Source organism: Notolepis coatsorum (genome assembly GCF_963971535.1).
Source record: "Notolepis coatsorum genome assembly, chromosome: 8".
Taxonomy (NCBI): Eukaryota; Metazoa; Chordata; class Actinopteri; order Aulopiformes; family Paralepididae; genus Notolepis; species Notolepis coatsorum.
Window position 1 is genome coordinate 86,331,650 of NC_140172.1, and position 123,017 is coordinate 86,454,666.

The 123,017-nt window shown below is 43.1% G+C and overlaps 1 protein-coding gene across 1 annotated transcript; it reads left to right on the forward strand.

Annotated features, from left to right (window-relative positions):
• Positions 1–5,532: 5,532 nt before the first annotated feature.
• LOC311233501 (nectin 1a-like) lies at positions 5,533–118,250 on the forward strand (the record flags this gene model as incomplete). Its single annotated transcript, XM_084320468.1, has 11 exons — positions 5,533–5,622; positions 23,367–23,634; positions 49,977–50,094; positions 50,859–51,040; positions 58,297–58,414; positions 60,699–60,850; positions 98,067–98,199; positions 98,968–99,022; positions 103,398–103,584; positions 116,119–116,277; positions 118,168–118,250. 11 exons carry the CDS (start codon positions 5,533–5,535, stop codon positions 118,248–118,250), a joined length of 1,545 nt encoding a protein of 514 aa, XP_084176594.1.
• Positions 118,251–123,017: the final 4,767 nt, after the last annotated feature.

The window sequence follows — 123,017 nt, forward strand, 5'->3', positions numbered from 1 at the left end:
AGCTGGAAGGACAGTCCTAGCTGTGGGGAAACTGACCTTGCTAGCTGAAGGGGCAGTCCTAGCAGTGGGAGTAAACTGACCTTGCTAGCTGAAAGGGCAGTCCTAGCAGCGGGGAAACTGACCTTGCTAGCTGAAGGGGCAGTCCTAGCAGTGGGGAAAACTGACCTTGCTAGCTGAAAGGGCAGTCCTAGCAGTGGGAGAAAACTGACCTTGCTAGCTGAAGGGGCAGTCCTAGCAGTGGGGGAAACTGACCTTGCTAGCTGAAGGGGCAGTCCTAGCAGTGGGAGAAAACTGACCTTGCTAGCTGAAGGGGCAGTCCTAGCAGTGGGGAAACTGACCTTGCTAGCTGAAGGGGCAGTCCTAGCAGTGGGGAAAACTGACCTTGCTAGCTGAAGGGGCAGTCCTAGCAGTGGGGAAACTGACCTTGCTAGCTGAAGGGGCAGTCCTAGCAGTGGGAGAAACTGACCTTGCTAGCTGAAGGGGCAGTCCTAGCAGTGGGGAAAAACTGACCTTGCTAGCTGAAGGGGCAGTCCTAGCAGTGGGAGAAAACTGACCTTGCTAGCTGAAGGGGCAGTCCTAGCAGTGGGGAAACTGACCTTGCTAGCTGAAGGGGCAGTCCTAGCAGTGGGGAAACTGACCTTGCTAGCTGAAGGGGCAGTCCTAGCAGTGGGAGAAAACTGACCTTGCTAGCTGAAAGGGCAGTCCTAGCAGTGGGAGAAAACTGACCTTGCTAGCTGAAGGGGCAGTCCTAGCAGTGGGGAAACTGACCTTGCTAGCTGAAGGGGCAGTCCTAGCAGTGGGAGAAAACTGACCTTGCTAGCTGAAGGGGCAGTCCTAGCAGTGGGGAAACTGACCTTGCTAGCTGAAGGGGCAGTCCTAGCAGTGGGGAGGCTACACAAAAAGTGGAGGCCATGCAGAGGGACCGGGTTAGCTGCCTGGGCATGGCTAGCTACAGGGCCTATGCTAGCTGCAAGGGCTGCATTAACATAGAGGCTGTGCTAGCAGCCGGGGCTAAGCTAGCAGACTGGGGCCATGCTGGTAGTAGAGGCCTGGCAAGCTGCAGGGGGGCTAACGAGGCCAACAGGGAAGCTAACAGGGGAGCTAACAGGGGAGACTAACAGGCAAACAGGGGAGCTAACAGGGAAGCTAACAGCGGAGACTAACAGGCTAACAGGGGAGCTAACAGGGAAGCTAACAGGGGAGCTAACAAAGGCTAACAGGGGAGCTAACAAGGGAGACTAACAGGCTAACAGGGGAGCTAACAAGGGAGACTAACAGGCTAACAGGGGAGCTAACAGGGAAGCTAACAGGGGAGCTAACAAAGGCTAACAGGGGAGCTAGAGGGAACAAAAAAAAAGGGAAAACTCAACATACACTGTCTGTGCTGGCTGGGGTCGTCGACTGGTCGGGTCGTACTGTTATGGTTTGTAACCGACCCCAATCGCACAACACAAGACAGGTATGAGAGTAAGCCAAGAACTGGGCATTTATTGAATACAACAGAAAAGCGGCACTGTCCCTTTAAGGGAGAACACAAAAATACTGGAACAAGGAAAAAGGGCAATGTGCCTTTAAGAGGCGAGCAGGCTAAGGGGAAGGCTAAGGGAGAACACAAAATACTGGAAAACAAGAACTAGGGAAAATAGGCACTGTGCCTTTAAGGGGGAACACAAAATACCGGAAAACAAGAACTAGGGAAAATAGGCACTGTGCCTTTAAGAGGCGAGCAGGCTAAGGGGCTAAGGCTAAAGGACAGGGCCAGGGCAAGGACAGGGCAGGAACAGGGGAAACGGAGAGGGGAACAGGGACAGAGGCCCGCGGAGGCGGGCTGGAGACAGGGACAGAGAAAACAGGGTTAAGGCCTTGGACAGGGCGAGGGACTGGGGCACTGGAGAGGGGAACAGGGACAGAGGCCCGCGGAGGCGGGCTGGAGACAGGGACAGAGAGAACAGGGTTAAGGCCTTGGACAGGGCGAGGGGCAGAGCTGCTTACAGGGATGGAGTAGGAGCGCGCAGGCTAGACGTCTGGAGGAGAGCGCGCCGGCTCGGAGAGACGCATCCTCCCGTAGAGAATTAGAGAGCGATGCGCGTCTGGAGTGGAGCGCGTCTGCTTGGAGAACGCGCCGGTTCGGAGAGCGCGCCGGCTCGGAGAGACACATCCTCCCGTAGAGAATTAGAGAGAGATGCGCGTCTGGAGTGGAGCGCGTCTGCTGAAGGAGCGCGTCTGCTGTAGGAGCGCATCAGCGCGGAGTCTGGAGTGGTGCGCGTCTGCTTGGAGAACGCGCCGGTTCGGAGAGCGCGCCGGCTCGGAGAGACACATCCTCCCGTAGAGAATTAGAGAGCGATGCGCGTCTGGAGTGGAGCGCGTCTGCTGAAGGAGCGCGTCTGCTGTAGGAGCGCATCAGCGCGGAGTCTGGAGTGGTGCGCGTCTGCTGTAGGAGCGCATCAGTGCGGAGTCTGGAGTGGTGCGCGTCTGGCGCGGGGTCTGGAGTGGTGCGCGTCTGCTTGGAGAACGCGCCGGTTCGGAGAGCGCGCCGGCTCGGAGAGACACATCCTCCCGTAGAGAATTAGAGAGCGATGCGCGTCTGGAGTGGAGCGCGTCTGCTGAAGGAGCGTGTCTGCTGTAGAAGCGCATCAGCGCGGAGTCAGGAGTGGTGCGCGTCTGCTGTAGGAGCGCATCAGCGCGGAGTCTGGAGTGGTGCGCGTCTGGCGCGGGGTCTGGAGTGGTGCGCGTCTGCTTGGAGAACGTGCCGGTTCGGAGAGCGCGCCGGCTCGGAGAGACACATCCTCCCGTAGAGAATTAGAGAGCAATGCACGTCTGGAGTGGAGCGCGTCTGCTGAAGGAGCGCGTCTGCTGTAGGAGCGCATCGCGCGGGGTCTGGAGTGGAACACTGGAATACCTCCCGTAGAGAATTAGAGAGCGCAGTACTGTGTCCCACTCCAGGCAAAACGGCGACAGGTGGCGAAGGCTGGCACCTCGTCTCACGCCGGAGATGAAACAGCATCCAGAATACAGAAACAGATACAGATAGGGAATCTCCCGTAGGAGCTTACAGATAGAGAACGACCCGACAAGGACTGGGGGGGAGATCCAGGTATTTAAAGCCCACTGGGGCGCTAATTAGAACACACATCAGGTGCGTGATGGTAATTGATACTTGACTAGAAGTGTGTGTTCGGCACGGACCAATCAAACACATAAATAAGGTAGTCCAAGGGTGTGGGCTGCTGAAGAGCAGACGAGAGTAAACGAACGCGAGGGTGGGGGCTGGAGAGGTGAAGAGACAGGGAATAAAAGGTCCAGGGAACAGGAATTAAAGGTCCAGGGAACAGGAATTAAAGGTCCAGGGAAGAGGCGAACCTCACAGTAACGACAACGCGAGGGTGGGGGCTGGTGAGGTGAGGAGACAGGGAATAAAAGGTCCAGGGAACAGGAGAACCTCACACACACCGTGCCAAGTAACACTCAGAATCCTGGGTGATGTTTAGAAAGCAATAGATAAAAGGTTAAATTGCAATAGCGAAGAGCAATGGAGACAATGAACATCCCTAACGTGTCCCTCTGGCGAAGTGAAAAAAAGACGAGTGCAGTGAGTTTGTATTTACACTGGCAAGTGGATTTGAATATAGCAGTTGGATCCAACTAACAAAAGTATCTCCGAAACCAAATCTCCATAAAGCTGAGAAAGGTAAGGCCACTCCAACTGCATCCAAGGAGACTCCTTCTTGAGGGAGACGTGGGTTCAACATATAAACGATCTACTCAAAACTGGTTAATATTATGCTGAAGTAAAAGTACTCGACCCAAATACGCCTGGAAGATTATTCCAAGGGATTAGTTTGTTGTTTGACCCTGATTCCTTTAAGCCACGTTTGTGTGCGTGTAACGTGTGTGTGAGAGATAGGGAGTGTGTGTGTGTGTGAGAGAGAGAGAGAGAGAGATTGCGAGTGTGAATGTGTGTGAGAGAGAATGTGTGCGCGTGTGACATATGCGCAAACCTAATCTCTCACTTGATAATCTCTCTCTAATCCCCCTCACTTGCCTGCCCACTGGCTGCTCAGTGCTCATTTGGGCATTGAGTACTTGGACAATTAATAAAACTACTACTACTTCAGTCTCAGGACATTTGGAAATAAGTACTTTGAGGTACTACAACCTCCTATTTTTACTCCCTTTTGAGTTTAAATAGAGCTAAGCGGAATTACTTTAACCAAGTACTGCATACCTTTGCTTGAAGAATTATTACATGGAGCTCATCTGAAGGAATGTATACTCAGCGATTCTGCCATCGGGAAATGTTTACTTTTTGAAGCTTCCTTATATGTATTTAGTTGATGGTTGTCACTTTTTTTCTTTCTTCCTTTTTGAGGAAAAAAAGGAATCTCGTTTGAATGGATTATTACTCTGACAAAATATCAGACATATGGAAATATCTACTCATGGATTACTGCGATCAGAATATTACTACATACCAAAACCCCATAATCTGTGTTTATCGGAGATTAACTGCAAGTCATTTTTGAAGTATTTGCCTTAATCTAATTTTGAGCATCAACTCTTCAATGGAACTCATTCAACATTAAGACACTCAGAAATATTTACTTTGAGTTACTGCAATTAGAATATTTTTTACATGGAAAATAATTCCCTTCTGAGTTTCATTGTTTTTAATCAGAGTTTTACCGCAAATACTTATTTGAAGTATTGCTTGGATCAAATTTTTAAGGGAATTGCCTTACTTTGATCGGGAATACGAAAATGTACACTTGGGAATACTGCAATGTGAATCTTTTTTTGCTTATTCGTGTACCGGAATACCGATGATGATATTTTTAAGTATTGTTTTTGGATATGGGGGATTTTGTACCTGACTGTGGGTATTTTTGATAGTAACGTCAATCATGTTAATTGACATAGTATTTCTGACAGTATAACACAGCTGGATCTATGGCATTTTTACAGATTCAAGCACTTTTGGATTTGGAATTTTTATACAAGGAATTCAATTAATTTGTGACTTTTTTTGTTGCAGTAACGTCAATCACTTTGTACAAACGTTGCCAATTGTACAAAGCTGAAAAAATATTGTCAAGTATTTTTTTTAGACTTTTTATAATACTAGTTTTGGCTATGGGGGATTTTACCCATGTGTGTATATCTTTGTTGATTACTTGGATCATTCAAGGTAAGATATGTCTAAGATGTGTAAAAACAGGTACTTTATAAAGGTCCACCTCACTGATTTGACCGTTTTACAAAATCATTGTCATGGAAGTGTGGGACATTAATGAGTCCTGTGGCTGCAGACCAATGATGAGGACAGTTGCTCGAGTGAGTAGTGGTCTGCAGAGGGGGGTCCTGACTGAGTGACTGCTGGTCCTGACTACTGGTTCACTGGTACTGGTTTCAGTGAAGTGGCCCTTTAAAAGCACTCGGTTTCATCCATAGTACATGTGTTGAATATGTGTGTAAAACTAACATACCACCATCTTTACTACTAATCAACAAGCTGGACAAGGTCAGGAGGTAGATATGGATTCTGGGATATCGGACTACGTGGGGTCAAAGGTCGAACTTGGCTGCCGATTTATCAACCCAGACCCACCTGTCAAAATCTCCCAGGTAATGTAGTACACAGGTATCATATAGTAGTATATCTACACAGGTATCATATAGTAGTATATGTATCTACAATCTACACAGGTATCATATAGTAGTATATGTATCTACACAGGTATCATGTAGTAGTATATGTATCTACACATATATCATATAGTAGTATATGTATCTATCTACACAGGTATCATATAGTAGTATATGTATCTACAATCTACACAGGTATCATGTAGTAGTATATGTATCTATCTACACAGGTATCATGTAGTATATGTATCTACACAGATATCATGTAGTAGTATATGTATCTAATGTAGTAGTATATGTATCTACAATCTACACAGGTATCATGTAATAGTATATGTATCTACACAGGTATCATATAGTAGTATATATATCTACACAGGTATCATGTAGTAGTATATGTATCTACACAGATATCATGTAGTAGTATATGTATCTATCTACACAGGTATCATAATATAGTAGTATATGTATCTACAATCTACACAGGTATCATGTAGTAGTATATGTATCTACACAGATATCATGTAGTAGTATATGTATCTACAATCTACACAGGTATCATGTAGTAGTATATGTATCTACACAGGTATCATGTAGTAGTATATGTATACACAGGTATCATGTAGTAGTATATGTATCTACACAGGTATCATGTACAGTAGTACGTAGTATATGTATCTACACATATATCATGTAGTAGTATATGTATCTACACAGGTATCATGTAGTAGTATATGTATCTACACAGATATCATGTAGTACGTAGTATATGTATCCACACATATATCATGTAGTAGTATATGTATCTACACATATATCATGTAGTAGTATATGTATCTACACATATATCATGTAGTAATATATGTATCAAAAAAGGAGGTAGGGACTGCACTCGGAATATCGTTGTTTTTATTTTCAAGTTGTTATAGCGCACAAAACGTTTTCAGCCATTCGGCCTTCATCAGTGTGCAAATGACAAATGTGACAAACACAACTTAAATAGGCTGTACTTGACAACAGGTGGGAACAATCGGCAATCAGTCAACAGGCTAGGTTGACGTCATGATTAGTAGCAGGGCTAGATTGACAGGTAGATATCACAATATCACAATATCACATAAATGTGTATGATGGCTATGTATGAAAAACAACAAATTGATACATATTACAATACAATATTTTCAGACCTGTATGGAATAAAAAAGACAGTACATTGGGGGTATCAGGTTGTTAGACCGTTCATTAAACAGTGTACTAGTTTTTTTCTCATATAGTAGATAACTTAGGATAGCACCTAAAGGAATGGAGCTCATATAGTAGATAACTTAGGATAGCACCTAAAGGAATGGAGCCAAAATGGACTCTTCATTCATCCCAGATGGAATACATAGATTTGAGCCGATGTCAATACAATATACAATATACAATTTACAACTCTGTATGGAAAAAAACACAGTACATTGGGGGTATCAGGTTGTTAGACTGTTCATTAATCAGTGTACTAGTTTTTTTACTTAGTAATATATGTATCTACACATATATCATGTAGTAGTATATGTATCTACACATATATCATGTAGTAGTATATGTATCAGTATATGTATCTACACATATATCATGTAGTAGTATATGTATCTACACACAGGTATCCTGTAGTAAGTAGTATATGTCCGGAGGTGTTAGAGGTGTTAGTTGGACAATGCATATAGGCTAACCGGTCATGTCCGCCTCCATTAATTCAGATTGATCACGGAGGTCGTCAAACCAACAAATTGAAGCAACAATCTTTTTTGAGAATACATAAATCCAACGAAGTTGTCAATTTCACAGACAACTCTGCTGAGTTCCTGTGTACACCCATGGAGTGTCGGTACATCTTCAGCGTGCCGGGAGCCAAGGTTGTTGACCGATGCAGTACAGAACCAGCACATGACTGAAATGAACGAGTCACTGAAGCAAATTTCTGCCTGTACAACCCAATGGAGAATAAACACTCATAACCACTGTAGGATAATAATAGTATTCAAATAGGAATAGAGTCAAATGACTTGCTCACTCAGAGGGTCCAGATAATAAGGTTTATTACCCAGATCAAATCAAATCATTACAACAATAGAGAATATGGCTGGAGATCTTACCTAAACAGACCAGCTCCGTCAGTCAGGTAAAAAGATCTTGCTCCCCAGTTGGGGGAGCAGTTAAGTACCAGGTGAACAATGGGGGGAGTGGGGGAAGGGGAGGGGAGGAAGGGGGCGTAGTTCATACATCAATATATTCCACAGTTGGGTCCTTTTCTCTTTTATAATGTGGCTGGGACAAGTATTCTCAGAGGTATGACTGGAATAGGTAAGGTCAGCATAACATGAGATAATAAATGAGATAAAATAGTAAAATTATAAACTTGTTGTGACCTATTTTGGTCATAGGGTCAATGAATGAAAAGAAATATAAAATAGTAAACACATGAGATACACAATTTAAAGGAATGATAAAATGAATTAATAAATGAGATAATTTGGTGAAATATAAAATAATGAAAGTAAATATAAAATGAATTAATAAATGAGATAATTTGGTGAAATATAAAATAAACAATTAAAGGAATGAAAGTAAATATAAAATGAATTATAAAATACACAATTAAAGAAATGAAAGTAAATATAAAATGAATTTGAATATGGTGAAATATAAAATAAACAAAGTAAAATGTCAGTATTTATACAGTGTGGGTTAAGATCTATGTGTATTTTTAGGGTTGTGAATATCGTCCCTTTTACTTTTTACCTGATGGCAACACCTTTTACTTTAGTATATACACTGTCATCTGGCTATGACCATCAGGTCGATGGTAAAATATAAAATCATTTAAAGGTTGGCATAGAGATATAAACGTGAATGAAAGAATGCAAATATGACCATCAGCTCAGTGAATGACACAATTTACAGGAATGTTTAAGAGAGATATAAAATGAATTAAAATAGTAAACAATGAGATAAAACGGTAAAATATACATCATTTAAAGGTTGGATAAAGAAATGAAAAGAAATATAAAATGAATTAGAATAGTAACGTCATTTAAAGGTTGGATAAAGAAATGAAAAGAAATATAAAATGAATTAGAATAGTAAACAATGAGATAAAATGGTAAAAACATGAATGGAATAGGACTTAATTCAAATATGACCATCAGCTCTGTGAATGACAGGAATGTTTAAGAGAGATATAAAATGAATTAAAATAGTAAACAATGAGATAAAACGGTAAAAATATACATCATTTAAAGGTTGGATAAAGAAATGAAATGAAATATAAAATATATTAGAATAGTAAACAATGAGATAAAACGGTAAACATGAATGGAATAGGACTTAATGCAAATATGACCATCAGCTCAGTGAATGACACAATTTACAGGAATGTTATAGAAATGAACAGAAATATAAATGAATTAAAATAGTAAGGTTTAGAGGTTCTGCATTGTGGATTCTAGTGCGTATCTGTGGAAGTATGGTGCGAGGGGGTTGGTGGGTTCGTCTTGCGTTTCTTCTCTCATGGTCGTAGCGATCATCATGGTTATCGGGGGGGGTTGGCTTGTGCAGAGTACTTTTGTGATGTATCCAACTCCGAATTTTATAGTATGCACACACACTACTAGGATAACGAATATTATTACTGCATACATAATGTACCGAACTACCACTGCTCCTATTGTACCAAGTTTCTCGGTCATCCAATCGGACATGGTATATGTTGGGGGGATGTGTGCGGCTCTGGAGATGTTGTGCAGGTGTTCAATGATGCTTGGTATAGTCATGTTGTCGTTTGCAGGTATGTAGACACAGCATTCTTGACCGATTAGTTTACATGTTCCTCCAGTACTAGATAGCAGGAAATCCAGCGCTGCTCTGTTCTGCAATGTCATCAATCTGATTGATGTCAGTTCGTTGCTGACGAGTGACAGTCCTTCAGCATCTGTGTTGGCTAAGTCTTCTATCAGTGTGGATAGGTCTGCGATTTGATCTAGGGCTGACATCACACCATAGGAGGGGATTAGTGCTCTGAAAAAGTCGCATGTCTTGCAGGCCCGGTCATGTGTGTGGAAGTGATTTGCGTGGCGTGTCTTTCTAGTCAGTGGGTGTTGTGGTAGGGTCGGTGTCACTCTCATGGCTGGCACTAAATATCCTAATGCACATGTGCCTTTCCATCCGGGTGGAAGGGACGGGTAAGCTTGTGCGCCACATATCCAGTAGGTCCCAGGCGGTGCTGGTGTTGTCGTTCGTTGGGTGGTGGGGGTTTCTTTGGTTGTGGGTTTCAGTGGTGTCTTTACAGGGTGGATGTTGTCCCAGGGTGGTGTTAATCTTTGTTGGCGGATGGGGTAGATATTGTCTCTGGTCCGGGGGGATATCGTTCTTCGTTTGCGGGTCGCCTGGGGCACTTCACAATGTTCCAACACCCCGACATTCTTTCCCCAACCCTTTTGAGATACACATTCTGTAAACTTTACTGGGGTAATAGAAACTGGTATTCCATTTGTATCATGACTTTGTCGAATCTTCATGTTTGATTTTGTGCAGCTTTCAGCTGTCCCTGTGGACTTGTTTAGAGAGGCTTTGTGGCATTCTGTTAGTGGGAGGCCCATTAACGGAAAACCATCTTCGGTAGAATGGGGTATTAAGCCGCATACATAGCAATTTGATTGGTTAGCAAAATGTGCGACTGCTTGGCTTAGCTTTAAATATAGGTTGTTGCGGTGACTGTTAACATATCTTTTGGTGCGTTCAACTGCTTTCCCCTTACCGCCCTTAAACCCATTGGTCCATGATTGAGGTTCGTCCAGTGTCGCCCACACAATGCATCCCGCTATGCCACATGCGATGATTAAGCAGTTCCAGTTGGTGGTCATTTTTCCTATTGTTATTGGTCTCATGGTAGATTTGCCCTTTTGCAGTGGGATGCGTGGATCCAGGATGCTTTTCCGTCGCACTTTACTGCCGTGTCCGTTACTAGCAGCACCTGAAATGGACCAGACCATCTGGGGTTTAGTTTACTTTTTCTTTTGAACACCATTATATATACATAGTCACCTGGGTTCAATCCATGACATGGTGTTGTTGGTGGTTGTGGTTGTGCCTGCCTCACTAAGGGGTGGAGTCTCTTCATCTGGGCACACAAAGCTTTGTAATAGTTAATAGCAATTTCGTCTGCTAGCAATAACTGGACTTGTGATAACGGGGGAAGCATTGTGGTTGGTGTCGACATTGGACGTCCAAATAATATCTCGTGAGGTGACAATCCTGTTCCTCTGTTTGGCATTGATCTCATTTGCATTAATACTAAGGGGAGGGCGTCGGGCCATTTAAGGCCTGTCTCTGTACATGTCTTAGCTAGACGGTTCTTGATGGTTGAGTTTTGTCTTTCTACCGCACCTGCACTTTCAGGGTGGTAGGGTGTGTGCAGGTGTATTTTCATGCTTAATGCGGTAGATAAGTTGTTTATCAGTTGTGCCATAAAGTGCGTACCTCTGTCTGAATTTATGGAGTGTGGACACCCGAATCTTGGAATTATTTCTCTGACTAATACCTTAGCTACTGCTTGAGCGTTGTTGCGTCTGCATGGGAAGACTTCGACCCATTTAGAGAACATATCTACTAAGACTAGCGCGTACTGGTATCCCATGCTTTTTTCTAATTGGATGAAATCCATTTGGATGTTAACAAATGGTCCCCAAGGTGGTGGGTGGGCGCCACGTCTAGTCTTTATAGCTTTACCTATATTGTGTTGATTGCATACAACACATCTTGAGCAGTATTGGTGAGCTAAACTGGTGATGCCTGGCGCGTGCCACTGTGAAGTGATACTGCCCACCATTGCGAATTTTGACACGTGGCTAAGTCCATGTGCTAATCTTACTAACAGGGGGAGGAGTTGTTTTGGAGCTACAACTCTACCGTCAGCATGTTTCCACATGCCGTCTGGCATTTTGGAACAACCTGCTGACGTCCATACTGGCCACTCAGATGTCGCCTCTGCCTGTAATGAAACGACATGATCAAAAGTGGGAGTATTATCATTGGCGATTGTGATAGCCATTTGTTTTACCAACAGGGAGGGGACGGTCGCTGCCCTTTTGGCACAGTGATCCGCTCTGGCGTTTCCCTTTTCAACCAGAGAAGGAGAAGAAGAATGTGCAACACATTTTACAACAGCCAATAGCTTAGGAAGTAAACACGCCTCTAGTAGGTTAGTGACTAATACAGCATGTTTGATGGGTTTCAAGTTTCAAGTTTCAAGTTTCTTTAATAGTTGTCATACAGAAGTACAGAATACTTTTGTACAAAATGCTTCTTACTGTTGCGCTCCAGAGACTGTGCATGACAAGATAAGTATGAAATAAAAACATAGTAAAAATTAGAAGGAAAAAAAAAAAAGAGGTCACAGTGTTCAGTTTAGACATATGTACAATGTTCGTAGACGTGGTTACCATACAATATACAATACTGTGCAGTGTACTAATATACAATACTATATAGTGCAAGGCATAAATGGACGAGGTGCAGTTTAGGTACAATTCACAGTAGGTGTACGAGTTGTAGTGCAAATCCTTTATCAATAAATATAAAGTGTAAGTGTGTTTGTGTGATCTAAAGTGTGGAGAGTGGGTGCTGCAGTGTGTTGTTTGTTTGAGTGAGTGTGTGTGTGCGTGTGGGTGTGTGTGCTGTGTGCATTTGATGGTTGTTGCATAGTGATTATTGTTCGTTTAGCGATTATTGTTCGTTTAGCAGCCTGATGGCCTGGGGATAGAAGCTCCTTCTGAGTCTTTCTGTGCTCGCCATAAGACTCCGGTATCGCTTGCCTGATGGCAGCAGTTCAAAGAGGCAGTTGTTCGGGTGGCTCGAGTCCTTAATAATTCTCTTAGCCTTCCCCTTGCACCGCTTGTTGTAAATGTTCTGGAGGGTGGGAAGCCCCCCTCTAATTGTGCGTTCGGCTGAACGTGTCACTCTTTGTAGTCTGCTACGGTCTTGTGCAGTGCTATTCCCAAACCAGGAGGTGATGTTGCCGGTCAGGATGCTCTCTATTGTACATGAGTAGAAGTTCCTAAGGATCTTCTGACTGACTTGGAACTTCCTTAGGCGCCTGAGGAAGTAGAGGCGTTGTCGTGCCTTCTTCACAACACTGTCAATGTGTGTGGTCCATGTCAAGTCCTCGGATATGTGGGCTCCGAGGTACTTGAAACTGTTCACTCTCTCAACTGGTGCCCCGTCGATGCTGAGGGGGCTGTAGTCCTTGACCCCCGACCTCCTGAAGTCCACAATCATCTCTTTTGTTTTGCTGACGTTCAGGGAGAGGCATTCCCTGACATCAGGGAATGCCTGATGTCTTAATGAACCCTCTGTGTTTCCATATTAATCCCACATTGTGCACTACATTGAACGCATAACTTGAGTCGGTGAAAATTGTAGCAGACTTACCCCTGGCCAACACGCACGCTCTCGTCAAAGCGAAGATCTCCGCTGCCTGTGCTGAACAATTATTAGGTAGTTTTGCACTTTCAATCATCACATGGTCATCAACAACAGCGTATCCAGCATTCAAATCACATCCATTAGTGTGTCTTGACGCGCTACCGTCAACATAATATACTAGATCACTGTTAACTAGTGGTGTTTGTTGTAAGTCGGCTCTGGGTGAGGTGACAGCTGAGATTGTATCAATACAGTTATGTGACATTTCGTTATCCTCATATAGGGGAACAAAATTTGCTGGGTTTATTGGCGGTGCACGTTTTATGGTCAAGTTTGGGTTTGCCAATAGGATCGCTGTGTATGTAGTGTGTCTGGATGCTGATAAGTGTTGTGTAGCTGCGTTTTGTAAAATAATACACACAGAATGTGGGACGTAGACTGTTACTGGATGTTCTAGAGTAATGTTGGCGCTTCTCGATACGCAGAACACGGCTGCAGCAACTGACCGTAGACACGGCGCATACCCCAAGGCTACACTATCAAGTCTTTGTGAATAGTATGCTATTGGTCTCATCTTGTCGCAATTTCTCTGGGCTAGGATCCCTGTTGCATAGCCTTCTCTTTCTGCGGCAAAAAGTGAGAATTCCATACTGTAGTCTGGCATGCCAAGGCCGGGCGCTGTGGTTAAAGCTTCTTTCATTGCTTGGAACGCAAGTTGTAGTGTCGGAGTCCATGCGATCTGTTTGGGTTGGTCAGATAACGTTAGTGCACGAAGAGGCTGGTCTAGTGCGGCGTAGTTGAACACGTGTTGGCGACAAAAATTAGCTGCTCCCAAAAATGATAGCATTTCTGTCTTTGATTTTGGATTGGGGCAGTTTTGCAGAGCTTGTACTCGGGTGTGGGATATTACCCATTTCGAACCGTCGAGTGTGTGTCCCAGGTATTTTACTCTGGTTTTGCAAAACTGTAGTTTTGGCAATGACGCTTTGTGTCCTTTGTTTGCAAGGGTAGTCAATAGTATGACAGAGTCTGTGTGGCATGCTGCTTCACTTGGGGATGACAACAATAGGTCATCTATGAACATTAACAGTGTACTTCCGCCGGGGAACTGTATATCTTTTAGGTCGTGGTGCAAAGCTTGACTATACAATGTTCCTGATTCTGTGTATCCTTGTGGTGCTCTCGTCCACGTCAGTTGTTTACCATTAAATTCGAAAGCGAAAAGATATTGTGAGTCGGCATGGATTGGGAAACTAAAATATGCACTGGATAAATCCACTACTGTGTAATGTGTTGTTGTTGTGGGGATTAATGCCATTACTGTAGATGAATCAGAAACCAATGGGGTGATGGGGATCACGCATTGATTTATGGCTCTCAAGTCTTGTATAAATCGCCAATCACGTTTGTTAGCCTTTATAATGGGACAAATTGGTGTGTTGCAAGGACTTTCGCAGTGTTTTAAAATGCCTTGTGATAGCAGTGATTCTATTACTGGTGTTATTCCATCGATGGCTTCCTGTTTCAGTGGATACTGCTTTAGTTTGGGAGGGGTACAATCTGGTTTCAGTGTGACTCTGTGGGGGACTGCAGATGTCATTAGCCCGACTTCAGTGGAGTGTGACGCCCACAGTTTATGGGGTACCTTAGACAATGAAGTTTCAGGAAGGAAAACAGCGTGTGGGGGCTCTGGTATGCATATCAATGGCCCTTCAATCATGAATGGGGGTATGGCTATTATGTATCCATCTTTCAATCTAGTTAAATTCCACCCATTTTTCATCTTAACAGTGTGGGAGGTAGCCGTTCTTTTGTCTGTCTGTAGTCTTATCATCATGGGGGACAAGTCCTGTTCTCCTTCCGCCGTGTCGAATGCGATTGATATGTGTGGGGTATAATCAGAGTCATGAATTGCCACTCTTTGAACTTCTGATAAGATTACTGTGGCTGCAATGCCTTCATGGGAGATGTATATTTCTGAGAATGCTGGAAACAGTGTGGTCTTACCAATGGATGATTTTACCTTTTCTATATATACTTTTGGTACGTCTGTATCCCATTTGGACGCTGTTACGTGGTGTTCGGCCAGGAACTTCATCTGTAAACACCTCGCGTTCACTCCTGTGTCGGCTTCTGTTATTTCTTTCAATGCTGTGGAAACAAACTCATTGATAGGATCATTATTTAATTTCCATCTGTATTCTATCACATTTCCCACTCGTTGTGACATCATCTGTTGCATTTCAATTCTTTCTCCCTTCTCTGGTAGCTGTAAAAAGACTCCATCTTGTGAGCAGTAAATGTTAGCGTTCATTTTACAAAGCAAATCTCGTCCACAAAGGTTAACTGCTGCTTTAGATGTTAATAACAAAGAGTGTTCAGTTGAAAAAGAATCGCTAGTTGATTCTATTTTAACTGGTATAGACAAAGGGATTGTCTGTGGGATACCGCTTATCCCGACTGTTAATACAGACTGTCCAGACAATGGTAATGACATTGTGCTCTCATCAATTGATGATTGTGTGGCTCCGGTGTCTATCATGAAAGTAACTTCTTTGTTATTTATCATTAAGTTAATTTTGGGTTCCTCTTCGGGATTTGCTGTTAATATTTGCATAACATTCTCCAGACAGATATTTTTTCCTGTTGGCACCTCTATGCGACATTCGTCGCCTCGTCTCCTTTGAACGGATCCGCCATAGTGTAATCTGCATATGGTGGGGCGCTAGGATGGGGTTTGTGGGGCCTGTGTGAATCTCTTTGCATGTAGTCCCCTTTGTTTCCATTCTTCCTATTCTCCTTTTGACAATAGGCCGCCAAATGGCCCTTTTGTTGGCAAATTAAACATGTTATATGGGGGCACTCTTGTACTCGGTGTTCTGGTTGATTGCAATTGTAGCATGTTGGAGGCCCGTATCGCTTACCCCCACCCCCACCCTTCTGGTTATTTCCTGTTCCCTGGGGGTAGTAATTTCTAGCTGGGTAACAGTGTATTGCTTCCTCTTCTACCACCTCTTGTCGAGATACAAAGACTCCGATGTCTTTGATGACACGTTTCTTGTCGTGATGCTGTCGTTCTATATTGATGGCTGCGTTCTTAACGTTTGCAATAGGAGAGCTCTCCCAATCTAACTGGACGGCTTTCAAATGTTTTCCAACGTGTGGTAGGAGGCCGTTAACGAAATAGGATACCTGGATTGCGAGTCCCTCGTCTGCCGTTAATCCGCTGTTCGCGGCCCAAGCCGCTTTAAATTTACTGTAAAACGCATCGACTGTTTCAGACTCGTTTTGAACGCAAGCTGTGATATTTGACATGCATGCATTTCGCCTTGCCAAACCTTGTATCGCGGCTGCTATCGCAGTAATACACTGTTCCCTAGTGTTGTTTTCACTCCAGACATCACTGCTTGGAATAGCCATTTGCGTTGAGACGCTGTGATATTTATTTCCTAGACATCCCAACATTAGCTGTTTTATGTCTCTAGGAGTCGGGCTATAGCAATGGCATATTAAATCCAATTGTTCGATAAAACTCATTGGGTCTCTGTCGGGTTTGGGAAATTGTTCAACGAGTCCTTTTAATTCTGTCGGTGACCATGGCCGGTAAACTGTAGCGTTTACATTTTCGCCTAGTGGGACAATCCTCATAGGATATGTGCTGGTCGGTTTCTCGGATCTAGTGACCATTTGTGATGGTTCCTGAGGCGTTTTAACCTTTCCTATTCTATTCGCTGGTGGTGACGGCGTTTGCACTGCTGGTGAACTGTCCTGTGTTCTAGCAGGTCTATTGTTCCTTGATGGTCCTGCGTCTATACTTTCTCTTTCGTCTGGGTTCCTATCTAAAACCACATGTGCGTGTCTGTTAAACGTTACTCTTGTGGATACGTCATCGTCTGAATCGTCCTCTACCACACATGCGGTCAGGCTTGGATATAGGCCTTTAACATTTTTGATATTGGGCCTTTCGGGTTGAGACTGCGTTATAATAATTTTTTCCGCCTCTTTTTTTAAATGTGTCATATTTCTCAACTCTATTTCACATTGCCACAAAACCAATGCATGTTCGATACGACTCTGTTTTCTCACGGTAAACGACCTGGCACGTTCACGGAAACATTCGCGTACGCCCCTAAGTTTTCCATTATTAAAACACCCTAGGACTGGCCAGTTGTTTTTTGTCCATTTTGACCATAATCCCAAATATTTTACAGCTATAGGTCCATATTTTGTTAGCATGAAGTCGCACGGAGAGTTGCCGGTAACGTCATTTTTGCTTAGTGAACGCCCCATGATACCAGCTATATGCTCCGCGTTGCCCTCGACGTAATGTCCCTGATATGATCAACCGTGTTGTCTAACCGGTATGACTGGTAAACAGTGAGGAGGAGAGAGAGAGAGAGATAGACAGACAGAGATAGACAGGCAAATAACTAGAACAAATGCCCTATTTTTAGTTATAACTAAATAATTGTATATAAGGTGGAGACCAGACACTCAATCTTATATATTTGGTATCTTAATTATAACTTATTTTATATACTTGGTATCTTAATTATAGCTTATTAACTGTAGCAATCTATATTGTTCCAGAGAACCAATTTGGGTATTCATTCAAGTCAAAGTTAATTTGTCAGGTCTGATTCTAAGATATATGTATTTCAGTTGTATACTGCTATACCTAATTTAGATGTTGAATCCTTATACATATTATTCCAATTACTTTATGTATCGTTATCACTATGTAATTTATAGCGCCGTTATCATTACCTATCGTGAAACCGGAAGTGGAACCAAAACTACAATTCCCAACCGGAAATCACTACCGGAAATCACTTTCCTGGCTTCCTTGTATAACGTTAACTCGTCTCTCAATGCTTTGCGATATCAATATCAGCCGGTTCGTTCTTAACTCAATAAAACACCTCGGCGGGTTATAATACTGTGCACATACAAACAAGACTCAAACAGACAAACAAACGAAAATACATAAAAGTTAACGTGTGTATATACCTGGGCCCTCATGCATCAACGTGGACGTAGAACTTGACCTACTTCCACACGTAAGCACGGAATGTAGAACTAGCGCACGCACAGGGAAGTCGGCATTCATCACACTTGCGTACGCAGGCTCTACGCACACCTGTCATGATGAATACCACTTTGTTCTACCGTCAATGCTCGTGCATGATTATCCATATATGGTCATGAAAATGAGGAAACACCCCCCATGGGATGTGAAATAATGGACCGACCCGTTAGAAACTCCACGGAGAATTCACTGCTGTCGAACCAAGAAGACACTATCGCGTATTATGGGATAAATAATAAAAGGCGGACTTGTAAACGGTGATGTCAGATATCAACGGCTCCCTAAGACCATTGCTGCAATTCTGCCTGGACAGCTCAAAATACTAATAAAGACCGTTCGTTGACCACTGTTTGGCGTTGGTTGTGTGTCATTATAACCGTGCTGTAATATGAATGCCTTTATTAGTTGTGTTCGATTGGCTATATGATTTTTAGATGCATCTATTTTGTTGTCGGCTAATAAAGACCGCGCTGGAATATGACTGCCTTTTCCCGTGTTGTTTGATTAATACCCCAGGGATTAAAGTTCTCCTCAATTTTATTCCAAATCGCGATGGATCTCCCGTCAATTTTCTACCTGCTGCATATGATTTCTAGAGGCATACTACAATCTATTTTGATGTCAGTATTGGGTAGCCTATATAAACAATATAATACGAGAGCATATACAAGAACAATGAATCTCACTGCATGTATGATAGCCTGCCTTTCAATACATGAACTTGAATCCCATCATATACATAGTCTGTCCACTATAGTGTCATTGCAATGCGTTTTCTATTCTTTCTTATACAGTAAAAAGGGGGAAGAACACTATATTCATATGACTTGTATTCTGCTTACAGCTTCGAAGTTCCACTTGTTTCGTTTAACGTAAAGCCTTTTAAATATAATCAAAACGTTCCCGTGTTTCTGCGGTCTGCGCAGAATAATAACGAGTTGAGCTTTATGATTTATGATGAATTGAAAATGGGGGACCCTGATGTAAACAAGATGAAAGTTGGTCTGCATCCCCAATCAACAATTGTATGTACTGAGCTGTACTTATTAAGGACTCGAGCCACCCGAACAACTGCCTCTTTGAACTGCTGCCGTCAGGCAAGCGATACAGGAGTCTCAAGGCGAGCACAGAAAGACTCAGAAGTAGCTTCTATCCCCAGGCCATCAGGCTGCTAAACGAACAATGAATGAACACTACACAACAACAACCACCAAACACACATAGCACACACATCCACACGCACACACTCACTTTAAACAAACACACTGTAGCACCCACTCCACACACTTTATAGCACACACCCACTTTAAACAAACACACTGTAGCACCCACTCCCCACACTTTATATTTATGGATGAAGGATTGCACTACAACTCGTACACCTTACTGTAAATTGTACCTAAAACTGTACCTCATCCCATTTCTGCTTTGCACTAGATAGTACTGTACATTAGTACACTGCATAGTATTGTGTATTGTATATTATATGGTAACTCAGAACATTGTACATATGTCTATACCGAACACTGTGACCTCATTTTCTTCTTCTAAATTCATGCTATATTATGTTATTATGTTAATTGATACTATCTTGTCTAGCACAGTCTCTGGAGCGTAACAGTAAGAAGCATTTTGTATGAAAGTATTCTGTACTTCTGTATGACAACTATTAAAGAACTTGAACTTGTACTGTACTGTACCAATTCTGCAATCTGTTAATAAACTTTTCAATCAATCAATCAATCAAGCTACGCGGAGCGCAGTCAGTCAGTAGCCTACACCCCGTATATTCCGATAACGCTATATAAACCATGCTGCATTCATTCTGAGAGAAAGATCTATTATTCCAAATGCTATTTATAGGGTTTTGACCATAATTACACTACTGTTGCTATTTTACAATGAACTATAATGAACTACGGTTCGTACAGAACGTGCCAGTGTTATTATGCACAGAAGCTCATTTCCTTGTTGTAATAATATATTCTACCACTGGGCGCTAGGTACGCCAGGTCTGAAATGTGCGTAGATGTAAGCACGAAGTCAAGTTCAAGTTCAAATTGATGAATCCCACTCTTTGCTTAGAAATGATCGTACGCACAGGGTAAGCACAGATCTGTGCGTAGAACACGTTGATGCATGAGGGCCCTGGTCTGTATTGGATCGGTGTTCGTTTAGTCGGCCAGCATCTGCTGCGACAAGGCATTTATCCCTTGATATAATAATACATCGTTATTAAAGTCATAACGACCGAACCTGACTTCGAAATTTAACAGCGATATATTAGATTATATATATCCTTTAATCATACTCTCGGTCTCTTGAACCCGCGACTAATGTCCCGTTAAATGTACATTCACGTACTACCGGGACATCGCCGGTCACCTTCCCGCTTTCTGTATGATTGAAGGGTTAATTTTAATCCGAATATATCGTTTTCAGGAATGGAAGAGATTGTGAGCTTAGTTTAAGGTTGCATCTATGAATATATATATATCGTTACTCTGTTAAATCTAATTAGATTATAACAGCTTCTCGGTCCTAACTTCCCGCCTCTTTGCCAAAAGAATCATAGAATAGTTTCTAAGAGAGTAGCGTTTTCCAATGATATCACTCTAATAAGCTCACGTATCTTCTTTTGTTGCCTATATTTCAGCCTGAATTAGACTTGGGTTAGCAAACCAACAACCTTAATTTGTGCCCTAACTTTCGGTTTGGCCACAGCTCAAATCCGGGAATAGCACTAACAACCCATCCTCTCAGAAGATCTGTCCAGATAAAGGACCCAGGTACACGCGTTCCCCAGTACGATTCTCAATACAGCCCAGATATTCAATACATGTTATTCTATTGTCCAGCCATAGTCTCGAATATTAAAACACACAGTAAATGCTCACCTTGTGTAGAGAGAAGTGGGGATCACACCAATGTGTTCCAGATACCGGCCGGCCTAAACTAATCCTTTTCTCTCTACACCTGAGAACAGATCAGTCTGCACAAAATTCGAAATTCGCGACGCCAAATTGTAGGATAATAATAGTATTCAAATAGGAATAGAGTCAAATGACTTGCTCACTCAGAGGGTCCAGATAATAAGGTTTATTACCCAGATCAAATCAAATCATTACAACAATAGAGAATATGGCTGGAGATCTTACCTAAATAGACCAGCTCCGTCAGTCAGGTAAAAAGATCTTGCTCCCCAGTTGGGGGAGCAGTTAAGTACCAGGTGAACAATGGGGGGAGTGGGGGAAGGGGAGGGGCGGAAGGGGGCGTAGTTCATACATCAATATATTCCACACCACTATTTTGCGCTTGCGTTTACTGTATACTGCAAAATAAATGCCTTTTTTCGTTTAGGTTTTTTAAAGTTAGAATAAGACCTTGCAAGGGTAGACTTAAAACTGCTGTATGATCCTCTTGACTAAATTGCTGCAGCGTTTGGAGGTGGGTTTTCTGCATCTGTCCCCCCGTGCCAAGCACAGCCACCAAACTTTCAGCAGGCCAACTGCACTCTACAATGGCTCTTGTGTGCGCGTGAGCTCCTGTTGGGTTAGTGAGAGTCATTAACCATGGCTTCAGTGGATAACCCCGATCACCCGCATTTAAGTGATATTTTAAATAGATACCCCAGTAATAACATTACAATTAAATTAAATTCGGCCTGAATGAGTCATGCGTTCCTCCTGGTCACTGGCAACAACATTTATCAGCCGGTATCAGATTATCTGTACATTGGCAGAGTGGAATCCCTTTCTATTCCCAATCCCTAGTCCCCCCCCCCACCCCTTCCTCTGCATTGGCGCTGCAATGTCGGCTGCCTCGTGTGAGGGAGACCTCCCCCACCCAGGACTTGGCTTGTGCACTCCCCCCCACCTTCCCCCCCCTCCCACTCCCCCCCCCCCCCCCCTACAGCCCTGTAACAACCCCAACCCACTCCCCCCTCCTTCCGTAAATGGCGCTGCCTATGACGGCTGCCAGTCTGTTTGCGGTGGTGAATATGCATATGTTTGTCTCAAGGCTCTGTACCATTATTACTATCTAAAATGTAATAATTGTGGAATATTACTGTAATGAGCTGTATGTGTATGATCCAAGCGTCCTATGATCCTCATAGGAGCATAACAGAAAAAAGCATTCCATGTGAAGGTATTCTGTATCTTTGCATGTCAACTAATAAAGAAACTTGAACTTGAACTTGATAACTGAATTTGTTTATTGATGGAGCTTATGAAGTTTATTAATCCTGCTGGTGGCCAAAAATCCCAGGGTGGAGAGGACTTGAATGTGCATGGGGATGACATTCATGTGCTTTGTTCCACGCTCCAATTTGGGTCCCAAATTGTGGTACAAATTAGGGATGCTCGATATTGGCTTTTTTACCGATACCGATATACCGATATTGTCCAACTCTTAATTTCCGATACCGATATCAACCGATATCACATTTTAATGCCGATATCGGCCGATAATATCGGTAGGCCGATAATATCGGACATCCCTAGTACAAATCAAGGAGAATGTGTCTCAGGTAGCGGACTCTTCTTAATATTATGTTCTCTCTGCAAATAGACTGCCATATCTCTGAAAACAACTCCCCGCGGAGCGCACCCTGTGACAAGTCTTCCGATAACGCAAGATAAACCATACGGAAAGACCTATTCCAAATGCTATTTATAGGGTTTGACAATAATTACACACATGTCTCTATTTTACAATTAACTATAATTAATTATAAGTCATACCGAACATGTCGGTGTTGAAACTCTAATGCATGAAAGCTTATTCCGTCTGTTGCAGTTTTCCTATTCTACCGCTTGGTGCCATGTACGCACGGTCGGAGCTGTGCGTAGATGTACACACAATCTCAAGCACAAGTTCATATTGATAAATCCCACACTTTGTTTAGAAATGATCGTATGCACGGTTTACGCACATATCTGTGCGCACGCAGCATTGATACATGAGGGCCCAGCTCTTTCTGTGTTGAAAGTCACTCTATATGACAACAGCAGAAAGGTAGAATCTTAAGCACGATATTTTCAGAAAATTACCCTAACTTTACTACTATTACTTCAACAGGTAACATGGCAGTAGTAGTACTAGTATTAGTACTCATAGCAGTACTTTAAGCAGTCATACTACTATTAAGTACTCTTCTCTTTTCCAGGTAACGTGGCAGAAGATGGTCAATGGAACCAAAGTCACTGTTGCCATCGCAAACCCGTTGCTAGGTGTCTCGGTAGCCCCTCCCTTTCGTGACCGCGTTGCCTTCAAGTATGAATCGTTGTGGAGACGTGGGGAGCGTGGTCAGGCCCTGAACGATGCTACGATCACCATGGCAACTCTACATCTGGTGGATGAGGGTCTGTACGTGTGCGAGTATGCAACGTTTCCCGCCGGGAACAGAGAGGGAATGGTCAATCTAACTGTGTACGGTAAGAAGTACTGCATAAATATACCTAGTAATAGTAGTATTAGTGGTACTAGTGCAGTGACTGTTTGGGGCATGGCCATTCAAAACGTGTGCCCAGTCGGAAGGGATCAAATAACAAACTCAGCAAGACCGACGGCTTCTCAGTTACAGTGGGTGACAATATTGTCACAAGGAAAGATGAAATTACCTACATGGGTTCCATCCTAGAGGCTAATCTTTCCTGTGACAAAATGGCATCCAATGTAATAAAAAAAAGTCAACCAACGAACTCGATTCTTGTACCGGATCTCCTCTCTGGTAAACAAGAATACCCTGAAGACTCTGGCAGGAGCACTCATTCAAGAGTACTACGACTATGCTTGCACCTCATGGTACCAAAGCACCTCAAAGGCACTAAAAACCAAATTACAAACATCTAAAAAAAAAATAGTCAGACTACTGCTTGACCTGACTCCTAGAACCCACCTCACCCCTGCCCACTTTGCCAACCTAGGATGGCTTAGAGTCGACGACAGAGTACAGCAACTTGCAATGGGCCTGGTCTACAAGATACACTACACGACCAAGGTACCCATAGCTGTTAGAAAACCCACATGTTTGTTTACATTCCTCTGTCCTCTAGCCACTAATTAGACTAAGCCCATCGGTCGTCAAAGTGTTAAGGGGATGCAGACCAGAGAAAGACGTTTGTCTTGTTTACATCAGGGTCCCCCATTTTCAATTCATAGTGAAGGGACTAAACACGTTTCGCAACTATGCCACATCAATGTGGAACGCCCTACCCACAGCCGTAAAAAAAATGTGAATCCATACCCACCTTCAAAACCGCTCTCAAAGAGCACCTACGGGAGGCTACAATTAGAAACTGACCCCCGTAAATGCCCGAACACTCTCCCACACCCTCCTAATGTACATTTCCCTCCCCCTCGTATGTATATATTTACTGTCTGTTAGGATCTCTGTTTAACAGTACTGTATATTTGCATATCTTGTATGTCACAAATGTACTGTATATCTGTATGTCATGTATGTCATAAATGTCATGATTAGATTAGATTTTTATATCTGTATATCTGTATGTTGTGCATGTCATAAATGTCATTATGAATTGAAAATGGGGGACCCTGATGTAAACAAGACGAAAGTCTTTCTCTGGTCTGCATCCCCTTAGGCTGGTAAAGATATGCCTCCTAAAATGTCTAAATGGAAGTACAGGAAGTACAGGCTACAGGCTTTCCGGTTTCGACAAAACAATTATAGAAACGTGTGAAGTGCACAATATTTCCTCGTTTAAGCCACTGCAATGGCTTTACCTGAAGAACTTACTACATGACCGGGACGTTCTAGCTTGTTTGCTGACAGGATTCGGGAAAAGTTTAGTCCGTTTTGAGGCAGCTTCCAGGGGAAGTACATACACCGGAAATTCTACCCCATACACACTTTCGGCAGTAGTTCTTTACCAGGCTTTATCTCACAAACTATCATTACACATGGGCAAAACAGAGTCCATTCTCTTCGGTTCAAATAACAAACTCAGCAAGACCGACGGCTTCTCAGTTACAGTGGGTGACAATATTGTCACAAGGAAAGAAGAAATTACCTACCTGGGTTCCATCCTAGAGGCAAATCTTTTCTGTGACAAAATGACATCCAATGTAATAAAAAAAGTCAACCAACGAACTTGATTCTTGTACCGGATCTCCTCACTGGTAAACAAGAATACCCTGAAGACTCTGGCAGGAGCACTCATTCAAGGGTACTACGACTATGCTTGCACCTCATGGTACCAAAGCACCTCAAAGGCGCTAAAAACAAAATTACAAACATCTCAAAACAAACTGGTCAGACTACTGCTTGACCTTACTCCTAGAACCCACCTCACCCCTGCCCACTTTGCCAACCTACACTACACGACCAAGGTACCCATGTACATGTCAAAATACTTTGCAAAGGTCAGTGAATACCACGATCACAACACCAGAGGGAGCTCCACAAATCATGTTAAACCCAGATTCGGCTCAAACAAGGGACTAAACACGTTTTGCAATTATGCCACATCAATGTGGAACGCCCTACCCAAAGCTGTAAAGGAATGTGAATCACTACCCACTTTCAAAAACACCCCAAAGAACACCTACGGGAGACTGCAATTCGAAACTGGACCCTACAAATGTCCTAACCCAGTTGTACAGTAAAGACCAAGTATGGCTTTGTCAGTATTCCAATGTACAGTGTACAGTGTCGTCGTCCCCCCTACCCAACCACACCCCCCCCCCCCACCTCCAATGTACAGCCCCACCCACCCAACCCCACCCCACCTACCCAACCTCCTCCAATGTACAGTTTCTATGTCAAATGTATATACACTCTTTTTCTGGACTCTTTTTGTATCACAAACAGTACTGTATTTGCAAATCTGGTATGTCATAAATGTATAGATGTAGCAGTACTGTCTATCTGTATGTCGTGTGTGTCATATGATGAATTGAAAATGGGGGACCCTGATGTAAACAAGACGAAAGTCTTTCTCTGGTCTGCATCCCCTTAACAATTGTATGTATTGAGCTGTACTGTACTGTACCCATTCTGCAATCTGTTAATAAACTTTTCAATCAATCAATCAATCAAAAACCAATTACTTGGCTCCCGGTATTGATGCTTGCCGCACTGTCAGGGGCATGGCTGTTCGGAGCAGGCTGATTGCTTGACCGCTGGAAGTGCTGCTGGCAGTGTTGTAGAGACCTGGGGTATGGCTGCTGGCAGCGTTGTAGAGACTTGTGGTATGACTACTGGCAGCGTGGAGACCTGTGGTATGACTGCTTGCAGAGTTGTAGAGACCTGGGGTATGACTGCTGGCAGTGTTGTAGAGACCTGGGGTATGACTGCTGGCAGTGTTGTAGAGACCTGTGGTATGACTGCTGGCAGAGTTGTCGAGACCTGAGGTATGACTGCTGGCAGAGTTGTAGAGACCTGGGGTATGACTGCTGGCAGAGTTGTAGAGACCTGAGGTATGACTGCTGGCAGAGTTGTAGAGACCTGGGGTATGACTGCTGGCAGAGTTGTAGAGACCTGGGGTATGACTGCTGGCAGCGTTCTCAAGACCTGGGGTATGACTGCTGGCAGTGTTGTAGAGACCTGAGGTATGACTGCTGGCAGAGTTGTAGAGACCTGGGGTATGACTGCTGGCAGTGTTGTAGAGACCTGAGGTATGACTGCTGGCAGAGTTGTAGAGACCTGAGGTATGACTGCTGGCAGAGTTGTAGAGACCTGAGGTATGACTGCTGGCAGCGTTCTCGAGAATCACTCATCTGATCAACTTCACACTCGACACTGCTCTCCCTTGGGTCCTCAGCAATACACCCGCCAAAAGTAAAGTTTGTTGTTATAGTGCCACCATCTGGCCAAATGTTACCAAATTCCATGGAAATTGCCTGAGGAAGTACAGAGTCCAACAACGCCTGCTGGTCCAATTCTACACCGCCATAATACAAAGCATCCTCACCTCATCCATCACAGTCTGGTACGGTTCCACTGACAAACACACCGAACACAAACTTTAACGCATCACCAAGACAGCCTCCAAAAGAATTGTCTGCTCCCTCCCCGCTCTGGACTCCATCTACACCTCACGCACAGTCACCCGCTTTGGTAAAATAGTCAACGGTCCCTCCCACCCAGCACACCACATATTCCAGCGCATGCCCTCAGGTCGCTACAGGTAAATTCTAACTAAACACACATGCTTCAAGAACAGTTTTTTCCCCACAGCAGTCCGAACACTAAACGCTCTGGCCCGTCCTATCACGGTTGAGTATTTGAACCCAATATGCAGCAAGGAGAAGCGGTAGACGGAACTGGATAAAACCCAATATGGGTGTATTTAATAGGTTGGTCTATGTCCAGGCAGAGGTCGGTACACGGGGTGGTAATGTCCAGGGTGTGCACGGGGACTAGAGAGTCAGACAGACGGGGTCAGAGCAGGGACAGGAATCGTCAGCCGAGCATGTGTCAAAGCAGTTCCTTGTGAGGCCAGTGTCTCCAGGTCTTAGCCGGGTCAGGTCCTCCTGGTCCTCCAGTCCAGGTCTCCATGAGAGAGGATGAGAATACAAGTTAGAGAGGGTCGAATGAACATGAGAGCGAGGCAAGCAACTACATGAAACAGAACACCTAAATACGAGCAATAATAACGTGACTACAGGTTAACAAGATATTACGATCTGACAGCTTCTCTGTGTCTGGGGCGGGGTTATATACCAGGATCAGGGGTGTAAAGTACTTGAGTAATTGTACTTTGTTCAAATCAAATCAAATCAAATTTATTTATAGGGCCCGACAACACACATTAATGTCCCCATGGGCCGTACAGGTCTTCTTTAAACAAGTCAAGAAGAAAACATAACAATAAGTCAAGAACAGAACAAGAACACCATAAGGTCCAAAATTTTTTAGATGAATGCAAATAAATGAAAGAATGCAAGCACTCCCAGACATACCCCACGCGAAGGTAAGGAAAAACTCACTAAAACCTAACAATAGGGAAAAAAGCTCCACAGGCAGTGTGGAGGAGAGAAACCTTAGAAGGGCCATTCAAGGGGGGATCTCCCTTCTTAGATGTTGGTGATATTAGTGTTGCAGACGGACAGTTGGTAAGCATGCACTCATGTGTGTGGTGAAACACAGATGAGTGCATGCAATAGCAACTGTACATTTTGAAAGATTAAAGATAGAGCTAATAGCGATAGCAACTGAACATTTTGAAAGATTAAAGATAGAGTTGATAGCGGATCTATTTGAGGCACAGGGGCGGCGCAAAGAGGGTCACGTCCTCCCCGTCTTAGTCACGGGACATTCAACACTCCGGTCGTTGCTCAGGGACAGCCGGAGACAGGGAGATAGGGGGTGGCGCAGAGAGGGTCGCAAACTCCCCGACATCATCGCGGGACATCCGGCACTCCGGTCACCACTACGAGACCTCCGGAGACAGGGGGGCACGCAGAGGGGGTCGCAATCTCCCGGCCTTCGTCACGGGGCGTCCAACACTCCGGTCAACACTCCAGGACAGCAAGAGGGGGGGGGGGAAGAGTTAGAGAGTTCCCATGTTTGTGGTGCTGCAAAGGAGCAGACATGTAGTACCCTGTAGTGCCATGTAGTACCCTGTAGTGCCATGTAGTACCCTATAGTACCCCGTAGTGCCATGTAGTACCCCGTAGTACCCTGTAGTACCCTGTAGTGCCATGTAGTACCCTGTAGTGCCCTGTGGTACCATGTAGTACCCTGTAGTGCCATGTAGTGCCATGTAGTACCATGTAGAGCCATGTAGAGCCATGTAGTACCCTGTAGTGCCATGCAGTACCATGTAGTACTCTGTGGTACCATGTAGTACCCTGTACCCTAACTAAACTACCCTATAGTAAACTACCCAGTGGTACCATGTAGTACCCTGTACCATAACTAAACTACACAGATTAATCTAAAGGTCAGTCCCCGACCAGGTGAGATCAAGGTAGGTTGAAGGAGAGAGAGAAAAGATGAGTCTTAAGCAGGGATTTAAAAGCTTCGACAGAGCAGGCGCCCCTGATGACGGCAGGTAATTTGTTCCACAGGTAGGGAGCGCGGTAGACAAAGGCTCTGTGGCCGGCGGATTTCTTTTTAACCCTAGGGGTCGATAGAAGCCCCGCATTTTGTGAGCGCAGAGCACGAGCGGGCGAGTATCGGGAGATGAGATCGGATAGATAGAGTGGTGCAAGCCCATTTAAACTTTTGTAGGTGAGGAGTAGCACTTTAAAGTCAGAACGGGCTTGGATAGGAAGCCAATGTAGGGCGGACAAAACTGGTGTGATGTGATCAAATTTTCTAGTTCTAGTTAGTATCCGTGCAGCCACATTTTGCACGAGTTGAAGATTTTTGATGCTTGAATTAGGTAGGCCTGAAAAAAGTGCATTACAGTAGTCCAGACGTGATGAGACAAAAGCATGAATCAGGGTTTCAGCATCAGCCAGAGTTAAAATGGGGCGTATTTTTGCGATATTACGAAGATGGAAGAATGCAATTTTGGTGACATTTTTTATATGTGCATTAAATGAGAGGGAGGAATCAAAAATGACTCCGGGGTTTTTTATGGTGGAGCTCTGGGATACATGACAGGTATCAAAGTTAAGGGAGATGTCCTGAAACAGGCCTCTGTGGTTTGGGGGGCCAACAATTAACATCTCAGTTTTATCTGCATTAAGGAGTAGAAAGTTTTGCGACATCCATTTTTTGACGGCAAGCAAGCAGGCCTCAAGGTTTTGTAGTTGGGAGGAATCATTTGGCTTAATAGGTATATATAATTGGGTGTCATCAGCGTAAAAATGAAAGTTTATGCCAAATTTGCGTATGATATCGCCGAGGGGTAGCATGTAAATCGAAAATAGCAAAGGGCCCAGGACAGAGCCTTGTGGGACACCACATTGCACTGGGAGGGTCTCAGATGTTAAATCATTATAGACCACGCAGTGTGTTCTATCAGTTAAATAGGATTTAAACCAAGCTAGTGCGAGACCCCGAATGCCAACATGATTCTCAAGCCGACCTAGAAGAATCGAGTGATCGATAGTGTCAAAGGCTGCACTGAGATCAAGCAATAAGAGCACAGAAGTGAGGTTTGAGTCAAGAGAGAGCAGTAAGTCATTTGTGACTTTGGTAACCGCCGTTTCGGTGGAGGGTAAGGCTCTAAAGCCAGATTGAAATGATTCATTAAGATTATTGTTTGATAAATGGTCAGTAAGTTGCGTTGCAACGATCCGTTCTAACACTTTGGATAGGAATGGAAGATTGGAGATAGGTCTGTAATTTTTCAAGATTAGAGGGTCGAGGTTCGGTTTTTTAAGTAGTGGTTTAATGACGGCTGATTTAAAGGCCAGGGGCACCACGCCAGTAGACAAAGAGGTGTTGAAGATATTGAGTAGGGCAGGGCCTAGAGTTGGGAAGAGTTTTTTGATGAGAGTTGCTGGGAGAGGGTCAAACAGACAGGTTGAAGGTTTAGCCGCGCCAACCAGTTTAGAGAGGGCACTAAGTGAGACGTTTTCAAGGCAGCATAGCGTATGACTGGAATCAAAGTCACGGGGAATGCCCGTCAAAGGTTGGGAGGGACTCTGATTGTTGAGTAAAGCAACAATTTCATCTCTAATGAGGTCAATTTTCTTGGTAAAAAATGTCATGAATTCGTTAGCCGAGAACGCATGGTTTAGGGCACTTGGTTGTTTCTGCGTAAGTTTTGCAACTGTGTCAAACAGAAACTTTGAGTTGTTTTTGTTTTCATTTATGAGCCTGGAGCTAAGAGGTTTTGGCAAGTGAGAGTGCCTTTTTGTAGTTACGTAAACTATCATTCCAGGCGAGGCGGAATACTTCGAGTTTGGTCGAACGCCATTTATGTTCAAGTTTGCGACAAGCCTTTTTAAAGGAGCGCGTTTCCTCCGTAAACCAGGGAGTTAGTTTTTGCGGAGCACGTTTAATTTTAGGTTTAAGGGGAGCGACAATGTCGAGCGTGCTACGAAGGGCGGCATTAAGTTTGTCTGTAAAGAGATCAAGGGGGCCAGAGTAAGAGAGGAAGGGAGAGAGGGTGTCTGGTAGGCAGTTAACTAGAATTGGGACAGTTGAGGCGTTAATACGACGGCTCATGTAGGATTCTACACTGTCTGGGTGAGAAACCGTCAGATCAATTTGAAATTTGATGAGGTAGTGGTCTGAGAGAGCAGGAACATAGGGGGAGACGGTCAAATTTGACACAGTGAGACCGCGGGCTAGGACTAGGTCAAGGGTGTTCCCACCACTGTGAGTGGGTTGGTCAACGATTTGAATGAGACCGACAGAGTCAATGATGTCGGTAAAAGCCTTATTTAGGGGATCTAGAGTTTTATTGGAATGAATGTTAAAATCACCAACAATTAAAATGTTATCTGAGCGCATAACAAGCTCAGAGATGAAAGTTGAAAATTCATCTAGGAAGAGGGTGTAAGGGCCTGGGGGGCGGTATAGGACAGCCATTACAAAGGATGCAGTGGAGGTAGGAATCAGACCGCCACACTTTCTGTTGGGTGGAGAGGGATGCAACAGGAGCACCTCAAACGAGGAAAACTTACAGTTTGCGTCGGATGTAAAGTTGTGCTTAGAGTCATAAATTAGAGCAACTCCGCCTCCTTTCTTGGAGGTGCGTGCGATGTGGGAGCTACTAAAATTAGGGGGTGATGCCTCGTTTAAGGGCAGAAAGAGGATGAGAATACAAGTTAGAGAGGGTCGAATGAACATGAGAGCGAGGCAAGCAACTACATGAAACAGAACACCTAAATACGAGCAATAATAACGTAACAAGATATTACGATCTGACAGCTTCTCTGTGTCTGGGGCGGGGTTATATACCAGGATCAGGGGTGTAAAGTACTTGAGTAATTGTACTTTGTTACAATACTTAAGTACTGTTTTTGGGGATTTGTACTTTACTCTAGTATTATTAGGTTTGTATACTTGTACTTTTACTCAATTACATAAAAAAAACATACTTTTTACTCCTTACATTTAAAATGCAGACCTACAAAGTACAAATCTTGCAGGTCCAAATATTTTAATTAGTATATTTGTTTCTCTGGCCGAACTAACTAACTGGAAAATTAACCCGCCCATACCCATGCTGATTGGTCCTTGTGCAAGACTAGAAAGCGGGGATCTTTGATTAAACACCTGCTATCAGAAGAATAGACAGTCAGAGTGACAAGCTACATAAAATGGCCACAAACGATACTACGAGTGATGAAGAGGACAAAACGGAACATTTCATTCCCCTGGAATAAAACAACGTTTTTACTTTAACTTTTTATTACTTAAGTACATTTAAAAGTAGAAACTTTTTTACTTTTACTCAAGTGTGTTTTTAGCCAGATACTCTGACTTTTACTTGAGTATGATTTTGAGATGGTACACATACTTTCACTTAAGTATAATTTATGGGTACTTTTTACACCCCTGAAGGTGCTAAAAACTAAATTACAAACATCTCAAAACAAACCGGTCAGACTACTGCTTGACCTTACTCTTAAAACCCACCTCACCCCTGCCCACTTTGACAACCTAGGATGGCTTAGAGTAGACGACAGAGTACAGCAAAGAGAGAGATTAGGGATACACATTGTGTCAGACCTTTTAAGGGCATATAGCCAAGCCCCTTTTAGTTTGATTGATTGTAACCACGCCCCCTTTTTTGAGCCCTCTGATTGACCGAGGATTCAAGGAGGCGGGACTTCCGGTATCGAGGGGAGGGACATCCGGTTTAGGAGGGGAGGGACATCTGGTTACGGAAGGGGAGGGGTTATAAGGGCGGGGACTTCCGTTTTCAGATTATTTTTTCAAAATAAAAGTTTTTCAGAAATAAAAGATTCAAAAATAAAAGTTTTTATTATTTAAGAAAAATACAATATGTATTTGTGTATTCCAAGGTTTTCAGAAAAACATTTCAGAATGTGTGTATTTGTGTATCTTAAGAATACGTATTTGTGTATTCCAAGGTTTTCAGAATAAACATTTCAAGTGTGTGTGTGGGGGGAATTAAGTTACAGAATGTATGTATTTTAAGAATAAGTGTGTGTGTGTGTGGTTTAAGAATATGTATGTATCTTAAGAATAAGTGTGTGTGTGTGGATTTAAGAATAAGTATCTATCTTCAGAAATGTTCAATAGCCGTTCTGTCAGTTTGCTGTTTGTTTCAGCAGAAAGTGCTTTCTTCCAAGTGGGAATTAAGAAAAATATTTCTCTGTCAGTTTGTTGTTTCTGAGTGGCAAGCATCACCCCTGCTGTGTGTGTTCTCTCAACCGAGTGAAATATCAAACTGCAGGTTCTCTGCAATTCTGAAAATCACATGATTCTGAAAGGGTGTCTAACGATGGAGGTTGGTACCAAGGAGGGTGTATGAAGATAGCGAATGGGAGGGCTTGAAAGTGCAGGATTCACATTGTGTCACTGGGGACCAGATTTACGACCTTCCGACTTCTCCTTTCTGCAGAGGCGTGGGTGTGTGAAGTGTTGAGTGCTACAGTGTAGGTTAGTTTATTAGGACAAGTGCATGACAGTATGGTTAGTTAGGGTTAGATTTTTTTTTTACATTTTTTTAATTCAGATAATGGTTGAAGAAGTGCGTCTTTAGTCGACGGCGAAAGATTGGACGTGTTTCGGCTGTCCTAACTGGGGTGGGTAGTTCATTCCACCATTGTGGGGCAAGGACTGAGAATAGGCGACTTCTCTTTGATGACCCTCCCGGAGCTTGGATAGGAGTAGGTCTGAGGCGGCCAGAAGATGCAGAGCGTAGGGGTCTTGAGGGTGTGTAGTTAGAGACCATTGATCGGAGGTAGGCGGGAGCGGTTCCCTTTGCCGCACGGTATGCTAGGTCGAGGGCCTTGAAGCGGATTCGTGCAGCAATGGGGAGCCAGTGCAGGTCCCTAAGAAGTGGGGTGACATGGGCCGACTTCGGTAGGTTTGAGAACAGGCGGGCCGCTGCGTTCTGAATGAGTTGAAGAGGCTTAGTGGCAGTGGCCGGGAGGCCAGCGAGCAGTACGTTGCAGTAGTCGAGGCGGGAGATGACTGTTGATTGGACGAGGAGTTGGGTGGCTTCTTTTGTCAGGAAGGGGCGGATCCTTCTGACGTTGCTCAGGAGGAATCGGCAGGTTCTGGTTGTCGCTGCGATGTGAGCAGAGAAGTTCAACTGGTCATCGAGGACAACACCAAGGTTCTTGGCGGTCGGGGACGCGGTCACAGCTGCATTCTCGACTGTGATGGAAAGGTCGGTCAGGGGGGAGGATTTGGCCGGCAGGTGGAGCAATTCTGTTTTGCTTAGGTTCAGTTTGAGATGGTTGGTCGTCATCCAGGCGGAGATGTCGGACAGACAGGCCGAGATCCGCTCAGAGACGTGGATATCTGAGGGAGAGAAGGAGAGGAAGAGTTGAGTATCGTCGGCATAACAATGGTAGGAGAAGCCATGAGACGTGATAATGTTACCCAGTGATTTAGTGTAGAGGGAGAAGAGAAGAGGTCCTAAAACCGAGCCCTGGGGGACACCCGTCCGCAGGGGGCGGGTGGCCGACAGGGTCCCTCTCCATGACACTTGGTAGGAGCGGTCATTGAGGTATGATAACAGCCATGTCAGCGCAGAGCCAGCCACTCCCATTCCTGCGAGGGCCGCGAGGAGGATCTGGTGGTTGACTGTGTCGAAGGCTGCAGATAGATCTAGGAGAATCAGGACAGAGGAGAGGCCTTTCGCTTTTGCTAAGTGAAGTGCCTATGTGACCGCAGTAAGGGCTGTCTCTGTGGAGTGACCAGTCCTGAAGCCTGACTGATTAGGGTCTAGGAGGTCATTCTGTAAGAGATAAGCAGTAAGTTGGTTGGATACAGCACGTTCAAGTGTTTTAGAAAGGAAGGAGAGAAGAGAGACAGGACGGTAGTTGCCTATGACGGTAGGGTTCAGGGATGGTTTTTTTATGAGGGGCGTGACTCTGGCTTGTTTTAGGGAGGTGGGGACATTCAAATACAAATGGTTTATATCTTTGTAACATGAAAGTTAGTGTAGAACATTATACTCATAGCATATTTTTTGTTCACACAATGGATGGGTTCACATGAACATAATCTGACCAAAGATTTTGACAATGTATTTTTTCTTAAAAAATATTCCCCTAAACATACATTTGTCCTAATAAACTAACCTACACTATAACATGCAATACTTTGATGAATATTGTTACACAGCTGACAGAGTTGTATTATAATTATAATTTGGATAAAAGCGTCAGCTAAAATGACTAAATCTAAATGGTGTAATACCAACTATTTGACAGTTTGGGACACAGTGCTTACAGAGAAGCTGTAGTTATTATTTCTTATTTCGTAAAACTAATACAATGTTGACTGGAAAATGAGTCTTTGACAAGGTTAAGAGGTTACAGATCTGAGAAAGACTTTAGTCTTGTTTCATCAGAGTCACCCATTTTCAATTCATCAGGGCCTATATGACATACAGATAGACAGTAATGCTACATCCATACATTTAGGACATACCAGATTCCAAATACAGCACTGTTTGTGATACAAAACAACAAAAAGAGTTCAGAAAATATGTGTGTGTGTGTGTGTCCAAGCTGTTTTAACTGTTTCAATAGGGGTATTTCATCTGTCTTAAATTAAGACTTATTTTTGGATATAGATCACTTCAAAGCATGAATGTCCATCTACTGTATCAATGCTAGGCCTACATTTATAGGTCTACTACCGTATTTAGCATGGTTCATACCTCACCAACACATCTAACCCCAATTTATGTCACAGTACCCTGAAAATAGCAACGAGTTTGGGGAAAAGGCCTGTAATGGACTTTAAAAAACTTTGAAACTATAGGCCCTCAATACCCTCCATCCTCTTTTTCCCCCCGAAAAACCCATTCAATATAGTTTGCTGTACCTCAAATGTAATGTGCCTATATTTTAGTTTCATGGAGAATGCCCAATGCATGTTTAGGGGAATATTTTTAAGAAAAATACAATGTCACAATCTTTAGACACTTCACCTTAACATTTCTTTTTGTTATATTGATGTAATGTGCCTATATTTTAGTTTCTTGGAGAATATCATAATCTTTAGACACTTGTGTTCAGAAAAAAGTTTCAGAATAAGTGTATATGTTTAGAATAAAGTTTCAGAATAAGTGTATAGGTTCAGAAAATACAAATGTATCCCCTTAGTGATCTTTGGGTGTCAAAGTGCACCATTTCATTAGCCTGCAGGGGTCTAGGGTTTGAATGTATCGTTAATACGGTCCGGTGAAGCGTTATTTAAAATAGATTATTTTAAAAAGGCTGCATTACAGTGTTTTTGTATTATTATTAGGGCTGTCAGTTTATCGCGTTAATTAGATTAATTAATTACACAGCAAATTATCGCGTTATGAAAATTGACGCAAAATTAATTACAGCCGACCTATATTTACTTTAGACAAGTGGCAAATCGGTGCGCTTTTATTTTGAAATCCACGCTTGAGTTGGGCGTATTAAACTTGGCCCATTGAATGACCCGTAGCCTACTTGATCGTCACTTCACACATGCGTCGTCTATCAAACAAAACAAACACACAAAGGAATTAGCTCAGCTGGAACAAGATGTCAGCATCACCCGAGGCGATACTCCTGGGACCTATGAACGGCAAGTTCAATTTCAAAAAGAATATAGATGGGACAGTAAACAAGACCATTGTAATATGTAGCTTATGTCAAAAAGAATTTGCGTATCACCGAAGCTGCTCTAGTCTAACGTATCACATGAACGCTAAACATGTCCAGGCAAGTTGTTCGAGCAGCTCCAGTGTAGCTAACGTTAGCTCCAGAGCAACTCGCACGCTTCGTCAAACCACTCTTGGAGAATTACCGTTAGGCAAACGGTTGAGTAAATCCACCACAGACAAACTAACCAACAGCGTCGCGAAGTGGATAGCAAAATATTGTAGGCCAATAGCTATAGTGGAAGATAAGGGTTTAGCGGAGTCATTTCGAATAGCGTCGTCTGACCCAAATTACAAGCTACCCTCGAGAGCTACAGTGATGAAAAGGATCCACAACATGTATGACACAGAGAGGGAGGCGAGGGAAGAAGTGTTGGCACGGGCTGGCCCAATGGCCCTAACGGGTGATCACTGGACGTCGGTGGGCAATCATAATTATTTGGGTGTCACAGTGCACTTGATCGATACTGAGTGGAAACTGCAATCATTTGCATTAACGGTGACCAAAACTGTGGGCCGCCATTTCGCCGATGCGTGTGCTGAACAGTTCAACACAGTAATAGAGGAGTGGAATATAAAAGATAAAGTCACATCTATTGGGACTGATTCCGCCCGTAATATGATAGCAGCAGCGCGCTATATGCCGTTCCAGCACATGCCATGTGCTGCACACGTGCTGCAAAGAACCATCACAGTCTCCCTTGAGGACAGAAGCCTTGACACCACCCTGGCAAAGTGCCGCAAGATTGTAGGCCACTTCAAGCACAGCCCTGCCAGTACAGAAGAACTGCAGCAGCAGCAGACTGCCCTCGGACAAGCAAAAGAGCCCATGATACAAGATGTATCCACAAGGTGAGACTGTTTAACTACCTGTTGTATGCTTAGGGTAAATTTAGTGTGTGTGTGTGTTTATTTCTTTGTGTTCTGTACAATTGCATCATGCTGCATTAACAACCCCCAGTGGGACTAATAGTTATTTTATTGAATTGGAAGGTGGAATTCGACACTGGCCATGATCTCACGGTACCTGAGGAACCAGGAGGCTGTGACTGCCACTTTGGCCCAACAGAACCACAAGCTGTCCATGCTGACCCCCACAGAGTGTGACAAACTGAAGAAGCTGGAGCTTGTACTTGAGCCCTGCAGGTAAGTGTCTCTCCCTCTCTCTCTCCCCCCATACACCCCCCTCCTCTCTCTCTCTCCCCCATACACACACCTCACACCCCACTCTCTCTCTCCCATACACACACCTCACCCCCCAATCTCCCCCATACACACACCTATCTCTCTCCCATACACACACCTCACCCCCCCTCTCTCCCCCATACACACACCTATCTCTCCCATACACACACCTCACCCCCCATCTCTCCCCCATACACACACCTATCTCTCTCCCATACACACACCTCACCCCCCCCCCTCTCTCCCCCATACACACACCTATCTCTCCCATACACACACCTCACCCCCCCCTCTCTCCCCCATACACACACATATCTCTCTCCCATACACACACCTCACCCCCCCCCTCTCTCCCCCATACACACACCTCACCCCTCTCTCTCCCATACACACACCTCACCCCCCCCCTCTCTCCCCCATACACACACCTATCTCTCTCCCATACACACACCTCACCCCCCCTCTCTCCCCCATACACACACCTATCTCCCTCTCATACACACACCTTCACCTCTTTCTCTCTCGCTCTCTTGTTTCACTGCAGGTATGTGACTGAGCTCCTTGGAGGGGAAACCTACGTCTCATGCTCTGTGGTGCTCCCCGCACTCTGCCACCTAAACCGCATCATGGACCTCAACGAGGAGGATCCGGGCTACATGGTCAAGTTCAAGGCCAGCTTCACGAAGGACCTGGACGCACGCAAAGCGACCCTCAACAACAGATGGCTGAAGCTGGCTACAGCCCTCGACCCGCGATTCAAGGACTTGAAGAGCGTACCAAAGGACGAGAGGGATGAGGTGTGTGTGTGAATGAGAAGACCAGTGTTAAGTCCTTAGGCTGTCATGAAAAGTCCTATGCAACTAATTAATTGTCCCTCTTATTAGGTGTGGACCTGGCTTAAAGAGATGCTGCCAGGACCAGAAGCAGACAAAGCTGCTCCACAAGCCACAGAGGACGAGCCACCAGCGAAGAGGACCCTCCTCCTGCTGTCTTCAGACTCTGATTCAGATGAAGTCAGGGTACTGTCAGGACAATTAGACCTCTACAAAGCTGAGCCCAGCATCGGAATGAATGACTGTCCACTGGAGTGGTGGGCAGCTCACGCAAAAGCCTATGGACAGCTGTCTCCTCTTGCTCGCAAATATCTGGCTACTCCTGCTACCTCTGTGCCATGTGAGAGGCTATTTTCACTTGCAGGTCACATAGTCCAAAAGAAGAGGGCAGCCTTACTCTCAGACAATGTAAACAAGCTTGTTTGTCTTAGCAATTGGCTCAAGGAATAGATTTGTCATGCATACAGTAGACCCTGCACTAGACCCTGCACTAGACCCTGCAGTCATGCCCCAGACCCTGTAGTAGACCCTGTAGTCATGCCCCCAGAAACTGTAGTAGACCCTGTAGTCATGCCCCCAGACACTGTAGTAGACCCTGTAGTCATGCCCCCAGACACTGTAGTAGACCCTGTAGTCATGCCCCCAGACACTGTAGTAGACCATGCCCCCAGACACTGTACTAGACCCTGTAGTCATGCCCCCAGACACTGTACTAGACCCTGTAGTCATGCCCCCAGACCCTGTAGTCATGCCCCCAGAAACTGTAGTAGACCCTGTAGTCATGCCCCCAGACACTGTACTAGACCCTGTAGTCATGCCCCCAGACACTGTAGTAGACCCTGTAGTCATGCCCCCAGAAACTGTAGTAGACCCTGTAGTCATGCCCCCAGACACTGTAGTAGACCCTGTAGTCATGCCCCCAGACACTGTAGTAGACACTGTACTAGACCCTGTAGTCATGCCCCCAGACACTGTAGTAGACACTGTACTAGACCCTGTAGTCATGCCCCCAGACACTGTAGTAGACACTGTACTAGACCCTGTAGTCATGCCCCCAGACACTAGCTTGCTGTGGGCTGTTTTGATTTTTGAGGATACTGTAGCTTAGTGTAAACTGTTATTGGCTGTATCAGCAACAAATGTTACCTTATTGAGAGGTATGTTTTCATTCATTTTATTTTATTCAATTTAATAAAATTGATTTCTAAAGCATTCTTCACTTGCAGGTCACATAGTCCAAAAGAAGAGGGCAGCCTTACACACAGACAATGTAAACAAGCTGAAGCTTGTTTGTCTTAGCAATTGGCTCAAGGAATAGATGTCATGCATACAGTAGACCCTGTAGTAAACCCTGCACTAGACCCTGATTTTTGAGGATACTGTAGCTTAGTGTAAACTGTTATTGGCTGTATCGGCAACAAATGTTACCTTATTGAGAGGTATGTTTTCATTCATTTTATTTATTTATTTATTCAATTTAATAGAATTGATTTCTAAAGCATTCTTCACTTGCAGGTCACATAGTCCAAAAGAAGAGGGCAGCCTTACACTCAGACAATGTAAACAAGCTGAGGAATAGATGTCATGCATACAGTAGACCCTGTAGTAGACCCTGCACTAGATCCTGCAGTAGACCCTGCAGTAGACCCTGATTTGAGGATACTGTAGCTTAGTGTAAACTGTTAGCTGTATCAGCAACAAATGTTACCTTATTGAGAGGTATGTTTTCATTTTATTTATTTTATTTATTTAATAAAATTGATTTCTAAAGCATTCTTCTTGGTGTATTTAATTGATCAGTCACCTGCCACAATAATGTAATGTCCTTGAATTTTAAATATTTATATGAATATGAAATATAAATATGCGATTAAAATGCGATTAATTAGATTAATTAATTACAAAACCTGTAATTAATTAGATTACAAATTTTAATCGCCTGACAGCACTAATTATTATTCACATTAATTATTACACTTAAAGATATGATTAGGTATAAAAGTTATATGTGATAGCTTAAAGAGTTGGGCTGAAAATAAATGTCTGTGTGGGTGTGTGTGTGTGTGTGGGGGGTGTGAATTGGGGCCCTCTTAGGTGTCAAAACACTGCATGGTGGCGTGAAGTTTATCAGTTTAGAGGACATGCCGACTTAGAGCAGAACTATGGAAGGGTTCACATAACATAATTATGCTCTCTACTGGACTGTGTAACAATAATGCACAAAGTAGATTCAAGAGAACATGCAAATTATTTATTAATTTCAGCTTACATGTCTGAAAATTTGTCCTGTTCCCTGACCATATGACAGTCGAAGGAAACTCAAGATATTGTATGAGGTGTTTTTAAAAGGGCGAATTAACTATTTTTAGTAGATTTAATCATTAGTCAGAAGGATAATGGTATTTTATCAAGGGGGTGACATATATCACCCCCATGACATATCCCTACTTTGTAAGACAAACAGCTTTGGTGCTGTAATTACAGTGATTAGGCTCGTTTGCCTGTCTTCATTTTTTATCAATCTGCTACATTTTCTCCCATTTTCCCAAATCAGTCAACATGGAGAATCACAACAAATTTTTTATTTTTTTTTTGTTTTACTGTAATTTTAACCTGTACTGGATACAGTATTTTATGTTTGTCTGATATTTGCTGAGCTTACAGTGTTATGCACATAGTAGCATGAAAACTGGGACATGTATTGTTGTGATTCTCCATGTTGAAATGTTGACTGATTTGGTTATATGGAGAGAACATTTATATTTTCATCAGTCTGCATCATTGATTTGGGTATATGTCAGGGTTAGAAATTAACTTTTTTTTTCAATGGCTTTTTTTGCCCCCCTTAATTGATTTTGGGTTTTTTTTTTTTGTATTTCGGGGGCACTGCATTTTTATGATAAACGGTAGGTGTGGGACGGTTCACAAAATGGACGGTTCGGTTCGTATCACGGTTTTGGGGTCACGGTTTTCGGTTCGGTTCGATATACATTAATTTTTATAAAAAAAAAAAATAACACTCAAATCTAAACATGCTTCTCATTTCTTCTCATTCACATATAAAAAAAGGTTTACAGTGTTACAGTGTTTACAGCCTTAAATAATGTTTGGCACACAAAGACCGAACTGACTGAAAAATATAGGCTACATTTGTCAAAGTATTAACTTAATGCAAACAAACAATATGCTCAGCCACACTAGACTTTCCTTTCTTTAATATAAACACAAAAAAACAATGTCAACCATGTTTAAATTCCCTGATTGTCAGTTCTTAATGGTAAGATTCGTTTTCTGCTTGAAATTATTATGTATCTGTCTACATTTATTTAGACTAACATTATTTAAATATTGAGTGCAACTGTGGTGGATTACGTAATTCGTTGAGTTGGAACTATCTATGGGTTGGCGCCGGGTCCCCACGGACATTTTAGCGTGTGGCACCTTCAGCTCCGGTAACGTTAGGAGGAGTTCATAACATCAACAAGCAGCACGAAAGCAGCAATAGTCCCGGTTGGAGTTAGTAAAACACAGTTGTATGTTAGCCTTCTTGGATGTTGAATAAACGCCTATCATTGTCTTTAAACACCCCGCCTCTCAGACTCTCATTTCCTCCTCTGCTAGGCTGCTAGCTAGTAGCACTAGCTACGGTAACATTTCGTTGACTATTAGCTGGGGCTAGTGCTACCATAGTTCAACATGCGTTGTGTAGTACAAACTGCTAACGCTATGGCAAGATGTGTGTAGGCCTATGTAATGTTAATGGCTATGTTTTTAAAGTCGTAATGAAGATTGATTTATATTGTGCTTGCCATTTACACAAACTGACTAGCACCTGGCTGCAGTGCTAGTGCTGCTGCTGCCTGCAGCCAGTGCCCCCCTCTCCCGGCTCCGCCAAATGAAGTTTTTATTTGCGCGTCATCTGAACCGTACGACACACAGACGATCCATTACCGGATAAATATATATATATAATTGTAAACTGTCTGGGGCATTTTGTGCCCCCCTTAACTGATTTTCGAGGGCATTTTGTCCATTTTCAAGGGCATTATGCCCCAAGCCCCCGTTAATTTCGAACCCTGGTATATGGAGAGAAAATGTAATTTTTTTCATCAGTCTGCATCATTGATTTGGGTATATGTAGATAAATAAATTATATTTTCATCACAGCATTGGTCTTGTGTAGTGTTTGGTGAATTTATTGTATATTTGCACATTCTCTGCGTACTTCACTTACAGTACTCTAATCACTGAGAAGTAGAATTGCTAAATGTGTTTTAGGTTAAGCACAGCAGTGTGTGTAACTGGTTCAAACAGAATTAAGTCATATGAAACGTGTGTTTCATATGGTAACAAAATGTAGTTTTTATAAATTAGTGTATGGTTTTGACAAGTGTTTAATTTAGCAAAGGATCTGATGTGTTCTGATAATTGTGTGTGTGGTTGTGCTAATTGTGTGTTTTGAAACACCGGGCCCTGTTTTCAAAATCATGCTTAGGCAATCGAAAAAAAACTGTATTGTGTGTTTCATTATATACATATGTTTCAGTCTTCTCATAAAAAAAAGATTCGATTTTTGGGTCTTTTCCTGCCTTTGGTCCGCTTTGCATTCACATCTCAAATGAACCGCAGCAGGGTTCACTTGCAAGAGTGAATGAGCTTTCACACCACCCCAAACCAACCGGACTATCCGAGGAAATGAACCAGGGTTCGATTAAAGCTTATTATAGGACACTGGACATGGGTATGGATGGCTCCAGGTGCTGCTGCGTTAAAGTGCACATCTTCAATATCTGTACTATTTAAAAGCACAGTGCAGGACACACTCAAAGGTTATCGCACCTCAGAGATGGCAGTGGACATGTATGACAGAACAAAGGCCATATGTAATGGCCTTTGGATTGAGGAAACATACTACCAGCCAAAGGAGGAAGCAGAAAAGGATGGACGAGTATGTAGTTGAGTCATCTTGTGGCACAAGCTCAGACTTCAGCTCAGAGACTGTTCTATCCAGTCGTCGACAGAATGCTGCAAGAGCTTGAGAGCAGGTTCTCATGAGTTGGATAACAACTTATTAGAGGCATACAGGCATGTTATCCAGCCTCAGACCAGTTTCTCTCAGTGGAATTGCTGCAACCCCTCGCCACACATTACAATATCCAACTACTGCCAGAGGAGATCACAGTTGCAAAGTGTTTCCTGGTCAGGACAGGCAGAGATGCAGTCCCTACTATCCAAAGTGTCTTTTCCCTCCTGGATGATGATAATAATAATAATAATAATAATAATAATAATAATAATAATAATAATAATAATAATAATAATAATAATAATAATAATAATAATAATAATAATAATAATAATAATAATAATAATAATAATAATAATAATAATAATAATAATAATAATAATAATAATAATAATAATAATAATAATAATAATAATAATAATAATAATAATAATAATAATAATAATAATAATAATAATAATAATAATAATAATAATAATAATAATAATAATAATAATAATGAATTTGATTTATAAGGCGCCTTTCAGGACACTAAAAAAAAAGTCCACAAATCGGTGAATGAAAAAATTATAGGATCAAATGAAAACTACTAAAAATGGATGTTTAAAAGTACTAAAAACCAACAAAAAATACCAAACACTAACAAACATTCAGCACAGACAATGGGAATGCTGACATAAAAAAACATAAACATTTTTATTTTTATTTTTAGATCCGGGGCTAGGAGAAAAACATCCGGGGCTAAAGCCCCGGAAGCCCAGGGCTAACGACGCCACTGGTGTTCACAGATAGGAATGTATCCAGGACGGGGTCCTTTATACATCAGTAACCCTGGACAGACTTGTGAAGTCACATTCAATTATCCAAATGTACTCAGGATGGTTCAGATGCGTGTGCGAAAGTCCCCTGCACACTGTTTGAATATCTCCTATCGTGTGTAACTGTAGAATTTAATGCTTATCAAAATATTGAGTATATTACACAATTATTTAGTGTGGCTAAAAAACTAGACACTGTTCTGCATAGTAATTCAGAAATGTGCTAGTTGTATACCTTAGACCAATTTAAAGAAAATGCCTTTGGGGCTTGAACGTACTAAACTTCTAAAAAATACATCTGTATTGTTTTTACCTTATCATTGTGTAAACAGGTAGAAAAACTATGTTGACATGTCTGTTTTTAAGTGTATCATTGACAGTCAAAAATTCAGAATTCACTAGGATTATGTGATATCATGTTTTTACCAAAGTACATGTTTTTATATGACAAAGATATAAATACAAACTGTCTATAGTAGATACAAAAAGATTTTGTAATACACTGTTTAGAACAATGCTGTTTGCAAATAGTCTGTTTTACTTATGTAACACATTAGAGTTGCATTCTTGCATGACAATTGGTATACTTTTTACCAGGTAGTCATTTGAGATCATAGACCCCTTTTTTCCGAGTTAGACCTGGTCCAAATGACAGATAAAACATAACCAAACACCTAAAAATACACAAAAAAGCAGATTGATAAAAAATGAAGACAGGCAAACGAGCCTAATCACTGTAATTACAGCACCAAAGCTGTTTGTCTTACAAAGTAGGGATGTGTCATGGGGGTGATATATGTCACCCCCTTGACAAAATACCATTATCCTTCTGACTAATGATTAAATCTACAAAAAATAGTTAATTCGCCCTTTTAAAAACACCTCATACAATATCTTGAGAGACATGTAAGCTGAAATTAATAAATAATTTGCATGTTCTCTTGAATCTACTTTGTGCATTATTGTTACACAGTCCAGTAGAGAGCATAATTATGTTATGTGAACCCTTCCATAGTTCTGCTCTAAGTCGGCATGTCCTCTAAACTGATAAACGTCACGCCCCTATGGGCTGTTTTAACACCTAAGAGGGCCTTATTCACACCCCCGAACACACACACACACCCACACAGACATTTATTTTCAGCACAGCTCTTTAAGCTATCACATATAACTTTTATACCTAATCATATCTTTCAGTGTAATAATTAATGTGAATAATAATACAATATATGTAAACCCTTAAGGAAGGGTATTGGTATTGATACTAGCCCAGACGTGGGCAGCACTTTAATCTGTTTTATGGAGTGTGAGCACTTGATGCCTAAGGCTTATAGCAATGAAGCCAATTGTATTTTCTTTTTATTTAGACATGATCACTAAGGGAAACCCAAGAAACTAAAATATAGACACATTGTAATTTGTAGTTTTTCTTTTCTGAACACAAATGTCTAAAGATTGTGACATTGTATATTTCTTAAAAAATATTCCCCTAACATGCATTGGGGATTCTCCATGAAACTAAAATATAGGCACATTACATTTGTGATTTTCTTTAAAAAAAATAATCACACACACCCACACACACACACACGCCACGAAGTCGGAAGGTCGTAAATCTGGTCCCCAGTGACACAATGTGAATCCTGCACTTTCAAGCCCTCCCATTCGCTATCTTCATACACCCTCCTTGGTACCAACCTCCATTGTTAGACACCCTTTCAGAATCGTGTGATTTTCAGAATTGCAGAGAACCTGCAGTTTGACATTTCACTCGGTTGAGAGAACACACACAGCAGGGGTGATGCTTGCCACTCAGAAACAACAAACTGACAGAGAAATATTTTTCTTAATTCCCACTTGGAAGAAAGCACTTTCTGCTTAAACAAACAGCAAACTGACAGAACGGCTATTGAACATTTCTGAAGATAGATACTTATTCTTAAATCCACACACACACACTTATTCTTAAGATACATACATTCTGTAACTTAATTCCCCCCACACACACACTTGAAATGTTTATTCTGAAAACCTTGGAATACACAAATACGTATTCTTAAGATACACAAATACACACATTCTGAAATGTTTATTCTGAAAACCTTGGAATACACAAATACATATTGTATTTTTCTTAAATAATAAAAACTTTTATTTTTTAATCTTTTATTTCTGAAAAACTTTTATTTTGAAAAAAATTCTGAAAACGGAAGTCCCCGCCCTTATAATCCCTCCCCTTCCGTAACCAGATGTCCCTCCCCTCCTAAACCGGATGTCCCTCCCCTCGAAACCGGAAGTCCCATCTCCTTGAATCCTCGACCAATCAGAGGGCTCAAAAGTTCAAAAAGGGGGGCGTGGTTACAATCAATCAAACTAAAAGGGGCTTGGCTATATGCCCTTAAAAGGTCTGACACAATGTGTATCCCTAATCTCTCTCTCAGCAACTTGCAATGGGCCTGGTCTACAAGATACACTACACGACTAAGGTACCCATGTACATGTCAAAATACTTCCCAAAGGTCAGTGAATACCACGATCACAACACCAGAGGGAGCTCCACAAATCATGTTAAACCCAGATTCGGCTCAAACAAGGGACTAAACACGTTTCGCAATTATGCCACATCAATGTGGAACACCCTACCCACAGCTGTAAAGGAATGTGAATCACTACCCACTTTCAAAACCACTCTCAAAGAGCACCTACGAGAGACTGCAATTCGAAACTGGCCCCTGTAAATGTCCTAACGCAACCCCCTCCACTGTACAATAAATGTCCTATTAAACCCAATAATACACAAGACCCTCTTCTTGGGACCCAGTAAGGTTTAGTCAATAATCCAATGTACAGTTACCCACCCCGCCTACCCAACCCCCGCCCCCACCCCACCACCTCCAATGTACAGTTTCCCCCCCACCCCACCTACCCAAGCCCCCCTCCACCCTTCCTACCAACCTCCTACCTACCAACCTCCTCCAATGTACAGTTTCTTCGTCAAATGTATATACTCTCTTTTTTAGACTCTTCTTGTATCAAAAACAGTACTGTATTTGTAAATCTGGTATGTCATAAATGTATAGATGTAGCAGTACTGTCTATCTGTATGTCATGTATGTCATATATGTTATGATAAATTGGAAATGGGGGACCCTGATATAAACAAGATGAAAGTCTTTCTCTGGTCTGCATCCCCTTAACAATTGTGTGTATTGAACTGTACTGTATTGTACCCATTCTGCAATCTGTTAATAAAATGTTCAATCAATCAATCAATCAATCAATCAATCAATCAATCAATCAATGTACCTATGCCCACTTACCTTTTTTTTTTCTTTCTTTTTTTACTTTTTTTTTTGGCAGGCAAGGGGTGGTTTGGAGGGGGTCCGGCACTACCCCCTCCACAACAGATTTTTTTTGAATTTAATGAACCTGTACGTGCAATTTCCTGCAATATAGAGCCTTCAATCTTGACCAATAAAGCTGCTCTTTTCACTATAAAACTCAGTTAACCATAACGTAGTTATGGTTAGATTTATATATTGGGGGGGGATATATCATATTTTTCATATAATCAAAAAGTGGTGGAGCAAGATCATACCTTTGCTCCCCCAAGTTCAATAGTGGGAGAGCAGAGATGCTCCGAATGCTCTTATGGCCAGGCGTCTATGATTCACTGATACAAAGTAAAATAGTGCAGTGCAATAAAATAGTTAGTAAAATAGAATAAAATAATGCAATAGTGCATTGCAATAAAATAGTTATCATCGTATTTTTTCGGGAGGCCGGTAAGGAGTGCATTACAGTAGTCGAGTTGGCTTGAGATAAAGGCATGGATCTGGTTTTCAGCGTCCTTTTGATTTATAAATGGCCGTACTTTAGCTATGTTTCTAAGGTGGAAGAATTAAGTTTTTGTCAACTTGTTGATTGTGATTTAAAGCTTAGGTCTGAGTCTACCATAACACCAAGACTTAACTCACTCAAATACAGTTAGCAGCTGGATAGACCACAGATGGAAATTAGCTTCTGCTAAATCTGGTGCAAACATATTTTCATGTAACAATGATGAATTGTAAAAAAAAAAAAAAAAAAAAAAAAATTTAAATAGATTCGGGGCTTTTCAGAATACATCCGGGGCTTGAGCCCAGGTAGCCACCCCCTAGCTCCGCCCCTGCCACAGACCTCAGATCAGCTGCCTTGCTGACACCACACCTGTAGCTACTTGACATAATGAGAGCGGGAGAAGGGGGAAGAGAGATCATTTTTTTATTGTTTTGTATTTCTAATCAAGTACTGTAGTGCACCAGTTTCTGCACTTCCAGATTCCAAGCAGTTTTTGGCTGGGCTCCGCCCATACTCGCAATGCGCTTTGAGTGACAGTATATCGTATATTTTATTTTACAAACATATTCAAGAATAAACATTCATAACCATGTCACAACAGCAGTTATAATGTATATTTTCATCAATACGTTTGTTTACCAATAGGTTAAAGTGTTATTAGTGAGATTTTAGTTTTTGAAAATGTATAGTATTTGTGTTGCGGCCATTTTGAATTACCTTCTGAGAAGAGGACACCCAGAGCTTTCAATGAGCGTTGGCATTTTTTTTAAACTACACTTCCCAAAGGCTCTAGCTTTCTTGACAGAAGGTGTGGCCGCGGAGGTACGCAGATCATTATGCAAATAATTCTCACATCGTCACAGGGGACCTAAATTCAGAATGGCTTAGTTCAGTGGGGGAGGACCTCGTGACATCTGAACTGGAGGAATGCGCAAATAAGAGAATTTGAGACCTGGACAGTGTTGGTACAACCCCAAACCTCTGGAAAAGGCCATTTATAAGATAGTTCCCCTTTAAGATGTACTATGGTACTATGGTACTGGTACATTGAGATGTACTACCTTTACTATGATACTGGTACATTAAGAAGTACTATGGTACTGGTACATTAAGATATACTGGTAGCAACAATAGAAGTAGAAGAAGCACTGTCAAGTATTAGAGGTACCATTAATATTAGTATTTGTACTAATTAGTAGGAATGTTTAACCTGAATGTGTACAGTACGAAGTACTGTTGTAAAAGTATAGTAGTATAGTAATAATATAGAAGCAGCAATACTAATAATACTATGGTATGACTGCTACTACGACTGCTACTACTAATTGATCATCTCTCCTGATTGGTCCACAGCTCGTCCAACCACACAGATGAGTCTGGCCATGCCCACCCTTGTTGCCCAATCTACCAATCAGAAGACGCCAGTGGCCACATGCATCTCAGCCAATGGGAAGCCTCCTGGGTCAATCAGGTGATATAAATTACAGAAATAATACTCTGTATTACTGTATTTGTAAGTCTATGTTTGTTTGGGTTTGTTTTCACAGTATTTATGCTTGTAGTAAATATATGAAGAAAGGACGAACAGACACTCTATTAATCCCCTAAGGAAAATTAGGGCTTCACAGTGACGTTAAACGACAATGTGTAATTTTTCTATTAATTAGTAGCAATGTAGTATTAGAGGTAGCAGTAGTAATGTAGTATTATCAGTAGTAGTAGTAATGTTGTATTAGCAGTAGTAGTAGTAATGTAGTATTAGCAGTAGCAGTAATGTAGTATTAGTGGCAGTAGTAATGTAGTATTAGCAGTAGTAGTAGTAGTAATGTAGTATTAGCAGTAGTAGTAGTAATGTAGTATTAACAGTAGTAGGAGTAATGTAGTATTAGCAGTAGTAGTAAGGTAGTATTAGCAGTAGTAGTAAAAAAAAAAAAAAAAAAAAAGTCTAACCCTATTGTCATGCACTTGTCCTATTGAACTAACCTACACTGTAGCACTCAAGACTTTGATGAACATTGTTACTCAGCTGATAGATTTGTGCCCTTCCTGATGACTTGTCGTACAGAACTTGTAAGTCACTTTGGATAAAAGTGTCAGCTAAATGACTAAATGTAAATGTAAATGTAGTACTAATGTAGTATAAGCAGTAGTAATATTTTTTATTTTTATAAAATCTTTCATCTCTCTCTCTCTCTCTCTCTTTATATATATATATAAATGTTTTTTTCTTTTCAGATGGGAGACTCGAGTACCTGGTGAAGCCACAACCATGGAAGTACGCAACTCGGATGGTACTTTTACAGTGAAAAGCGAGTACATTGTGGTTCCCAACAGGGACACTCACCAGGAGTCTCTGACCTGCGTCACTACGTACAACGATGAAGTATTTACAGACTCTGTAACGCTGGATATACAATGTAAGATGCTTTCTAATACTACAGACTCTCTCTAGTACTAATAATAATACTACTGCTACTACTACTACTACTACTACTACTACTACTACTACTACTACTACTACTACTACTACTACTACTACTACTACTACTACTACTACTACTACTAATACTACTACTACTACTACTACTGCTGCTGCTACCACTAAAACGACTACGGCTACTACCACTATAACTAGTAGGGCTGTCCCCGACTAAGGATTTGGATAGTCGACTATGATTGGCCAAAATTTGCCGTTAGTCGACTATTGGTCGACAAAAAAAAAGTATAATATTTAAAAATATTTTAAATTTTTTATCATTCCATTTGGGCTGTGGGGGGTGCTTAATGTCTGAAGGAGTCGACTGAAGGCTTCTTGTCCTCTGCAAAAGCATGCAATTGGTCCACTGATGGATAACGTCACAGTGACCAATCGCAGCCACTCTTATTGTCTGGGACCAAATACGGCCACGCCCCATTCCCAGTAAAAAGTGGGAATCTCTAGAATGGGTTTCGGGCGACGCTGTATACGGAAGTGACTCTAAAGGTGACGATACACAACACTTTCTGTTGTCAGTAGATGGCAGCATTGGTTTAAAATTAAAAGGTGAAAATGTTGAAAAATACATGAATACATTTCCCAAAATCCTTAGCACAGGTCACAGGTCACTGGGATGTGTCTATTCTTCGCCGTGATCTGAACAGCGCTAAACTATTACTGCGACCTCGGTATAGCGACCGCGAATGGTAAACTAATTATCTTAACAAAAGTGCGCTGGTAGCGTTACATATGTTGTCTAAAGGGGGACATATGGTACAATTTAAGATTTTAATGATAATCGGCATATAAAGGACAACAGAAAGAATCGTTAATTTGTAAGAAACCTCAATGAAAACGGTAATATTCGCTATTGTTATGAAAATGTGCTAGAATCCTATAAAAATGTGGAAGCATTTGGTCTACGTTCCGTTACATCTTGATATTTGTCTAGTCTAGTGTGTTCATTAGATGGGTGAAATCCTCTTTCAGTGCCTCTGTGTCTGTTTTCGTAGGCAGTTAGCCTCTGGTATGCATGCCATTAGCGTTAGCCACGCTTCTAGGCCTCTTTTCTTTTGGAAAGAATGATACAAAAAATGTAATAATTTTTTTTTATAAATATCTTTTTATTTATTTTTTATATATATTCGACTAAGAGGTTGGCCAGTCGACTACGGCTCCTTTCGACCGATTAGTCGACTAATCGACTAATAGGGGTCAGCCCTAATAACTAGTAATACTACTGCTATTACTGCTGCTGATACTACTACTACTACTACTACTACTACTACTACTACTACTACTACTACTACTACTACTACTACTACTACTACTACTACTAATACTATTGCTACTACTATGATTACTACTACTACTGCTGCTACTACTACAACAACTATTACTACTACTACTATTATTACTACTATGACTGCTAGTACTACTGTTATTACTGCTGCTGATATTACTACTACTAATACTACTGCTACTACTACTACTGCTACTGCTGCTACTACTACTACTACCACTACTACTACTATTACTGATACTACTAGTAATACTACTACTGCTAGGATTGCTACTGCTACGTCTACTACTACTGTTGCTACTGCTACTACTACCGCTACTACTATTACTGCTGCTACTACTACTGCTACTACTACTACAATTGCTGCTACTACTACCACTACTACTATTACTGCTGCTACTATTACTGCTACTACGACTGCTGCTGCTACTACTATTACTGCTACTTCTACTACTACTTATACTACTGTACCACCAACACTACTACTACTGCTGCTACTGCTACTACCCCTGCTACTACTACTGCCACTGCTACTACTGCCGCTAATACTATTACTACTATTACTTCTACTACTACTACTATTACTGGTGCTGCTACTATTATTGCTACTACTAATTGTAAAGGCCATATGAGTGTTTTTGTTATAGATTATTATTATTATTATTAGTATTATTATTATCATTATTATTATTATTATTATTTCCAATAGAAGGATATGATTTATGGGAATATTATGAGTATCTGTGTAGCCAATTGAATGGACTCTGTTGTACTGTGGGTGGATCACCTGTCAGGCGGACCAGCCACAGCGCGGCAGAGATCATAAATTGGTGATAGGAATCAGCTGGGTGGTGTAGCCACCGGGGAAAGCATACAATTTTCTGACCGCTTTAGATAGTCTTTGAAACGCTTTGAACCATTTGAAACATTATAGGAACAATAGGATCGCTTTGATCACCTCTCCCATGTAAACCATTTATTTTCTAAATAAATCGGATATCTGTGGTATCTGATAACGGAACTCAAGGTGTGGAGACTATTATTTGGATGGAGCGCGTACGGATCACGTCCCCGGTTGCCAATAGAAGCGGACCCAGGAAAAGGTCGCTACATTAAGTCAGAAAATTGTATGCTGTTGAAGCCACCCAGGTAGAGGCGCGCTTCAATAAAGTGACAAGAGGACTCGTCAGGTTGTTGAAGCCACCCAGGTAGAGGCGCGCTTCAATAAATGACAAGAGGAAGCCAGCAGAGGGAATCTGGTTTTTGTTTGGAAAACGCTGTGATCGAAAAAAGGAATCGATCAACCACGGTGTTGGAAGGAAGGAAGGAATCGATCAACCACGGCATCGGAGCGAGTGAATCATCCCGATCATCCCGAGGACATCAAAGGAGCGTTCGTGAGTAAAAGTTATCAATGAATTATGGACTACTACGTACGTTGCGCGCGCACACAGCGCTGTGGAATATAAAATAATTAAACAGTTGTGTTAAGAATTGGCGGATAAATATAAGCAAGATGTCGGTTTCTGAGACGGATAACATGGATTTGACGGTCGCGGAAAATGAACTGAGACAATTAAGAGGATCACGTAAAGGGAGGCTTGCAGCATGCACCCGCAAACAAAATGAGATTAAACAGATGGTGATATCAAAGGATGAAGAAGGAGTAAAAACGTACATGGCATTATTCAATAAGGCACTCAGTGATTTTAAGATCGTAAATGAGTCTGTACAATTGTATTTACAGGATGATGGTGGAGATGATGAAACACAATGGTATAAACCGAAAATAGATGGATTCAATACATGGGTTAACGAGATTGAGGATTGGTTGATGGAGGAGTATAAGAAAAAGCCAGTTGAGACTCAAGATAAACTGGAAACGGACCTTCAGGCTACAGTAAGCCCAGAGGATAGCGTATCAGCCGTAGGGGCCAGGGCCCCATCAAAATCATCATCAAAATCATCAAGATCAAGTGGAAGCCACTCTTCCAGGTTATCTGCATCCCGTCGCAGAGCTGAAACTGAGCGGGCCATCCTTCAGGCACGTGCCACTGCACTTTCAGCCAGACAATCTCTAAGTCTAAAGGAAGCTGAATTAGAGGCTGAATTAAATCTAAAAGAGGCTAAATTAAAGGCTGAATTAAAGCTGCAGGAGGCTAAATCAAAGGCTGAATCAAATCTAACAGAGGCTAAATTACAAGCTGAATTAAGTCTAAAGGAGACTGAATTAATGGCTAAATTAAAGGTGCAGAAGGCTAAAGCCAGGGCTGAATTAAAGGCTGAGAAGGATAAACTTGACTTTGACACAGACATGGCTGTATCAACGGCCAAACTCAAAGTACTGGATGGTTATGAAACATCATCTCAAACCAACTCAGTATCTCGAACCATGAGGTATCCATCTCAAACTCACCCACTCCCCACTCAAGGGGACGGGTATGTGTACAACATGCAACCTCGAGGGGATGGTATGAATGAATATGTTGACCAAGCACATGCTCTTGAAACCTCAGAAGGACTACCGATATTGCAATCACCGGTAGAGTATGCATCCATAAATACTGTTCCAAAAACCCCTGTGCAAAGACAGCTCTTGGACCAGTATGCATGGGCGAACACACCTCAGCAACAGCAACAACAACAGCAACAACAACAACAACAACAACAGCAACAACAGCAACAACAGCAACAACAGCAACAGCAACAGCAACAACAACAGCAACAACAACAACAACAACAACAACAACAACAACAGAGGCCTCCACAAGCAGTGAGACCCAAACAGCCATATATACAGCCACAACCACCTGTACAGTATCGACCACAACCATATGTGCTACCTCAGCCACAACCTTGGCAACAACCACATGCACCATATCAGCATCAGCACCCTGTGCAGCTTCAGCTACAACCATCTGGAGCTACAGCAGGACAACAGGGTCAAACCCAATCAGACCAGGTTCTATCAAATGTCATGGCAAGACAGAATGACATTACAGAGATACTTGCCACACAGCAGAATCTGGCACTACTCCCAACCAGGGAGATTCCCATGTTTGACAGAGATCCTATGAACTTTAGATCATTCATGCGAGCCTTCGAGTACGGCATAGAAAACAGAACCACCAGCGATCAAGATAGACTCTACTTTTTGGAACAATACACCACAGATCAACCTAAAGATCTTGTGCGGAGCTGCCTACACATGCCTCCACAGGATGGATATGTGGAAGCTAAAAGACTGCTCAAAGAGAATTTCGGAGATGAAATAAGAATAACAAATGCTTACATAAAGAAGGCCTTGGACTGGTCCAGCATCAAACCGGAGGATAGTCAAGCTTTGCGCGCCTACGCCCTCTACCTGAGAGGATGCAGTAATGCAATGCAGGAGCGTCACTATATGGATGAGCTGGACAATCCATCTAACCTGAGACTGATCTTATCCAAGATACTTTATGATCAGAGAAAGGTGGAGGTCCAGGAGCGCACTGGGCAAAGAGCCAAATTCAAGGATCTTGTGGCTTATCTGGAGAAACAAGCCAAAATTGCCTCCGACCCATTGTGGGGCAATATTCAAGATTACAGTCCTGACAGAGCTGCCCCAAGGTACCTCAAGACTGCAGCCTCTGGATGGCAAACAAGAGCAGGAACAGCGGCTGCACCGGTTAAGGAGAGAAGCAGCTTCGTCACGACAGTGACACCAGTCACAAACATACCGTCAACCGTCAGTAATGTAGGATCCAAGGCAGATGGCTCTGAAGCTTTTAGAACTCCTTGCTTGTACTGTGCAGGCGATCATTCACTTGAAGCCTGCAGGAGGATAAGAGCTCAGAAACATCTGAACAAAATAGAGTTCTTAAAGGTGAAAGGACTTTGTTTTGGTTGTCTCACCAAGGGACATCTCAGTAGGAACTGTAGCCAGCGGATGAGTTGTCAGCATTGCCAGAAAAAACACCTGACTCTGCTACACATAGAAACAGATGACAAGGAAGGACCAGACGAGCAAAAAGGAACAGTCGGTCTACAAATCAATGGAAGGTGAAATCACCTCAACAGGAGAGGACAGCATCCCTAACCGATAAGACTGTGGGTAGTGCTCTGGTGAGGCTCGGTAAAGATAATGGGGCCGGTAAGGACTGTGCTTTACCCATCGTGCCAGTTAAGGTGAAACAGGCTGACGGAAGTTGGTATGTAACGACATATGCCTTCTTGGACCATGGCAGCTCGGCATCCTTTTGCACAGAGAGCCTCATGAGGAAGCTGAATGCTAAGGGCCAGAAAACATCAATTCTCCTTAAAACAATGGCACAAGAGAAACATGTCCCAGCATATGAGATCTCAGGCCTGGAGGTAGGCAACATCAATGACGACACATTTATTGCACTGCCTACGCTATACACTCAACCAGCAATCCCAGTGTCAAAAGAAAACATCCTTACTCAAGAGGAACTGAAAAAATTGCCCTACCTGAAGGATGTTCACATCACTTACATTGACGCAGATGTGGAACTTCTGATTGGAGTCAATACTCTGAGGGCCATGGAGCCTCGGCAGATCGTGAACAGCCAGGATGACGGACCATATGCCATAAGGTCACTCTTGGGATGGGCGGTCTATGGTCCACTGAACATCAACGCGGTGGATGTGACAAGAAGACCCAAAGCCATCACCAACAGTTCGATAAACTTAAAAGATGGTCAGTATAACTTGCCACTCTCCTTTCGAAAAGGAGATGTGATGACGCCCAACAACAGTGGCGACACGAGCCATGCACCTGCAAAAGAAGCTCAGGAAGGATGAAGGGTACCATGCAGAGTACAGACAGGTGGCGACACAACGAGCCATGAGCCTGCAAAAGAAGACAGGAAGATCTAAGAGCAGAGAAAAGACTGTAAGATCGAAGAGGAAAGAGGATGGAATATCTAAGACCACAGAGAAGGTACCTCTTCAAGGCACCACCATGGCAAACTCTGGAGTGGAGTGGATTGTGGATCAACTTGAAGATTTGTTATTTTGTGACGAGGAATGTCCAGAAGACTGAAATATGGACTTTCAAAGAAGAATGGCCAGCTATAATGAACACTCACCTGACCATGTTATTTGTTTTATAATTGTGTAGGCACAATTAGGGGCCGGTGTAAAGGCCATATGAGTGTTTTGTTATAGATTATTATTATTATTATTAGTATTATTATTATTATCATTATTATTATTATTATTATTATTTCCAATAGAAGGATATGATTTATGGGAATATTATGAGTATCTGTGTAGCCAATTGAATGGACTCTGTTGTACTGTGGGTGGATCACCTGTCAGGCGGATCAGCCACAGCGCGGCGGAGATCATAAATTGGTGATAGGAATCAGCTGGGTGGTGTAGCCACGGGGGAAAGCATACAATTTTCTGACCGCTTTAGATAGTATTAGAAACGCTTTGAACCATTATAGGAACAATAGGATCGCTTTGATCACCTCTCCCATGTAAACCATTTATTTTCTAAATAAATCGGATATCTGTGGTATCTGATAACGGAACTCAAGGTGTGGAGACTATTATTTGGATGGAGCGCGTACGGATCACGTCCCCGGTTGCCAATAGAAGCGGACCCAGGAAGAGGTCACTACACTAATACTACGACTGCTGCTAGGACTGCTACTGCTACTATTACTACTACTGACACTACTACTATTACTGCTACTACTACTATTACTGCTACTACTACAACAACTATTACTGCTGCTACTACTGCTATTACTACTACTAGTATGATTGCTAGTACTACTGCTACTACTATTAATACTACCACTGCTACTACTAGTTGATATTACACTAGTGCTACGAGTGCTAGTACTGATGCTACTTCTACTAGATATTTCCTCTGTCAACAGACGAGCCTGAAGTACTGATTGAAGGATTCGATGGTAACTGGTACCTGAATAGGGAAAACGTCCAGCTGAGCTGTCAAGCCGATGCAAATCCTGTAGTTTCACTCTACCAATGGAGACTGTAAGTACTACTACTACTACTACTACAACTGCTGCTGCTACTGATTGTACTATTACTACTACTACTACTGCTACTACTACTACTACTACTGCTGCTTCTACTGATACTACTATTACTACTACTACTACTACTACTACTCATACTATTTCTACTACTGCTACCACTAGGCTACTATTATTATTACTACTACTAGTTCTACTACTGAATGAATGAATGATCATTACATTTATATAGCGCTTTTCTAGACACTCAAGCGCTCCCCAATGTAGGGTGGAATTTGCATCCTTCAGCATCACTACTACTGCTTCTACTACTACTACTACTACTACTACTACTACTACTACTACTACTACTACTACTACTACTACTTCTATTAGTGCTGCTGTTGCTACTATTATGACCACCACTATTATTACTACTACTGTTACGAAGGATCAGATTAAACCGAATATATATATTTATTTATGGATATATATTGAATAGTATTTGTATATCATTTGATATCCCTTGCATATTCCTTGTACATATACACGGAATATCCCTTTAGTCTAGCCCATAATAGTTCATTCTCTTATTGGACAAGGACCTGGCGCCAGGAGACAAGCCCCTTGGAGCCAAGTTCAATGGTACCGACGAGACATGTCTCTACTAGCCCCGGCTCTGCGCAGGAATACGGCTACCGAAAGGAGAGTGGCACTATTTGTTCACCGTGCATATAAATATGGCGCAAGTAAATGTAGAAGTCCTCTTATCCCTTAGTCCTTTACCCTTCTACCCAACTAAGTAACAGAACGTGAAGCCTCACCCACGATACCGCGTGTGGTGTAGTATGGCCTGTTTGGCCTTAGAATAGCATTGATACCTCGTGCGAATTAATAGCTGAATTGTCATAGTTTGGCACTGTACCGTCGAGTGCGACGTATTTCTATTAGGTTAATAATAGTCTATTATGTATGGTGCATCGTGCGGTTAGAGTTCTAAAGTGAGCAGCATCCCCATCGCTTCCTCGTGTTATCTAGAGTCTTAACCAGGTTGGGCAGACCACACGTGGCGCTTTCATCCGAGGAGTTCTAGGCGAGGACCGAGTGGACCTGTACATTGGATTACCTACCCGACGACTGCTGAGCCCTATGCGGCATGGAATATATATTTGCTTTGGTACTTTGATTTGTGGAGCGGATAATCGCCAACACCGGTGAGTGTTGGATTTACCCCCGAGAGGAGTCAAGGTGAGACGGCGCTCAGACCAGACTGAGGTCGCCTCGCTTCTTCTTCATTGTGGACCTACAGCTACAGCTACAGCCTACAAGAGAGCCAAGGTGTATTCATCTGTGGATCAAGATTCTACTGCACTGTCTTCTGTACCTGAATTCTCTCTAGAAATCGTTGACCAGACGGGCTACTGCCGACGGCTCTCCTACCCCCCCTACCGGCCTACAACCGGGAGGACCCCTTCCAGAATTATCATTATCCTGCTATATCATTAAGAGTACCATAGATCTAATTCCCTAAGAGCCAGGTTGTATACTTGCTTCCTGCGTAACCAGAGATTGGACATTCAGTGTTGATTTGCCTACGAGTACTCATTTGCCTTACAAGTGCATTCAAATCATAAATGTAATAGTAACTATTATATGTACCTTTTGCTATATATTAAATATTTGATTATTACCTTTGTGTGGACCCGATTTCATTGTGGGAAAGTGTTCATCATATTTAGATATCGTGTACTGTATGGCCAGTAGTTAAAGTACATAAAGCGGTAGTGGTTTAATGATACCATACTTATCAATACAGTCAGGGAATTGTACCCCTCAGTTACAACTACTACTACTACTACTACTACTAGTACTACTACTACTACTACTACTACTACTACTACTACTACTACTACTACTACTACTACTACTACTACTACTACTACTACTACTACTACTACTACTACTACTACTACTACTACTAATACTACTGCTACTACTGCTATTATTATTACAACTACTACTACTACTACTAATAGTTATACTACTACTACTACTACTAGTAGTAGTTCTACTACTACTACTACTACTACTACTACTGCTACTACTGCTACTATTATGACCACTATTATTACTACTACTACTACTACTACTACTACTACTACTACTACTACTACTACTACTACTACTACTGCTGCTGCTACTACTACTATTGCTACTACTACTGCTGCTACCACCACCACCACTACTATTACTATTATTAGTATAGCTGCTGCTAATTAACCAATCTCATATGTCTCTTTCAGGGTTAATGGTTCTATTCCCCCGACCATCGAAGTACAAGACAATGTGTTATACTTCAAAGGACCCGTCACATATGACTTTGAAGGAATGTATGTCTGTGATGCAACAAATAGCATTGGAACACAGTCTGCATCTGTGGAAGTACTGGTAACAGGTACATATCACTACTACTACTGCTTATACTGCATTACTACTACTACTGCTACTACTACAGTACTACTACTACTACTACTACTACAGTACTACTACTACTGCGAACAGGGCCGTCTCAAGGGGCGTGCGAGCAGTGCGGTCGCACAGGGCCTCGCGGGGAGGGGGGCCTCGCAATTTTTTTTTTTAAATTAACAATTTTTTTAATAAAATTATAAATAAATAGAATGTTAACAATCACTTTCCATCACAGACCTAAAATCTAGTTTTGCTTACATGCTTATATATTTCACATTAGACACGTTTGTAGAATAGTGTTCCGGGCTCTGCAGCTCTGCAGATATACTATTGGTTTCATTCAATGACCCGTTAACTTTTTTGCAAAGCATCGTGGGAGGACTAACACTAGGGGGAGCTGGTTGGCATCGGTCTGGTAGTCTGTAGAGAAATGTGAAGAAGACCGGTATTATCCACGAGGGGAGGGGGTACAGGTACGGGGTCTATTCGGCGCTATCCACGGGAGCGAGTGGATGTCTTGGCCAAGAGCATCCTATTTTTGAAAACCAAATGTGCAGCATCGGAGCAGAAGAAATAACGCTGCGTGCCGTAAGCTTATCAATACCAAGTATAGTGATTAGGTTATGCCAAGACGAAGTGTTAGAACGTTCAGTCAGGCTAGCCATGCTAAAGGCAGGGACAGCTAACTAGCGTTAGCTACATTATCGAGTGCTAACGTGTGGCAGATAAACTAGGAACAGACTCCGAAGTTCATCCCAACGGGGGGGACAATATGGACTGGTGAACTTTGTCATCTCCATGGTTGTCTCCTTCCAATTGGACGTTTGGTGAGTTTTTAATGCAATCTATTCTGTTCCCGCCGTGGATCTCTCTCTCTCTCTCTGTCTCTCTTTCTCTCTCTCTCTCTCTCTCTCTTGCTCTCTCTCTCTCTCTCTCTCTCTCTCTCTCTCTCTCTCTCTCGTGCTCTCTCTCTTGCTCTCTCTCTTGCTCTCTCTCTCTCTCTCTCTCTCTCTTGCTCTCTCTCTCTCGCTCTCTCTCTTGCTCTTGCGCTCACTCTCTCGCGCTCTCTCTCTCGCGCGCTCTCTCGGTCTCTCTCTGTCTCTCTCTCTCACTCGGTGTGTTGCATCATGCAACAGGGTCTGCTCACACTGTACTCGTGCAGTTTGTGACGTGTGTACTAAGCTTATAGAGTTAGATTCAAATAAGGCAAAACTGCAAATCTGCATGTCGTGCTTGAAAAATGTACCTGGCTTTAACCCTCTGAGGTCTAAAGTAACTAGCTCCACCTTCTCAGAATTTCCCTTTTTTTTGTTACATAATGTAAAATTACAGATTCATACCTTCAAAATAAGCCATCAATTGTCAAATTTGAGCCGATAGTTTTTAATCAATGTCCTATGAAACATTCTGGTACAATCCATACCAATTTGCAGCACGGGGTCTGAAAAGAATTCATTGAATTGAACTAAATGAAAAGAGAACTACTGTTATGGTTTGTAACCGACCCCAATCGCACAACACAAGACAGGTATGAGAGTAAGCCAAGAACTGGGCATTTATTGAAACACACAGAAAACGGCACTGTCCCTTTAAGGGAGAACACAAATTACTGGAAAACAAGAAATGGGAAAAGGGCACAGTGCCTTTAGGAGGCGAGCTGGCTAAGGGGAAGGCTAAGGGAACAGGACCAGGGCAAGGGACAAGGGCAGGAAACAGGGAGGACTAGGAGGACCGGACGGGATGACTAGGAGGACTAGGAGGACTGGACAGGGAGGGCTAGGAGGACTAGAGTGGGGAAACAGGGACAGAGGCTCGCGGAGGCGGGCTGGGGAGAGGGAGGACTGGAAGGACTAGACAGGGAGGACTAGGATGACTAGGAGGGGAAAACAGGGACAGAGGCTCGCGGAGGCGGGCTGGGGAGAGGGAGGACTGGAAGGACTAGACAGGGAGGACTAGGAGGACTAGAGTGGGGAAAACAGGGATAGAGGCCCGCGGAGGCGGGCTGGGGACAGGGAGGACTAGGAGGACTAGAGAGGGGAAAACAGACAAAGACTGGGATTCAAGCATAGATGAAAGTTGCTGCTCTGCAGCTTCTCCCGGGATGGTTCGTCTGGGGAAGCAGACGGTGACGTCAGAGCCGCTCTGCAGATTCCTCTCGGCAGCTCTCCGAGGTGGTAAACGGGACCGAGAGGGAGAGAGGGAGCGGGTTAGCTCAGAGTACAGTTGGGAACAGAGCAGGTGACAGGAGAAGTGACTTGTCCCAAAACAGAGTAATCCAAGTGACTGAATCTTCGGTGTAAAACACACTGTGAGTAACGTCCCAAACACAAATCCACGTGATAGAATCTTCGGTGCAAATAAACACTGTGAGCGAAGTCCCAATAATAATCCAAGTGACAGTATCTTCGGTGTGAATACACACAGTCAGCGAAGTCCAAACAATAATCCAAGTGATAATATCTTCGGTGTGAAAACACACAGTGAACGATGTTAAAGCAAATATTATCCCAATGAACAATCCAAAAAGCTGACACTGGGTGAGTGACAGTCTGACAAAAAGCAGGATATCTTCAGTGTCTTAAACACACGAAAAACGAATAGGGTCAAAGACAGTCTTGCAAAACTCACCCAGGCGCTGTGCGTAAAGAGAGCAGGATCAACAGGGCGAGCGCGTCGCCACGGGGAACGGGTTGTCCAAGCGGAGGTCTGAGTGGTGCGCGACTGCTTGGAGTACGCGCCGGTACGGAGGGCGCATCTGGCGCGGAGGTCTGAGTGGTGCGCGACTGCTTGGAGTGCGCGCCGGTACGGAGGGCGCATCTGTCGCGGAGGTCTGAGTGGTGCGCAACTGCTTGGAGTGCGCGCCGGTACGGAGGGCGCATCTGGCGCGGAGGTCTGAGTGGTGCGCGACTGCTTGGAGTATGCGCCGGTACGGAGGGCGCATCAGGCGCGGAGGTCTGAGTGGTGCGCGTCTGCTTGGAGTACGCGCCGGTACAGAGGACGCATCTGGAGTGCGTCTGAATGCGCGTTTGGAGTGAAGAGCGCGTCTGCGCGGAAGAGCGCGCCGGCTCGGAGAGACGCATCCTCCCGTAGAGTATTAGGAAGCGATGCGCGTCTGGAGTGAAGAGCGCGTCTGCTGCGCAGAGGTCTGGATGCGCGTCTGGGCGTCTGCTGCGCGGAGGTCTGAAGTGGAACACTGGAATACCTCCCGTGGAAGTTTAGAGAGCGCAGTCCAGTGTCTCCTTCCAGGCAAACGGAGACAGGAGGCGAAGGCTTGAGCGCATCTCACGCCGGAGATGAAAACAGCATAACAGACAGAAACCGAAACTCTCGTAGGAGCCTTTAGACAGAGAACCTCCCGAAGGAGTCCTGGTGATAGGGATATGATACGGAACGACCCGACAGGAACTGAGGGGAGAGCGAGGTACTTAAAGCCCACAGGGGAACTAATTAGAATGCACAACAGGTGCGTGAAGGTAATTGATACTTGAAACTAGAAGTGTGTGTTCGGCACCAGACCAATCAAACACATAATGACAGGTAGTCCAAGGGTGTGGTTGCTGAAGAGCAAACGAACGCGAGGGTGGGGGCTAGTGAGGTGAGGAGAATGCAATTGATTAACAGAAAACTAAAGGAACAGAGCGAGTAGGCTTAAAGGAACAGAGCGAGTAGGTGAGCAGCGGACAAAACCTCACAGTACCCCCCCCTCCACGGGAGCCACCCGGCGACCCAAAAATACAGACAGAGTGGCAGGGGACAAAACAAGGCAACAAACAAAAAGTACTGGGCCAAGCCAGCAGGGGAAGCCACAACAAAAGTGGGGCTAGCAACTGGGGCAGGGTAACCGAGGGGTAACTAGGGAAGCCGAGGGGTAACCAGAGGAGCTGAGGGGTAACTAGAGGAGCTGAGGGGTAACTAAGAGGAGCACCGGGAAAGGGGCAAGCAGAGGGAAGGTAGCTGCCAGGGCACAGATAGCCACAGGGCCTATGCTAGCTGTACTGCTACATTAACAAAGAGGCTGCGCTAGCTGCCGGAGCTAGGCTAGCAGACAGGGCTGGAACAGGGGCACTGGAGAGGGGAACAGGGAAGGGGCTAGCAGAGGGAAAGGGTAGCTGCCAGGGCACTGATAGCTACAGGGCCTATGCTAGCTGTACTGCTACATCAACATAGAGGCTGCGCTAGCTGCCGGAGCTAGGCTGGCAGACAGGGCTGGACCAGCAAGAGAGAACAAGCTAGCTGGAAGGACAGTCCTAGCTGAGAGAGAAAACTGACCCTGCTAGCTGAAGGGGCAGTGCTAGCAGTGGGAGCAAACTGACCTTGCTAGCTGAAGGGGCAGTCCTAGCAGTGGGAGAAAAACTGACCTTGCTAGCTGAAGGGGCAGTCCTAGCAGTGGGGCAAACTGACCTTGCTAGCTGAAGCGGCAGTCCTAGCAGTGGGAGAAAACTGACCTTGCTAGCTGAAAGGGCAGTCCTAGCAGTGGGAAAACTGACCTTGCTAGCTGAAAGGGCAGTCCTAGCAGTGGGAAAACTGACCTTGCTAGCTGAAAGGGCAGTCCTAGCAGTGGGAATAAACTGACCTTGCTAGCTGAAAGGGCAGTCCTAGCAGTGGGAAAACTACAAAAAAAGTGGAGGCCATGCAGAGGGACCGGGTTAGCTGCCTGGGCATGGCTAGCTACAGGGCCTATGCCAGTTGCAAGGGCTGCATTAACATAGAGGCTGTGCTAACAGCCGGGGCTAAGCTAGCAGACTGGGGCTATGCAGAGGGACTGGGTTAGCTGCCTGGGCATGGCTAGCTACAGGGCCTATGCCAGCAGCAAGGGCTGCATTAACATAGAGGCTGTGCTAGCAGCCGGGGCTAAGCTAGCAGACTGGGGCCATGCTGGTAGTAGAGGCCTAACAAGCTGCAGGGGAGCTAACGAGGCTAACAGGGAAGCAAACAGGGGAGCTAACAAGCTAACAGGGGAGCTAACAGGGCTAACAGGGAAGCTAACAGGGCTAACAGGGGAGCTAACAGGAAGGACTAACAGGCTAAACAGGGGAGCTAACAAGGGAACTAGAGGGAACAAAAAAAAAGGCAAACTCAACATACACCGTCTGTGCTGGCTGGGGTCGTCGATTGGTCGGGTCGTACTGTTATGGTTTGTAACCGACCCCAATCGCACAACACAAGACAGGTATGAGAGTAAGCCAAGAACTGGGCATTTATTGAAACACACAGAAAACGGCACTGTCCCTTTAAGGGAGAACACAAATTACTGGAAAACAAGAAATGGGAAAAGGGCACAGTGCCTTTAGGAGGCGAGCTGGCTAAGGGGAAGGCTAAGGGAACAGGACCAGGGCAAGGGACAAGGGCAGGAAACAGGGAGGACTAGGAGGACCGGACGGGATGACTAGGAGGACTAGGAGGACTGGACAGGGAGGGCTAGGAGGACTAGAGTGGGGAAACAGGGACAGAGGCTCGCGGAGGCGGGCTGGGGAGAGGGAGGACTGGAAGGACTAGACAGGGAGGACTAGGATGACTAGGAGGGGAAAACAGGGACAGAGGCTCGCGGAGGCGGGCTGGGGAGAGGGAGGACTGGAAGGACTAGACAGGGAGGACTAGGAGGACTAGAGTGGGGAAAACAGGGATAGAGGCCCGCGGAGGCGGGCTGGGGACAGGGAGGACTAGGAGGACTAGAGAGGGAAAAACAGACAAAGACTGGGATTCAAGCATAGATGAAAGTTGCTGCTCTGCAGCTTCTCCCGGGATGGTTCGTCTGGGGAAGCAGACGGTGACGTCAGAGCCGCTCAGCGAAGTCCAAACAATAATCCAAGTGATAATATCTTCGGTGTGAAAACACACAGTGAGCGATGTTAAAGCAAATATTATCCCAATGAACAATCCAAAAAGCTGACACTGGGTGAGTGACAGTCTGACAAAAAGCAGGATATCTTCAGTGTCTTAAACACACGAAAAACGAATAGGGTCAAAGACAGTCTTGCAAAACTCACCCAGGCGCTGTGCGTAAAGAGAGCAGGATCAACAGGGCGAGCGCGTCGCCACGGGGAACGGGTTGTCCAAGCGGAGGTCTGAGTGGTGCGCGACTGCTTGGAGTGCGCGCCGGTACGGAGGGCGCATCTGGCGCGGAGGTCTGAGTGGTGCGCGACTGCTTGGAGTGCGCGCCGGTACGGAGGGCGCATCTGGCGCGGAGGTCTGAGTGGTGCGCGACTGCTTGGAGTGCGCGCCGGTACGGAGGGCGCATCTGGCGCGGAGGTCTGAGTGGTGCGCGACTGCTTGGAGTATGCGCCGGTACGGAGGGCGCATCAGGCGCGGAGGTCTGAGTGGTGCGCGTCTGCTTGGAGTACGCGCCGGTACGGAGGACGCATCTGGAGTGCGTCTGAATGCGCGTCTGGAGTGAAGAGCGCGTCTGCGCGGAAGAGCGCGCCGGCTCGGAGAGACGCATCCTCCCGTAGAGTATTAGGAAGCGATGCGCGTCTGGAGTGAAGAGCGTGTCTGCTGCGCGGAGGTCTGGATGCGCGTCTGGGCGTCTGCTGCGCGGAGGTCTGAAGTGGAACACTGGAATACCTCCCGTGGAAGTTTAGAGAGCGCAGTCCAGTGTCTCCTTCCAGGCAAACGGAGACAGGAGGCGAAGGCTTGAGCGCATCTCACGCCGGAGATGAAAACAGCATAACAGACAGAAACTGAAACTCTCGTAGGAGCCTTTAGACAGAGAACCTCCCGAAGGAGTCCTGGTGATAGGGATATGATACGGAACGACCCGACAGGAACTGAGGGGAGAGCGAGGTACTTAAAGCCCACAGGGGAACTAATTAGAATGCACAACAGGTGCGTGAAGGTAATTGATACTTGAAACTAGAAGTGTGTGTTCGGCACCAGACCAATCAAACACATAATGACAGGTAGTCCAAGGGTGTGGTTGCTGAAGAGCAAACGAACGCGAGGGTGGGGGCTAGTGAGGTGAGGAGAATGCAATTGATTAACAGAAAACTAAAGGAACAGAGCGAGTAGGCTTAAAGGAACAGAGCGAGTAGGTGAGCAGCGGACAAAACCTCACAACTACACTCCTTCCCAGAATGCAATGTGATTTCAATGTCACTAGCCTAGCCACACCTGGGACAAAGGCCTTTTGTTCCTTTTGTTATTCCAATGTGGGCCCAGGAAGGCCTACATTGCCACGCACTTTGATTTGAGAGAGAGAGAGAGAGAGAGAGAGAGAGAGAGAGAGAGAGAGAGAGAGAGAGAAATAAAGAAATAAAGATAGAGATATAGACAGAGAGACATTTATAATTATTATTATTATAATAATTATTATTAAATAGAATAATTGTACAAGAAATTCCTTCTGTAATGTACTGATTTCTTTTTATTTCTCTGTGTGTGTGTGTGTGTGTGTGTGTGTGTGTGTGTGTGTGTGTGTGTGTGTGTGTGTGTGTGTGTGTGTGTGTGTGTGTGTGTGTGTGTGTGTGTGTGTGTGTAGGTATGCAGTTGGTTACACACACAGAAGTATTCTCAGAAGTCATTGTGTGTATCACTAAAAAATGAAAAAAACACAACTGGAATAGAATATCACACAATTTTATTAAAAAAACATAGAGAATAATAATCAACAAGAAACATCAACTGTATCAATTGTATTGTACAATGAACAACCCTATATATCACTTTTGGATTACAATAATAATACAAGGTACCTCATATGATATTTGGCAGAGAGTGACCACAATGAATTTAGGCAAAATCTACATGTACAAAAAAAGCTAAAAATAAAATGATGCACATGTATAAAAAAAATAATAGGTGTCTCCTCATGGTTGTATCTGCCTGTTCTGTATCACACTAAGTGATATGTGAAAAAGCAGTTCCTGTCTGGAATGATACAGAGGGCCATACCACATTCACTGTTATGGTTTGAAACCGACCCCAACAGCACGGCACAGACAGGTAGTTCAGAGTTAGCCAAAGACTAGGGCGTATTTATTTCTGAAACAGGAATGAGCGAAATAACAATAAGAACAACAAAGGGGAGAATGTTCTTGGCAGAGTTGTCTGCGGCTCTGCAGATCGTCCCGGTATTGAGAATGGAGAAGCGGCGTAGCGCCACTGCCTCTGCGGCTCTGCAGCTACTCCAGGATCCAACTCGGGGAGGAACGGAGAGAGAGAGAGAGTGGTCAATAAACAAGCCAACGGAATACAGAGGCAGTCCAGTCCTCCTTAGCTGAGTCCAGTATAAACACACGTGACTTAATCTTCAGTGTTACCAACACACAAGTTTAGCTGAGCCCAGTACAATCCCACGTGACTTAATCTTCAGTGTTACCAACACACAAGTTTAGCTGAGTCCAGTACAAAACAAAAACGGCAAATCTTCAGTGTTATCCAAACACACAGAAAACAGAGAATCCAAAAGGTTCGTTCCAAAAATTCACCAAAGCGCAAATGCGCAAAGCGGGCAACGAGGCACAGCTCCAACGGATGATAGAGATACACAACAGCGGCAACTTCCATAGACGTCTCGGCGAGCCTGGTCTTTTGGCCGGGTGGGGCAATTGGAGATACGGTGTCCATCCCGGCCGCAGTAGAGGCAAAGGCCGGACCTGAACCTGGCCTCCCGTTCAGCCTGGCTAAGGTGTGTGCGTCCCAGCTGCATGGGTTCCTCCTCGGGCACCGAACGGGAGGGGAAGGGGCCACCAGTTGCGGAGGGAGCAGGACGGACCGCAGTACCTGTCACGAGTGCGGGGGGCCTGGGGAACTTCTGGGGGTCCCAGTCGGGCTCTCTCACGCCTTCTCTCCCGGAGGCGTCCGTCGATGCGAATTGCGAGGTCGAATAGGCCCTCGAGGGAATCGGGCTCCTCACGGGTCCAGAGCTGGTCCCTTACTGCGTCGTTGAGCCCCCTCAGGAAGGTGAGACAAAGCGCTTGATCGTTCCAACCGCTCTCCGTTGCGGCCAGTCTGAACTCCAGCGCGTAGTCGGTGACACTGCCACTGCCCTGCCGGAAGGTGCCCAACCGAGCTCCTGGGTCCTGGCCACGAGCTGGGTGGTGGAAAACCCTGCGGAGCTCTGCCACGAAGTCTGGGTAGGAAAAACAAAAATCAGCCCTCATTGACCAGGAGGCAGTAACCCACTGTGCTGCTCGGCCTGAGAGCAGGTTAGTCATGTAAGCCACTCGGGCTCCCTCTGAAGTAAATCGGCTGGGTTGATGGAGGAAAACCAACTCACATTGCATGATGAATGTGGCACAATCCTCGAAGTTACCGTCAAACCAACGTGGTTCGGAGAGACGGGGCTCCCGAGGTGCGAGGTCGGGAGGCGCGGGGTCCGCCACGGCTGCGGGTGGTGCTCTGGCCGAGATTCCTGGAGTAGGTGGGGTTACAAGCAGGGCGTTAAATGCTTCACTCAACGTCTGTAGTTGGTGCAGAATATCAGCCTGCTGATTACCCTGGGCTGTCTGCAGGGTAGCCAGAGAGCTAAGGGACTCCTGAATAGGCTGGACCTGAGCCCGGAGGTCCTGCACAGCAGCCGCAGCCGCACCTAACTGTAGGCTGTGGTCGTTGGTCAATTCGATCTGGACCGCCAACGCTGCCTTGACCCTGTCTGTGTCGGCTGGGGTCGTCATGGTCGGGTCGTAATGTTATGGTTTGAAACCGACCCCAACAGCACGGCACAGACAGGTAGTTCAGAGTTAGCTAACCGAACGGTATCTAGCCGACCAGCTACCGATAGCTCCTGACATCAACAAACGCCGGTTCTAGCAAGTATAGTAGGTAGGTATGATACCTGTTAGCTGTTAGCTGTTAGCTCACGTTAGCGCAAGTTAGTTCACTGTTAAAAACGAAATGTCACATTGAACTAAATAATTCACTGAGGCGCATAGCTGTCAACCCTACCGGTTTTTCCGGTATTCTGCTGTTTTTTTTACCCTCTGCACGGCCTGTTCACGGCTCACGGATTGGTACGTATTTTGTACTTATTATTTTTTACAAAATGGCTGCAATTCTCCTCCGTGACGACAGGTGGCAGCAGTGTAGATTAGACCGTTATCACAGGAAGTCAGACCGTTGCGACCCCGAAGAAGAATAACAGAGACGCGACCGGATGAAGCTCAGAGCTCAGGGGAGAGAGTAGACTGATGCACCGAGGCGGACCGAGGGTGTCAAATCAACTTAGCCAGTGTCTCTTGATTGCCCACTCTGTGGCTTTTGTCTCTGGAACAAAAGGTTTGCAAATCCTCTGTGGATAAAACAATACAATGTTACTGTATGTGACGCAGGAATGTGTAAATGTGGTTGGTGAACAGCCATTTTTCTCTGTAGAATGAATGAATGAAAACTTTATTTAACAGATTGCAGAATGGGTACAATACAGTACGGCTCAATACAGACATACAGACATACAACACAGACATAATAGACACACACACTGTTCCAATGATATTCCCACTGCTAAATTAATGACCATAGGTATTTTTTATAGCTTTTTCAGGAACATGGCATGTCTTTTTTTATCATGCATATCCTGTTACCTATATGTTTTGCATTTTGCACAATCAATGCGGGCGTGACCACCTGCATTTCACTGTATGTGACAAATAAACCTCTTGATTCTTCTTGAGTTGTCGTATTAATATGTAGCCTACAGTGATGAAGGTATAAAGACACTGGTAATACATTGATTGATTGCTAAATTTAACAGATGGGTACAATACAGTATTGTGCAATACACAATTGTTAAGGGGATGCAGACCAGAGAAGGACTTCTTCCCCCATTTTCAATTCATCATAACATTTATGTATGAATTGTAAGATTTCAATAAATATGAACATGTTAATGCTACTACTACATAAACTGAATTTATACTGAATTTGTCTTACACTTAATGCAGGGATGTTCACAGCATTTCACTTTCAACCAGGTATCTGATTAATTTAATGTAGCAACTAGTTCACCCAGTCCTTGTACTGATGAGTGGTTGCCTAGTGGAGATTTAGGATTCACTGACTGTAGACTGTAAGAAAAAAAGCTGCAAGAAAACTAAATGTCTGGCATCTATGGTTTCCAAATACTGTCAAATTACAGTAAAATCAAATGCATTTACAGATTACAACCTTTATTTAATGGTTAATATTTTGATAAAAGGTAATTTACTGTATTTTTATAGCATTTACACTTTATACTTTAAACATTGATCTTAAGGCGATCACTGACTTTATTGCTTTTATCGTTATATATGCCTATGTTTGTGTACAGCACTTTGAGCTACATGACATGTATGAAAGATGCTTTATAAATACTTACTTACTTACTTACTTACTTAAAGTAGGAAAACAAAATAATACAGGTTTTGACCAGCAGATGGCAGCGACGAGGCAGCTCCATTGGGAGGGGGCGGGCTGAGGGGGCGGGGCCAGGAGAAGGGGCGGGGCTAAAACGTGCACGTTTTAGCAAATCGTAATGTTGACAGCTATGCTGAGGCGTTGTATTAACGTTATATATCCGGCTAGCAGTAGCTACAGATAGCTCCTGATATCAATGTCTTATAACACTGATTCGATGCGTATTCGAGCTGAGGGCTTGCTGAGCACAGTTAAGTAACGTTATACCAATAGGGTCCAGGTGCAGCGCCGGAGAATCCTGGCCGTAGCTCGAGGCTACTCGAGTATAGGTCCAGCTGCAGCACCGGAGAATCCTGGCTGTAGCTGGAGGCTACTAGAGTACACACAGACAGTGGAGCTTGTTGCGTGGTGGCGATGTCTCGCAGATAATACAAGTACAAGTCTAATTATATAATATATATATTTTATAAAAAAATTAAATAAAAAAAAAATTATATAAAATACATTTTAATTTCTTTTAATCAAAAACAATCGGATCGGTATCGGCCGATATGGCTCACGACGATCGGTGATCGGTATCGGTGGCGAAAAACGTGATCGGGGCATCCCTAGTTTTAATAAACATCTTTGGACCAATGTGTCCCTAAACTTAAACTAATTGATGTCGTTGCATGATTTTTGCTATTTTGTTATTGTGAAATTGGTATTAAATTAAATTCTGAGTGGCATTAAAAAGTCTTAAAAAGCCTTAAATCTGACTGGGCTAAACCTGCAGATACCCTGTGTTTGAGAGAGAGAGAGAGAGCGAGAGAGAGTGTGTGTGTGTGTGTGTGTGTGTGTGTGTGTGTGTGTGTGTGTGTGTGTGTGTGTGTGTGTGTGTGCTCTACTGAGCGCACCTTTCTACTCTAGAGAGAGAGCTGTCATCACGTAGCGCGCTTGAATGAACTGCGAGATAACTCATAACTCGTACACACACACACTCTGTCTCTGCCATACAGTAGTTAATGTTTTAGCGCGACGTGGGTATATACACGGGCGAGGATGAAAAGCATGTTAGACTACTTTTAATTCATAAGTTAACGTTCCGTCGGGTCCGCGTGTATTCTCGAGAATGATAATAATAATAATGCAGGACCTCTTCAGATTATATTATCAACGACAGACAGCGACAATGTGAGAAACACAATCCCTCCCCCCCTCTCGCGCTGAAGAATATGCATATTAGATCACTCAGTGATTAACACCTATGCGCTGTTTGTGTGTGCGCGCGTGCATGTACGTGACGCGTTGTAGTTCGGGGAATACAGGGATCATTTAGAACTATACAATTTAGCAAGAATTAAACATATTTACAAGTCGTATTACGTTTAGCAAGTAAGGATACATATAGATTACACTATATGCACTCGAAATTGTCTTTGTTCTATTTTTACAGATTTCTGAAAAACGGGACTTCCTGAGCATTTGTGAGAGATTCTAAATCCTATTGTTCTCCGCCGACGGGTGCAATAAGCCCCGTCGACCCAAGCTTGTTTATCAGGTTCCAGGGGTGTTTTATGCATTTTCCCTGTTACTGCCAGGTGTACGACTGTACAGGTGCATTGCCACCAGTGATGCCACAGATTACTTGTAAAAGTAATCTGATTACTGATTACTGATTACTCCTTTAAAAAGTAATCCAAGTTACTTTACTGATTACTTGATTATCAGAGTAACTTAGTTACTTTGAAAGTAACTAGGTTACGAAGTCGTCGTCGTTCCCCCAACAGGTTTTTTTTTAAACGCTTTATTGAAAGTGCATAAATTGTTTTTAACTTGTTTCTCTGCACATAACGTAAATTGTTAAACTAGTGCTTCAGCTTCTGTACCATCAAGTATGGTAAAGCAACAGTCTATGATGCTCACAGCATTAGAGCAGCCAGCCAGTGGTTTTACAAAGCCAGTGTATCACATCTAACAAATGCAGGCTGAACTATTCAATTATATCAACTGTAACTATTAAATTGTTTTTATAAATGTCTCTCTATAAACATACAATCAGTCTCTCTTTAACATGTAAATTAACTGTAAATCTGGCAAATAAGAGCTTTTGCTCTGCCACCATCAAATATACATTAATCAAAAGGGAAAGAAACAATCTCTCTCTTTTGCTGTTTGGCTGGCCTCCGAGTCCTCCTGTACCTAGTCGAAGCGTCGGCTAGTGTTGTGATTCCAGATGCTTTCAATGCAATTGGATGTGCTGTTTTTAGCGGTAGACAGTATTTTTATCATAATCATAATAATAATGTAATCATGTTAAACCCAGATTCGGCTCAAACAAGGGACTAAACACGTTTCGCAATTATGCCACAACAATGTGGAACGCCCTACCCAAAGCTGTAAAGGAATGTGAATCCCTGCCCACATTCAAAACCGCTCTTAAAGAGCACCTACGGGAGGCTGCAATTCGAAACTGGCCACCGTAAATGCCCAAAACCCCCACCACCTCCTAATAGACAGTCTCCTCCCCACCGCATGTATATATTCCCTCCCTGCCGTATGTATATTTCCCTCCCACCCACCCACCCCCTCCTAATGTACAGTCCCCTACCCATATTTATATACTCTGTCAGGATCTAGGGGTAACAGTACTGTATATTTGAATACCGCTTATGTCACAAATGTATCGGTACTAAATACCTATATGTCCCTATGCCATAAATGTCATGTATGTTGTGTATGTCATAAATGTCTATATGAAATGAAAATGGGGGACCCTGATGGAAACAAGACAAACGTCTTTCTCAGGTCTGCATCCCCTTAACAATTGTATGTATTGAGCCGTACTGTATTGTACCCATTCTGCAATCTGTTAAATAAAGTTTTCATTCATTCATTCATTCATTGTTTCCTCCGCATATGAATGTTTTTTTCACCCGGCTTAGCTGACACAAACGTGAAGCGGTTAGACGAGCGTTTTGGGGTGGAATTCTCCGTGCTGCAGACGAGGCTGTAACGAGTCAACGACGGAGCCCTGCTGTCACACGATTGGCGCATATGTCACATGACGTGCTGTGAAGACCCGCCCTACTCTGCCTCTGATTCGCAGACTGTGGATGGGGAATGTGATTGGACCAAAGCAGAGTCACTCACAGACAGAGGGTCCAGTCACGCCGCGGGACACATTGTGTATTTAACCCTTTCACTGCCACACGACGTCACTCCCAAATAAGAAAAACAGCTCAAAATGTATTTTTGACTGTCGAAAACTAAATAAAATACTGCATTCCGCCTGCATTATGAATTTATGATGAGATAGTAACGAAATAGTAACGCACAGCCACTTGGACAAGTAACTGCAATCAGATTACTGGCTTTTAAAGATTAACGCGTTAGATTACTATTTTCGGGGAAAAGTAATCAGATTACAATAACGCGTTACTTAGTAACGCGTTACTGGCATCACTGATTGCCACTAAGCCTCGGGCAGCTATTATTTAAGAATACGTTGACTGTATCATATGCCCAGCCTCGGGCAGCGCTATTATTTAAGAATATTTTGACTGTATGCCCAGCCTCGGGCAGTGCTATTATTTAAGAATACGTTGACTGTATGCAATATTTTTTTTTATGTATTAATAATATAAAAGAATATATATAATAATATTATATAAAAAAATATATATTATTTTTGTACCTTTAGGGGGGGGGGGGGCTCGCGTAAATCTCGCACAGAGCCTCGCATTTCTCCCAGATGGCACTGACTGCGAATACTACATTACTACTACTAATACTACATTACTACAACTACTGCTAATACTACATTACTACTACTACTGCTAATACTACATTAGTAGTACTACTACTACCACTAAAACCAGTTTTCCTATGTTTAGCAGAAGGAGGGTCGTTGAAGCTATTTTGGATTATGGAGACATTGGTCCTCATTCTCGAACGGCTTCGTATTGTAAATTCTTTGTAGGATTTACGTAGGATTTACATACTCGAAAAGGCAGTCGTAGACCGGTGTGCGCCCATGGTTTCAACAGCTTTCTCTGGGACAAGTCATTGGGGTTTGCCGATACTACAGACATCCGTGGAATTAAATAATTATAATGATAATATAATACACACACACACAGGGCCACCTGGGAGAAATGCGAGGCCCTGTGCGAGATTTAAACGCGATTATTATTTTTTTTCATACAGTCAACATATTCTTAAATAATAGCGCTGCCCGAGGCTGGGCATGATACAGTCAACATATAGCAAGAGAGAGAGCGAGAGAGAGCTCCCGTTCTACAGTCAATATACAGTGTACAGAGAGAGAGAGAGAGAGAGAGAGAGAGAGACACATTGGAAAGAAATTGAAATGCTATTTGGCCCTAAACAGAGAGTACACAGTGGCAGAATACCTGAGCACTGTGACTGAAGATCCTTGACTAGGTACAGACTCAGCGAGCACAGCCTAGCCATCGAGAAAGGCAGCCATAGGCAGACTGTGTGTGTTAGAAAGAGAGAGAGAGAGCATGTGTGTTTGTCGTGTGTGTGTGTGTTAGAGAGAGAGCATGTATGAGAGAGATAAGCAAAGATGAGCCCCTAAAAGGATATTCAACTTTTAATGGAAGAACAAAACAGAAGGAAAAGATAACTTCACAAAGGCAACATGAATATACATAGATCCAAAAGGACAAAGATCAACACTTAAATCCAAAGAGAAGAGGGTCTATACCAGAGAAAACAGCTAAACAGCATTCAGCTAAATAGGCTAGCCAGGTACTGACACCAGGCCACACACAGCTTTGGCCAACGGCCCAACGCTACCCAAGCTACACAAACGACCAAGACAATTCACACACAGCACATGTCGTATCTCCAAATGTTGTGAAGTAACATGTTTTGCCTGGAAAAAAACATCGTTATTAACAAAACATTCGGGAGGGGAAGGAAGGAAGAGTGGGGTAATGTCATGACATCTTACCTGCACGAGGAACGCAGGGCGAAAGGCCGTAACACAGGTCTCCACGTTGACGAAAGGCCTCTCGCTGGCGGGACAAAAAGAAGCTATGGCCGGAGCCTTGTCATGGTGCAGGCCCGACTACATCTTCTGTCAAAGATGATGTCGTAGTCAGAGTGCCAGAACCCCCTGCTATTCTCACGGCTAATGTCAATGGTCGTAGCACAAGCTAACAGCTAACTCTAGGCTAACTGAGCGCAGCCGGCAGCTAACGTCGTAGCTAAACAGCTAACTGGCTAACAGTTAGCTCAACCCGGCTATCGCTAACCATTAGCTAACGCAGAAGCAAGCTATGCGGCTACCACTGAAAAACTGTACAACATGAGAAAAGCAATACAGGTGCTGACACCAGGCCACACACCGTTAGCTACTAGTACTACAACAGCTAGTCGGCCAGTTTGGCTCCAGAGAGAGAGAGAGAGAGAGATATCCACGGCGGGAATAGAACAGAGTGCATTAAAAACTCACCAAACGTCCAAGAGGATGGAGACAACCACGTGGAGTTGACGAAGTTCATCTGCCGAACGACCATCCTCTTCATCTTGGCATAACAATGCTGCACGCGCTGTCTCTAGGTTAGCTAACGCTAGTTAGCCTTTAGCTAAGCTAGCTACTAGCCGACATCATCATGGCTATATCCCGACTGAACCACACTTAATATTATAACGTAGCTAAAGCTAACTAGCTGTCCCTGTCTTTAGCCGGGATGGCTAGCCTGACTGAACTGTCTAACATGCAACAACTTTCATCTTCAGTCCATCTGCCGAACGATGTCCTCTTCATCTTGGCTGGCATAACCTAGGCTCCAATGCTGCACGCGCGAAATAGTCAGACGCTAGTGATGGGTCGGTCATGAGCGACTCGTTTCATAAGAGCCGATTCATTGCCGTGAGCGTGAGTCGAATCGCTCACGTCTGGCAATGAGTCGGTTCACGCCCCCCCCCCCGGCACGCACACAGACACACACAATGAACTCAACAGACGCTACCTTACCTGGCTGTAACCCCTCCCCTCATTGAAACCAATTCTGCTGCCTGCAGAGCCTCAGAGCCAGGAACGTGTCTAATGTGAAATATATAAGCATATAAGCAAAACTAGATTTTAGGTCTGTGATGAAAAAGGGCCTCGCGGGAAGGGGGACCTCGCAAAAAAAAAAAAAAAAAAAAAAAATACAAAAATAATAAATAAAAAATATTTTTCTTTTATTTTTTTTTGTGCGAGGCCCCCCTTCCCGCGAGGCCCTGTGCGACCGCACTGCTCGCACACCCCCTGAGGCGGCCCTGCACACACATACACATACTGTATACATGCGAAATTAATCGTTCCAGCAAAGTAGGCTTCTATTATTCTAATGACTTGTTTTATTAGGTATTATAGTAGTAAGGCCTGTAGACTGTAGAACATGACACATTAGCATGACATCTCATTTAGTAATGTCAATACTGAATGACTGCGCGATTGGCTCTTGATAACGGTTTCACTAAGCCAGAACACAGATGCAGACACAAACAAGCAGAGACAATGTGGAATCAGAGTAAAACCCAAATGTCGGGTTTAATAAGAAAAGAAGAGTAATAGAATCCAGTCACTATGCAGTCCAGGGAGTGAGCGGGTACAGGGTAGTCAGACGAACGGGGAGGTCGTAGCCAGGAGCGGGTACTCAGACTGTCCAGGGAGTGAGCAGGTACGGGGTAGTCAGACGAGCATAGGGGTCGTAGCCAGGAGTGGGTACTCAGACTGTCCAGGGAGTGAGTGGGTACAGGGTAGTCAGACGAGCGGAGAGGTCGTAGCCAGGAATGTCCCCAAGGACGTCCTTCAAAATTGCGAGAGTGACCCCCCTGCACAAAAAGGGAAGCAAATTAGACCCAGGCAACTACCGCCCTGTTTCTATTCTTACCTCCATCTCGAAAGTCTATGGCTGTCCATGATCCCCACACAATCACTCCCTGCGGCCATTTTGTCTGTCCACTGTCTGTGGATGTCATTCTCTCATACCCTCTCACTCACAGCCACCATTTTTCTCACAGCTGTTTTCTCTCACTGCTGTCTGTGGCTCTGGTGACATTCCATAAGACACTAAAGCTCCTCTCCAAAGCCCCAAAAATCACAGCTGTTTTTCTGTCATCTCCGTCATCCTATCTACCTAAAAAAAAGGGACGCTATCTTGGACAAAAAATAAATGTATCCTGCCTGATAAACATATTACACAATTTAAGGTAAACCCCCATCAGGCCTCTCCTCTCCTGTCATGACCGTACCGTGTACCGGCCCTCTGTATACCACATTGCCAGTTTAAGGCAAGCCGTCTCAGTGGTTACCGTCTCCTGTCATGACAGTCCTGCCATAAGTCTTTTTTCGTCTGGTTCAGTCGTCCCCCACAATACACTTTTACACTGTGGCTTTTGTGCTCTGAGCAACTGTTTTGTTTTCTTCTGGATAAGACCTTTCCAAAACAAAACCGGGCCGCTCTGCTCTGCCTTCTTCCAAAACACACATCACAGCTGTTTTATGCACACTCTCATCTAAAATGTTCACATCAAAGCTGGCTTTCTCTGTCGCTAATTATTTTTACTAGGGATGTCCGATATTATCGGCCGACCGATATTATCGGCCGATATCGGCAGTAAAATGTGATATCGGAAAATATCGGTATCGGTAAAAAAAAAAAAAAAAAACAATAACAATTTTTTTTTTTTTTTTTTTTTTTTTTTACATTTATTTAACCTTTATTTACCCAGGCAAGCAAGTAAGAACCAATTCTTATTTTATTTATTGTCAAAAGTATGCATGTTGGTTTAAAATGTTCATTTTTACTTTTTTAATGATCATATTTTGCACAGATAATGCTTACATTTAGAAAGCCTTTTGAATGCATCCAGTGAAATTATTAGTTACCTGAAATTATTCTGTTTTTTGGGGGGGAAACCCTGCATATATCGGTATCGGTTGATATCGGTATCGGTATCGGTATCGGAAATTGGAGTTGGACAATATCGGAATATCGGTATCGGTAAAAAAGCCAATATCGAGCATCCCTAATTTTTACGGATGCATATCTGTTCGTTTTCATTGGCTTGCGAGGTTAGATAAGGCTAAACCCCCAGAGAGCGTGAGACACACTCAAGTTTTTTCCTCTTCACCGTTGTCTGGCGTCCATGGTTTCACGATTGGCTGGTGCCCTCTCTCATAGCCTCTCTCTCATGGCCTTGGCACTGCACCGTCTCCCATCTCCAGCCCCATTGTCTTTAACAACCGTGCGTTGTTGTCTCAACCTATTCACTCAATCTGCAATCCGGGTCTCTTCGGCATCAAGTTGTTGGATTCTTCTGTTATCAGCCAATCTCATCTCATCATCTCCTTCGTGACTCTCTCTGTTCTGCGTTGTGTTTGTATTCAACCCCTGTTAGTACATCCGTTAGTCATAAGAAACGACACTGCAACGTGATCTCTTTCCTCAGATCCTCATGTTTATTTTCATAAACATAGCCTCGTAATCAGATGTAACCCCTTCTGTATTGTCCTTGAAAAGTCATAATTTATTCGTCTCCACCGTCTCTCCTCTCATTAGTCCGATGGTTCTGGGCCTTGTCGTAGCCAAACCACCATTTCCTGTTAGCCGAAGCTAGTGATGATGTGTCACTCCCCTCCCCCACCCAGCGAGGGTGGGGAGGGATGAAAGTCTCTGATCAACGCGTCCGCTCTTCTGTGGTTCGTATCTCAGTCTAACCTTACTTACTTATCCTCTTCGTCCCGGTTGGGGCATAAGGCCGCAATCATACACTGCCACTGAATCCTGTCTCGTGCTTTGGCCTGCGCTTCGTCCCAGGAAAGACCGATTTCCTTCAGCTCCATCATCACTGTCCTTCGCCAGGTGTTCTTTGGTCTACCCCTCTTTCTCTTCCCAACTGGGGTCCATCTCAAGGCAACTTTGGGTAACCTTTCATTGGGCATCCTCAATACATGACCGAGCCATCTTAACCTCTGTCTCCTTATCTGATTGATTGATTGATTGAAAACTTTATTAACAGATTGCAGAATGGGTACAGTACAGTACAGCTAAATACATACAATTGTTAAGGGGATGCAGACCAGAGAAAGACTTTCGTCTTGTTTACATCAGGGTCCCCCATTTTCAATTAATCGTAACATATGTGACATACATGACATACCGATATACAGTACTGCTACATCTATACATTTATGACATACCAGATTTGCAATTACAGTACTGTTTGTGATACAAAAAGAGTCCAGAAAGAAAAGAGTATATACATTAGACGTAGAAACTGTACATTGGATTGGGTAGGTGGGGGTGGGGGGGGACTGTACATTGGAGGTGGTTGGGGGGGGGGGGGGGGGGGGGGTTGGGTAGGAGTGGGGGGGGGGGGGTTGGGTAGGAGGGGTGGGTGGGGGACACTGTACAACTGTACAAACAACACTGTACATTGGATTATTGACAAGACCATACTTGGTAATTTACTGTACATTGGAGGGGGTTGTGTTCGGACATTTACAGGGGCCAGTTTCGAGTTGCAGTCTCCCTTAGGTGTTTTTTGAGAGTGTTTTTGAAAGTGGGTAGTGATTCACATTCCTTTACAGCTTTGGGTAGGGCGTTCCACATTGATGTGGCATAATTGCGAAACGTGTTTAGTCCCTTGTTTGAGCCGAATCTGGGTTTAACATGATTTGTGGAGCTCCCTCTGGTGTTGTGATCGTGGTATTCACTGACCTTTGGGAAGTATTTTGTCATGTACATGGGTACCTTGGTCGTGTAGTGTATCTTGTAGACCAGGCCCATTGCAAGTTGCTGTACTCTGTCGTCTACTCTAAGCCATCCTAGGTTGTTAAAGTGGGCAGGGGTGAGGTGGGTTCTAGGAGTAAGGTCAAGCAGTAGTCTGACCAGTTTGTTTTGAGATGTTTGTAATTTTGTTTTTAGCGCCTTTGAGGTGCTTTGGTACCATGAGGTGCAAGCATAGTCGTAGTACCCTTGAATGAGTGCTCCTGCTAGAGTCTTCAGGGTATTCTTGTTTACCAGTGAGGAGATCCGGTACAAGAATCGAGTTCGTTGGTTGACTTTTTTTATTACATTGGATGCCATTTTGTCACAGGAAAGATTTGCCTCTAGGATGGAACCCAGGTAGGTAATATCTTCTTTCCTTGTGACAATATTGTCACCCACTGTAACTGAGAAGCCGTCGGTCTTGCTGAGTTTGTTATTTGAACCGAAGAGAATGGACTCTGTTTTGCCCATGTGTAATGATAGTTTGTTATCAGCGAGCCATATGCAGTCTCAAGGGACATATGCCTGTCTAAAGTTCCTCATTCGAGATTCTATTTGGCCAAAAGATGTTGCAAATCCTACGTAAGCAGCTATTGTGGAAGACGTCAACCTTTCTCATATCCTGTTTTGTTACTCTCCAGCACTCAGAGCCATATAGCAGGACAGACTTAACATTGCTGTTGTAGAGCCTGAGTTTGGTTTTAAGGCTATATTGTTTAGACTTCCAGATGCCTTCTTAAAATCGATAAAGTTAATACAAGGGGGCGTTCCACTCAATACACTGTTCGATGATGTTGCGTAAGGTAAAGATCTGATCGATACAACCTCGACCTTTGCGAAATCCTGCCTGTTCCTCTCTTAGCTTGACATCTATGGCACTATCAAATCTCTTAAGGATTCTGCAAAAGACTTTACTAGGGACGGACAGAAGTGTTATGCCTCGCCAGTTGTCACAGTTTTTCAGGTCACCTTTTTTAGGAAGCTTGCATATGAGGCCCTTGCTCCATTCCCTTGGTATGGCATTGTGCTCCCATATCTTGGCGAAGAGGTCAGTCAGCACCCTGGAGGCTGTGGTGATATCTGCCCTCAACATTTCTGCATGTAGCATGTCGATTCCAGGGGCTTTCCCCCGCTTCATATCCTTGATTGCCGTTTGTACTTCAGCTTGGGAGGGAGGATCGGTGTTAATAGCGATGTCATCCAAAGGTTCTGGATCTGCAGGCTCTTCAGGTTCTGGTCCATTGAGCACTTCTTCAAAGTGTTGAGCCCATCTTTCAGCTTGTTCCCTTTCAGTTATCAGTTTACCTTGTTTATCCTTAACTAGTTTAGTGTGGATGTTCCTTGGACCGCTTAGCTGTTTAGTGATCCTATACACCAGGGGTCAGCAACCTTTTTGACATGGAGTGCCTGTTTGAAATATAGTTGTAACTTGTGTGCCTCAACAATATTCCATGCATCGTAAAAAAAATTTCTCATAATCAGGTATTTCTAATGATAATTTTTACATTATTACATCATTATTGTTATTGTTATTAACAATATTATTATGATGGTTGTATCAACCCTAAATCTGAGTTGGGGGGGGGGGGGTGCAATGCAGACAAACAGCTGCCTACAGTGCGACCATTTCACTCACATTTGCCCATTCATTTTTGGACACATCACACACCATCGGTGTGTAAATAAGTTTTGATTGATCGCAAGACTACACTGTAAAAAATAATAATAATAATAATAAGTTACCAGAACTTACAAATATTGAGTTCAGTTACTGTGCATTAAGGTTTTCAGTTTTCAATCCATAATAAGTTAACAGAAAAATAATTACACAACCACATTATTTCAACCTAATAAAACTATGTTTATTGTCATTGTTTTAAGGCTTTGTTCAATGAAATAGAAAAATAAATAATAAAATTAGTTGATTAATCCCACTGGTCACAATGGTGACCGTAATAATGTTTTTGTTATAAGGCTCTGCAAATGTTACTGAATGATGTAGCAATGTATTCCCAGCTAAATTGAAATAATAAACAAATAAAGGGTCTCAATTAAATATGTGGTAGTAAAAAGAACCTGTGGGAGGATTTCAACAAGATAAATGCGACAACAGTGCAAAATATTTCACTATAATATTTCAAAGCAAAAAAATAAATAAATAAAAAAGATTATATATATATATATATATATATTTTTTTTTAATGCTGCCCCCTGTGCCTATGAAAATTCCCCTGCGTGCCTAGGGTTGCCTACCCCTGCTATACACTATACTGAAAGACCTCTAAGTCTTTCACCTTGTACTCTTTCTTTGCACGTTCAGTTAGCCTGGGTGACTTTGCACTCAGCAGTCTTTGGCTTTCTTCCTCATAATTTTTTTTCCATGTCTGAGGTGTTATCCATTGTTTGTCTCCTTTCTTTCTAAAGCCTATGACACTCTCTGCTGTTTCTTTGTACACTTTTGCGATGTTCCCCCATGTTTTCTCAATATCTCCATTTTCTTCTCCATCTTCATCTTCCAGTGTACTGAAGCGGTTTCTAAGCTTGATGGTGAACTCTTTTTGGACTTTTGGTGCAAGAAGCATGTTGATGTCAAACACTTTGTATCGCTGTTTGGTGTTAGGTGTTGCTCTGAGTTTTAGCCTGATCTTGGCTATCACCAGGTGGTGGTTACTGCCAACATCCGCCCCCCGGTGGACTTTGACATCCAGAAGAGATCGTTGCCATTTCTTGCTGACAATGACATGGTCAATCTGGTTGACCGTATGCCCATCTGGGGATCTCCAGCTTAGTTTGTGGATGTCTCTGTGGGGGAAGATGGTTCCACCTATTGTGCATCTGTTGTTAATGCAGAAGTCAACAAGCTTCTCTCCATTGTCATTGATAGGTCAGTGACCACCATGATCAGTGAATACCACGATCACAACACCAGAGGGAGCTCCACAAATCATGTAAAACCCAGATTCGGCTCAAACAAGGGACTAAACACGTTTCGCAATTATGCCACATCAATGTGGAACGCCCTACCCAAAGCTGTAAAGGAATGTGAATCACTCAGGGACGTTGCAAGGGGGGTGTGCGGGGGGGGGCTGCAGCACCCCCTCTCAATTATTGCAAAAAAAAAAAAAAAGAAAAAAAAAAAAAACATATATATATATTTTTTTTTATGTTTTTTTTTATGACAGTATTTATATATTGTATATACTGTAACTGTATAACTGTAACACTGTATATTATACGTTTATCCTGCTCAAAGCACTTCACCATTTTAATATTGTGTGTATTGAGCCATACTGTATTGTAGCCATTCTCCAATCTGTTAAATAAAGTTTTCATTCATTCATTACACTACTGTATGTACACAATCATACGTGTAAAACGAGTAGATTCTCGAGTGATGACAGACTGTAACAGACTGATTGAATGACAGGTGAAACAACTAATTGTATTCACCTCCCGTCTCCCGCCCTTCCCACGAACCACTGAGCTACTGTGATACAGTGCTTGCGCAGTCAGCCGGTCCCAGTGACAGTCCCACTAAATCTGATAAACGTCAGAGAGAGACAGAGACGACAGGTTCAGCCTCAGCATCAGGTATTGAAGAGTTAACTGAGTCTGTTCCCCTATACCCCCCCTCGGGCGCCAGGGGCTTCCACTGAGGGGTGATGCAAATAGGGATGGGGTGTTATGGCAGCTCATGATGGAAAGAGTGCGCACCGAGTCTGATCCCGAGTTGAAGAATTGGCTCCAAAAGAGAGACAACTGGATGTCCAACAACATCCAAAACGAAATCTTACAGCTGTTTGCCCATGATATTCAGCGACAAATTAGAGGCAAAGCATCCAAAAGCCCATTCTTTGGCTTGAGCGCTGATGGAACCACTGATGTCACTCACTGGAAAAGAACAATTCTCGTGTAATATACAGTTCGCCGATGACAACTTGGAAGCTCAGAACTTCTTTTGGGGTTTTTACAATGCCCGGCCCAGACACAACAGCCGAGACGCTGTTTTTGTGTATAAAATACTTTTACGCCTCGACCTGCCCAGCAACATGTCTGGGGGGTACAGGCTAGACCAGGGGTTCCCAAACTTTTCAGGCCGCGACCCAAAAAAAACGGTGTCAGAGAGCCGCGACCCCCACTATTATAGGAGGTAAAATTTATTTTAAATGGAAATGTATGGTTGAAACATGCAAACGTTCAAACGCACACACACTAATAAGCATTGGAGGCTTTTAACTAGGGCCGGACTGGGGAAATCATTCAGGCCAGGAAATATAGCCCCAGTCAGGCCACTTTTTAAGCAGGGGGTCTGGGGGTCCCCCACCAGGATTTTTTTTGTTACAAAGACATCATTTCCTGCATTCTGGTGCAGGAATTTTTTTTATTTGTACCCTTTAAATGCCAGTGTTTGTGATGGCATCACAAATTATTGTTAAAAAACAGGCTAGCATATGTATGATTAGCAACAACACATATTTTTATGGATTTTCAGTTTTTTGTAATTGATAAATACAATATTTTATTCAACTTCAGCCCTGATCATAACACCACATATTCATTTTATAATTCTAACCCTTTAAATGCCCGTGTGTGTGATGGCATATATTTGCAATATATCAAATGCAAAGTACATTTTTCTGGGGGGGATTATTACAGGCTAGCATGTGTCAATGATTAGCAGTTTTTCGTAAGGATCCCGCCTCCACCAATCACATGCGGCTCCCTTTGTGTGTGTGTGAGAGCAAGAGAGAGAGAGAGAAGAGAGAGATAGTTCTCCAACTTGTGTGAGTTGCAGTGATCTCCTGGTTGTTCCCCACCTAGGTTATCTAACTATTGCGCTGGTGCAACTAGAAACACTGGCCTGGCTTGCTTCTAAGTTCAGTGGCCTGACCGCAAAAAAAAAATCATCTGGCGACCCCCCAGCACCCCCTGCCGTTTTATAGTTCCAACGTGCCTGGAATCACTACCCACCTTCAAAAACACTCTCAAAGAACACCTACGGGAGACTGCAATTCGAAACTGGCCCCTACAAATGTCCTAACCCAGTTGTACAATAAAGACCAAGCATGGCTTTGTCAGTATTCCAATGTACCCAACACCCCCCCCCCAATGTACAGCCCCACCCAACCCCACCCCACCTACCCAACCTCCTCCAATGTACAGTTTCTATGTCAAATGTATGTCAGTATTCCAATGTACAGTGTCCCCCCCCCCCCCCCCCACCTCCAATGTACAGCCCCACCCCACCTACCCAACCTCCTCCAATGCACAGTTTCTATGTCAAATGTATATACACTCTTTTTCTGGATTTTTTTAGTATCACAAACAGTACTGTTTTTGAAAATCTGGTATGTCATAAATGTATAGATGTAGCAGTACTGTCTATCTGTATGTCGTGTGTGTCATATGATGAATTGAAAATGGGGGACCCTGATGGAAACAAGACGAAAATCTTTCTCAGGTCTGCATCCTCTTAACAATTGTATGTATTGAGCTGTACTGTACTGTACCCATTCTGCAATCTGTTAATAAACTTTTCAATCAATCAATCAATCAATAGTTCCGCAGCCATGCCGCCCCATTGCATCTTCTCTCCCAATGTTGTCATTTCCAACTTTGGCATTAAAATCTCCCATAATCAGTAGCATGTCATGTTGTGGGACCTTGCAGACTGCACATTCAGGGCTGTACGTTAACTTTTTTTGCACATAGCACTGGTGCTACAGAGGTTGATAGTTTTGTAGCACAGGCCAAAATCTTGTAGCACAAGTATAAAACGTGTTATATTTGTAACAGTCACAAATGTGCCTATTGTATTTGTGTTATTTAGTTGCAGTGCCATGTTTGGCTGTCATTTAGTATATCGCCATGTGTTATTATTACTATAATACTCTCATATGCTATTTTCAATTAATATCATAAACAACATAAGGAATATTAGCATAATTTTGAGTGGACTGAAGGAATGAGTCAGCGTTAATAGTTTTAAATGCAAATAATTTATTGAAACATAGAAGTGGGGTCGGTTGGGACACACACACACACAATGGGGGACCCTGATGTAAACAAGACAAACGTCTTTCTCTGGTCTGCATCCCCTTAACAATTGTGTGTATTGAGCTGTACTGTACCCATTCTTCAATCTGTTCATTCATTCATTCATTCACACACACTGTTTCAACTCACCACCCCCGCATAATATTGTAGTCTAGTCTGTCTTCAAACTTCCACTCCTCTCGAAACTTTTTTATATTTGAATATCAACATTATCTGTCCATCCTCAGTTTACTATAATATAGTATCCTGTCCTGAGTCCTGACTAGTGACTTCATCGTCTTTCCAAACGCACGCACGCACACACACAGGGAAGGGGAGAGTGCCCCCCCATTTCCCTTTCCCCAGTCCACACTGTCTCTGCTGTTCTCTATGGCTCTGCGCGCCTCTGCCTCTGATCAGGATTAGCTTGTTAGCTTACGCTAATGTTGTAGTGATTGTAATGGTACATAAACGTTCATTTCGGGCGATGTGCGCATAAAGGAATGGCGACGGTGCAAAGCATGTAGATGCATTTGAACCGTTGTGAGAAAAAAAAACACCATGGACTTATTTCGGGTCGTGTAGGCGCACTGCTGTGTAGCGCCTGTTCTATATAGATATCTATGTGTAGCGCTGCTCTGCTTTCAGACTGGGCGGATATGACTCGTCGAGTTGTCACAGAGTTTTTTCAAAATAAGAGTATCATATGAACCTGAGCGTTGCTAGCTGTCGGAGCCTAGTTATTATAGCTGGAGCTGCGCTTGGGCAGAAATGAGACCCGCTACAGGATTTTCAAAATAAGAGTATCTATATGAACCGAATGCCTATCGCACCAGTGCTACTGAAGTAAATCCATTCATCGCACAGACCGCTGTTGCTGTAGCACGTGCGATATATATGTCGCACTGTACAGCCCTGAAGTTGCTCGTATCAGTCGTCCTTAGTCTCCTCCTCTGCCTCGTTTGTAGGGGCGTAACACTGTAAGATGTTCATTTTACAGTATCGGGAGTCAAATCTTGCTCTGAGCAGTCTATCACTGATGGGTTCCCACTACGTGAGAGATTTGGATGTCTCCTTACTTGTGATAAATGCTACACCGCTGGAGTGTGCATCATCTTTTCCAGAGAAAAGGATCGTTGAGCCCTCTTTTGTCACCTTGCGGCCTGAACCAGTCCATCTACACTCGCTCACACCAAGGATGTCCAACTTATAGTTCTGCATTTCTCTGATGACTTGTCTTTGACGTTTCAAACATAGTACGGACATTCCATGCTCCAAGACGGATCATGGTTGGGGGTCTTAGAACTCATCTTCGAGCAACCGATTTCCCGAGTTGGGCTTTCATCTGCTGCCGTCATAGTGCCAGTGTTTTGGCTAGAGCTTCTTTTGGACCCCAGGGCCCTCATTTATCAACGTGGCGTACGCACAGATATGTGCGTAACCCGTGCGTACGATCATTTCTAAGCAAAGTGTGGGATTTATCAATTTGAACTTGTGCTTGACTTTGTGCATATATTTAAGCACAGGTCGGACCATGCGTACCTGGCGCCCAGCCGTAGAATATGGAGACTGCAGACGGACGGCATAGCTCTCATCAGTTGCATGCATTAGTTTCAACGCGGAAATAAGCTTGACTGACGTGTTCTGTATGACCCCCGTAATTCATTATAGTTCATTGTGAAATAGCGATAGTAGTGTAATTATTGTCAAACCCTAAATAGCATGTGGAATAGGTCTTTCTCTCCGAATGAATGCAGCATATGGTTTATATATAGCGTTATCGGGTGCACTGACTGCGCTCGCAGGAACTGTTTTCAGAGATAACATCAGATAGGGATGAATGAATGAATGAGGGGCAGTCTAATTGCAGAGAGAACATAATATTAACTAGAGTCCACTACCCGAGACACCTCCTTCATTTGTACCGCAATTTGGGACCCAAATTGGAGCTATAAGCTTAAAAGCTTTTCCGTGCTTATTTGAGAAGGGTCCAGCTGCAGAGCCAGAGAGACAGACAACAGAGAGACAGACAGACAGGCAGACAGATAGACACTGTTCCACAGTGTGTGTGTGTGTGTGTGTGTGACTACTAGTCTCCTAGTAGAGACTCCCCCCCCCCCCCCCCCCCCTCTGGACCACCTCCTAGTAGAGACCCCCCCCCCCCCTCTGGACCACCTCCTAGTAGAGACTCACCCCCCCCCCCCCCTCTGGACCACCTCCTAGTAGAGACTGTACGACCGGCTGCGATGAGGAGGGGGAATTGCAATCACCGCAAGCAAAACTTAACCCTTTCACTGCAGTACACGGCTGTAACCAGAAAAGTCAAGTCATTAATCCTCATCTTCGTCTTCTTCCTAGAGAAGTCTCTACTAGGAGGTGGTCCAGGGGGGGGGAATCTCTCTACTAGGAGGTGGTCCAGAGGGGGGGGGGGCTGAGTCTCTACTAGGAGACTAGTAGTCACACGCACGCACGCACACACACACACACTGTGGAACAGTGTCTGTCAAATCAAATCAAATTTATTTATAAGGTCTGTCTGTCTGTCTCTCTGCTGTCTGTCTCTCTGCTGTCTGTCTCTCTCAAAATAGTATAAGTGCTATCTTGGCCCTGAGAGCGTTGCTCTCCGGCTCTGCAGCTGGACCCTTCTCAAATCAGCACGAAAAAAGCTATAAGCGTATAAAACGATTTAATATGCTAAACTTCGTTTTAAATTCTTTAATTCACATTTGTTTATTTCATAAAGATTTTCCCGACATAATGCTACCTGCCCCGACCAGATCCGTGACTCTGTTGCGATACAGATTAATTATCTACTCAGAAAGCTTAAAAAAACAATTTAATATGCTAAACTTAATTTTAAATTATTTAATTCACATTTGTTTATTTCATAAAGATTTTCCCGACATAATGCTACCTGCCCAGACCAGATCCGTGACTCTGTTGCGATACAGATTAATTATCTACTCAGAAAGCTTAAAAAAACAATTTAATATGCTAAACTTAATTTCAAATTATTTAATTCACATTTGTTTATTTCATAAAGATTTTCCCGACATAATGCTACCTGCCCCGACCAGATCCGTGACTCTGTTGCGATACAGATGAATTATCTACTCAGAATAGTATTATAAAGTGGCTATCTTTTATGCTGTAGATCACTGCTGGTACGTGCGTGCAGAACCTTTATTTCAGCGGGGACTGTACGTATTTATTTGACGTTACTGTACAATATATGTGTGTATTAAAAGACGGAGCTGTCTTTTATTGTAATATAATAATTATTAATATTAAAAATAAATGAAGAAAGGCATTCTTATTCCAGCATGCATTAATGACACCAACGGGCAACGGCAAAACAGTGGTTAATGGTCTTTATTAGTGTTTGCGGTGTCCAGGCAGCAATGGTCTTTTAGGAAGTTAATAGATATAATATCCGACGTCACCATGTACAACACGCTTCCCTCGGCTTAGTCCACTTTTCCACATTTCATGGGGGTGGCCCATTACCGTATATGGTTAATCGGGGCGGTTCTGGTATGCAAATACTTAAAACAGTGCACAAGCTCCAGCTTAGGAGCAAGGTGATATTTATCAAGACAGGTGTGCGTAGGACCTGTGTACGCACATGTGATAAATCCCGTTTTTTTTGTGCGTGCACACATTCTAAATTCTGTGCTTAAGAACGAAAATAGAATACTTTCTAAGAAAACTTGATAAATGAGGGCCCAGGTTTTGTGGTTTGTGTTTTGCAGTTTCTGTAACAGTTGTTTGTTTTCCGGGGTAGGGTTGTTAGCCCCACGCCCAACACCCAACCTGGAGGACCAGTGCTGCTTTTTGTCTGGCCCCTCCCCCGTGAGCTGCCCGGCTTGGTTGAACCTGCCAAGGGCTTTAAACTTTGAGCCCCCGCCGATATAGCTCACAGGGTCCTTGAGGCATGCAAGCCACCCCACCACGTCAAGGTAGCAGCCCGGGGTGGTCAGTCTAACCTTACCCGGAAGAAACTCACATCATACCTTCTTCCCCTTAACAACAGGCCCGCCCCCTCTCCTCGTTACTATGTGACGCGCTGTCTTTGACAACAGCTATTTGACCCAAATCACTATAGCAACGGCAATGTTGATATTATCCCCCCTCTGTGGTTACACTGCTATGTGACGACTGCCCAGCACTGCTGTAGACAATGACCGTGGCTCACTGGTTATCTTTGGGCTTGAGAGCTCTACTGATAACAGGCCCCCATCTGCAGTCTGACTGGAGACACACACTGTCTGCCAGCTACTTTTAAGATCTATAGATCCGTCTGAGTAGATGCTGTCACCGATATATACATTATATACACATTGAAAAACATAGATTTTCTTCACTGGGGTGGCTCAGGGTGGAAAAGAGAGTATCTAGCTATGCCTAGTATATATGATTTATAAAGGGGAGGTGCCAAGCTACCTTCAAAATTACTTCCAATATGTAAAAAACAACCATAGCCATGAAACCAGAGGTAGAGACACAAACATAGTTCTGGTTAGATTCAAACTCATTACGTACGGCCAGCAGACCTTTCTTTACTCAGCTGCAATACTGTGGAACAGCCTGCCCACCGAGCAGCATTAAACAGACACCCGGGTTAACTGGCTTTAAAAAGCATGTACGATCATGGCTATCGGCATAGGAAAGAGAGGGTATCATATGTCGTATATTTGGCTCGTACTCTGATCTTCTCTCGCTACGTGTATGAGCGACCACCGGTCTTGTGCAAGTGTAGAAATGTAGAAGGACCAAGTCCACACAGGTGCGATTTGGAGTGGTATTCTAGGAGCTTTATTTAAGGCGTCTTGGTGATGGCATTGATTGATTGATTGATTGATTGATTGATTGATTGAGTCTCAAAGCGCTCTGAATATCATAATACACACTGTCTGGATTTCCCAGTATTCTTTCAAGAGTATTTCAGCTGGTTCTGGTCTTCTTAATCAGCATGGCAGCATCAGAAGGCAACTGGGAGCCTTCATCAACGTACAATTCTGGTCTCGTCTCTCTCGTTCTGTCCATCCGTCTTGTGTGTACTCCTCCTCCCGGGAGCGGGCATTTAAAAACCTCCTAGGCCCGCCCCCTGCTAGTCGTGTCATCAAGATGACAGACACACACCCAGCCAACCAGCACTCTGAAGCCCTCTCTGGAATGTGTACCAGAGAAGGAAACCTCCCTCTAGGTTAATGCGACTGTTTTGTCACATAATGTCTTGATTGATTAAAATACACTTGTTGCATTAAATCATGTTATTTCTTATCACACATGTATCCCAGTCTGGTCCTATTGGACTTCCTCGTGAAATCCCCGATCAGATGCGACTATCAGATAAGCAGTTGGACTATAACAGCATTTTTACAGAGGTTCCAATATTCCAATAACACTTAATTTATTATGAAATTATGAAACAGTACTGGAGCAATGCTTCAGCCCTTATTATTTACTGAATCATATGATACTAAATTATCTACTTGATAATTCCAGTTATGGTTATAGTGTGAACCAAACGTTTGATATTTTTCCATTCAGATGGACAAGCTAAAGTTCCTCCACTATTTATTAGTGTTCTTATTGTTTAATTTTAATTAGATATCCTGCTTTTAATCAAACCGCTCTCTGTCCTTAGTGGGCAGAGCCTCTGAAAGTAACTGTTTTTCCACAGCTTCTCTAGGACCATAAACACAAGGTTAGACCTCTTTATCTTCCGTGCCTGGCTGTTGGCTATTTGTGGTCAGCTCACCAGGGTAACACTTTCGTGTTGCAACGTTGACCTAAGGCCGTATCCTCGGAGGTAATCTACTGACCTCCGTCCCAGCTGAGTTCAGTTGAGTTTCTTTATGGTTTTAACTTCCCTATCTGACACAACCATCTGTTCTAGCTCTGCAGACAAAATACTTGTCCTTCAGGGCTGTCTCCACAGCTGATTCTGCTCAGGGTCTGTTCTGACCAATTGGTAACATATTTACCATAGAGTCCTATTAGCCTGTAGGCCATTTCTACATGTTTAGAACTTCATAATATGTTCTGATTACGACATAGCATATTTATTTATTATTCTTTTATTTTCAACTGTATACATATTGTATCTTAACACATCCTGCGCCATAAACGTCGTACAACGTGATTCAAGTTCATGCTAATTCTGCCATTCCACAGCGTACAACGTTATTGAGATCATATTTAATTTCTTCGCCATGTTATTCATAATTCCCTCACGGAGCCTGGTCTGATGCAGTGGGAGCCTGCACAACTCTGCAACGCTTCAATACTGCCGCCTGGTGGATGATCGGCGAGTTACAACCGGAAACGGATCTCACGTGATCTCGGTACGTCTGGGAAATGCGTCCGGCACTCACATAATGTTGCGGGACTACAGACACACACTGGCGTGCATGGATCGCTGCCATAACTCAATAATCGACATGATTTGGGCGTTTATTATTATTATACAAACCGGAAATGGATAGAGTCGATCGCCGTCAAATAAGTGGGATCTTTTTCATCCAGTCTCGTCGGCGAATGGTAAGAGGACGCTGACGTCATTTTTAAGGCGATTGTACATTTCTTTGTTTACAAACCAACTGATCAATAAATCAACCCATACTACATAAAGCATTTACTGACGATCACGGATTTATAAACGCGCATGATGAGTCATAACGTTTAGGATCGTATTCAGTTGGATTTTTTAATATAGCGTGTATCACGAATAAACTGCAATCGATAATCTATATTATGCGTTTAGGCCTATAACTAGCGTTCTAGGAATTACTGCAGAAAACGATAAAAACTAGGGATGCTCGATATTGGCTTTTTTACCGATACCGATATTCCGATATTGTCCAACTCTTAATTTCGATACCGATACCGATACCGATATCAACCGATACCGATATATGCAGGGTTTCCCCCCAAAAAAACTGAATAATTTCAGGTAATTAATAATTTCACTGTATGCATTCAAAAGGCTTTCTAAATGTAAGCATTATCTGTGCAAAATATGATAATTAAAAAAGTAAAAATTAACATTACATATCTCTTGTTGTTGAATTAAACCAACATGCATACTTTTGACAATAAATAAAATAAGAATTGGTTCTTACTTGCTTGCCTGGGTAAATAAAGGTTAAATAAATGTAAAAAAAAAAAAAAAAAAAATCTCGATACCGATATTTTCCGATATCACATTTTACTGCCGATATCGGCCGATAATATCGGTCGGCCGATAATATCGGACATCCCTAATAAAAACATATTTATATTCTAGACGTATTTTCATATGAATCTATGAATGAAAAAGTACAACGTTCCTACATCCTGAACGATAGATAATCGATGTTGAATGGGCCATAGTAATGTCAATTTAGCAATACAATTTAAAAAGTTATAGCCCTGCAAAGGGGGTAAACATCTCCATAGGCTTAGACTGGTGGCAGTGATCATACATTGATGGATAGAAGCGTGGCAGGGAATGTGTTAATGTTTTATGATGTTGTTTTATGTTGATGTATGTCCTGTTTTTTAATACCAGGGATCATGATGGAAATAAGTGCTTGCATTTTATCATGTTTTTATCCCTTAGATGATGTCTATAATCCACAATAAAAGCAATCAATCAACAATCACTATGGTCCGACTCCTCACACACCCGCACCCCATCCTGGGGGGGGGGGGGGGAGAGAGAGAGAGAGAGAGAGAGAGAGAGAGAGAGAGAGAGAGAGAGAGAGAGAGAGAGAGAGAGAGAGAGAGAGAGAGAGAGAGAGAGAGAGAGAGAGAAGCTGGGTAGGGAATGAGTAGGAATAATGAGAGTTAAGGTGGACGGGAACCCTGGAGGCCTGGAGGTGCATGACACTTGACAAGCGCGCAGTCAGTATTGACATTCCAATGACGGTGCGTGTGTGTATGTGTGTACAGAATACAGTATCAGCTGCTGCATCGTTAATGAACTATAGCTTTATATGGGATTCGTTAATCTATTCTTAGTCTATTCCACTATGTCACGCGATATAGATGCATTATTAAGATGCAGCAGGTGAGGCAGGCGGTTTAGTGAAGATACTGTACATACGGAGCGTGTGCGCGTGTATGCTGATTCCTCATTGAGTCATCATGACTATATTTGATTTGATGTTTTAAAATGTTCGTGTCACATAAACAATAAGTATATAATAGTATACTTGACAAATTACTTGACAAATTATAACATATAGACCAAGATGGCCACAAAAAAAAGAAAATACAATAAAACGTAATATAACACAAGCTGTAAGCAATGTATGTAAACAAAGAAACAAGAGGAATTCATATACAATTATATAGGATATAGTGTGTTTTGTCTCAAGTGCCATGCTTTCTCCAAAAATACTGCAAAACTGAAGATGTCCTCCACAAAAAAACAACTCAACATACAACTCTCAGACTGCCAAAACAAATCCGAATTTACAATTTGAATTTTTCTCAAATAAAGTCCTCCTCAAATCGGTGTACAAAGGGCAATAAAAAACTAAATGATATTCATCTTCCACCACACCCATCACATAGAACACACAACCGCTCCTCCTCAGGTTTACCTTGGAATCTACCCACTATAAATGCAAAACGTAATTGTCATATTTATTAGTATTATAATTATTTAATTTCCGATGATGTCTATAAAATGGACGCAATCACTAACTATGTATCCAAAAATGAAGCATTTTACCAGTTCCATCACCTGTGTATTGTATGTAAAAAATACATTAATAAAAAAATAACTATCACATTTGCATTCTGGTTGGATGTTGTATTGTATTTGTGCTGTATGATGACAATACATTTTAATCTAATCGCATTGTGATCAGTCCAAATCGTTTCCGCGCTACCTGTTGAATACAAGGACCAACACACAGCAGAGATGCAATGGCAGACCCTCTTACTTCCGTTTTGCACACGGCACTGGCCTTATAAGGAACTGGCTGGGCGTGTCTGTATGCAAATTCAAGGGATGCAGGCACGCGCTGAGCGTTTAAGAATGAGTGACATACTCCATTCAGCGGAGCACAGCTGCAAACGTTTTTGCCCACTTACAAAGACCGTTTCACGTGTTCAGGAATCCGGAGGAGGATTTCCCTAAATCTGTTGGTACAAAATCTTTACCAAGATATTTACCAAGGCACTTACGAACATGTTCAAGAATGAGAACCATTGTTTATAGACATGCTGCTGCTTCCACTCTAAAGCCACTGGACTCTGCATATCATTCTGTCCTTAGATGTATAACTGGTGACGGTTATAGGGAGGTGTAGTCTGACTTGACTTTGGACCGCCCGCGAGGTCCACCCATATAGGGATTTATCATGGGAAAAGGGATTATGATGAAATCAAATTCGACGTAATTATTTTACGATTAATTGCGAATATTTTCATGTTGAGCTATAGATTGTGGATCAATACGCACAGAAAGGTACACCATGCAAATGTTCATGCTTTATTTGTTTTAAACGAGACGATTTAGAAATGGGCAATGAGGAAATACGTTGCAATTTTGCGAGGTGGACCGGCCGGAAACAGCAATGACGTAACCACTACACCTCCCTATGGTACCCATCATTGTATCCTATATGCTAAGGTTGGGTGGTCCTCTCTGTCAGAGAGACGTGACTTGCATTGGCATCTGTTTCTGTATATAAGGCCATTATTGGTGATCTCCCAACCTACTTCACCTGGATTAGAGCTGGACTCTGGTGATTGGTTTACACTTAAGGTTCCTAGAGTTTGTGCTGAATTAGGTATTCATTAGTATCTATCATTAATAGCAAACCACTTCACACAGTCTGCAGTTGTTTTTAATTATTTTAAATGTTTAATTGATTAACTTTCTATGTTTTTTTGTATTATGTTTCGTATTTCTCAACGTCATTGTAAATGAGAGCTTGCTCTCAATTATCCTTCAGGATTAAATAAAGATGGAATGAATGAATGAAATTGCTACTACTACTACTACTACTACTACTACTATCACTACTTCTGAATATTTACAGTATTTTCTACTCTTTCAAGATAAGCCCCTCCCCCAGGTGGCACCAGGTGATGTCATCAGTTTTGTCGGCCTCCTGGTGGCTGCTGGTGTGCTCTTGGGCATAACGATCACAGTACTGGTCCTCAAAGCACTACGCTGTAAACATGAAAAACCGTATGTATAAATACTACTACTACTAATATTACTACTAGTAATAATAGATTTGATCTATAAGCGCCTTTCATAGAGATGGTTAGGATGTAGAGGACTAGAGTGATAGAGATGGTTAGAGGATGTAGAGGACTAGAGAGATAGATGGTTAAAGGGTGTAGAGGACTAGAGAGAGAACTACTACTGTTACTAATATTACTAATACTGTTACTACTACTACTACTGTTACTAATATTACTACTGTTACTACTACTACTACTACTACTACTACTACTGTTACTAATATTACTACTACTACTGTTATTACTAATATTACTACTACCACTGCTAGTTACTATTACTACCGTTACTAATAGTACTGCTGCTACTACTACTGTTTCTAATATTACTACTGCTACTATTACTAATATTACAACTGCTGCTACTACTGTTACTACTACTATTACTTATATTACTACTACTTTTACTATTATTATTATTATTATTATTATTACTACTGCTACTACTCCTGTTACTAAAATTACTACTACAACTACTGCTGTTACTAATAGGCTATTACTACTACTACTACTACAACTACTGTACTAATATTACTACTGTTACTAATATTACTACTACTACTGTTACTAATATGACTACTACTGTTACTAATATGACTACTACTACTACTACTACTACTACTACTGTTACTAATATTACTACTACTACTATTACTACTGCTACTACCTGTCATATATCATAACAATCTTCTCCCTCTCTGGCCTCTCATAGTGCCTCACACTCAAGGATGCCTGCTCGCCCAATCGGGAAACAAGATGACATTCAGGTGTGTACTACAATTATAATGACTACTACTACTACCACTACTATTATTATTACTACTACTACTCATGCTGCTATGAGAACAATGACTAATACTACTTTTGTTAACTCTACTACTAATATTACTACTATTACAACTATTACTGTATTACTGTACCGTATTACAGTATCACAATACTGGTATTACTCCTATTCCAAATATGACCTGTAGTACTATTATTAGTGTTACGTGCCCCCGAGGGGAGACGCAACACTAGGCCACAGACAGGATAGGTGAGGATGCAGTGACACAAAACACCGGAGACAGATTGTAAAATAACTATTTATTTTACAAATGAGATCAGCAACACAGAGAGCAAAGAGGACCTACCAGTGAGCACCAAATAATATCAAAATAAAACAAAAGCCCCCCCCCCCCCCCTTTACAGGCGCGGACGCCCCAAAGTACAGGAGGTGGTGCTCACTCTAAGCTGGTGTCTTTAACAGTAGTTCTCCTACGTGATGCAGATGTAGACCCCAGGGTATCTTTCTGTCCTCAATGTCCCTGTGTGCGAAACAAAAGATTAATAACAGGAAAACAATCACCATAGGCTGGGTGACAAACAAATACACAAGTTGGGGTTAACAGAAATGTACACAAACTATACTAAACACAATGCAATGAACCAGAGCTTCAGGTACCAGCTCTACACCAAATACACAACAATATTTCCTATGCTAACAATAATGAACCAGAGCTTTCACCAGCTCTGGTACCAAAAGATACCTAAGAACTCAAACCGAGCTTTAACCAGATTTGGTACAAAAGCACCCTAAAGAGCCACCGCTCTAATTACAAACAGATACAAAGAGCTCTCTCACAAAGACACAGAATAGTTACCACAACCAATGAACCAAACGAACCAGGGAGCTAACTAACACTGAAACACAAAGGGTATATGAAGGGAGAGTGGATGTTAATTGCAGAACGAGTCTCAGCTGCCGCTGCACCGGGGTGAGTTGCTGATTGACCAGCTGCTGCTGCAACTGGGAACCTGAGAGTGGGATATGTAGACACAAGAGGGAGACAAGACAACAACAAACAAAACATGCCTATATATACAACAGATTACATACATTACTCCCATATATATATACATAAGGACACAGTCCGTAACACTCCCCCCCATAAAGAGTCAGCCCATGGCTGGCGACAACACAACACCCAAGTACCCCATCAGTTTTCCCAAAGAACACATCATAACACAAAACAAAACATCCACCACTGCCACCAACCAAACAGACCATCACCTTCCGCCTCTTCATACCTCTCTTGGTAGCATTTGACATGATCAGGGGTGCTGTTGACACAAAATGTCCAGGGGTACAGCAGACCCAACACCAACATCAAAAGATTTAAGACCGTGGTCTGAGAAGGCACCTCACAAAAAAAACAGAGGGACGGTTAATGGTTAAAATGCACAATGGCAGACTGCTGCCCTTTTCCTCCTCACAAAGTAAAATACATAATACAATGTGAGGAAGACCACACAGCACAGCACAAAATGCAGCGCCACAATACGCTGAGCAGCAGAGAGACCCCCCTCAGAGACAGCACTAGCCTCCTGCAGCCCCTTTACAAGCCTGCACACACAAGACAACAAACCCCTCACCTGAGGTTTGTTGTGAAGAGTCTCTCCCATAAGCTGCTTCCTTAACAGCCTAAAAGGGCTGTCTATTGACCGAATTTTATTCACCACCGAACTGACCACCTCTCTGCTTCCAGCTATCCCTGGAGCAGGAGCGGTAAATGAACATGTGCCCAACCCAGCGTCTTCACTCAGGGCAACCACCAGCTTACCACAAGTCCTGGGTAACCGTGGTGCCTCAGAGGCTAGTGTTCCCCGTCGAATTGTCACCCTGTCACTCGTCACAACTACAGGTTGTGGAGCACGGGTGATCGCACACACTGGCACATCTGGGAGAAACGGAGCAAACACATCAGGGCACAAAACATTAGGGCGATCCAAAACTTTAACACATGGCATAACTCTGCCACCAGCGATGTCATTACCTAATAGGAAAGTGACACCTCCCACTGGTAATGATGGGCGCACGCCCACCTTGAACACCCCCTTTGCCAACCCGCAGGTTAAATGTATCTGATGGAGGGGCACCGACACAAAGCCCATGCCGATCCCCTGCACCAACACACTAGAGCCAGTCGATGACTCATTACAAAACGGTAACATGTCTGCTATGATGAATGACTGTGCTGCCCCAGTATCCCGCAGTATGCGTACTGGACGCTGGTCCAACCCACTACCACTGAGCGAGACCAACCCGTCCGACATAAACGGACTGTAACTGGGACCTGGGACGTCACTCACTGTCTGGACCAAACCAACCGCTTTAGGTTGTCCATCTGTCTGAGACTGCTCCTTGCGTCTCAGAACAACACAGTCACTTATTACATGGCCCACTTGATGACAGTAAAAACACTCCCGCTCCTCCTTGTAGCGGGGAGATACTGAGCGGGGCGGACTAGTCTGTCCAACATAGCCACTGCGGCGGATCTGCGGCGGACTAACATGTGACCTAGCTGGAGTGTGAGCAGAGGGGTAAAATGTCCTACTCTCATGTCGGAGAGTACCAAAAGTTTGCCTATGGGTCAGCACAAACTCGTCAGAGAGCACTGCAGCCTGAGCCAACGTACCCACTTTTTGCTCATTCAAATATGTAGCCAAACGGTCAGACAGACTACCTTTAAACTCCTCCAGCAACATTAACTCAGACAGTGAATTAAAATCAGACACGTCACTCGCCTTACACCACCGAAAAAATAGAGACTCCTTCTCACGAGCGAACTCCACAAAAGTACTGCCAGGTAACTTTCTGTGAGCTCGGAATTTTTGCCTATATGCCTCCGGCACTAACTCGTATGCTCGAAGTACAGCTGTCTTAATTGTGTCATAAGACAAACTGTCAGTCAGAGGGAGGGCAGACAGAATTTCCTGGGCTTTTCCTGTTAACTTACATTGCAGTAAGAGAGCCCAGACCTCTTTAGGCCACTTTAAAGACGTAGCCACCCGCTCAAAAGCATTAAAATATGAGTCTACCTCCGCCTCACGAAATTGAGGTACAAGAGAAATTAATCTACTCACGTCATAAGCCCCCACCGCCGTGGAGTTGAGTAGGACTCCCAATCTTAGCAGCTTCAAGCTCCAGCTGCTTCATTTTAATCTCGGCGTCCACCCGGTGGCGGTCAGCGTCCAGCTGGCGGGTTGAGACCTCAGCCTCCAGCTCCATTTTTCTAATAGCCAACCTGTGACTATATTCCCTCTCTTCCTTCCTCTCCTCAAACTGCAACCGTGCTAAACTCAATTTCAGACTGGCCTCCTCAGCACTCCCACTAGGGAAAGATGCTGCACGTCCGTGCACTGGAGACGTGACACCCGAAAGGGGAGGCTTATCCTCTACCCCGTCTTTAACCGGGTCTACCACCGGAGGTTCCTCGCCCTCCTCTTGCTCCGTGTCCGAGGCCGACTGAGGGGAAGAAATAAAAGACGCCCCCTCACCCATACCGAGCACCTTGTTCCACACCAATATGCGCACCACCTCTTCTCTCAGGTCAGCCTTTGCCAAACTTTTAGAAAGGGCGACCTGAAAATGCGAGGCGATGGCAAACAAGTCTTCCCTCCTACACTGATCCAAACGATCAACCGAGGGATCACCCAGGAACTCCTCCACCCCAAAAGACGTCAACCCTACCCAGACCAGTGCACACAAACACCAAAAACACACCTAACAAACTACCACCCAAAACCAAGCAACGTGCCCACCGCACACCAACACCAAATGTCTGTCGCCCAACTACCGAGCCCCCATTTAACAATTAGAAGTACTCTCTTTCTTAGTAGTCAAGTACATTTTATTAGCAGCTAGTACTAATAGTAGTTGTTGTTCTGGTAATCCTTGGTGTGGCAGCATAACTAATAATATTATTACTACTCCCACTGCAGCAGTAGTAGCAGTAGCAACAGTAGTAGTAGTAGTAGTAGTAGTAGTAGTAGTAGTAGTAGTAGTAGTAGTAGTAGTAGCAGTAGCAGTAGTAGTAGTAGTAGTACAGTAGTAGTAGCAGTAGGGGCGACAGTGTATCAGGAGGTAGAACAGTCGTCTGGTAATCCTGGTTTGATTCTGGCTCTTCCCAGCAGCGTGTCGAAGTGTCCTTGAGCAAGACACTTAACCACCTATAACTGCTCCCGATGAGCAGGTCGGGAACCTTGCATGGTTGCCTCTGCCGTCGGTGTGTGAATGTGTGAGGGAACGGGTGAATGTTAGGCATAAGTTGTAAAGTGCTTTGGATAAAAGCTGCTCTATAAATGCAGTCTTGCTTGCAGTGCTCTGAACAGAGGGGGGAACTCTGCCTAATACTGCCTGAGGAGCTGCCTAATACTGCAGACTACGTCAGCTACCGGCTCGCCTGCAACAAGAATGATGACTACCCGGAATTCTCCCCACCCATTTCTTTTGTTACCATGGCAAACAGCCCACCAGGCCCTGCCCATCCACCCGATTACTCTCAAAGTATTTTCCGTTATCCGACGGTGACGGAGGGACTGAGCTCACTCCCCTCTCCCACGCTAGTATTCAATACTTTCCCAAAAGAGCAGTATGTCTGAAGGAGCAAGATAGTACTACTACTGGTACTACTACAATTATTACTACACAGTGGTGTAGTGATTAACACTGTCGCCTCACAGCAAAAAGGTCCTGGGTTCGATTCCCGCTTGGGGACCAGGTTGCCGGTTTGCCAGGTACCCAGGTGGGGTATCCCGGGACTTTCTGTGTGGAGTTTGCATGTTCTCCCCTGTGCTCGCTTGCTCCATAAACCCACTTGCATGTTCTCCCCTGTGCTCGCTTGCTCCATAACGCGTCCCTGGCGAAGATGGACAGGAGCACTTGGATTGGTCCTGGGGTGCTGCCCCACGCCGCAACTAATGTCTGTTCCCAGCTGCCCTTGGGGGAGAAGCATGACGGGATGGGTCAAGCGCAGAGACGAAATTCAATCGGCAACCCAAAAAGAAAAATGCATGTGTGTGGGCAACGAATAAAGACTTCTTCAGAGTCCAGTTTTAATTTAATTAACAAGTTCTAAGTTTCCTAAATAACTGAATTGTAAACGTAGGTAATATTATAGTTCTACTAGTAGTGCCAGTACTAATAATATTACCACCACCAGCAGTACTACTACTACTACTACTATTACCAGTACTATTACTACTACCAATACCAGTACTATTACCACCACCACATGGATATACCACAAGGCAAGCATTCGATTCACGCTTTACTTTACCGAAAACAAATGCTCTGAAAAAGACGGTAATGTATAGAGCAGTTGCTTATTGGAATAGTATACAGAGAAATATAACTATGGTAGGAACAAATGTATGTAAAAAATTGCGCTCAGGAATAACGAGATACATTTTGGTCATTGACTTATTATGGAAATATAAAGGTGACTGGAGACAAGTTATGCTATATTATAAGTTAAAATCGTATAAAAAAAATTTTTGTTTGTTTTCTTCAATGTTTGTGGTTTTCTATTTTTATTTTTAAAATGTTTGTGTTTGTATTTTAAATGTTTGGACCCCAGAAAGAGTAGTCTCACCACCACTACTATACACACTATAAGGTGACCAAGCATCCAGATCTGTGCAGGACAGTCACACATTTGAACCTTCTGCCCTGGCCACGTCCTGTAACAGAAGAGAATGTCCTAAATTTCACTAAACTCGTACTTAAAAATTATAAATATAATTATAATCATTATTGTTTTTGTCTAATTAATCACCAACCAAGCACCCATAATAATATATTTGATTTGTAGGGTGCTTTATAGTTGTGGAGCAAATCTCAAAGCGCTACATTTTAAAAGAACATTAAAAACTAACTAAGAGTAAAAGAAAAGAAAGAATATAAAATAAGCAAGACTCCTAAAACTAGCAAGGAGTAAAAAGAACACTAAAACTAGTAAAAGAGTAAAAAACATCAAATAAGAAGGGCTAAATCTGATAAAAGAAGTGTGGAGCTAAAACTAGATACAAATCAACAAAAGGCTCTATTAAAAAGATTAGTTTTGAGCATCCACAATCTGTGGTGCTCTCAGGTGGTCAGGGAGAGCATTCCACAGACTGGGAGCGGATGAGCAGAAAGCCCAATCTCCCATAGTGCATAGTCCCATCATGTTTCCTGGTCTGGATTAAAAGATTTCTCTCGCTATGTGGCTGCTGTTGACCTTGAGCTCCTCTGCCCAAAAATGACATTCTTCTGTATGTCAACAGTATAAACATCCAATCGAATCCAACTTTATTTATAAAGCGCTTTAACAGCCACAGCCACCCGGCTCAGTGGCCTCGTGGGTAGAGTGTCCGCCCTGAGTTCGGGAGGCTGGGAGCTCAAGCCCCGGCCGAGTCATACCAAAGACTATTTAAAAATGGTACCCATAGCCTCCCTGCTTGACACTCAGCATCAAGGGTTGGTTTGGGGGAAAGTCCATGCGACATACTAGCGGGGTCCAAGGGGTGTACTTGTACATCAAGCTGCCTCACGCTATGGAAACAGGAGATAGGCTCCTGCCCCATGTGCCGTTACGGCTCGAGAACCATTGGTTCTCAAAGGCAAAACTTCTTAACAGCATATTAAAAAACTATAAGCAGCACTAAAAATATATAAAAGAACAAGAGTAACAAAAAGAAAAAGGTAAACATAGGCAACAATAAAAAATGTAATAGATGAGTACTTAAAAATATTTAAAAGCAAAGGACACAGTAACAAAACGATACAACAATAATACAGTAAAACAATAAGATCATAAAATCAACACATGGTGTCGAAAGCCAGAGAGAAAAGGTGGGTCTTAACACATTCAGAGCCACGCCCCTTTGACCATAATAGGGCTACCGTGCCAATAAGGAAGTCAATGGGAGGTTGGGGAAATTTGCGAAGGCTTAAACTATATCTTAAATTATGGCTATGGGTCTAAAACACCCCTCGCTTATCAATGACTTGCTTGCAGTCAACATGTACGAAACGGATTGTTTTTTTCATTGGTACATTTCCGTTTTATACCGTTTTGAATAGGAGTATAGTTTGAGAGTTCTAGTAATTCCAGGGAAATTCCGCGATAATAGCTCTTTAGTGGAATACACAAAACACGTTATCGATAGTATATGTGTACTTATGCACGCTAGAGAAGCAGGCTGAAAAATCGATTATCCATGCCGTGCTTAGCGCTAACGTTACGCACACACACACACGTTGTGATCGCTGTGAAAAAAACATCTGATTAACCCAAAATTGGTAAAATAGAGTCCTTACCTCACATCAGATGTTCTGCAAAAAGATCAATCCAATTCCTGATCATTCCAAATATTGATCGCGTTTATTGGTCCAACTAGTCCAAAACACATAATCGAAAGCTGCTCTCAGCCTCCCCAGTGAATGTGGTAACAGATACTGCTTGCCAGAGAAGGGAAAACCCCGGACAGGACTTTTTTTCTGATGCACATGCCCACCCAATCCAATCCAATGATGTGCAATACCATCCGGGAGACGATAGGCAGCGGTATTTGCCCTTTTCGAGCTCAGACCCATTCCCAATGATAACGTCAGGCTGGATGGATGAAAAATGAATGGATATTGCTAATAAAAGAAATAACGATTAAAAAACTAGTTTTATAGTTTTTTTCTCTGGCCTTGGTACTCAACGCATGGCGAGTTAAAACGACTAATCTCGTCGTTGGTACTCAATGTATTAAGGAGGCCTTTAAAATGGGACAGTGATGAGGCCTGCCTAATCTGCAGCGGCAGCTCGTTCCACATTTTGGGGGCGACAACGGAGAAGGCACGGTCCCCCCTGAGCTTACGCCTAGTTTTAGGCACTACTAGGAGCAGCTGACCTGAGAGAGCGAGAAGGTGTATAGAACTGCAACAGCTCAGAGAGGTAGGGTGGGGCAAGGTCAATAATTTGAAAATGAATCCTAAAGTGCACTGGAGTGAGGATAAAATCAGTGAGATGTGGTCGTATTTTCGAGTGCCAATTAAAAGACATGCAGCGGCGTTCTGCACCATTTGAAGGCGAGCCACAGAGGATCCACTCACCCCTATATAAAGTGCATTGCAGTAATCCAGCCTAGTAGTCACAAATGCATGGATTACTGCTTCAAAATACTGCGCCTGTAGGATGGGTTTAATTTTGGCCAGCTGCCTCAACTGGAAAAAGCTTGGTCTGGGTCAATTTTTACACCTAAGTTCTTCACTATTGGTTTGACATGTTGTGCCAGCGAACCCAGGTCTAGCAGTGAGGTCACAGAGGGGCCACCAAATACCATGACCTCCGTCTTTTTATCATAAAAATCTTTAACACATTCGGGACGGGCCACGGAGATCTCCGTGTTTCGATTCCACCGGTTGTGGACAGAGGCACGGATATATCCGTGGGAAGTTGTTATTGCTTTTATTCCATTTTAATAACCTATTCAAGGTCGCAGAGCGGCACTGCAGATTTACCCTACTCTATGAATTCGAGAAGGTGCAATACCGGCCAGATCCTCTTAGGGGCACTAGCGCGCTAATGCAGTGTGCCCTGTGGCTGAACGGATCAGTCTTTTTTTTTTTTACTTTCAATGGAGATTTCAGTAGCAGGATTCTGTATGTGCAGCATGTAGCTTGGATTACGTTTCGGATTGCAGATTTCACCATGCAATAAGGGGATTTATCATCAGCCAATGGACATATCGATCTACCAGATGGCGATCGATAACGGGGGAATGCTCGGGGGGGTCAGCCCGGACCACGGTAAGATCTTTTTCACGTAAATTACAGCCCGATCGGGCATTGTTTTGATAGCCATCCAGGCGATCGGCCTATGTGGCTAGTTAGACGAACACGGTTATTGGTAATCAATAATAATAAACGATGTCCCCCGCCCCCCCCCCTTTCATGCATACATGCTTTGGGATCGTCCCGATCATATGCAGTTTGAGTTATTTCTGTAGCATCTGTAAAACGGAAATGCCATTGGATATAACGTTAGCAGCTATTAGCCCTATATCTAGCCTTCCAGAAAATATACTAGTCCCAAATCCCGTATAACGCTTATATTCACGGCGCTATAAAATGAGAACCTATTGATGATTTTTTTTTCTTTAAGCCATTTTGAAGGGACGGTTTATGGACTCAATTGACAATGAGAATGGACAGATAGCAATACTATAAAGTATAGATTTAGCTGTACAAACAGCCCCACGTTTGTTTACATTCCCCGGTCCTCTTGACATTAATTAGACTCAGCCCAATGGCCCCGAATGTGTTCAAATTAAATGCCATCCAGGACTTAATGTCATCGAGACATTTGGTCAGCGGCTCTATGGGAAAGGAGCCAGAATTTTTTTGGGCATATAAATCTGGCTGTCAACTAATGCTTGTATATCTTATCGTGTGTTGTCATGTTTGTTTATGTGTTTGTTTAAAAAAGAATAAAAAAATAAAATACAAAAAATAAAATCTGGCTGTCATCAGCGTAGCAGTGAAAAGGGATGCCATGCTTTCTGAGGATGGAACCAAGGGGCAATAAATAAATAGAGAAAAGGACATGCCAAGTATCGAGCCCTGGGGTACACCATACAATAGGGGGGCAGTAGAGGACACAGAGTCCTCAAGCCTAACACAAAAAGATCGATCTGCCAGGTAGGACTTGAACCATTTAAGGGCTATGCCTCTGATGCCCACCCACTGTTCAAGGCGGGCAATTAAAATCTCATGGTCCACCGTGTCAAGGACAACCAGGACAACAGAGTCACTGGAATCAGTAGCTAAAAAGATGTCATTAACACAGGAACACTTTGAAGGTGTCATGACGGCTTATTTCTTGACATCTTCAAGGTGAATGTTTAAGCAGTTTTCCGGTAGGACTTTTGGTTGGTCTGTTATTGACACAAAATGACTAAGCCGTTTTTTTTCTGTGTTCCTGTGTTCCTGCCTCGGACAGAAAAATATTAAGATTAAACTGGACTTTGAAGAAGTCTTTATTTATTGCACACATTGAAACGTACTGTAGTCATGCAGCGACACGCATATGAACACACATTTACCGTACTTTTCGGACTATAAGCCGTGGCTTTTTTCCCCATTTTTCGACCCTGCTGCTTATATAACGGTGCGGCTTATATGTGACTCGACGTGACCAAACCTGAAAATGTAAAAATCGAAATATTGCTTTTTTGACTGCATTGAAATGTTATTGATCTGTTCCCTTATTTGCTAAACTTAATACAACTTGTAAATGAGGTAATTCTTGTTATTTGTCCGACAGTATTGTGTCCCAATGCTAATTACATATGGTAATTAAACATTAAAACACCTGCGGCTTATAGTCCAGTGCGGCTTATATATGTACACATCATTCAATTTAGCTGCTGCGGCTTATATTCAGGTGCGGCTTATAGTGCGAAAAGTACGGTAAATACATTTAAAAAAAGAAAAAATTTCATCTGTGCACTTGACACATCTCGTCATGCTTCCCCCCCAAGGGCAGCCGGGAACAGACATTAGTTGCGGCGTGGGGCCGCACCCCAGGACCAATCCAAGTGCTCCTGTCCATCTTCGCCAGGGACGCATTAGCGATCTGTTCTGCATGTTTTTCCATTGGGTTTATCTCTTTGTGCAAACTCCACACAGAAAGGCCGGGGAGATACCCCACCTGGGTACCTACTACCTGGCAACCTGGTCCCCAAGCTCGAATCGAAGCCAGGACCTTCTTGCTGTGTGAGGCGACAGTGTTAACCACTACACCACCGTGCACTGGGCTTAAATAGATCATGTAGTTTCTAAGATGGGTAGGGCACTATCTGTGGTTAAGACATGTGTCTATTATTTAAAAGATCAGTCTATCAAACAGATCACAGAGGCCCTTGTTCTCTCACCTTGACTACTGTTCAGTTGTCTGGTCTAGTTCTGTCTCACCTTGACTACTGTTCAGTTGTCTGGTCTAGCGCTACAAAGAAATACTTACACAAACTGCCTGCTTTGTTGTTCGGAGGATACATCTTCCAGTAATCTCCTTGTTTTTTTGCAAAAATATTTTTACTCAAACTAGGCCTAAAAGCTTGTATAGTAGAATTGTATATATCAATGAGAGACATGGACATAAAACCAGGCAGGTTACACTAGCATATTGTAGTAACTTTACAGAGGGCATGTGCCTTGAAGTAGACAGTTATGTAAAGAGCTACTTTGAGTGATTTTGATTTGATTTGATTACGGATCCATAGCAACCAGCTAGTCTTCCTGGGGTCCACACAAAAAATACATACAAAAACAATTATTATTGCAAAACAAAATGATTAAAAGTCAGTACTCAACACACAATGCATAATGAAACTAACTATTAAGATGGCTAAAATTACATGCAAAGATTATTTAAAAAAGTTAATCTACTGTAAATGCAGCAGAGGTTTTGAGGCAGGTTATTCCAAAGAGTTAATGATCTAACAATAAAAGATCTCCTTAAAGCGTTGGTTTTTGGACCTGGTAATTCAAGCTGCCCATTACTGGAACCTCTAGTGTAATGATCATGCACAGTATTACTATAAACAATCTGTTTATGTATAAAAACAGGAGTTTTACTGCTCATGACCAACTTGAACAGCACAAGTGTATTAAAACTTAAAAGACAATCTATTTTCAACGTTAAGCCAAGAGAGGCGGGCATGCATACGGCTCACATTAGACCTTAGTGAGCAGCCCAGTACCAACCGTGCTGCCCTGTTTAAGACAACCTGGAGCTTCCTGAGGTCACCACTCGCAGCAGATGACCACATTGTAGAGCAATAGTCAAGATGACATAAAACTAAACTTTGCACTATCTGACATACAAGTGGGAACATGATGCCTTATAATATAAAGAATGCCAGTTCCAAATACCTTTTTAAAAGGCTACTGAAAATAGTATGTTGAGTTATAGTTAGGTGTGGAGGTTTGTACCTTGTGCTTGTTTTATTCCGTTACCATGTTTCTGATACAACTGTGTTTTGTAGTATGTTTGCTACAGTAGGGGTTTATGTTGTTAATATGTAACTTTTAACTTGTTTTTGGTTTCTTTGTTGGTTGGTTAGTTATTAGTTTGTGTGGGTGATAAGTGATAATTGATTTCACTGTTTTATGTTGTTTCGTTTTGTTGTTTTTATCATGTGTGGAACCCGGGAAGATTAGCTGCCACCATTGTGGTGGGGATCCAAATAAACAAGCTCAGCTAGTACTTTGCTGTAAAGGAAATTATAAAATTCCACTGTGGACATATAACCGTTACTACTACTACTATTACTACAGATTCCGATTCCTTTATTAACTCATTGGACGCCACCGCTTAAGTGTGCGAGAGGGCGCTAGAGCGCCACCGCTTTAATCAATGGGAGGACTGGGAGATTTGCGAGTACTTAAAATATATCTTAAATGATGGCTATGGGTCTAATACACTCGTCGATTATCAGTGAGTTGCTTGCAGTCAACATGTACAAAACGGATAGTTTTTTCATCTGTACATTTCCGTTTTATACCGTTTTGAATACGAGTATAGTTTTGGTGATTTCTAGTAATTCCAGAGAAAGACGCGATAATAGCCCTTTACTGGAATACACAATTACACAATTTTTCGGCTGATTATCGAATCTTCCTGAAATCAACGCTAGATCATCATTATTGTCCTTCCTCGTGCATACATGAAATGGCTCTCGTAGCCCCCCCCCCCCCCCCCCCCCCCCACCTCCTGCACCCAACGGAAAACAGCCACACATACACACACAGATACAGCGTCGATCGGGGTAGAAATACATATCAGATCAAAATACGTGTTCCTTTTATTATCAGAATCACGAGAGCAAGATACTGTATCGATAACGAAAGAGAAGCCAGGCTTCAACTGAGGGTATATAAAGAAAGAGAATTAAACAATAACAACAACGACAAGAGGTTCCATAACTTGTCCTGTGGCCGACTGCATGCAGGTTCTGTTGAAGATCCGACAACAGACAGAGAACAAGAGATTACTATAAAGGCAAAACTCCCAGCAAACCACACGCAGTAATTAGTGACAACAAACCACAGGTGACAGTCAATCAGCGCTAATTACAGAGAACAGGGTGAAGTACTCCAGAATGGCAGTAGGGTTTCCAGTCTTGGGAGAGGACAGAAACCCAGAACGTTATAGGGGGGGGGGGGGGGGGGGGGGGGGGGGGGGGGGCAGCCTCGCAGATCTATCGTTGGAATCAGGTTACCTCACCTGATTATTTAAACCACGCCTGCACGGCTTGGATCGTCCCAGAAAAAAACTATACCATTCCCAGTGGAGTGCAATACCAGCCGGAAGGCGTAGGGGGCGGTATTTGCCCTTTTGCGAGCTCAGACCCATTCCCAACAATAACATCAGGCTGGATGGATGAAAATGAATGGACATCGCTAATAAAAGAAATAACGATTAAAACCTGACTATACTCGTGATTGGCGCTCAAGCGATGGCGAGTTAACCCGACTATCATCGTGACTGGTGTCCAATGAGTTAAGCCATATGTGTAAATTGTTGCGGCATTACAGTGTATGATTTTTTTCCATACATTTCTTTTACCACATAACAGCAACAACAGACACAGGACAAAGACAGTGCAGTGGAGGATTATGATAGTACTACTACCATTAATATAACAGTTACTACTAGTACTACTACTACTACTATTACTACAACTGATAGTACTACTACCATTAATATAACACTTACTACTAGTACTACTACTATTATTACTACAACTGATAGTACTACTACCATTAACACTTTAATCGCCATGGGTTAAATTAATTTACCATCCCTCGCCAGCTCTATTTGTCTATGGAGAAGTTCCCCTTCTTTGCAGGGCTATAACTTTTTAAATTCTATTGCTACATTGCCATTATTATGGCCCATTCAATGTCCTATATGTATTGTTCAGGGTGTAGCAACGTTAAACTTTTTCATTCACATATTCATACTAAAATATGGTCTAAAGTATAAGTATGTTTTTATCGTTTTCTGCAGCTTTCTTCAGAACATGATTTATAGCCCTAAATGCATTATATTGATGATCAAATACAGTTTGGTAGGAATCTGTGCGAGATAAAAAGTTTCAACTGGACGTGCTTCTAGGAGTTACTACATATCATCTGATGATGACCGGATGGGCGGGGGATCGTTTATAATTCCGTGGGCAGCATTAGATGATTCATCCAGAGTGGGTCATATGTTCATCAGATCAGTTAGTATAGAATACGTTAGAAAAGAACGCTGAATCTTACCGTGGCTTCCTGGCAGATGAGCGTGGAACAGATTTTTTTCTATTATGGGATGTAGAAATGCCCGATCCATTTCCAGGTTGTATAATAGTATATACGTCCAAATAACGTTGTTTATTGAGTTAGGGCGAGCAATCTATTATCCAGTGTTTCAAGATGGAGTCGCGGGAGCTATAACGAGTGGCCGGACCACATTTGGATGAGTACTACCGGTTCAAAGGTTAATATCCGGTTGGCGATCTGCCACCAGATGGCGCTCTTGAACCGCTAGAGAGTTGAGAGGAGATCAGCAGTGTGTCTCAGGGCTCCGGAAAGGAAATATGATTTCGATGACAGATTTTTGAAATATTGACATCAAAGACGAGTTACGGCGTCTTCGGCAGAATGAGCATGGCTCGGAATGACGTGAAAACTCGTTCCCGGCGATCATAGTGTTAATATAACAGTTACTTCTAGTACTACTACTATTACTACAACTGATCGTACTACTACCATTAATATAACAGTTACTACTAGTACTACTACTATTACTACAACAACTGATCGTACTACTACCAATAATATAACAGTTACTACTAGTACTACTACTACTATTACTACAACTGATAGTACTACTACCATTAATATAACAGTTACTACTAGTACTACTACTACTATTACTACAACAACTGATCGTACTACTACCATTAATATAACAGTTACTATAGTACTACTACTACTACTATTACTACAACTGATAGTACTACTACCATTAATATAACAGTTACTACTACTAGTACTACTATTACTACAACTGATAGTACTACTACCATTAATATAACAGTTACTACTAGTACTATTACTACAACTGATCGTACTACTACTATTATTATGACTGATACTACTACTACTACTACTACTACTACTACTACTACTACTATAACAACTGCTAGTACAACTAATGTCTGTTCCCAGCTGCCCTTGGGGGGGGGGGGGGGGAGCATGACGGGATGGGTCAAGCAGAGCACAGAGATGAAATTCAATCAGCAACCCAAAAAGAAAAATGCATGTGTGGGCAACGAATAAAGACTTCTTCAGAGTCCAGTTTTTATTTAATTAACAAGTTCTAAGTTTCCTAAATAACTGAATTGTAAATGTATGTAATATTATAGTTTTACTAGTAGTGCCAGTACTAATAATATTACCACCAGCAGCAGTACTACTACTACTACTATTACCAGTACTATTGGTACTACTACCATTAATATAACCGTTACTACTAGTACAACTACTACTACTAAAATGTTTGACATATTACTACTAGTAATAGTATATTACTATTAATATTAATTCCCAATCAGGTCTCTGACATCAAGGCCACCTAATCATCCCTTCCCCTTAATTGACTGATATCAATCCCCATCTCCTGAGCTGTTCAGCCATTGTGTAGTGTGATGTGTGCCGGGTGCCAGTGTATGGCAGCCATTGAGCCTGCGTAGCCCAAGGATGGGTGCTACCAGTGGTGGTGAAGGAGGCAATTTCCACACTTCATTGTAAAGCGCTTTGAGTGTATAGAAAAGCACTATATAAATGCAATGAATTATTATTATTATTACTATCACCATATCATTTTACTCTTAAATATGTTCATGTTTTTTTTATTGCATTGTATTTTCTTCTTTTTTTACTGTATTTTGAGTATATACAGAATATTCATATTTTGCTAATTTGTTCATTTGTTTTTTAAGAACTGTGTACTAAATATGCTTTGAAAAGTGATTCATAAAGTTCATTATTACTACTGCTACTACCCATTGGTTTTTAATGGAATACTCTCAATTGTACTCCACTTGAATACTGGAGTAGATATTTGTTCTCTTGATAATTTTTTTTAACTGTTACTTTAATGTATTCAATTCAACAATCACTTTGTAATAAAACTACTCTAATCCAACAAGTAATTAAAAGAGTATCTCTAATCTGATTACTGTGTGTTTCTACAGTAACTGGAATGGAAGTTACCTGTGTGCTCTGATACGTCTGTCTTACAGTAACTGTAACTCATTACAGTTATACTCCTGCATAAACTGATTACTACAATGGATTACATTTAAAAATATATATTTGTCATGGTATTACTGCTTTTCTCCAAGGTGACTGCAATAATTCAGATTTAAAAAGTATAGTTTACTTTAAAAACGTTTTTATGAACAAACCTTAAGTTGGTTTGGTAAAGCTTGTATCAATAAAAACTGTCAATGCCAGATGACAATCAGCTGCTCCTCCGGTCTTCACACACCTGCACCCCATCCTGTACTTAGGATAGAGAGAGTAGCTAGGTCGGGATAGAGAGAGAGAGAAACCAAGGGTTATCTGAATAAAAAAGAAATAAAAAAATCTAACCCTAACTAACAGTACGGTCATGCACTTGTCCTAATAAACTAACCTACACTGTAGCACTCAACACTTTGATGAACATTGTTGCTCAGCTGATAGAGTTGTGCCCTTCCTGATGGCTTGTCGTACAGAACTTGTAAGTCGCTTTGGATAAAAGCGTCAGCTAAATGACTAAATGTAAATGTTATAGAAGACGGGAAGCCTGGAGGCTTGGAGGTGCATGACAGTACCTCCCCCTCAACGAACGCCACCTGGTGTGGGAGGTCAGGATTAGCCTGCTGAAAATCAGCAGCGATCAGGGAAGGGTCTAGGATCTGGTGGCGGGGAATCCAGCTCCTCTCCTCTGGTCCGTAACCCTCCCAGTCCACCAAGTACTGGAGGCCACGTCCACGGCGACGCGCATCCACCAGATGACGGACCGTGTAGGCTGGGTGATCGTCAATCATCCGAGGAGTAGGAGGAGCAGGAGCGGGGGGTTGAAGTGGGCTGGAGGAGACAGGCTTAATCCTGGAAACATGGAAGGTAGGATGGATACAGGGAACAAGGTAACCACAAACGAACGGCAGAGCATTTATTTTTTATGATTTTATTAATTTTGAAAGGTCCGATAAATTTAGGAGAAAGTTTGCGGCTCTCTACCTTTAAAGGAAGATCCCGAGTAGACAGCCACACCCTCTGACCGGGATGCGTCTATTCTTATCCCAACGCATATTTGCTTCCACGTTCACGTTTTGCGAATCTGATTGGCCACTGCCGTTTCTGGTGCGATCTGATTGGCCACTGATGTTTCTGGTCATGTGACATGTGCGCCCAATCGCGTGATGTGCCCATTTCCGCCTCGACCAGCAGCAAACTACCTAACACCTACGATCCACACTCTAACCTTAACCAACTTCGAAAGAGTGCCTAAGCTTAACCAGCGAAAGAACTTGCCGTCACACGATTGGCGCGACCAGAAACGCCAGTGGCCAATCAGAGCGCAAAACGCGAACGCGGAAGCAAACATGCGTTGGGATAGAAATTTAGGCGACCGGGACGGTGGTGGGGGCTGGTGTCTGGTGCCGATCATACTGCCGCTGGTACCGGGGAGAAGCCCGGAGTAGGGATCCAGGTGCTATGGCAACACCGGACGAAAGCCTGGGCAGAGGGAACTCCAACCTCCTCCTCCTGCGGGAAAAAGTGGGGGTTGATAGCCCAGGTAGCACTGGAAAGGGGACAGGTTAGTGGGAGAACTGGGGAGCGAATTGTGGGGGCGTACTCCACCAGAACCAAATGCTGACTCCAGGTGGAGGGGTTGGACACAACAAAGCATCGCAGGGTGGCCTCCAGGGTCCTGGTTGGTCCATTCGGACTGGCCATTAGATTGGGGTTGATACTGAAGTAAGGCTGGCTGTAGCCCCAATGAGGAAGCAAATGCCTTCAAGAATTGTGCTGAGAACTGGGTAGGCCATGCAGACGGAAGACATGTTGAACCATTAGACTGGCTGTTTCCTTGCCAGAGGGTAGTTTGGGAAGAGGAATGAAGTGGGCTGCCTTGGAGAACCGGTCAACCACTGTGAGGATGGCGGTGTTCCCCTCCGAAGGGGGTAACCCGGTGACAAAGTCCAGGGAAGTCAAGTCAAGTCAAGAGTTTTATTTGTCACGGCATACAAGTATACAATGAAATGCAGGTGGTCTTGCCCGCAACGATGTGCAATACAGTAGTAACAACATATAATAGAATCCAATAAAACAACATTGTGCAATAAACAAGTAACATAGTAGGGCATATCGGTATTTGTACATAAGTTATTTACAGAGCATGAAGGACATGCTAGGTCCTGTGGTAGTGCAATACACTGTTAGCTATGGATGAGGCACTGGGTCTTTCTGTACATTGCTATTTTATACAATCTCAGGTTATACTATACTATTTTTAAAGTGACCTTTCCTTAGTGGCCATAAGTGTGGGCGTGTGCAGCATGAGTGTGTGCTTGAGATGTGGGACCAAGGGCGATGGGTGAAGGCAGGGGATGGAGTAAACCATAAGGAGCGGAATGGGAGGACTTGTTCTGGGCACTGGGGGACCCTGATGTAAACAAGACGAAAGTCTTTCTCTGGTCTGCATCCCCTTAACAATTGTGTGTATTGAGCTGTACTGTACTGTACCCATTCTGCAATCTGTTAAATAAAGTTTAAATAAACGCATCGCGGATCTGCCCGCACAGTGCAATACTCCAATTCAGCCATTGGGTGGGTGGCGCTGCTGAGCGGGCCTGTGACGGTCTTGTGACCCAAATCAGCCATTGGGAGAGCGAGGGGCCTGACAGCGCGGGGACTGAGAGTGCTGCGCTGACGTTCTGCAGATGAATACTATTGCTAACTTTACTGCCAATAGCTCTCGGTTGCCCACGTCGTAGTTTCTCTCCGCAGGTGACAATCGACGGGAGAAAAGCGCAGGGGTGGAGCTTGCCATCCGAGAGGGTACACTGGGAGGCTGCGAGGTCATGGTATGACTCAGGGATAGAGGACAGGTCTGAAGATTTAGACAGGACTGTTGTAAAGCGACTATTCAAAAGTCACAACTAAAAGCCGCATAGAGGGCTTTGGCAGGGAGATCTGTCCGACACGCGAGTGCAATGAATGAGCCTGAGTCCGTAGCTGCAGTTCAAGGGTGTTTATTTGAGCCTTCAGTTACATGCTCTTGCAGATGGTATAAATTGATTTTGATGGTTAAATAAGTAACGTAGCGCGGTCAACAGAAATATAGTTACCCTACCTCACCCTCTCTCTGTAACAAACAAACACTGAATGGTTCCTAGGCACAGGTAATATTAATTACCCTTCTTCCCCGGTGACCCACCCACACCTCCAGACAGACACACCCACTACCACTGGTGAGAAAATGACATACACCGCCCTGCTCCTACAACTGTGGACGGGACTATGAAAGGTGTAGACAAGAGGTGTGACATGTGGTGTTCCAAGAAAGGATATTACCAGCGGCCCACTCTATGTGGGGGGTATGTTGTCTTAACCAGGGGTAACCTAAAACTATGGGGGTGAGGGGACAGTCAATGAGGTAGAGGGAGATCATCTCACGGTGATTGCCAGAAACCAAAAGAGTGAGGGGTACCGATTTAAGGTCGATAAGGGTTGACCACCAGAGGGGGTTCTACGGGCTCAGTCTCTATGCCCAATCTCTACGCCAATGAGCGATCCAGGAAACTCTCGCCGGCTCCGGAGAGGAAACTTCAGCTCGGCTCGATCGTATCTCTCCTACAACGATTGAGCCGGCTCTTTTACGGGACGGGTAGGGCATTTGGCTAGAACATTTCCGGGCTGTCCACGGTAGAAACCGTCTCTCGGTCATGCGACAAGCCCACTCCGCCGGTGTAACAGCCGTCCGTCCGTCCAAGCTGCATCGGCTCTGCGTCGGAAGTTGTCGTGTCCTCTCTCTCTCTGCGAAACTCAGAAGCGAGGGGAGGGGGGCCGATCGGTGCCAGCTAGCGGGGTGTGGAGACATAAGCTGAACGTCTGGTTCTCTCTCTGCCGCTCACAGAGGCGATCGTCAATACAAATGGCTAAAGAAATTAGACTGTTGAGGCTGGAGGTCTCCTCATGAGACACCAATTCATCCTTTATGGATTAATTCAGGGCATTGTAGAATACACTCACCATCTACTTCTTTCGTGTGGTAGTGAAAGGGTTAAAGGAGAGAGACCTCTCTATAGTGTTCGTCCTTGAGGGGTCATGAATGTGCACCACAAATTTGAAAATATTTGAATGAAAGCAGAATATACCAGCATACAAACACTTAATAAAACAAGGTAGGCTATATTTTATATATAGGCTATATAACATGGTATTTCATACCACAAACAGTGTCTGTACCATTTATGCCTAATTGAAATATTTTTTATTCAAATTGTAGTTTCTCTGCAATGGAATGTTAGCATCATTAGCTTTCGTAATAAAAAGAAAATACAGGACATCGCTAGCTCCATGCTAACCACTAGTGTCCTATGGATTTAGTGAGGAATGCTAATTATGATTATGCTAACATTCAATGTGCCCTTGCACTAAATAACTCTGTTTTGAAATGTTTTGGACAGACATGTATTTGCACTTGTTGAAGTTAATCCAAATCATTTGGAGCGTGAATGTGATATTTCTCCAGAAAGTAGGCTACTCAAGTTCTACTGTCTTTAACTAGGAATGAACACAACACTCTAACTTGCTATCTTTAGATAATAAAGTACTCAACCTCTACTATCTACCAAACACTGCCTTTATTAACCTGTTCCACACGATGTGAAAATCTGCCTAAAATATATACCTAGGTAAATGGAATATTGCTCCACTTCTACAAGGGCTATTTGCATATTCTTGGTATCTAGGTACATCTATGGACCTCAGGGAATGTATTCACAGTGTCCGAAATATTGCGTCTATTACTAGGCTTGCTTAAATTGTGATGAAAAAGGAGAATATGAATTGTGATTTTTGTTTGCATCTTTGACAGTGAATAACACTGATAATAATGACCAAACTCGTTCAGTACCCTCTTGAGATCATGTGTACAAAAAATCTAAGGAAATTAATAAAGGGAAGAGGATTAAACCGAAGGTTCTGTAGATACAGTACTGAATTCTCCCATCCGGACCAATGCAATTTGAAATATTATTATAGAATATAGAATATGATGCTTATACATTACCTTATTATAGCCAATTCGCACATTTATATATATTATCTTTCAAATGCCCGAGTTCAATTTGGATTTAGTATCACCAGGCGTGCATAAGAACAGATAATGAAATCTACTGTAATCTAGTGTACTTTTTAATTTCCCCCACAGTGCAACCGTTTTGCGAATCATAAGTTATTGATATGATTCATTCAGAATGCTGAACTTTGAACCCCCATAGTATCTGACAGGAAGTGTAGTTCGGAAGAATTCCAACGCTGGTCGACAGCTATGCATGTCCTCTACAAAATGGCCGCAAAAAGACTACAATTCCCATGGTTCAAAATATCCATTTCCGTCTTGGAATAGTCTTCAGAAAATCGAAAAACATAAAACTATCTAATGGCACTTTAAACCTATTGCTAAACTAACGTATTGATGATCATATACATTCTACATGCTTTTGTGACATGTTAGTGATGTTAATACTTGAAAACGGTTGATAAAAAAAAGGCAAAAAATATGCAACACTCTGAAAAAGATTGATTTGATATGTCATTTTTTGGGTCGGTACCGACCCTGTGGGGTGGAACAGGATTTATCTTAAAGTTCCCAAAAATGAGAAGTCAATTCTCAATCAATTACTCTCCCCATGATGCATTCGATTCATGACAATTTTTTTCTTCTTGCATGTCTCCGCGGTGAACGTAGAATAAAAAGAACAGTAGAAATACTTGATGAATTTATGTTAATCGAAATTTGGTTTAACCGATATATATCCGTTTACAAACTCTCACAACTTGTGCAGTATAATCCAAGTCTTATTTAACACTTTGAGTGCCAGCCACGAGAAATCTCGTTATTTCATGCCATGCGTTGAGTGCCAATGACGAGAAGTCTCGTTTTTGAAACATTATTGCTCTTATTAGCGATATCCATTAATTTTTCATCAATCTAGCCTCACGTTACCATTGGGACTGGCTCTGAGCTCGAACAGGGAAAATACTCCCCCCTATCGTCTCCCGGATGGTAATGCATCCATTGGATTGGACTCAATGGAAATGCATGGGGGGAAAGAAATCCGGAATCCACCTTTTACTTATCAGGCATGTAACCCGAGCCGATTGCATTCATTGCCGACCCTCAGAACAGCGTGGAATGTGTTTCGAGTACCCAGCGTTGGATCAATAAATGCGATCGATATTTGGAATGGCGATCAGGAATTGGAATAATCTTTTTGGAGAACATCTGATGTGAGGTAAGGAATCTATTTTACCAGTCTTGGGGTAATCAGAGTTTTTTTTCACATATATCTCAATGTGTCCCCTATATGTGTATGTGTGTGTGTGCGTGTGCGGACCAGGAAATAGATAATAGATTTTTCATCCGGCTTCTCTAGCGTGCATAAGTACACATATACTATCGATAATCTAGTGTTTATTTGAAAACTATTCATAAATAGGCAGAAAAATGACAACGTGTTTTGTGTATTCCACTAAAGGGCGTTTATCACAGAATCTTTTTTATTTTCTGGACATTTCCAAAAACGAGCGTTTTTCAAAATGGTATAAAACAGAAATGTACAGATGAAAAAACAATCCGTTTCGTACATGTTGACTGCAAGCAAGTCATTGATAAGCGACGGGCGTATTAGACACATAGCCATAATATAGAATATAGAAATAGCTCCGTGAAATTCATGAAATATCGGAAAATCAGTCTAAAAAGGCTGGCATTCAAGCGATAAATCGTGCGCCCCCTGCTGGCACTCAGTGTTAAGATAAGATAGTTCTTTATCGTCTGTCGATTAAAAAAAAATTGTGTCGGAACACACAATATTGCGTTACAAAAAAGAACATAGGACAACCATGTTACATCAGAGACAGACAGACAAGAATTGATACTTAACAAACATTAAAGTTACAAATAATGTGTACTCAAGAGTTAATTATATTGTTTACACTGCCTATTTGTATTTAAACTTTTCTACTGTACTATAATTCTATGAACTGTATCATGTCTTCTACTATTACCATGTACCTCCCCTCCCCCATGCTTCTATGATGCCTGAAGGGGATCAATAAAGGAATATCTCATCTTATACAACAGGTAGGTCCCATCACGCATTGTGATTGGTCGAGTATTCTAAGCCGTGAGTATATTCATGATACACTCACGGTTAAATCACCAGGACGGGCCGGCCTACATCTACTGGTATTCAGAAAAACAGAATTATTAGACATGCCAATTGCCAATCCAACGAAAGACGAGCTGGTCGCGCTGGAGAAAAGCCACAATTGATCCTTCAGCACCACCAAGTCGACGACCTAGGCATTGAACTGGGCCAACTCCCGGAACTGTCCGAGGTGCTGATGACTTTTTCCGACTTTCGATAGCTTGTTGATAGCCTACTACTCCATTTGAAATTCCATAGCAATGAGATATCTTTAGGAACAATTTTTCTACACCAAGTTAACTGAAATAGATATAAAATACCCTAGAATTCATCCTATATTTTTCCCGGCGGTGCAACTTGCTGTATAAAAGCAATAATACACTCGAACCAGTGGGATATCATGAATATTGCCACTCT